The following is a 144,179-nucleotide window of genomic DNA, read 5'->3' as shown; positions in this document are numbered from 1 at the left end:
CCTTGGCCTCTCAGTCCCTTGACCACGTAATCTTTCTTGCTGCCCCATGTCAGCCATCTTTTTCCATGGCCCTAACTGAAACGTTCTCATCATCAATAACCGGACCATCTCCTAAAATGCAAACTTCAGCATCCTACTCTCTGGCTACCACTGCCACCTATCTTTTCAGATCTTTTACCTGATTACTCTAATTCCAATGATTCTTCAAATCCAAAGAAACTTCCCATCTGTTGACCTGATTTTGCACTGCCAACGTCCCTCCTCATAGTCTCATGTACTTCCTTATCCAACATATATGCCAAGGTCCATCATTATAGTTATTCTCTTTCAAACACAACTCCTTTGTCCTTCACTCACTCCCTAGTGTTCTCCAGGCAAAAGCCCAACCCCGTAAACTCATCTCTCCACCTGCTCCACTCTCAAGCAGCAGATATGGCCAAAGGGAAATCCCACAGCCATGCTGAATGTTCCTGCTTTACATGAATGACCATGAATCTTGAGATCTTAGTGCTTGCTGCCCAGACATCCTGCCACAGTGTTCTTTTCAATGCCTTTGCCTGATCTTCAAGAGGACTTTTACACATCTCACTGTTCTCCGTAAGTTACAATATTCCCTCCCCCTTCTTATTCTCACTGGCAACCTCATCTCTGTTTCACTGATGAACGGGAACAATGTCTCGTCTTCCCATCATCAAATCCAGTCTACCTGCATCTGTCCCCAAGTATTCAGAAGCTGTTGCTTCTGGCACAGTCGAGGAATTATACCCTCCTCCTTTCTAAGGCCAACTTCACTCACGCTCTGGATCCATCTCCCCTGGCCTACTGTAATTGTTCCTTCTCTCTCCTCCATCATTAAAATGTTCCCTCTCTACAGGATTATCCTTATCAGCAAATGGACATACCAGAATATCTCTCAAATTAAAAAAAAACCTGCCATAGTCTTCAAATCTCCTCTTGCTGTTGCCCCCTCTTCACTTTGATGCAGCATCTCCAAGAGTTGTTCATACTGTCTCTACTTTCTCACCTCCCATTTTCACCCTACCCAACTCTAATCAGAATCTTATCCCCACTACTCCACTGAAAGGATTCTTCTCAAGGTCACTGGTGACTTCCATCTTGCCAAATCCTAAATTTAATTTTTTCAATCCATATTTGACTAACTTCTTGGCATCTTTGGACATAGTTAATCATTCTTTCCTCCTTGAAACAGCTTCTGCACTAGGCAGCACCCCCTCCTGGCTTTCCTCCTTCCTTGCTGGAAGCTCCTTCTCAGACTCCTTTGCTGGTTCACCATCTTTCAGACCTCTAAATCTTGGAGATCTTGGGAGTCAGTTCTTGGCCTGTTTATCTATTTACTCCCAGGGTGACTTCACTATTGCCATGGTATTAAATACCATCTTTGTATTGATGACTCCCCAATTTATATTTCTAGCCTGACCTCTCTCCTGAATAGCAGACTCATATATACAATTATCTACTCAACAGCTAAAGACATCTCAAACTTAACACGTCTAAAACTGTTCCCTCAATCTCTTCCTTCCTTAGTCATCTCCATCTCAGGAAATGGCTCTACTATTCACTAGTCATTATTCTACTATTTACTGGCTCAGACCAATTAACCATCCTGGATTCCTCTCTTTTCCTCATACCACACATCCAAACCATTGGCAAATTCTGCTGACTCTCACTTTAAAATATTTATCCCCAACCTGACTACTTCTCACCACTTCCACCAATACCATCTTGGTCCAAGATTCCACAGTTCTTGGTCAGACAATTGTAATAGCCTCTATACTTGTCTCTTTTCTTCCATTCTTGTTCCTCTGTGGACAATTTTCCACATATTAACTAAGAATTATCTTTTAAAGTGTAAATCCCACTTTAAAATATGCAATATTCCTCTGCTCAAAACTCTCCAGTGGCTTCCCATCACACTTGGAATAAAATCCAAACTCCTTACCTCATTTCACTGGCCTTACCTCATCCAATCCACCAGTCTCTCTGACCTCATCTTCTTCCCCTCTCTGCCCTCTAACCAACTGGCCTCATTGCTCTCTTCAAACCCAAGCTAGTTCCTTCCTCAGGGTCTTTGCATGGGCTGTTTTTTCTATCCGGAATACACTTGCTCCCTATGGTCTCATATCTTAGTCCCGCATTTCATTCAGATCTTAAGAATTTAGTTATCAGTGAAATCTTCCCTGGCCATCCTATCTAAGACAGCCACCCATCCCCATGGCTCTCTATTCCCTGTTCCTGCTTTAGTTTTTTTCATAGCACTGACATTGTATGTAACATTATATTATAATATATTGCTTTTTGCCTATTTCCTCTAATGGAATGTAAACTCATGAGAGCAGGGACATTTTCTGTCTTCTTAATCATTGTATCTCCAGTGCTAAAAGAGTGACTGTACATATTTTGAATGAATACTTGAATTAAAGAGAATGATTTTTCCTGGCATGTTTCTCTGCATAGTTTCTTTAGGAACTTGTGATGGAGGAGAGTGGCCCTGGGCTTAGCCAAACACCAGCTCATGACAACTAACAAACATACCCAGGGCTGGTGAAGGGTCTTGTAGCCAGGCCTGACTGAAATACCTGAGGGTGCTTCTCCTGAAGAAAAGATGACTTAGGAGGGACAGACTACTGTCTTTAAACGTTATGAAATATCATATGAAAGAGGGGTTAGTTTCATTTATTACTTCTCTAAAGCTCTACTCTCCAAACTTTAAAAATTGTTCATCCAAATCAGTAAAATATTTTCAGCACCCTTCCAGTAAATGCATATTTATTACAAATTATATGTGTATTAATCATTAGCAAAGTTGAATTTCCTTCTTGTTTTTAAGATAGAAAATAAATAGTTCAAGTATTTTTTTCCTACACTCTGGGCGGTATCTTGTGGTCCCCCTCGAGTGTGCACATCCTGATATGGGGACCGTGCTCTGGGGGACACAACCAGTTCTAGCAGGGGGAAGTTTAAGGAGGCTAATTCTGGCCTTACTGGATCATCCATGAAGCTCTGAGCCCCTGTCATGTCTACAGCCTTTTTTAGAGGAGGGCCTCAAGATTTAATTTCTTCACAAAGCAGTTATGCCTGAGGTTGTGTGACCCAAGCCACTTGATGAGACCAAGGTTGGTGCTCAAGCCAGAGGCGAGCATGGATATAGAAGATGGACACAAAAGAAGCCATTGAGCACGAGGTGGTGTGTTAGTTGGACCCTTCAGAAAGCAGGTGCTAAGATGGAATTAGAAGCGCAATGGATGCATTGGGGGAAATGCTTGTGAAGGACAAAGGGGAGAGGAGGCAGGAGTAGGTGGGAGGATCCTTCAGATCATGAAGTGGCTCTGACAGGAGTGAAAGGAGACGAAGAAAAAGTGATCAGGTAGGAAGAGCCAAAGACTGCAGTGCATCTCTGAGGAAATCCCAGCCTGATGGACAGGGAGTCTTCAGACAAGGTTGCCTGTTGGAGAAGTCCTTTGTCCAGCTCTGCTACCCTTGCTGTGCTCATTCATTGGCTGGGAGTAGCCTGGAGAGAGTGTTAACTCATGAATGCGGCGGCAGATTACAGGCGCAGCAGCTGGAAGCTATCAGTGAACTACATCCTTGCAGCAAGGACGTCTGCGAAGAGCACCTCCATAGCAGCCACAGGTAGCCCGGCAAAAGGCTGACCATATAGGGGCCTCTGAATTGGTGATGACATGTTGACCCAATCATATTTTCTCTCTTGGGAAGAACAAATGCCCGCTTTTGAGGGTAGACAACACACTGGGTCCCTAGGAGTGCTTATAAAACTTGAATGATAGGGGCCGGCCCGGTGGTGCAGCGGTGAAGTTGGCACGTTCCGCTTCTCCGCGGCCCAGGGTTTGCCGGCTAGGATCCCAGGTGCGGACACGGCTCTGCTTAGCAAAAGCCATGCTGTGGTAGGCTTCCCACGTATAAAGTAGAGGAAGATGGGCATGGATGTTAGCTCAGGGCCAGTCTTCCTCGGCAAAAAGAGGAGGATTGGCCGTGGTTAGCTCAGGGCTAATCGTCCTCAAAAAAAACCAAAAGCAAAAAAACCCAAAAAAGACAAAAAAAACTTGAATGACAATACGCCCACGTTTCAGTTCCCCATGAGAGACCCCTGCAATCCAGGCCAGAGTCCTGTCTTGGAAATCCTGCCTCCCCTTTGGCATGTGGCCTTACACTACACCCCCATCAGCTAGGGTCACCTGAGCACATCTTCCCAGGACCTGAAGGCACTTCCCTGAAACACTGTTATATAAGGAAGAACTTTCTAAAGGTAAGAGCCATCCAGCAGTGGAGTAGGCTGGCCTCTCAGGAAGCGTGTACTGTCTTATCTCTGAGTTTGCTTCAGCTCAGAGGCAGCATGGTTTCCTGGCATTTTGGCATTTACTGGAAATTTGGACTAGACCAATGTTTCTCGAAGAGTGCCATCTGCCCAGAATCAGCTGTGTGTGTGGGAGTGGCGCTGGGGAGAGGCTGTTAGAAATGCAGACCTCTGGGCCTTACCAAGACCTCCTGAATCAGCATTTCTGGGGGAAGGATCCAGGAATCAGCAAACTTAAGTCAAAGTCCAGCTGGATAAAACACACTATGAGGTCCCTCCCCACTCTCACTCTACAATTTGGCTTCTAATGTTGCTGATTAGCTGGAAGCCCTTGATGCTTTAGTTAACTTTTCGGGTCTCTGTTTTGTCACCTTTACCACAGAAGTTAAGCTACAGTCTCCTCCAGATCCGGAGTCCCTGCCTCTATTTTCTACCTTGTCTCTCTTATTTGAAGCTTTGCTTGTAGCTGGGTACAAGCGAGCATGTTGGAAAAAAATGTTTGTGGAAGTGAAATGAAATGTAAGTGCTCAATAAATTTTTGTTGATTGATAGCTTGGTTTAAGGCAGTCAAAGGAGACCATTCAAAACAGGAGGAAAGCCACATCTTAAAAGCCAGGAGCTTCCCAAACCTTGGCTCACTTCAGAGCCTAACATGAAAGCTGTTATTTAAGTTGTGCTTCTGAGGTGGTTGGAGGGTGGAGGCAGTGACTTACCACCACAGCGACTTACTGGCTGGGGGCCGGTAGACCCTCTGCTAGCCATGCCTGTTACCCAGAAGAGGTTTTCCCTGGGTGGCTTTATCAAAGGCCACGGGCCAGGACCTGGACACACAGAGCTGTTCCTGTGTGGGTACAGAGACTCCTTGTCAGGCTGCCCCTTGGAGGAGCCATGGTTGGTTTCCATCCATGCCGTGGGGAGGAGGATTGAGGAGGAGGAGGTCTAAAGGCTTCGTCCAGATTCTAGAAGCAGCAGGCAAGACGAGCAATATTCACGGTCACAGCCGGGGAGGCAGGCTCCCCAGGCTGGTGGCTTTGGCTGCAGAGTCTCCCTCTCATCTTCTTTAAGAGTGCTCTTAGACAAGAGGACTGCCGCATTTTTGAGTTAGGGACTTTGTACGTTGCTGGGAATGTGATGGAGGCTCCCATCTGTAGGGACCTACATGGCTCCTGTCAGCTAAAGGCAGCTGTTCAGCGGGTTAGATGGTTTGGGTGAAGACCTGGGCTCTCTCGTCAGTCTTCATTCCTTCTCTGGAGAGTCTGCTTTGGAGAACACCCGAGCCTTTTCTGTTGGTGGCCATCCCCATGCTATGGCCTTGATAAGGACTCCAATGGGGGGTGACTCAGTAACTCTCATCCCTTGCCCTCAGGCTCTGGTCTCACAAAAGACTTGTCCAGGCTCAAAAGTGCTTAAGTGCCCTCACTTGGGCTCCTTCCTTGTTCTTCCCTGAGTCCCCTGCCTGTAGAGCTAAACCTCCAAGATTCACCAGGGAGCTGAGGACCGGATGGCATCTTGAGTGTCTTTTTCCAAACATGTTCCCCCTGGGGAAGAGAATTTGCATTAATTCAGCACCCACTCTGTGTGAGGTACCCACTCTGCATTTTATTTACACTAATCCTCTCCAATGTGGGGTGTGAGATCCTCAAGGATGACCCATTAAAGAACATCATAGGACTTCTATTTGTATTTGTTTTCTTTTCTTAAAAAAATTATTTTATTGAGGTCATACTGGTTTATAACATTGTGTAATTTCAGGTGTGCATTATTATATATCACTTTCTGTATAGACTGCTTTGTGCTCACAACCAATAGTCCAGTTTTCATCCATCACCATACATATGTGCCCCTTTACCCCTTTTGCCCCGCCACCCATCCCCTTCCCCTCTGGTAACCACTAATTGTTCTCTTTGTCCATGTATTTGTTTATCTTGCACATATGAGTGGAATCATGCAGTGTTTGTCTTTTTCTGTCTGGCTTATATTTCACTTAACATAATACCCTCATGGTCTATCTTTGTTGTTGCAAATGGGACGATTTTGTCTTTTTTTTAATGGCTGAGTACTATTCCATTGTATATATATACACTACATCTTCTTTATCCATTCATCTGTAGAAGGGCACTTGGGTTGCTTCCGTGTCTTGGCTATTGTGAATAATGCTGCAGTGAACACAGGAGTGTATAAGTCTCTTTGAATTGTTGATTTCACATTCTTTGGATAAATACCCAGTAGTGGGATAGCTGGGTCATATGGTATTTCTATTTTTAATTTTTTGAGAAATCTCCTTACTGTTTTCCACAGTGGCTGCACCAGTTTGCATTCCCACCAGCAGTGTATGAGGGTTCCCTTTTCTCTACAGCCTCTCTGACATTTATTATTTGATTTTACTTTTTTTTTTGGAAGATTAGCCCTGATCTAACATCTGCCACCAATCCTCCTCTTTTTTTGCTGAGGAAGACTGGCCCTGAGCTAACATCTGTGCCCATCTTCCTCTACTTTATATGTGGGATGCCTGCCACAGCATGGCTTGACAAGTGGTGCATAGGTCTGCACCCAGGATCTGAACCAGCAAACCCCAGGCCGCCGAAGAGGAACTTGTGAACTTAACCGCTGTGCAACCGAGCCAGCCCCAACATTTGTTATTTTTTTGTCTTGTTAATTATAAATATTCTGACTGGTGTAAGGTGATATCTCATTGTAGTTTTGATTTGTGTTTCCATAATAATTAGTGATGTTGAATATCTTTTCATGTGCCTGTTGGCCATCTGTACATCTTCTTTGGAAAAATGTCTGTTCATATCCTCTGCCCATTTTTTGATGGGGTTGTATGTTTTCTGTTGTTGGTTGTATAAGTTCTTTATATATTTTGGAAAGTAACCCCTTGTTGGATATGATTTGCAAATATTTTCTCCTTGTTTGTGGGTTGTCTTTTGTTCATAGTTTCCTTAAACCTTGCAGAAGATTTTCAGTCTGATGTAGTCCCACTTGTTTATTTATTTATTTTTTGAACATCATTCATTCATTGAAATTAACATTATTATGAACACATAATGGGAAAATGCTCCTCAAAAGAGGAATCATTTGTTTAGTATTTCTTTCGTTTCCCTTGCTTGTGTTGACCTTGTATTTGAAAAGCTGCTACTAAGACGCATGTCAAAAAGAGTGTACTGTCTATATTTTCTTCTAGGAGTTTTATGGTTTCAGGTCTTAGATTCAAGTCTTTAATCCATTTTGAGTTAATTTTTGTGTATCATGTAAGATACTGCCCTTCTTTCATTCTTTTGGATGTGGTTGTCCAGTTTTCCCAAATGCCATTTTTTGAAGAGACTTTCCTTTCTCCATTGTATGTTCTTGGCTCCCTTGTCAAAGATTAGCTGTCCATAGATGTGTGGTTTTATTTCTGGGCTTTCAATCTTTTCCATTGATCTATGTGTCTGTTTTTGTGCTAGTATCATGCTCTTTTTATTATTATAACTTTGTAGTATATTTTGAAGTCAGGGGTTGTGATGCCTCCAGCTTTGTTCTTTCTCTCAGGATTGCTTTGGCTGTTCAGGGTCTTTCATTGTTCCACCTAAATTTTAAGATTCTTTGTTCAATTTCGATGAAGATTGTCATTGGGTTTCTGATTGGGATTGCATTGAATCTGTAGACTGCTTTAGGTAAATGGGCATTTCAGCTATGTTTATTCTTTCAATCCAGGAGCATGGAATATTTTTCCATTTATTTATGTCATCTTTGGTTTCTTTCAATAATATCTTATAGTTTTCAGTGTATAGGTCTTTCACCTCCTTGGTTAAGTTTATTCCTAGATATCTTATTCTTTTTGTTGCAATTTTAAATGGGATTGTATTCTTGACTTCTCTTTCTACTAGTTCATTATTAGTGTATAGAAATGCAGCTGATTTTTGTAAGTTGACTTTGTACCCTGAAACTTTGCTGTAGTTGTTGATTAGTTCTAATAGTTTTCTGGTGTATTCTTTAAGGTTTTCTATATATAGAATCATGTTGTCTGCAAACAGTGAGAGTTATACTTCTTCCGTTACAAATTTGGATACCTTTTATTTCTTTTTCTTGCCTAATTGCTCTGGCCAAAACCTCCAGTACTACATTGAATAGGAGTGGTGAGAGTGGGCACCCTCTGATACTGACTCAACACAAGGTTGACATAAGGGAAGCCATATTGTAGAAAAGAAACCATATTGTAGCGTTAAATGACCTCTAACTAACTAGCCCAGGCATGCTCTGTAGATTTTGTGGCCCCTCCCAGCTGCTTTAAGATGATAACTTTTTTCTTTTGAGTTCCTTAGGAATGTGATGACCCCCAGGCAGAGAGCCTGTGCTGATAGCCATCATCAGCGACAACTGAAAGATCAGGGTATAGGGCTTTGCTCCATTCTCTGATGGATATCCAGTAAAACAAAGGACTATCAGGAACTGGGACTGGATGTCTGCCCCGCCCAGAGACCAGCCCCACATATAACTGGCCTGTGGTCTTTGTTCTGGGAGATGATTCTTTTGGACATGAGTCGGCCATCTTCCCTCTTGCTAGCAAGCTGTAAGAAAGTCCTTTCTCTCCTACCACATTGCCTCCTGACTATTGGCATGTCTTGTGGTGAGCAGATGACCCCCTCTTGGGTGGTAACACCTTGTCTTGTTTCTGTTCTCGGGTGGATGGCTTTCAGTTTTTCACCATTAATAATGATGTTGCCTGTGGGTTTATCATATATGGCCTTTATTATGTTGAGGTATTTTCTTTCTATACCCATTTTATTGAGAATTTTATCATAAATGGATGCTGGATCCTGTCAAATGCTTTCTCTGCATCTATTGAGATGATCATGTGATTTTTATTCTTCGTTTTGTTAATGTGGTGTATCAAATTGATTGATATGTGGATGTTTAACCCTTCCTGTGTCCCTAGTATAAATTTCACTTGATCATGGTGTATAATCCTTTTTAATGTATTGCTGTACTCTATTTGCCAATATTTTGCTGAGCATTTTTGCATCTGTGTTCACCAGCACTATTGGCCTGTAATTTTCCTTCTTTGTGTTGTCCTTGTCTGGTTTTGGTATATCAGGGTAATGTTGGCCTCATGGAATGACTTAAGAAGTATTCTGTCTTCTTCAATTTTTTGGAATAATTTGAGAAGGATAGATATTAATTCTTCTTTGAAAGTTTGGTAGAATTCTCCAGAGAAGCCATCTGGTCCTGGACTTTTTTTTTTTTAAAAAGATTGGCACCCACACTAACATCTGTTGTCAATCTTTTTTTTTTCCTTCTTCTCCCCAAAGCGCCCCAGTACATGGTTGTATATTCTAGTTGTAGGTCCTTCTAGTTCTACTATGTGGGATGCTGCCTCCGCATGGCCTGATGAGAGGTGCTAGGTCCATGCCCAGGATCTGAACCAGCGAAACCCTGGGTTGCTGAAGTGGAGCGTGCAAACTTAACCACTTGGCCATGGGCCTGGCCTCCCGGACTTTTGTTTTTTGGGAAGTTTTTGATTACTGTTTCAATCTCTTTACTTGTGATTGGTCTATTCAGATTCTCTATTTCTTCTTGGTTCAGTTTTGCAAGGTTGTATGAGTCTAAGAATTTATCCATTTCTTCTAGGTTATCCAATTTGTTGGCATATGGTTTTTCATAGTATTCTCTTGTAATCCTTTATATTTCTGTGGCATCCATTGTAATTTATCCTCTTTCATTTTTAATTTTATTTATTTGAGCTTTCTCTCTTTTCTCTTAGTAAGTCTGGCTAAGGGTTTGTCAATTTTGTTTATCTTCTCAAAGAACCAGGTTTTAGTTTCATTGATCCTTCCTACTGTTTTTTTAGTTTATTTCATTTATTTCTCCTCTAGTTTTTATTACTTCCTTCCTTCTGCTGACTTTGGGCTTTGTTTGTTCTTTTTTTTCTAGTTCTGTTAGGTATAGTTTAAGACTAGTTATTTGAGTTTTTTCTTGTTTGATGAGGTGGGCCTGTATTGCTATAAATTTCCCTCTTAGGACTGCTTTTGTTGCATCCCATAAAAGCTGGTATGTCATGTTTTCATTTTCATTTTCCTACAGGTATTTTTTGACTTCTCCTTTGATTTCTTCATTGATCCAGTGGTTGTTCAGTAGCATGTTGTTTAGTCTCCACATATTTGTGACCTTCCCAGCTTTTTTCTTGTAGGTGATTTCCAGTTTCACAGGATTAAGGTTGGAAAAGATGCTTGATACCAATTTAATCTCCTTAAATTTATTGCTGCTTGCCTTGTTTCCCATATCAAAGACGTATGGTCTATCTTTGATAATGTTCCATGTTCACTTGAGAAGAATGTGTATTCTGCTATTTTTGGCTGGAATGTTATATATATATCTTTGAAGTCCATCTCGTCTAGTATTTCATTTAAGGCCACTGTTTCCTTGTTGACTTTCTGTCTGGATGATCTATCCACTGATTTAAGTGGGGTGTTTAGGTCCTCTACTATTATTGTGTTCCTGTCAATTTCTCCTTTAGGTCTGTTAATAGTTGCTTTATATACTTTGGTGCTCCTGTGTTAGGTGCATACACATTCATAAGTGTTATTTCCTCTTTGTGAAATGTCCCTTTTACCATTATACACTGCCCCTCCTTGTCTCTCATTGTCTTTTTTATCTTGAAGTCTGCTTTGTCTGATGTAAGTATGGCAACACCTGCTTTCTTTTGCTTACCATTTGCTTGGGGTATTGTCTTTTGTCCATTCACTCTGAGTCTATGCCTATCATTAGAGCTGAGATGTGTTTCCTGGAGGCAGCACATTATTGGGTCTTATTTTTAATACATCCAGCCACTCTGTGTCTTTTGATTGGAGAAGTCAATCCACTTACATTTAAAGTGATTATTGATATATGAGGGCTTAATATTGCCACTTTATCACTTGTTTTCTTGTTGTTCTATATTTCTTATATAGAAGAAGTACATTGTATTTCTTGTATTTCTGACTGCCATTTCAGTTTAGTGGTTTTCTGTGATGGTTTTCTCAGTTTTCTCTTTATTTATGATTTATGTGGTTCTGCTCTGATTTTTGTTTTGTGCTTACCATGAGGTTTCTTTAAAAGATCTCATAGATGAGATAGTCCATTTTCTGATAGCTTCTTATCTCCATTAGTCTAAGCAAGTTCCATCCCTTTTCTCTTCCCCTTCTGGGTTATTGTTGTTACAAATTATTCTTTTTTGTGTTGTGAGTTTGTGACTAAATTGAAGTGTTTATAGTTATTTTTGATGCTTTCCTTCCCTTTAATTTTTATGTTATAATTAAATGTTTACTAACCTATTCTGATATAGTGCTGAAATTTCCTGATTCTATCTGTCTATTTATCTCCTTGCTCAAGGTTTTGTAGTCCTTTGCTTTTTAGTTTCAGATGGGAAGGCTTCTTTCAACATTGCCTGTAAGGCTGGCCTCGTGGTGATGAACTCCCTCAGCTTTGTTTATCTGAGAAAGTTTTTATTTCTCCATCACATCTGAAGGATAATTTTGCTAGACAGAGTATTCTTGGGTGAAAATTTTTATCTTTCAGTATTTTGAATATATCATTCCATTATCTCCTAGCCTGTAAGGTTTCTGCTGAGAAGTCTGCTGAAAGCCTGATAAGGGTTCTTTTGGAGCTTATTTTCTTCTGCCTTGATGCCCTTAATATTTTTTCTTTGTCAATGATTTTTGCCACTTTTAATATTATATGCCTTGGAGAAGGTCTTTTTGCATTGATGTAATGAGGAGTTCTATTGGCTTCATGTAGTTGTAAGTCCTGTTCTTTGCTCAGGTTTGGGAAATTCTCAGCTATTTCCTTGAACAAGCTCTCCACTCCTTTCTCCCTCTGAAATACCTATAATCCTTATGTTGCTTTTCCTAATTGTGTCAGAAATTTCTTGAAGAATTTCTTCATTTAAAAAAATCTTAGTTTTCTCTCCTCCACCACCTGAAGCATTTTTATCCTCTAATTCACTAATCTAGTCCTCCATAATATCAGCTCTACTTTTTATGGATTCTAGATTATTTTTTAATCTCATTAATTGTGTTCTTTATCTCTAGAATTTCTGTTTGGATTTTTTTTTAGAGTTTCAATCTTTTTGGTGAAGTGTTCCTTCTGCTCATTAATTTCATTCCTGAGCTCATTGAACTGTCTTTCTGAGTTTTCTTGTAACTCGTTGAGTTTCCTTATGACAACTATTTTGAATTCTTTGTCATTGAGATTGTAAATTTCTGTGACTTCAGGATTTATTTCTGGAGACTTGTCATTTTCCTTATGCTCTGAAGTGTTACTGTAGTTCTTCATGGTGTTTGATGAATTGATCCTTTGCTGGTGCATTTGTGGTTGTATCAGGTTGCAGATTCCACCTGCTACTGCTAGGGGCAGGACGTGTGTTTTCTGATGCCACCCCATCTGCTGGAAATTGTGTTGGTACGGCTGCTCTGTGTTTGCCTGGCCTGGCTGCAGCTGCTTGGTGGGTCATGCATGCATATGCAGGTAGGCCTCTGTGCTCCACTGGCAGGTCACTCTCTAGTGTGCAGGGCTGCTATGGTTGGTGGGGGACTGGCTGAGCTGCTGTGCTTGGTGGGTGGGGCTCCTTCACAGAGGCTGAGCTGCTGCTTGGCGGGGAGCATTCCCATGGGTAGGGATGCCACAGCATGATGTGTGCTCAAGTGGGCAAGGCTACCACTCCAAAAGTGTTTGAGCCAGGCCGGGCTGCCCCACCTCATCTTACAGTCACTGTTGGAGGACTCGTAACCTGGATCACTGCCACTAGGGAGTGGGGGTTCCATTCCCCTAGTTCCACTACTTCCAGGGGATCCAGTCCACCCATCTTCAGATGTATGGCTGCGTGCATCCCTCAGGCATCCTGTTGTGCTGTGTAGGGAATTCTCTGTTGTTTAATGAATGTCTGTTTAATTGTAACTTAGTGGGGAGAGACAAAGGGAACAACTCACTCCACCATAATGCTGATGTCACTCTCCTGTATTTATTTTCTAATCCAAGAAATAAGAACTTAAGTATACTCATATTTAATGGAAACCATCACCTTTGCTGAAAGCTATGCCACCAGAATTTCAAATCCCAGCAGGGTCACCCATGGCGGACAGGTTTCAGTGGAGCTTCTAGACTAAGACAGACCAGGAAGAAAGACTTGGCCACTTACTGCCAAAAAGATTGGCTGTGAAAACTCTGTGAATAGCAGCAGACACTCTGCTGTACACAGGGTCACTAGAAGTTGGAACTGATTCCACGGCACTAACAAAAAGCATCTTCATGCTTGTACCTGAGGTGTCTTGAGGGTAGAATGGGGATTACAACCAAAAAGAAGGCTGACAGTGACATCCTCAGACTTTTGCTTGTTCATTTGTAGCATATTGAGAAAAATTGAAATCAATATGAATAGATTTATTGATTTTAAAATAACCCTCACAAAGTGGATGAGTGGCTTAAAAAGAAGTGAGAAGTTGAAGAATAATATTAAAATTTAAATATAAGCAAACGAGAAAAAAAAATAGTAGGGGAACACTTCTACTCTCAGAATGAGCTGTACCAGCCAGCTGTGTTACAAAGCAAAAACAATGGCAAGCCAGTCAGATCTGATGAGAAGTTGGTAAAAAAGGGTAAAGTTGGTAAAGAAGACTATTTGAAATATAGATTTACACGTACAAACTTTAAGATGACCCTCTCTCTAAATTTATAGCATGCTTTGAGATAATAGCTAATGGTTATATAAAACCATCACATTTAACAACGTATTTAAACACGAAGCACCCAGAACATAAAGGAAGGTCTCTACAGTTTCTCAGCAATGTTTAAAGTCATGAAAAATCAGTCCTGTTTGTTAAGAAATTTTATTAAACTTAATAATACATGTTTAGAGTCTCTTTTGAGGTTTCTTACGTAATAGCAAGAGACAAAAAGTCATACGCTATTGAAGAAACACTTCCTGACTTCTTGGCTGAAATGCACAGTAAACAATATGGCAAAAAACTAAGACACATACATCTGTCAGAATAAGGATGTTGAAAATTGTTGAATGATGCTTAGAAAAACATTGCTTAAGATTTGAAGCAAGAAGTGTTAGAAGAAAGTATTAGATTACTCAGTATGAGAGGTATTCTATACTTTTGGATGGAAGTAGAGCTGTGTTTCACATGTTTCAGCTTATGGTAATTCCTAAATTCTATTTCAATGAAGAAATATCACAAAAATTCCACTTCTTTTTAGAAGATAAAAAGCCACAAGAGCTTGTTGTGCACACATTAGTAATGAGAAACAGTTGGATAAAGATTCAAAAAAGGTCATTAAATGTTTTTGAGCCCAATAGAGAACTGAGGTCTCAAATCAATCAGGTTAACTGAATTCCAAGGAGTGAGAAGTTCTTCTGAGGAGAGACAGGACAGATGCACCGTTTCACCTTTGGTAGAGTATGGAGGAAAGAAGGAGTTGTCAAAAGAACAGGTAAGAAGAAAACAGCTGAAATTTTAATGAATTCTTAAGAGCCAAGTGTGGCTCTAGTATGACATTTTAGAATTCCTGGAAACCCCAGATCCCAGGGGAGCCCAAACTTACTTGCCAGCTCTTTTGTTTAAGCTTCCACCCTGTGCTCATAGAGAAAACTTGGAGTGGTGTAGGAGACCTGAGAAAGCCCTCCCCTCCCTGTTGCACAGACATGGAACCCCACTTGCTTCCCAGATTCTTCTTTCGTATGAAGCAAAAGCTCCATGCTTCTGGGGTGGGGGTGAGGGGAGGAATGAAACTGTCCCATCCCCTGGTTTAGGCAAAGAGCTACTACCACTGGGCTGGAGGTGGAGTAAAAGACATCTTCTGCTATGGGAGGGGAAGGAACCCTGCTTGAGGGTTTATAACATTTTAGAAGTAAAATATTAGACAAAAATAGCACAAAGGATGGGCAGGAGGAATGGAAGTATACTGTTGTAAGGTTATACTACCATATGTGAATTGGCTTAAAAATATTTGATGGTAGATTATATGTTGTAAACTGTAAAGTAATCACTAAAAAGTAAAACAAAGGGGTATAACTATTAAACTAGTAGTAAGATAAAATTGAATTATAAAAAAATACCTATTAATCCAAAAGAAGGCAGGAAAAGAGAAAAAAAAGAACAAAGAACAGATGGGACAAATGATCAGGTAGTAGATTTAAATCCAACCATATTTATAATTATCTTAATGCAAAAGTCTAAACAGTCCAAATAAAAGGCAAAGATTGTCAGAGTGGAAAGAAAAGTAGGACTGACCATATTGTCCACAAAAAATTACTTTAAATATAAAGACATAAATAGGTTAAAAGTAAAAAATGGAAAGAGATATACCATTTAAGCAGTAATTTTAAAAAAGTAGAGTGGCTTTGTTAGTATCAGACAAAGGAGACTTCAGAACAAGGACTACTACCAATTATAAAGAGGCATATTACATAATAATAAAGAGGCCAATTCTTTAAGAAGACATACCAATTCTAAACACATATGCACCTAATAAAAGAGTGTCAAAGTACATAAAGCAAATACTGATGGAATGGAAAGGAGTCGAAAAATTCACAATTATAGTTAGAAATTTCAAAAAACTTCAGTATCAGCTCACTCCAACGTTGAGGGTTCTGACCTTGAAATTTCTTCAGGCTATTTCTCCCCCCACCACCCCATTTTCACCTACAAGGAAGACGCAGATACCTTGGCATGATCTCCCCTGAGAGAAGGGCCATGATCTGTCCTGAGAAGGTAGGTAGGCATGGTCAAGTCACACTCAGACTTTAAGACCAAAGGGTACTATGGATGTCCATATTGGAGAAGAGATTGATTAGAGGTTAGAGGAAATGACAGACAATGCCTATTCTGATGTCTTCATTTTACAGATGGGGACAGTGAGGTCCAGAATCCTTAAATAACTGACCTGAGGTCACATCACTGGTTGATTACAAAGCCAGGACTACAATCTAAGGACACCTGCCCTCAGTACAGTGCTGTTTCGGGGAGAGAAGGGGAGAGGTGTGGGGATCAGAGTAGAGGGAAGAAAAATGGAAAGGAGAGGAGGAGAGGAGAGAAGACGAAGGTTGGAGCAGGGACTTAGTCAGTGGTTTGCAGACTTGAATTATGCCCTTTATCATGTTCTAGAATTTCAGGCTCCATAGTGGTGTTATGGGGAGGATGTTGGGAGGTGGGAATGGCACACACATTGGACACAAGGGTTACATTTTAATACTGTTGAAGGGGCTTTTAGAGCCACCTTGAGGAGCCCCAGTTTTCTGGGGAACATTTTATGGCAAAGGTCAGTGATGGATTGAGAGGAAGCAAGCCCTGGAAAAAGGGAGATATTTTCCTTTTGGAAATTAGGTGAACCTGTCTTGCCTTTTATCATTATTTCCTCATGTCCCCAATGACAATTATAGTTCCTGGCACATAGAAGATCAATCCTTCCACACACGGTGCTCCCCTACACCCACCCCAGCCTGGTTTTATTTCAGCATAGAAACAGTTTCCCTAAAGGAACTCTTGTGGGGGTAGAGACACTGCTCAAAGCAGAGTTCCTGGGGTACATCCACACCCACGGTCCTGCCTGCTGGGTCTCGTTGTCCCTCTCCCCTCCATATACACAAAGGAATGGTCAGATACGAACTAAGGATGCTGGTCATTGCGGCATCTCTAAAAAGGCCAGGAGTTAGTCTGAGGACCACCAATGGGAAGAGAGCTGTGAACCATGGCCTGTGAATAACAATGAGAGGCTGTGCTGATGCTTTACACTGCCACTGCTTTCCCATCCCTCGTCCTTTTCAATCCAGCTACTTTATGCAGTAATTCTTTTTTCAGCTGAGGAAACTGAGGCTCAAATGCTTAAGTCAGCTTCTCAGGGACATGGGCTGGTAAGTGGCAAAGCTTGGAGTTATTCCCAGCTGACCCGACCCCTACTCACCTTTGGGGCATGAGAGAGATGTGTAAAGGGAGTAGTTGGTTTCATATCAGTATGGGCTCCCTTCAAGGGTCCGTGTGAAGAATGGGGAGAAGGCCCCGGCGGGTGGCGAGACCAGTGCTGCCTGGGGGAGTCAGGGTTTCACAGGTGAGGAAACATTTTAGACGGCGCTAAAACAGATTTCTAAATTTGTCTGCTCATCAGAATCATCCAGAGAGGTTAAAAAGAAAAAAAGAAAAAAGGCCAATTCCTGGACTCCTCCCTAGACTTATCAAATCAGTATCACAGTGGGGAAAACTGAGAATCCACCTATATTTGTCTCAACAGCTTCCATGTAGCCAGATGGAGACCCTTGAAAGGCTGGCAGACAAGGCTGGGAGCTGCGGCCAGCCCCGGGGGCCTCCAATCCCCCAGCAGCAGCCCTCTGCACCCCTCTTCCCGGGTGGTGGGTGCCGGTGGTCAGGCCTTCTGAATGGAAGACCAGGGTCCTGCCTGCTACTCTGGCACTTAGCTGGGTGCAGAGACCGGGGTCCCATCGACAGTGAGGTAGCCTCCAGATCACACGATCTGTGCCGCACAGACTCATTTACCGCCATCTGCCCGGGGACTGCTTACAGAAATGATTTCTTTGTCAAAACACACGACAGCGAGCCTGCTCTGGCCCCAGGCTTCTGTTTCCTAACTCCCTTTTATTGGAGCAGAAAGAAGTAGCACATTATTGTTCTTCTGCTCCACGTTTTCTCATGGATCCAGAAAGCAACAAGCACTTTGTGCAAACAGAAAAGCCTGCTTTGTTGTCTGAGGACAGGGAGGTGAGAGAGACAAGAAGAAGGCCTTTCACAGACCATAAAAGAGACACACTACACAAAGCAGGCTTGAGCGGATGGGCGGGAGGGCTTGGGAGTGGGTGCAAAGAAATCATTTGCACTTGTTCACTGGCTCATCAAAGTTTCACAGGTTTCAGTAGGGAAAGCAATCTGGGCCTTGACACATGGCTCTCTGGCAGAGTCGCTTCTAATGGGAGGATCATTCTGGGACAATTTTATGTATTGATGAGATTTCTGAAAAGTGGAGTGAGTTGATTAAGTTGTCGAGGGCACTTTGATGTGCTAAGAAACCTTGGTACCAAAATATGACCATCAGTAACATGCCTTCCGTATGTCATCTGCTTCTGTGGCCTGCGAGTGGACAAGGTAGCTGTTGTCATCCTCAGTTACAGATGAGGCAACCAAGGCTCAGATTCCGAGTCCCCTTTCCTCAGCTCACACAGCAGAGCCAAGTTCAATTCCTGCTGCATGCATTCATTTTCCTTTACTTTGGGGATGTCAGAAACGGTTCAGTAACGTAAGTATCTCCCTACGTTTTGACTTCACACGTCTGAATGTTTACACGGTGGCTTTTCCTCAAGCAGAGAACCGAAGTCAATTCAACTGAAAAGTGACCACAACCTCATAAGATGTGTGCGTGACTTTGAGAAGCATTGCTCATTAATATAATTGAAGTTTTTTCCGACAGTGCAGAAATGGATAAACAAGTAGAAATTTCCCTGTAAGCTACGTGTCTTCTCTCTTCACCTTCAGATACCTGTTCTTTCTAGAACAGTGATTTTCAAATTTTAACGTGCATCAGAATCACCTGGAGGGATTGTAAACCAGATTGCTGGGCCTCACCCCTAGACATTCGGATTCAGCTGGTCTGGGGTGGGGCCCGAGAACTTGTATTTCTAATAAATTCCCTAGTGAAGCTGATGCTACTGGTCCTGGGGCCTCACCTTCAGAACCACTCTTTCATCGAGTTTTTTCTATGTGCACACATAACGTCTCTACCGCTCTGCGTGCATACACACACAGATCATTAAAAATGGACCCATGCTTTACTCATAATTTGGAAATTTGTTTGTTTTCATTTAACAAAATATCCCAGACATCAACCAACTCTGTAGATTACAATCTACATCATTCTTGTTAATGGCTGCAAAGAATTCCATTGTATGTCTGTACCATTATTTATTTAACCAGTCTTTATTATTGGATTGTTTAGATTGCTTCCAGTTTTTTCTGACTACACACATTACTACAGCTCTTTTCATATATCTTTGCACATTTGTGCTAACATTTCTGAAGGATAAATTCACAAAAGTGGAATAGACACGATAGTCTTTTTTTTTATGTCTTAAAAATTATATACAACTGTCAAGTTACTCCCTTCCCCCGTAAAGTTTATTCCAAATTATATTCCTGCCAACAGAATTTGAAAAATCCCTCATTAAAACACTGAATGTTAAGAGCCATTTTTATCTTTGCTTATCTGGTAGGTGAAAAATGCTATGTTGTTATTTTGATTTGCATACCTTTATTAGTGAAGTTGGGCATATGTTATTGGCCAACTATATTTCTTCTTCTGTGATATGTCTGCTTATATCCTTTGGCTGCTTTTCAGAGAAAAGGAATCCAGAATGTAAGGAAAACGTGTGGCAATTTCCTCACTGCGTTCAGCATGGCTGGGCTCCCGACTCCTTGTTGGAACAATTTGGGGGTGCCATAGAAGAGAAACAGCTAACAAGCTTCAGAAGTGAGCAAATTAAAGAAGTGAGTTTAGAAAAGCAAAATGAATAAAGATTGTTTAGGCCAGAGAACAGAAGACTGAAGGGGCAGTGGGAAGGGGAAAGCCTTTCATTTCTGGATGGTGGGTCTTTCGAGAAGGGTGGCTGATGTGCGGTCTTTCTGCTGGGAGTGTGGATCAACCTGAATTCCTGAAGGTGGGTTTTATTCAGTGTAAGGAAGGTCTTTCTGACCATAAGTGCCAGTTCTAGTCTACGTTTCCATTCTTAGAGACATTTTAACTCATTTGGAGATAATTTTGGTGTTATTCCTCCTACATTTCAAATCCTGGAGCATGATCTTCCAAACACCTCTGCGTTCCTTTTTTTACGCTAGAGAAACGTAAAATACAGTGGTCAGGTCAATCTGATTTCATTTAGTTAAAGGTTTGGGGCTCTTTCCATCCCACTTTCTGCTGCAGTGTTTGGAGCTCTCCCTCCCTCCTTCCCAGCAGCATGTGACCTCAGTGCTTTGCGGGGCTCATTTAGGGAGCTATGTCCTCTGCCTAGACGTCGACTCTGGCACCAGAGTTAATATGACAGCAGCCCAGCCCAGCAGCTGAGAAGTCCCCTCCCTCCTCGGGACCTGAGCAAGTGTTTTGCATTCGGGGAGTTTCCGGTGATTGGATATAACCCAGATATCAGCCCTCCTTGCATGCGCTTTCTGTCTCTGCCCCATTGCAACAATCTTGACTCCAATCTCATTACTGGGCTTTTTTTTTCTGTTCTCCAGAAAGTATCCTCGTGTACCCAAAGCACTAGACAGCAATGCAGTAAGAGGAAGGTACTGTCAAGGCCCCGGAAGCCCCTGACTTCTCTCTCCTATGAATAGAATTACAGAGTTCAACTTAGAAAACGGAGGCAGCATCAACACCTCCGACACCTCGCCACCCTGCATTCCACCAGTGACTAGATCTTACCAACTCTCTCTAAAATGTGATCCATTTTTTCATCCTTATAATCCCTGTTTTTGTCTAAGTCCGTTCTCCCTTTCCTGAATGAAGGCACTGGCTTCCTCCAGTCACACCCCCTCAGTCCACTTAATAATATAACCATTCATTCATTCATCCATCCATTCATTCATCTGCCATTCTGTGAGAACTGACTTGTCAAACACATTCAAGAAATGCCACAAGACTGTGAGTTATTAATCACAAAGAAGACATCCGGGCAATCAGCCCTCTTGGTTCAAAGGCGTTGGGGGGCTTTCTGGGGTGGGGTTCCAGGGGCAGATGAACTTGAGGTGTTGGGAGATAATGCGGGGAGTATGAGTCATCCATCCAGCAGTCATCCCCCAGGCTTTCTTGCTGCACTGGGGCTGTTTGCTCACCTTCTCCTGTGCTTGGGGAAACTGCTTCTGACTGCAGCCACAGACGGGGAATCCTGATTGGTTCCAACAAACCATGGTAATTCCTCTTCCTGCGATTAGCTTAGGCCAACAGGACCTGAGGGGAAGTCTGCTGGGAGGCTGGGGGGAAGGCTTCTGGTAAAGATTTTCTTTCCTTATGGAAAGGGATGTATGGGAAGAAAAGCCCCCTTCTTCACAGATGCTGTCAGGCACGCCTGTGATCCCTGAAGTTGCAGCAGCCAACTTGTGAGGGGAGATGTCGCCAACATGCTGAGGATGGCAGAGCAGAAAGGTGGAAAGCCTTCGGGTCCCTTATGGTGTCATCAAGCCTGTGAATTAGCCAACTCTGGAAATGGCCCACCCCCAGACTCCCATAGCAAACTTATCATTTAGGTCACTTTGAGTTGGGTCTTCAGTTACTTGCAGTCCAAAGTATTATGCAGGTGGGATGCAGCCCAGTGAGGGGGGATAACTGTTTCCTGGCTTGCAGTCCTGGGGTCACAGTAGGCATCATTTGTTTCTCTCATTTTCCCAAGGTCAAGCCTGCAGACTGCAGAGTGTATTACTGAATACCAAATCCGCAGCCTGGCCTGATGGAGAAGTGGGGGATCAGGAGCTAGAACACGGCCAGAGAGCCTCTCTTCCACTCTCCTCTTATGCCAGAGAGTGCCCAGCACATCCAGAAATCATGAGAATCCAAGCTGGAAAGAAAGGCACCTTGTCTAAGTCAGAGGTTAGGCAAGTGATATAAATGAATGAAACAGGCCTGTGTGAGCTTATTAAACATGTGGGAATATTCTTTACTTTGTGAAGAAAGGGGCTCTCTTTAATTTTTCTTGGTGCAGATGGACCTCTTGGTTTACCTTTCATTGTTCTATGGGAATGGAAAAAGAAAAATAGTGTTCTTTTGAAAAATAAACCACCTAACACTCAGCCTCCAGGTTGGGGAGACAATAAGCCGCATGGGGAATGTGGTGGTGGAAAGAGTACCTGTCTAAAGCGGACAGTTATAGACAGCACCAAGTGACGTTGCCTCACGGGAATCCTGGAGCAGTATGGTAAGTCTTCTGATTTCTCAAGAGAAGCCTGAAATCTTATTCAAAAAAATTTTTTTCTGATACATCCCTTTGTTTGCTGACCGTGTGCATCTGGAAGCAGAACCTGGGGACAGAGGCATTTGGGGTTAGGAGCACAGGGTGGGTGGGTGAACATGCAGGGAGACGGTGACAGGAGCTTGGCACGTTGAGGGACACATGCTAAATTCAGGTCTAGCTGAGAAACATGAAAATGAGGTTAAAAAGCACACCATAGAAAATGCCAAAAAGCATGCAGAAGAAAATGAAAAATCACAATCCTGCTATTCAGAAAAAGCAAATTTTAAATCTTTTCCCTTATAGTTTTTTTTTTCTCTTACAGTCTTCTTTCCTGACTTTAGACTGTGAGTGTTTCTCCCTATCATTAGAAGCTCTTTGCAAACTTACTTATCATCGGTGATATCTAAGTCCAGGGTTAGGCCTGTGTCTCATGGAACCTTCAACATTCTAATTCTGTCAGAAGAAAACTCCTTCCTGAATCTTGGCTGGTTGTTCTGTTCGCTCCATGTAGCTTAGGCTGAAATGTCACTGTCACGCTACAGCGGTGGAATGCCTGCCTCCCACACTTGGGAGTGGGGTGGGGGTGATAGGAAAGGATAAAAATCAGCGGAGAGAGAAATCTAGGGAGAGGACCAAGGCCAAGCCAGCCATTGCAGATCTTTAAGTGGAACTAAATCAAGCTTAAGTTGTGCCCCGAGTGTGATTCCTTTGAGGAAAGTTTAACTAAGTCAGTCCTGAGTCCTTGCTAGTACGCGTAAGCCACACATGCTCCTGGGCTCCTTAGGGGCTCTGGGAGTGGGTAGGAAGCTTCTCTACTTGCCTCCTGCTAATGTTACTCTCAGGCAGCAGGGGTAGGAGTGGAAGAAAAGATCCAGGCAAACCCATGTCCAGTCCTGAAAGGATGACTCAAAGTGCTCACTGAGCAGCAATTTCCGATGGTTAGTCAGTCAGTGCTGCAAGGTCCTCTAGCTGTCCCCTCTGGCGCAGGTGCCCCAGGGGCCCGCTGGAAGGGGTGTGAGTGAGGGGGGCTGGAGGAGTCCCTTAAGAATGAAGTTGTCACATGGCCTCTGAGTCTCATCTTTGTGTCTGTCACCTCTCACTGCCCTCTGGTTTAGGGGTGGGGGGCCCTGGCAGACACACTATACCTGCTTTGTGACTATGTGCGTCTCCCCGAGGGCGTGTTCCCTGTGCCTTGTGCAATGACTGCTGAGTCGCTGGGCACAGGTCTGAATGCATTTCCCAGGTAGCTGGCATGATGAAACCTGGCTGGCCCAGCTCCCCTGCGAACACTTGGCTCCCCTCATCTCTACTGTGTTCCTTTAACAGACACTTGACATGATAGTGGGAACCGGCTTCAAAGATGGTTCACAACACACCTGTGTTGAGTGAGATCTTGCTTTGTGTGTATGTAACACGATTCCCAGAGATCAATGAGGGTGAAAGCAACAAGACAAACAGACATGCAATGCAGATTGTTTGTATTGCTAGTAATAATTAATACAATAGCTATTTATTGAAGAATTTGCTTTGTGCCAATCTTTGGGCTAAGAACTTTTATGCATTAACTGTTTAAGCCTCACAAAACCTCCCCGGGTTAGGTACAATTAATATCCTCCTTTTAATGAGGAAACTGAGGCCTAAAGAAGTTAAGTAACCTGCCCAGAGTCCACAGTGGTGGAGCCAGGACTTAATCAGAAGCCTGTGTTCTTGACCATGAAAACATGTTCATAGGAATTAACTGTAAAATTAAAAACTATATTGGACCAATTGTTAAACACAATCCTTCAAATATCAGTTATATCTTTGTGTTTATTTTTACATTATAAATCTTAATAAAATATAGAAAATGATAGTGAAAATTATTTATAACTTCTTATCAAGAGTAGAGTCTAGGCGTCACTATTGTTTGGTCTGTGTTTTTATTTAAATTACAGAATTTACTTGTTTTGTCATAATTGTCATACTGTGCATGCAATTTTGCACTTTAGCTTTTTCCTTACATTAAACCATAAATATTTTTGTCACTAAACAGTCTTTATAAACATTAGTTTAAATGTTTGTATTATAATCCATTGAGTGATAAACACAATTTACTTAGACACACAATTTTGGACAATGAAGGTATTTTTGATTTTTACTCGGTTTAAAAATAGCAATGTGTTGAATAACTTTCTGAAGAAAAGCTTTTTTAACTTTTTGGGAATTAGCTTTTGACTGTATGGAATTATGAGATTAAAAAAACCCATATTTAACTCTCTTGATATAGATAATCAATTGATTTCCCCATTTGTAGTCCAGCTGTGGATGTAGGAGAAAGGCCGTTCTCATCACACCCTCACAAGCACTGGCCTCTAGCCTTATTTTTAACCTTTGCTAATTTTGTAGGGGACAAACAGGACTTAGTTTTCACATGTATTTCTTTGATTATCAGTAGGGTTGGACTTGCCTCGTATGTTTGTTTATTAGTAATTTCTTTGATTAATTGAGTTGTCACAGTCTCTGTCCATTTGTCTCCTCCAGTCTTCACACATTTCAGTCAATTTATAGGCGTTCCTTATATAAGAAAGATATTATCCTTCTGTCAAATCTGCAGCAATTATGTTTCTGTTCTTTGTCTTTTCATTTTTACATATAGAAGATTACATTTTTGTATGTAGTAAAGTCATCTTTTCCTCTGTGATATTTTCAGTCACTTCTAAGTTAGGAAAGTCTCCCCTTCCACAAGGTTTGGTAAATGCTCACTTTTATTTTCTTATTTTTTCCCCATGACTTGAATTTTTTATATCTTACTTTTTAATCTGTCTAATTTACTATGGTTTTTGGTAGATAAGGTGAGGTTCTAAAGTGATTTTCTTTTCTAAATCATAGCCAGTTTTTAAACTCCTTTTATTGAATAATCCTTTGTGTCTCAATAGGTTTTTATACTTCTTTACCAATTTATAGTTCTTCCTTATTTTATTCCTCTTTACCATTATTAAAGTAATATATGTATATATCATACGCACACATGTGTGTGTATATACAGGTATATATACATATATCTCTAACCCACTGCCTTGCTTCTGCTATTCTTATGCGTATATTGTTTTATTTATCACAGTTTTATAATAAGTCTTAAGGTCTATTATAAGCTTGCTTCTATCCTTACTCTTACTTTTCTATATTTTCTTTGCCGGTTTTACCATATAAAATTTAGTTAAGTTTTCTTATTAAAAATTCCCATTGGGATTTTGATTAGAATTGCATCACGTCTATTATACATTTGGAAGAAATGAAAACTTCACAATATTAATTTTTTTCAAATCAGGAACATGATGTGTCTCTTCATTTAGAAAACATCTTTGACTAAAATGTAATAGTTTCTTCATACACACTTTGCGTATTTCTCAGTAAGTTCACTTCCAGATATTTTGTCTCTTTCTCTTGTCGGGATGAGTTCCCCATAGGATCTCACTGAGCAAATCTTTATTGAATACCTATTCTGTGCTAGGTTCTGTGCTAGGCTCTGGGATGCTGATGGTGTGCAAAGACAGGCACATCTCGCACTCATGGATCTTATTGCGTTGTGGGGGAGACCAACGTGAATCAGACAGTCACACTAATGGATGTATAGCCACAGTCTGGGATAAGAGCCCCGAAGGAATGGAGTAAGACAACATGAGAGCACTTTACAAACCAACAAAACAAGATTTCTTGGCCAGGAGGGGTGAAGGAGAGCTTCCTGAGTAAACGACACAACCTGAGAGCTGAAATGATGCCAATTTTTGAAAAGTTTTTATTACATTTACTCAATAAACTGAAGTCTTTAATTGCGATAGAGTTTTCAGTTGCTTTGCTAGCGTTCTCTAAGTGTAAAATTAAATCACCATAGTATTTCCTCTTTGTTTATGTTTATATTTCTAATTTCTGTTTCATATCTATTGTATTGGTCAGATCTTTCCAAATAATGCTAAGTAATCATGACAATGGTGAAAAGTTCATGATTTTAAAATGAATAATTTAGTGTTTCACTGTTAAGAGTGATGGTGGCTACTGGTTTGAAAGAGATAATCATGTTGGAAAAGTAGCCTATGTTCCTACTGATTTTATATTTTGCGCTGGAGATGGAGATAGGATTTTATCAAATGCTTTAGGAAAATTGACTCAAATGGAAGGTTTTTCTCATTTGACGTATTCTAATGTGTTTTAGCTGTCCCTCATCCTTGCAGTGCTGGGATATGCCCAATGGTTGTGATATTTTTTCGTAAAATGTACTTCAAGTTAAAAAATCTAAAATTTTATTTAGAATTTTAAAATATCCATTTATAAATGAGACTGAGCTATAGTTCTCTCTCTCTATTGTTTGGACACCTAGTCATATTTGCTTTGGTACTGAAATGAGTAGCTTTCTGAGCTCTGGAATGACTCCAATTCACTGAAGGAAAAAAAGAAGTCTTTCCCAAGATCCAATTAAGAAAAAAATACACAAAATTGATTACATAGCATTTTTTAACATGGCAAAAGACACCATAAATAAAATAACAAGACAACAAATACTTATTTGTAATACAAATGACAGAAAAATAGTTAATATCATAGAAAAAGATTCTGCAAGTTCTAAGGAAAAGAAAAGCCAACTAAAAATGAATAAAGAATTCGAATAATAATTCAGAGGAAGAAATCCAAATGGCCAATTATCATGTGACAAGAGGCTCAAACTCATTAATTGTCAGAAAAATGCACATTAAAATATCATTGATATATTTTTTCACATGACAGATCAGTGAAAATGAAAAAGGTTTATTATATATATGGCTGATAAGGATGCAGAAAGAGGGCACTCTGCCTATGAGAGAAGTGTGAATTATTACAATTTATTCGGAAACTGTGCTGGCAATATGTATTAAAATGAAATGTACACTACGGTAGACACTGTTAATTGCCTATCCAATAAGCACAGCTTTTATCTTCCTTGCCAATAGAATCCTAATTTTGTTTATGGAAGCAAAGTGATAAATTGTAATTGATTTAAGCCATCATGACAATCCTGTTGTTTTTCAGTTACTCAATTTCCCAGTCTCCCTTGCAACTAGCAGTGGTCATATAACTCAGTTCTGGTCAACAAAGTGTAAGGGAAAGACTGCTGAAGGATCTTTGAGAAGGGCTTTGCTCTGCTGATTTAAGGTACAAATGTGGATGTTGCTGCGTTTTCCCCTTTACCTTGAATGTGAACTTGATTGATGCCTGGAGTTGAGGCAGTCATCTTGTAACCAAGAGGAGGCAAGCATGAGAAAAAAATGCCAACACGCTAAGGATAGCAGAGCAGAAAGACATATAAGAGCTTGGGATCCTCAACCAAAACCTGCTATTACTCACCTACAGATCCTTGTTACGTGAGAAAAACAGATCCTTATTTGTTTAAGCCTCTGTTAGTAGAGTTTCTATTACTGGTAGTCAAATATGCCTATAATCAGACACACACATACCTTTTGACCAGCCATTCCTATGTGTGACTCCACCCTAAATAAATGAAATTCCAGTACATAGAGATTTATGTAGAATTTATGTATAACATAGCTTTTGGAAGCAAAGAACTGAGAAGAAATGGAATGTCTAGAAATAGCCATGTGGCTAAATAAAATGTAGTGTATCCATATAATAAAATGTTATATAACTATTAGAAAGAATGATTTAGACTGATGTCTATTGATCTTGAGGGATGTTTGTGATGTATTATTATATGAAAAGCAGCAACTTGAATAGTAACCTTTATAGTACAATCCATTATTTGTGAAAAAATCTATGCATGTGTGTAAATGTTTGTATATGTCTACACAAGCATAGAAAAAAAGAGATTGAAATGCCCACAGGAATGAGGAAAAGAAAACAATTGAGTGAAACAAGACTGGTAGAACAAACAACCAGCCTTAAGTATTATCAAGCTTTGTTTTTATTGAATTATGAAGAGAAGCATCTGGTGTGATAGAAATATGCATGATATTGGCAATTATGTTTTAAATACAGAGTTAAATAGAGGAAAAATTTTAAATTATATGTTTTTGTTTTCCCGTAGTATTTTATTCCTCTTTGTAGAACATGAATTTCGGTTTTAATTCCCCCGTACCAAGAATTCAAAAGTAGGTCTCATTTTCCTTTTAATGATGTGAAGGCAGAATTCAGTCTTGAATCCTTTCCTGGAGGCACAACTTAGTTTCAAAATGAAAATTATCAGTTTAAAGGTATGATATTCCTAAACAGATAGAGTGTTTGCACAATGTTTTTTTTGTTTTTTGTTTTAAATAGAGTAACCATCACAGCAGCACTTGGAGAATTCTGGTACACCAGTGTCTTCTTGTTTAGTTTTCGCCAGATTTGAAAAACTCTTTGTAGTTCTTTATCCACACTGGCAAAATTAATTGAGAAAGACGACTGAGTAATGTTAATTCATTTTCATAACTCTAATGACAGAGACTCGTTTATGGAATTCAATCTTTACCTCCTCAATTTGAGAATGAACTTCAGATCACCACTTTCATGACTAGAAAACTGACTTTTGCGTAGGAAAGCGAGCCAGGTTATTTCTTGTCAAATAAGTTTCCCAAAGACACAATTTATCTAGCGTGAAAAAATCAAATCATATGTTTGAGGAACAACTTGTCAATGTCCTTCAAAGTCATTTTGGAGGTATTGCCTTGACAAATAAAAATACCAAGAATTTCTCCAATTTTAATTGGTGAGCTGAGGTGGAGACTTTTCCTCAGATGACATGAACAATGCAATTTTCTCCCTCACAGTTTAAAAAAAATGTATTTGCATCAAGACACTAGTTAGCCACAAAACCTCTGTGTAGTACAGTGGCCTGCCATTTTGCGCAGCCAATCCATTGTGCATTGAAATGTCTGGGTCAAGCTGGGGATGGGGGGGAATCTAGTATACAGAGTTAATTATTACATTCATCATGTGTTCTCTTTTTAATGTCTCTTTTTAAAGAGATTCCTGGGGAATGACACAATGAATTTAAATTCTGTTTCTTTGCTGAATGGTGCCACCATGGAAGTCCTATGTTAACATCAACATTACAGATGCACTGTTTGTAGTTATGCTGACTAATTTTGACCTGTCTACATTACGAAACTTTTCAAGAATGTTCTCAATGCAAAATAATTTATTCCCCAATGTCTGACATGGGCCCATGCCCCAAAATTCTTTGCTCATGTTAAAAAAAACCCCCACCAAAACACCAAACCCAATACCACCTATTGGATTCCATGAATAAGTATATTTAGGTATATGATATTATCTAAATCTGTATTCTCATCAGTTACAAGAAAAAAACTCACAAATCATCGAATTGTTACCACCTAACTTGTCATGAATGTTTTGAACCCTAGCTTCATCGAAGTGAGCAACAGCATTACCAGCAAGTGTATATTTGTGTTGAGACAAAAACAATTGAAATTTCAGACCATTTCTTTAGTTCAATGATTTTTTTCATCGACTGATTATTTTTCCTTTTCTACATAATGGAATTTTTAATTATCTTCTTTGTTTTAGTAATAGCTTTATTAAGATGTATTTGATATATCATAAAATTCATTGTTTTTAAGTAAACAATTCACCAGTTTTTAGAATACTCACAAAGGTATGCAACCATCACTTTACTTAATTTTAGAACATTTTTAACGCCCCAAAAGAAACCCTGTACCCATCAGCAGACCCTCTCCTCTTCTCTCCCTCACCCCTGACAACAGCTAATCTGTGGATTTGCCTATTTTAGATATTAGATATTTTGTGTAAATAGAATCATACAATATGTAGTCTATTGTGACTGGCTCCTTTGACTTGATATAAAGCTTTCAAGATTAATTCATGTCATAGAACATACCAGTACTTCATTCCTTTTTTTTGCCAAATAATATCCCAAGGTATGGATAAATCACATTTAAAAAATTCATTCATCAGTTGATGGACATTTTTTTCCTACTCTTTAGCTATTATAAGTAATACTGCTATGAACATTCATGTACAAGTTTTTGTGTGCACATGTATTTTCATTTCTCTTGTGTTTATGCCTAGGAGCAGAATTTCTGAGTCATGTTGTAACCGTATGATTAAGCGCTTGCCTGCTTAATCTGTTTCAGAGTGGATGCATCATTTTACATTCCCACCAGCAATGTATGAGGGTTGCAATTCCTCCATATCCTTGTCAACACTTGTTATTATCTGACTTTTTCATTCTAACCATTCTAGTGGCATGAAGTAGTATCTTCTTGTGGTTTGGATTTGCATTTCTCTGATGATTAATGATGTTGCGCATCTTTTCATATGCATGTTGGTCATTTCTATATCTTTGGAGAGATGTCTATTTAAATCCTTTGCCAATTTTTTTTTTTTTGAGGAAGTTTGGCCCTGAGCTAACATCTGTGCCAATATTCCTCTATTTTATGTGGGATGCTGCCACAGCATGGCCTGATGAGCGGTGCTAGGTCCACATCTGGGATCCCAACCCACAAATCCTGGGCTGCTGGCACGGAGCGCACAAATTTAACCACTACGCCACTGGGCTGGCCCTGTTAAGTATTTTATTCTTTTTGATGCTGTTGTGAATGGAATTGTTTTCTTAATTTCATTTTTGGATTGTTCATTGCAAATGTATAGAGATACAATTATTTTTTTTAAGTATTAATCTTGTATCCTGCAACCTTGCTGAACTCATTTATTAGTTCTAATATATTTTTTAGTGGATTCCTTAGGATTTTCTATATACAAGATTGCATAATCTTCAAATAGAGATCCTTTCCTATCTGGTTGCCTTTTATTTCTTTTTCTTGCTTAACTGCCCTGGTGAGACCCTCCAGTACGCTGTTGAATAGAAGTGGTGAGCATTTGTTTTGTTTCTGATCTAACAGGAGAAAGCACCCAGTCTTTCACCATTAACTGAAATGTTAAATGTGGGTTGTTTGTGGATGCTCTTCATCAGGTTGAGGAAGAGTTCTTGTATTCTTAGTTGGTTTAATGTTTTTTATAATGAAAGTGTGTTGGATTTTGTCAAATGCATTTTTCTGCATCTATTGAGAAGATCATGTGGTTTTTGTTTTTTATTCTATTGACATGATGTATTACATTAATTTATTTACAGATGCTAAAACAACCTTGCATTCCTGGGAAAAATCTCACTAGGCCATGGTTATAATTCTTTTTACATGTTACTGGATTCAGTTTGCTAGTATTTTGTAGAGGATTTTTGCATCTGTTCATGAGATATGGGTCTTTAGTTTTTTTCTTTTTCTTGTGATGGGATATAACTTTTTTTTTTGAGGAAGATTGGCCCTGAGCTAATATCCGCTGCCAATCCTCCTCTTTTTGCTGAGGAAGATTGGCCCTGAGCTAACATTTGTGCCCATCTTCCTCTATTTTATATGTGGGATGCCTCCTCAGCATGGCTTGATAAGCATTGCTAGGTCTGTGCCGGGGATACGAACCCGTGAACCCCAGGTTGCCAAAGCAGAGTATGTGAACTTTGCTACATCACTCGGCAGGCCCCAGGGATATAACTTTTATACGAAGTCTGAGGGATGGGGAAGTGAGGGGAGGGAAGGAGGAGGAAAGGAAAGAAAAACTACCAGTGAACTAACTTGGCCTGAAGTCTTCTAAGCAAAGGGGGATCATATTGGATACATTTCTCAGAATTTTCCCTAGATAAAGGGAACTGCCTATTTAAATTTTCTGCTTGTTGTAGGGTCACTTTTGGTGACATATTTTTAGCAAGAAATTGGTCATTTCATTGAGGTTTAAAAGTCATTAGCATAAATGATTAGCATTCTTTGAAAATAAAAAAAGCATTCACTATCTGTATTTCAGCGCTTTATCATTTCTAACTTGGAGTTTTGGGTGTTTTTTTACCTCTTTTTTCTTGTTTGGATTTGCCTGAGGTTTTTCAAAGAAAGCACTCTTGAATTTATTTATTGAATTCAATCTTTTCCCATTTTTGATTTATTTATTTCTGCTTTTAGTATTTTCTTTCTTTTACTTTCTTTAGGCATTATGTTGGTTCTTTTGTAAATTACTGAGTTGAACATTTAGTTATTTTGTTTGTTCCTTGGTTAATTTAATTAAATAATAAAGATGACTTTACTTCTGAGTATCAACTGGCTACTGCCTATAAATTTTGATATGCAATCTTTTTCTTCTTCTTCTTCTCCCCAAAGCCCCCCAGTACACAGTTGTATATTCTAGTTGTGAGTGCCTCTGGTTGTGGCATGTGGGACGCCGCCTCAGCATGGCCTGATGAGCGGTGCCATGTCCGCGCCCAGGATCCAAACCAGGGAAACCCTGCGCCGCCGAAGCAGAGTGTGCAAACTTAAGTACTGGGCCATGGGGCCGGCCCCTGATATGCAACCTTTTTTTGTTATATTGTAGTTGGTTTTTAGTTATATTTATCTGTCTGCTGACCAAAATTATTTATGAGTCTTTTCTTAATAAAAATATTGTTATTTTTGTTATTGTTGTAGCTTGTTAAATTCATATGATTAATTTCTCATTTTAGTATATTGTCTTTAAAAAATGCTAATTGTACATTTTTTGCATCAACTTTAAGGTTTGCTCTGTTTCAAAGTACATGGCTTTGTGAGAAAAAGTTGCCTCCAATGTCTGATATACACCCTTCATCTGATGTCAATGTTTCAAATACTCACTCTAGTCACCCTAGTCACAGACTGATTTTGAGAGTGTTTATGACTTCTCCAAGCACAACTCAAAGACCATAGCATTGGAATTGGGTTTTCGATATGCCTTTACTAGAGCCATGTCATCTGTACTTTCTTTCCTAGAATGGAAATAACCTGGTGTGTACCTAAACATATATTGAAGGGGTGAGCCTTAGATGTGACCATAATGAAACCCCGTATAGATCTACCAAACATACTCAATTGAGAGGTATTTGTGTCTACAGATCCTTAAGTGAATAGAAGAAGGTGACAGAGTGTTTGGAATGTATTTCTGATCCAGTTGAAGACAGCAGTCCATTAGAATGCAGAGGATGAAGGAGGTGAAAATGACAGCCCACACTGTGTGCCAGGCACTGTTCTAAGCTTTACAAGGTTTGCATATTTAATCTCCACAACCACTTCTGAGCGTACCCCCATTTTACAGTGGAGGAAACTGAGGTGCACAGACTATCTCCATCTGCAAGAGAACTTCTGGTTACAAGGAAAAAAAAATCCAAATTTCATGAAAAAGTTGACCCTTATAATTTCTTAAAAATATTTCACAACTGTAGTAGATGCTTTGTTGTCACATCATATGCCCTCAAACCATCTAATTTCAGCTACAGCTTTGGAAGATCATTCCACTACTCATTGTCAGTGTCACATGCAGGCCACTAGGATCAGCTTATGTGTGTGTGTATTGGGGGTTGGTGGTGGGTGGAAATTAAATACCCTACAGCAACTCCCAACCAGTGGGCGATGGGAGTCAATGGATAAATGCCCAAGCCTTCTGATCTCCAGAGGCTCAGTTTGGAGGTGACATTCTACATAGTTCCTCAGTGGGTGCCCAGTAGGATTGAGCCCCAATTTCACACAATGGTACCAGCTCAATAAGACACCTATCACTGGCTTTTCCTCATTCTTTGTCTCACTCTTCTTGGGCCCTCACTCCTACTTCCTGGGACCACCTCCAAAACAAACGATCTGTCTTCAAGTTCTCATCTCAGACCTCGCTTTTGGGGGAGTTCACATTTTAAAGGAGACCAATTTTAAAGTTCGGCATTATGGAGGAAGGACATAATTTTGCTACAAAGTCAGTTGCTAGATTGCTCCTGTACTTGCTGCATTGCCTATTTCCAACACTAAAAAATGTTTTATTTCAATTGAAATAGGATTATAATTCACATCATTATCCGTTTTGATCTGAGGCCTCCTGAGAGAACATATTAGAAGTCATAGGAACCAACCTCAAGAAAGAAATCATGTAGACTAAGGCTTAGGAGAAAGCCCCTCCTGTCTTTTTCCTCTCATCCATCTCCATGTGTAGCCTTCTCATCTCCAGTCAGAAGCCACTCACATGGTTCTGGGCAAAGTGGTTTCCTGAAGGAAGGTTACTGGGGTGTGGACTATCAATAAGCAAATACATTGAGCTCTGAAAACAGTGAACATTCTCCAATGTAAGGGACTAACCTAGAAGGTAGAATGGTAAAGGGGTTACCTTTCCTGCCACATAAAAATAGACACATAGAGCAAGGGAACAGAATTGAGAGCCCAGAAATAAACCCTCATATATATGGTCAACTAACATTTGACAAGGGAGCCAAGAATATTCACTGGAGGAATGATAGTCTTGTCAACAACCGGTGTTGGGAAAACCGGGTAACCACATGCAGAAGAACAAAGCTGGACTCATAACACTCACAGAAATTAACTTGAAAGGGATTAAAGGCTTAAATAAACATAGATCTGAAACTGGAAAACTCCTGGAAGAAAATAGGAAAGAAGCTCCTTGACACTGGTCTTGGCAATGATTTTGTAGCTATGACACCAAAAGCACAAGCAACAAAAATAAAAATAAATAAGTGGTACTACATCAAACTAAAAGGTTTTGCACAGCAAAAGAAACAATCAACAAAATGAAAAGACAACTTATGGAATTGTAGACAATATTTGAAAACCATCCATCTGATAAGGGGTTAATATCCAAAATGTATAAGGAACTCACACAACTCAATAGCAAAAAAATAACCAACCTGATTAAAAAATGGGCAGAGGACTTGATTAGATATCTTTCAAAGAAGACATACAAATGGCCAATGGGTACATGAAAAGGTGCTCAACATCACTAATCATCAGGGAAATGCAAATCAAAGCAACAACGAGGTATCACTTCACACCTGTTAGAACAGCTATTATCAAAAAGACAGGGGCCAGCTCCGCAGCCAAGTGGTTAAGTTCGCGCGCTCCGCTGCGGCGGCCCAGGGTTCGGATCCTGGGCGTGGACATGGCACCGCTCGTCAGGCTACGTTGAGGCGGCGTCCCACATCCCACAACTGGAAGGACCTGCAACTAGGATATACAACTGTGTACAGGGCGGGTTTGGGGAGATAAAGCAGAAAAAAGAAAAAAAAAAAAGATTGGCAACAGTTGTTAGCCCACGTGCCAATCTATAAAAAAAAAAAAAAGACAAAAGACAACAGGAGTTGGTGAGGATGTGGAGTAAAGGAAACCCTTGTGCACTGTTGGTGGGAATGTAAATTGGTGCAGCCACTACAGAAAACAGTATGGAAACAGTTCCTCAAAACAGTAAAAACGGAACTACCATATGGTCCAGCAATCCTGCTTCTGGGTATATATCCAAAGCAAACGAGATCAGGTTCTAGAAGAGATATTATCTGCGCTTCCCTATGCATTGCTGCATTATTCACAATAGGCAAGATATGGTAGCAATCTAAGCGTCCATTTTCAAATGAATGGATAAAGATGTGGCATACATATATATACAATGGAATACTACTCAGCCATGAGAAAGAAGGAAATCCTGCCATTGGTGACAACATGGATGGGCCCTCAGGGCATTATTCTAAGTGAAATAAGTCAGACAGAGACAAATCCTGCATGATATCACCTGTATGTGGAATCTGAAAAAGCTGAACTCAGAGAAACAGAGTAGAGTGGTGGTTGCCAGGAGCTGGGTGGTGGGGGAATGGGGAGATGTTGGTCAAAGGGGACAAACTTCCAGTTATGAGATGAATAAGTTCTGGGCATCTAACGTACAGCATGGTGGCTCTAGTTAACAACATTGTATTATATACTTGAAAGTTGCTAAGGGATTAGTTCTTAACTGTTCTCACTACACACAAAAATGAGAGGGGATGGAGATGTTAACTAACCGTATTGTAATCATTTTGGAACAGACATGTATATTGAATCATCTCATTGTACACCTCAAAGTTACACAATGTTATATGTCAATTACATCTCAATAAAGCTGGGGAAAAAAAGAGGAATAAACATTCCTGTCAAATTCACCTAGGCTGTGACAACTTTCTTGGTAAGGCACTGGTCAGAATGCGTAATGTGCTTTTGCCTAGAAGCAAAGCTCCTCACAGTAGATAGGAAACCAGGGAGGATCACAAAGACTTACTTGACCTGTGAGGTGTCCAACTGCAGCAGCCAACACCGAGTCCCAATAACGCAGCCCCTCAGGACCCAGTGATCCCATGTGACATTTGTCCCCTGCCTCCAGAGACATACCTTGGTCCAACCAAAGCCCAACATATCTGATTTTGTCAACAAAATATTATTGCATTACACTCTATTCCTCAGGCATCGGGCTAAATGCTTGGGCTACAATGACACACAGGACAGAGGTTCTTGACCTTGAGGAGCTCATGACCTGGGGCGCAAGATGACCCCCGGGCACAGGACAACTGATGGAGGAGTTGTCAACAGACAGTGGCGACACAATGACATGTGTACCTTTAAAGAAGCCTGCATAAAGTGCTGTTGGGTGCATGGGGAAGGCTCTGCCTGGGGGCTCCTGGAAGGCTTCAGAGAGAAAGTGAGGCGTTAGCCTGTTCTTGAAAGGACAGAAGTTTGTCAGGCAAAGCAGCAGAAAAAAGCCATTCCCAGCAAAGAGGACCGTGAAGGCAGAGAGGCGTGAAGCGGCCTGGCAGAACCCGAGACAAGCAGACAGCTTGAGAGTGGAGGCTGCAAACGGACGGTGACTGGCAGACAGACTTCGGTGGGCCACAGAATGGTTTATACATTTTAGCCACATTTAGAAATGGAGATATTCTATGAAAAAAGTCCAGATTTCCTGCTCCTCTTGAAAAAATGGGAAATCTGGCCACCGTATTGGATTCCACCACCGGCTAGAACTGAGAAGCGTCTTTGCCCTGCAGTTCATCGCAATGTCCACTCCCCCCCCCCCCCGCCCCCCCCAGATTCAGACATTTTCATGGGCATTGACGCTTCCATCCAGCCCTTGCACTAATTCAGATGACCACTTTCACTCCTGGAGGCATTTGGATTTTTAGTCTCTGGTTAAGCATTTCCAGAAATTAAAGAGCAAGTGTGTGGTGGGGGGATTGGCAGAGTTAAACTGGTAACTGCGGGAAGCCATTACCACCCCAGGGCAGCAGGGTCAAGGGGAGGAAGCGGCGTCAGTGAAGTGTGGTGAGAGCCGGAGCTGGGGAGGAAGGGAGCCAGCCTTGGGTGCATAACTACGGTGGAGACAAGCAGGGAGGGAGTGGGGATGAAATAGCTCCGTCTTCACTTCCAGGCCTTCTTCCACCACAGGGGCACGGACCCCTGTGTTCTGGTTGGGGGCTCTTTTACAAAGGCAGGTGGGAGAGTCACGCTGCAGGGGAGGGGCGTGGCTCCTCGTTCTGTTCTGGTGGGATCGGGTTTAAGTGTTGCCGGCTCCTCGGCACAGTCCTCTGGGACGTCACATTTCCAGACGGAGGAGTCCCTCTCTGGGATGTGCAGGACAGCCCGCCCCAGGTAGCGGAGTTGTCCCTTGCACAGCTCTGGACTCCCTCCGTCCGACCTCCGAGAGGGGCTCCCCCGCAGAACTTGACCTTGCCTGGAAACTTCATGGCAGCAGGCTTGCTCTCAGCCTAGGGCGCCTGCGCAGCCACACAGCAGGGCTTGAAGCTTCCGCCGGAGCCAACGTGCCTGGAAGGAGGCCTTTTTCCCTATCTCTTTCGTCTCCGTTTCAGCATAAATGTCGCCATATTTTTATTCCCAGTTGCAAAATTTGGCTCCTGAAAAGGCGTTGCCCACGTGTGTATGACCTCAGGCGCAAGCCTTGTGGTACTCCTTACACTCCTTGTTCCCAGAGATGTTTTTCTCGCTTCTCTGCGTCACACGATCCCACTGGCAAGGAGGCCCACATCTCCAAGTTTCCCCAGGGGCTAACATCTGCTGGATGTGAAGGATACTTAAGCATGGACCAGGCTGGGATGCCCTGCGTGGGTACCAGGGTGGGTACTCTCAGCTCAAGGCATCAAACCTCTCCTATGCCATCTGCTCCCTGGGGCTTGGTGTATCCCAGAGGGCCTTAGGGACTGAATTAGAGTCACTGGGAGAGATTTTCAAAAAACACCCCCAAGGATTCTATAATTCAATTGATCTGGGGTGAGAGATGCTAGCCTGGTGGAACAAGCATTGCTAGACCCAGCCTGTATGACCATGGGCACATCGCTCCCTATTTCTGGAGGTGAAAGGCCATGGCAGAAACCTCAGGGCCTGCTGGAAGTAGCAAGTCCTGCAAAGAGCAAATGTGGAGGAGGGAGTTTCAGGAGACAGGGGAGAGTGCTGGTGCCAGAATTCCAGGCGGGTCCTGGGCGAGGAGCTCTGAGCTGAGTGGAGGCAAGGCTAATTCACACTCAAGCACCGCAAAACTGGGCCAGGCAGGAGTCAGGGCACACAGAAACCAGGCAAAACAGGGGTCTGAAGTTTGGGCTAAGAGCATCCAAAAAGACCAGGCCAAAACAGTCCAGAACATGGATTAAAGTTAGCACCTGCTGGTCACCTGGGTAAATGAGAGAAGCTCTGTGCTTTTCCTGGGATGGGCCCTCCCCCCAAGGCCCCGGACAGTCCAGCACACCTGACTAGGACCAGGGACAGCCATCGGACACCGGTCCTGGCAGGCAGGCTATCTTGGCAGGAAGAGGGCTTGGAAACCGGGGAGGAGGAGGAGGAGCAGGACCAGTAGAGCATGCCACGGGTTAGAAACAAGGCCTGGGCATGTCCCTGAAGACTGAATAGGGTCATAAGGGGGAACACCACCTATGGGTAGCAGGTCTCTCCCTCCCTCTCCTAAGGAGTGGGTAAAGGTCTATTGAGGGACAAATGCCAGTCCACGGATTTTGGACAAGTTGTTGCCTGGGTTTCCATCTTCCTGCAAGTTAGGCTGATCCCAAGTCCTCTGGGGCCTGGACAACAGGCTCCATATGCTCAAACACTGCTACAAAAAGCTGAACTTGAGGACCAAGATCTCATGCCATTCAGCAACTGTTTCACTCTCCGCTGCTTCTCTATGAGCTCCTCATATGTCTGTCGAACATGTGAGGTCCACACACAGGTGAGAAGTGCAGCGAGGCTTGGGAGAACGGGGTTGACAGTTTTAGAACAATTCCTTACAGTAGAAACCGGGCAGTGGGAAACGGGGGTGGGTGAGTGAGTGGGGTGTGGGTGGGGGTGTGGCAGGAGACAGACAGGCCTGTTTTTCCCTTCAACTGGGCTGAGCAGAGAAGATCCAAATAAATGCAGGCCTTTATTCAAGACTATACTTTCTGATGGCTGTTAACTTTGAACACTAAGAGTAAGTTGTGTTAAGTTGCACTTCTTCTGCAAAGCCTCTATAGAGCTTTTCCTAAAAAGTGTAGCCCCGCGCTAATTGGCTCTTCGCTGAGTCCTAGAGCACAGTGGTTCTCAAACTTGAGCATGTGTTAGAATCACCTGGAAGCTGGAGGGGGCATGGGGCACCTCTAGAGTTTAATAGGTCTGGGTGGGGCCTGATAATTTGCATTCCTAGGTTCCCAGGTGATGTTGCTGCTGCACACTTTGAGAACCACAGCTATTAACACATGATCTCTACCTTCCAATTGCACGGTTTATTTGTATTTTGTCTAGAACTAGTTCAGAATTATTTTCTGCATGTCAGCCTTCCCAGCCAGATCCAATTCCTTTGGGGCAGGGATTGTGTATTTTATATTTTCCTTCACATTAGTTAGCATATTGTTGGACAAATAGTAGATGAAATACTTATATACTGAGAAGAACTTCAGAGAATTTGGTTTCTTCAAGTAGACAGGGATAAACTGTGGTTAATTTTAGGATTCCCACATTTTGAAAAAGAGCATCTAAGTTTTTCTCATCATTCACATTTGCAGAGAAAAATCGTAATTTGCTTCAGCAATATCCCAATCATGAAAGAAAAGCTCCAGTCTTGATTTAGGAAAAAACAAAAAAGAGTTCATTCCTTCATCCTTCCAAACAAGGTACAGTACAACTGAACAACAATGCACATTACTGAAAAATGCAACTGCATTTTATATTGCTCACTACTCTTTAAATAAGTATAATTCAGATATTAAGGAAAAGAACTGCTAATCACATTAACACATTATAGAAATCAAAATTAACTTACCACACAAAATAAATTAAAACATTAAATATTAACCTTTTCAGTGCAACATATACAGAAGTCAGAGTAACAAGTTCTAAAAAAAAAAAGCATCAGGTTTGTTATAATAAAGATAATGAAAAGTTGAACACTTCAGTAAGTTATTACACTTGGAAGAGGGGCTGCTTTTCAGCATTCTCTGTGTTGTGTTTACCACTAGATCTTTCAGAAAGCCTGATAAAATCAATGAGTAGAGAGAACAGGTCTTACATTAGAACATAAGAACAAATGTATGTGTTCGTGTGTTTCTGTGATGCCCCTTTGTTCCTGGGCTTTTGAATCGTGCTCCCCTCCTTGGCTGAGCAGGTTGGGAGAAATCAGAGCCCAGACCCTACAAAGGGGTTGGGATCTCCTGAGTAGTGTTGGAGCCTCGTTGATCCATTCCTGCCAAAATTGCCTGGAAAAGCAACCAGTGGCCCACGTGCACTGAGACAACCTGGCCCTGGCAAACCTGGTTGAAGATGCCAGATGCTTTTCTCCACCTGCAGAGAACAGTCTCCCAAAGAGCTCTAGGACCACTTCCTTCTCCTTCTGTAGGAAAATAGAGTCTGGGGACACTCTGCCCACCTCCTCTGCTGGAACACAATGGCAAGCTCACATCTTGCTTGGCTCCCCGTGTGTCTAGACATGTCTTCCAGATCAGGATTGGTGGCTATATATCTTTCCATCCAGAAGAAAATGTCTCCTCCCGGTATGCTTCAGGAAGTCACAGCCTATAGAGCAGTGGGAGAATCCAGGCTCCATAAAAGATCTGGAAGCACCCCCTCCCTCGCTTTTTAAATTTATTAATTTTTTTTAAATGGGAGCTTTTCACGTCTCTGAGACAGACTGGAAACAGCTGAGTTCTCCACTCCCAGGTGTGCGACTGCTCACCAGGTTAGGTCTCGTGAATGATTCCCCCATTGTAATGAACACTTAGCTTTCTAACAAAGCAAGGAAACACAGGGAACCTGCAGAGATGCATGAGAAGATGCATCTTTAACCTGAAAAGGGGGCATTTTTACAGCTAACCCAGGAAGTACCAATGCCATGAAATGGCACAGGAATCCAAGGCTTGTTGGCCACCTGATTTCTAAAAGAGAAATCACCAAAGAAGCAAGGCTGTCATATCCTGGGACATGGACAAAGGTCCACCCAGGCCTGCCTTGACCCCAGCCTCTGCTTCCGACTCTTTTCAGACCTGCTGGTTTACAGAGGACTGACTCGAGGCAGTGCTTTAGGGAGGCACGCATTCGAGACCAGTCACTACATGGTTGTACAGGCACAAGGAAGGGGGCACCGGCAACTGTAACTTGAGGACCTGAGGACCAGAGCACTCACAGACAATAAATCTGAAGTCCCCACAGGGAACCAAGAAGGTTCCCTCTGCTTCCATCCTCCTCTTCTCACACCTCTGCATGGGCTCTCGGATGCCCAGACTGGACACCGATCCTTCCATCCACTGGGTGGAGAAAGCCCCACGAAATATTTTCACATCAGTTCATCCTCTTTAAAGGCAGTCAGGCCTCAAATAGCCTCTAGAAGACTGAGGAAAGATTGTCCTAATGTAAAGATGTGATCTCAAGTTAAAAACAAGTGAGGCCACTCCACTTTCAACAGTCTCTCTAAACCAGAATCTCAGACTCTCAGAGAGTCTGATGAAAAAAGTGAGTGTAAATGGGTGTCTATACACCAATGTCAACTGCATTGGTCTCTGAGCAAAATGCTGCAGTCAAGCCTCAGCCCACCTTGCTGCTGCTGTAGGTCTGGCCCAAGGAATGCACACTTAAACCTATCTTCTTTTATAACTAAAACCCGGGAGCTGGAGAACAGATCCCATTTCTGCTTTTGGTGCTTGGGGTGAGCCTCATTCAATAAAGGTGCCAGAGTGAAGACACAGGCCATATCATTGTCTCAGCTGTAAGAAATAAAGAGAAAATTCATCGAAATAGACTGGGAAAGAAGGGTTAGGGGAGGACAAAATTACCTGATAGAAATTTCAAGCCAACTTGACATATTTTAAAGGTCCCTTTCACAACGTGAGGAGCTAGATGCACTGAAGAATTAACAGGTAGAGAGCTTTCATTTTTCAAACATTAGTGAATAGAGGTCCCTCACATAAGTTTATATATTATTTCACTGTTATTCTGTTTCCAAAGTTTAATGAAAATTCCTAGGGATGAGCTCCCCACTGTTCAGCTGGAGGCAACCAGTGCTTCCCACAGGCTGGCCCAATGGGTCAGAACGGATCCAGATGCCCAGGAGAACAATTGCTCCCTCTCTCTGAGGATAAAGTGAGACCCACAAGGTGGAGGTGGCTTGTTAGAATGTTTGTTAATAAAACCAGCATCCTGAGTGGAAAAGAAAAAGAAAATCACTGGGATATTTCTCCTAATGCTTGAAAATAAATAGGAAAGTTAAGTTTCTCCTTTTGGAAATAAACAAATCAACCAAGCAACAACATGGAAAAGAAACGGCTGGTCCCCCTTTCATGGATGCGGCCCCAAATGCCGTGGCTCTCTGGAATGCTCTATTTCTAAACATCCTCTTGGAGGGCTCTCTAGGAAGTTAATAGTTTAATCACAGAGCAGTCTAGTAAGATTGTGCTGATCCCATGTAGACGCACACACAGGCACTCTTGTCCTCTCTCCCCCGACAGAGGTGACAAATCCGCTGCCAGATTTGCTAACTCTTCTATCGGAATGTATCCAGGGGCTTTTATCTGCTTTATGTCTTAAATGGCATGACCTCTGAACCCCGATTTTTGCTCCCATCAGCAATTCATCCTCTGCACCTCCCTGGGTGGCTCTTCCCAAGCCTTAGCTGTATCCAAAGAGGGCAGGTATTTCTAATCCGTGTAACTTTTCAGCCAGCGAGGCATACATCGTTAATGCAGAAGTATGAAAGGGTTTTATGCTTTTTACATTGACTTAAGAGATTAAAAATAAAACCATCATCATCTAATAAATAAGAAATGATCTCCGAGCGTGGTGACGGCTTAGGAAGGTCCTTGACATCATGTGTCTGTGGAAGACATCGGGCTGGTTGAGGGTCTCGTGGACAGAGGACAGACACGGCTCCTCTTACACTTGGTGTCTTGATGTAATCTTTCTCCATCTCCTTCCCCAATAAGCCGATGAGAAAAAAACCGTAACTATAGGAATCTCCGGTGTTGGGCAGGACGCATGCGCATACTGCTGTGGGGAGGTGGGCCTATTAAAAAGAAACACAGCCCAGCAGTGTTGACTGGCAGAAGACAACTACACATGCCTGGACTCAGACGCCAACGAGGCACACACCTTATCTAGGTAAACAGGAAGTCCACACCTTGGCAGTTCTTTTTTTGACCAGTCTTTAAGTCATGGTCCACTGATTTCTTCTCTAGGTCACACCGAATAACCCCAAGCAGATAGAGTTCTTGACAAAGTTTTGAAGGAAGGCCCACAAAAGACAAACAGGCTGCACAGGTGCTGGGAGGAAGTCATGCGGCACGTCCCAGGCATTGCTCGTTGTGCCGTCCTGAAGCAGTCCTCTCTCCATCAGGCTGCCGAGGGCCACTGGGCCCAACTCCTCCTGTGGGCTCCTCAGACCACTGGAAGGAGGAAAAACAGGTTAAGTCTACAGGCCAGACCCCAGCCGTGCTGGGAAAACAGACCTGGGACAGAAACTGGGAGATGCATCAGCCAAAGTCACCCGGTTTCTCTTGGGCAGTCAGGCCAGAGTCCAAATTCTGCTGGTTCAACCCCAGGGGCAGCAGCTTCTGAAAGTGTGCTTGCGGCGCCAAAGGAAAGGCTGACCGAAAGTGGAATGAGTTGTGGCAGAAGAGAATGGGGCATGTACCCTGTTGTGAGGGTCTGAATTCAATTGGAGGGGATTCAATCCAGCCTGTGGACAGTTCTCCCATAAGGGGAGGCTTAGTGGGCAGCTCAGGGGCTGGTCCAGGGCTGTGGCAACAGAATGGCTTCTCCTCAGGCCATCCAAGAATGGATTCATTGCTTCCCAATGGGTGGGCCCTGAGGGCATCCTCTGTGGCTGTCATGGTGAAGCAGCACGGACCCAGTACCCATGGGGCATCCTCTGTGGCTGGCACCGTGAAGCAGCATGGACCCAGTACCCAGGGGGCATCCTCTGTGGCTGGCACCATGAGGCAGCATGGACCCAATACCCAGGAGTTCCTGAGCACAGCTCGGCCTGAACATCTTCTAGCCCTGTTCCCTCTGGAGGTGGGGAGGTACATGTCATCTCATGGAGAGGGGCTTCAGCCTCAGTGGCCGTCTCTGGAAGGCCCGACCCATCCCAGGCTCAAAGCTAATGTCCTCTCAAACGTGGGTAGAGAAGAAGTAACAAGAACAAGAAAATTCCTCTACCCTAAATGACTCTGCTGAGCTGCAGACAAATGGTTCAAAGTCTGTTATAAATTCTTTTAAAAGGTTTAAATAATTTTTCTATTGATGCTAAAAGATAAAATAAAAATATTTACCTTCATTAGCTCAGTGGATGGTACCCCTGAGGTCGTGGAAGAGAGATGTGAGTGGGGCCTTCTCTAGAGGCCCTGGTTCTTACCCTAGCTTCCCCATGGACTCATGTGGGACCCGAGCAGGCCTTTGGCAGTTAGTTTACCCACATCACTCACAAATCGTCTTCCTCTTAAGGCCATTATGAGGATTAATGGATCAGCATCCTCCAAAATCAAACGAACTGCTCATGCACAATTACTATGGTTCTAGAAATGACGAACACACAAGCGGCACTCCTGGGCCTTCAGTTCCCTCCAGGTCAGGTTACCATCAGGTTTAATGAATATGTCAGCGTTCCAGCTTCCCAGTCATCTTTCTTCCTACCCTCTTCATGCAACCTTGAGCTTCTGGAATGCCAACTGTTTACCAGAGAAGGACACCCCCAGGTGGGATAGCCTGTGGTGATTGTCTCCTGACCCACTACTTCCTGGAAAGGAACTTTAAATTTATGATAGGCTCTAATGGTCAAAATAACATTCCAGAGAAACTTGTTGATGTGAGACTGTAGAGCTAGTCTGGATAAAGGAGCTATTTGACTCCATGAGCCCTGAGCCAATGATGCTCAGACCAGGGCTCCTAAGATACAGGTTTGCTCCCATGTACAGATGTCCAATTTTTTTTGCGGATGTTGGTGAAAATATTCATGAAACAATGGTAATCTTAATGAACATCAGGGGATGTAAGAATTTAATGAGTCCTAGAGACCTTCTATAGGCCAAATCCCTCATTTCACCAATGAGGGAGGGGAAGTGTCTTTCTTAAGGGAAAGAGAATGAACATCTGTTGCATGTCTACAGCTTGTGATACACTATACTAGGTACTTTATATCAGTACTCATTCAATTTGCACATCATCTTTTTAATAAGAAAACTGAAGCTCAGGGAGGTTAAGTAACTTGTCAAAGGTCACGCAGTCACCATTACTGATCAAAGAGCTCCCTTTTGAGTAAGAAACACCTTAGAATAAACTAAACCTGACTTGGTAGGATAAATACCCTCTTCCTTTTCTTCCTGCTTCATCCTCCAAGAATCTCTGCCCTGACCTGGAGAAGGTGGTTGTTTTTCTCCACCCAATAGTGTCTCCCAAGGGAGAGAAGGCTCCTTCTGAAAGCAGCCCCTTACCTGTTTCGGAGTGGCAGCAAGCAGTCCTTCCCTTCAGGAGGGCACTGGGCTTCTCGTGCCGGCAGATGAGGGCCCGGCACCACTCACAGTGTTTTCGGACCTGGCAGCAGCTGTAGAGACACAGAGAACACAGTCTGGGCAGGAGCCTGGCAGGAGTGCCCAGCTGGGCAGCTCTGGGCTCCAAACCAGCCTTCTCATGGGGGCCTTCAGAGCGACAGGGGGCTGAGGGCTTTGCAGGGCAGTGGCCTTTGGGGCAGGCGCTGGCCAACAACAAAAGCGCCTCTTGGCCACCCAAAAGCACCAGTTCCACTTGTGCAGCTCTGCTCTGGGCTCACAGGGCATCCTGGCTCCAGCTTCCATGGCTGTCAGAGGGGACTGGCCACCCTCCCAGCTGCTTTCTCCAGTAAAGAGCAGTTGGGGAACTCCATAAAGGTAGTAACAGCCTCAGAACTGCTGTTAGGACTGGGACAAAGCAGCCCCTTGAGGCAGGCAGGGCTCTGAGAGCATGGAAGGGGTGTCATCCATCGGGTATTGCCAGCAGCAAAGCCGGGAACATGGATGGGCTGAAGGGACCAGTGGAAAGAACGAGAGAAGGAGTCATGGATCCCGACGGCTTTGAATCCTTCTCTGGGGACTAGCATTCTCTAGTTGTGGCAAACGCAACCTCTCGGGAACCTGTGTTAGTCGGAGTCCTGAAGCAGCAAGGTTATGAATGCTCCTGCTCCTGTCTGTGGGCAGGAATGAACAGTTTGCAGAGTAGGAATGAAAAAAGAACCGGAGAACCCAAAAGAAGGGCAGAGAAGAAAGCACTGAGTAAGACATTAATTACCCGGAGACACTGATGACTGTCTCCCTTGGGAAACCACGGAGGACTTTGTTTCTGCTCAGTCTAACCTTGACGTATATACAGTCTACGCAACCGCCAACTGGGGCCGGGAGGGGTCTCCTGGCTCACATGAGCCCAAAAACAGATGAGGAAACAAGTCTGCTGCTGTGCGTCCCTCTTGGTGCCTGGTGGCATTTCATGATCCCCACCCCAGCCCCCTTCTCTCGGCACTGCCATGGAAAGGTTACTGGGGCCCCTGAATCTTGGGGCAGCAGAGCTGAGAAGGGGCCCTGACATTCCTGCTCAACCTGCTTCTGTCACAGATGACCAGAGCAGTCTGTCTGGGCCCCAGTCCCTCATGAGTTGCAGCGTCCTAGGACCTAGAGGCCTTGATTCCAGATCCATCAGAGACTGCTCTCATGTGGTTAGTTAGCCAGGTGGGCTGACCCTCATCACTTCCCAGCCAGGAGTGTCCCAGGGCAGTGGGATCAAGGCCTCTAGCTCCCTCTGGCTTGGGATGAGCTGGTCCCAACCAACTCTGCAACTCAGGAGTGCCCCATTCCCAGGCATGGGTGGGGGTGAGGGGTTAGTTTCTGGCTCAGGGATTCTGAACTTGGTCTCTGGCAAGGACGGGCTGGGGAAGGGTAGAGGAGATGTGGGACTGGCTGCTTCCCTGGGAATGAGAGAGGCTGTCCAGGCATTCTGGATTGTTCCTGTCTCCAGACAATCTGGCAAAATTAGCTTTTAAGCCCTTCTGGGGAGGTCCACATAGGCAGCCAGTCTTGTTCCTAAGCTCTGGGACCCTCCTGGTCACAGAAACAGGACTAGGGAGCACATATAGCTAGGCAGCTGTGAGAACTGAAGCCAGAGGTCCATTAGGTTTCTCCTGCTCCCTCGGGGAGGGGCCTCAGGAGTGGCAGAGCCTGAGCTGTGCCCCCGCCTGAACCAGGGCTGCTTGTTTACTACCTGCAAATGTGTTTTCCAAGACCCGAGGGAGTGGAACGGATACCGTGTGGGGAGGAAGGGAAGGCCAGCTCCCTCACCACCTAATGCTGGCTTGGTCCAGAAGGATGTGAGCAGGCTGTGGTTACTGTCAACAACCAGAACCAGAAGCATGTGCTTTAGATGCCTTAACAGCAACAAACCAATAAACAAACAGGACAGGGACTCTTATTTACCTGTCCAAATCCTAGGCAACCTCAGAAGGCTGAAGTCTGCCTTCCTGCATTAACACGCAGCTGCCTCCTCCAGCCCATCCACTCGGTCTCCGCCCTGAGTTAATCTACACCGAGCTGACCAGCAGCCTTTGGCTATTCTGTGAATTCCTCGTGCATATTCAGTTAGGTATAAATTCTCTGATGGCTTGCTCTGTGACTTAGATGTCTCCAGATATTTCCAGGTAATAAATCTGGCTAGATGCTGGGAACACAGCCCTCGGGGGGCTCCCTTTGCAGAACAGTCCAGTCAGGGGATACGGGTAAGCAAGCAGGGTGTGAGAAACACCTGAGAAGGGTCTCTATCAGTCTAGGGCTCAGGAGGGCTTCCTAGAACCTGCATTTTGGAGGATGAGGAGTGCAGAGAGGTGGAGAAAGTGGAAGGGCTGTCGTCAGCCCAGCATAATAACAACAGTGGCCTTCCACGTGGCTTTAGGATTTGCAAAGTGCCTTCTGCAGAGAGGAAGCTCTTCTGCTATTGCCCAAAGCAGGCCGGGAGCTGTTTCTAGTTCTCTCTGGAGCACGTGCAGGTCCCCAGCACAACTCTGAGGGCTCCAAACACAACACTGGAGAGAAAGAGAGCACGCCTTTGGTTCTATACTGGCCTCCGCAGACAATCGACGCACTGTTGGGGACCCTCCCAGGGTGCGCGCCCTTCACCCAGCTTGGTGTCACCAAAGTCCCTCTTGGCTTTGCTGACACCAATCAGACATCACAGTTATAAACTGTGCTGAGGTGGCCCTCTTCTCTGGGCATGCTGTAGATATCCCTGCGAGGGCAGGTGGGCCAGGGACCCAATCTTAGGGGCAGCAGATACTCACTGTATCAGCACACATGCGATGATGAGGACAGCCAGGGCCACGACGGAGACCACCACCAAGGCGGTGATGGCCTGCTTCTTCTGGCTGGCGGCCACCACGGCCAGGAGGTCTGCGTGCTCACAGCGTGCACCAACATATCCAGAATGGCAGCTGGGGAAGACAGGGATGTCAGCACGCTCTCCAGGAAGAAGGTCTCATTCTCCCAGGCCCCAGGGAAGACTGCGTGGAGGGACTTGAAGCCCTCAGAAAAGTCCAAAGGGGCCCCTCCAGCCTTTGCTATTGGAGGCAAAGATGTCAGCAAAATCGCTCCTACTTCCTGGCACACGCACCGCTTGCTTAGAGAACCAGGGGTAACTAATCGGCTTTATCATCTGAGGATGGAGGTTGCTGCTGAAGCACTTCATCATTATTATTACTATGCCAAATCCTGGGGAATAAAGAAGGCAGCAAACGTGTTTGTGACACGAAGTTCATTCCGGCAGATCATAAAAATCCAGGTTATTTTTAAACTAAATGTGTGTATTCAGAATTTCCGATGATGAGAGAAAGAAACACACTAAACCAGAGGGAGACACAGGCAGTGGTTTGCTTTTTTATCTTCTTTGTCGAGTTTAATTAGTTCTGTGAGCATTTACCGGGTGGCCCAGTATGTGGGGCACGTACTGAAGTAGGGGCCAGGGTCACTATCTGGTAGCTGTAGGACCTGAGAAGCCACTCATCTCCCAGGAACCCTGGTGCTCATTTCCAACCACACCTGGCCTCCCTCCACTAGAGGATTAGCTAATGGCATGAGAGAGGTCATGATCACGAGGCGTGCGTGTAGGCTGTGAAGGGCGGTAACAACACAATGTGATATTAGCAGTATTGTTACTATTCAGAGGCTCTTAGGCATCCATCATTTCAGTCACAGCCTCTTCTGTGCTGAAAGCTGCTGCTGCTTCCACCTAGCTCTCGCCTATGCCAAATTCCCCCCACCTGGATTGTGTAGGGGGTACAAGTGGCTCTCCCGTGATGATTCCTTAGGACATGTACCAGCCACAAGGAAGTGATGGTCATTTTCTGATGCAGGTGTGTTTTTTCCCTCCAAGCATATGATTCTTCTCAACAGAAGCCACTTAGCTTACACACAGGTCCCTTCATCTGGGGTGACTTTCTTATTGTAATGAAAATGTTTGACCACCACTGCCCTCACGTGGGGAAGCTTCCTTCCCACGGGGCACTTCCCTAAGGAGCAGCCTTGCACCAAACCTCTCACACTGGATTGAAAGATTCTGTTTTGTTTTTCCTCCCAGACATGGTGATGATAAAGTTGTTTATTTTTTAAAGAGTCTACCTTTTGATGCAGTAGCCAGTTGTCACCTTCACTTTTAGATTAAAAGACCTAAAATTGAAAGGAGATTAGGGGTCCTGGTGTGCCTGCTACTGTGCCAGGGCCAGTCTCAGGGGCATTACATTTGTGATTCCCCTAAACCTTTGCTCCTAGGCTGCCAGACCCCAGATGCTGGAACGGTACATGGAGCCAGACGATAAACACAGTAAATTTTCCTGAAGCATCGGGTATGCTTAATGTTAACAAAAATCAAATCATTTTAATGTTAAAAGAACAGGTACTGTACAGGTTTAAGATTTACGGCAAAGAGGAGGTGCTGCAAAAATTGCTGCTTAAAGCCACGGCCTGGGAGACCACAGCTCACAAGCTTCTGTCTTTAACACGGCTTACTGGAAAAGGCTTTCACTGGTGCTCTTTACCCAAAGCCCTGTTGTTATGTACCTTATTTAAAGGTATGTTTTAGTTTGAATTCAGGCACTTGCTTTTCTGTTAAGGGTTCTTTTACATTTGATATATTTTTTCTCACTTAATCCTTGCACAGAAAGTCAAGCCATTTGCCTGTGCCGACCCTGCCAGGGAAGAGAGAGAAATTCGTACCCAGGCCTGCTGCCTCAGAGGCTGGGTTCTCCCTCATTCACCAGGGCTGCTTCTCCTGCATACGGAACAGGGATTGGGGTAAGAATGTCACAGATTAAGCTCTTGATTAAATCTGGCTTTGGTTTAGCCTCCAATTTTGAAAGGGTAAAAGATTTGAGGATTTAGGTTCAACAAGGCTGGAGGGTCAACAAGGAGGGCCAACTAGGATGGGAAATGCCCAATAGGTTCTCTACAGACCCAAGGAGAAGAGGGCAGGCCCTGGATGGGGGAGGAACAAAGCGAAAGATGGGGACTTTCTGGCAAGAAGACTGTTCTTGAAAAAAAGATCTGCATCACAGAACTCTGAATAACACTGACTCTCACAGACTTAGGCTGGGAGGGAGAAGACAGGGGCTAGGGATGGGGGCAGGTTTTGTTTTTAGTTTTGGTTTGGTCATGTTCAAACAAAATTATGTGAAGGTAAAAGTCAAGAAACAGCTCACTCTGTAGGTTGTGCATAAAACACAGGCCCTGGCCCCTTCCCACTGGGGCAGGGTGACTGTGGGCGGGACTAGAGGCTGAGAGGTAATAAGCATCAGGCTTAGGTGATGCATAAATCTAAGCTGTCAGTGTCTAAAGAAAACCCTGCAAAGGGTCCCTTGTCCAGCCCATCCTGGACTATTCACTCTGTACCCAGATGGCTCCCACCTGGGTTGTGAGCTTCCTCTATTTGGTATCTGACACCCCCCTCTTTGTAGGGCCCTAATCTACCCCCTCCACTTGATCTCCCGTTGCCTAGGTTCCAGCCAACCCAAGCTGTGCCCTCTTCCCCTACCCCGCCCTGCCATAGCTGGGTGTCAAATAAACTAGTGCCTGGCACTCAGGACACACCTGCCTAATGAATGAGTGACTACCTGCCACTTACCCACCTCAACTCTTGCTACCTTCTCTGCCTGGAATATTATTCCTGACTCTCCTCCTCAGACTCTGTCTCGAAGAGCACATTCTCAAAAAGACATGATTTACAGACTTCTTCATTCGCCCAGTCCCCCATCCATCCATTTTCCATAGCTCTTCCCATGGATCTAGCCTCTCCTTCTCCTCTGGAAGCCCTTAGGAGCATGCCTGCCTCTCTGACTGCCTTTCTGCCAGCCTCCAGGCTCCCGTGGGCAAGACCTGGCTCTACGAGAACTCTGGTGAACCACTGAACAGAGGGGAGCTGGGGAGCCCGGGCCTTGGGGTGGATTGTATTTTTCTAACCAGGAGTTGAAGCTAAGCCAATGGGACTTCTCTGTAGTCAGGAGTTAGTGCCGCCTCCTCCTAGGAAGGGTAGTGCGACGAGGATCTGCACAGCCACTTGTGAAAGGTCCAGGCTACAGAGGGTGAGCACCCCACGAGGCAATTTCACACAGCTTAACATGTTCCTACTCTAACCTGCAGGCCCTGGGAGAGAAGGATTCTAATACCTCGACAACCACTTGGTCCTTCAAACCTTAAGAATTAACAAGTCAATCCTGAGGCCTCCAAGAAATCCCACTGAAATAAGAGAGTGGCCGCCCGGTGCTAATTAAGACATGAGTTAATCTCTTTAATCCCAACAATCACAACTCCATGTGAGGTCAGGGCTGCTATTTACCTAGTTTTATGGATGAGGAAACAGGCGCTTCTGGAGCTTAGAACCAGCATCCCAACCATGAAGACTACCTCTCTAGGGGGATGCAAATTGGTTGGAAAGAGACTCTGGGATAGCGATTTATTGACAAATGTGCAAACCTCATAGCAAAGAGAAAGATGGGCTGCTCACTGCCCCATAAAGAGGTCTCCTTGCTGTGGATGCGGCAAGTTGCAAAGATGCCCCCAAACAGTGCCCTCTTAACTAAGAAAGATAACCCCCTGGGCTGGATCACATTTTACTGACTTTCCATGTTCTTCCTACCAGAGGAACATTCCTCATTTATTTGTGCTGGGCCCTTCACAACCAGCCCTGCCTCAAAACCACCCCTGGCAGAGGTCCTAGCCCACTAGGAAGGTCTTCATGCCATCTAGAATGCCTCTGTCACCTTAGTGTCACAGCTGCAGATACTCAAATCTCGGTCTCATTGAGTTAGGGAGCCAAATGTGTTTCTGAATGAAGACTTCCCCACTGAGGCAGAGGCGGCACCTCGATTGCTGCCTAATGCATGAGACTCTAGGTCATGGCCCAGGTGAGCTCAAGGATAGTGAATCTTAGCCCCAGGCAGCCAGCTGCAGCTGGGAGGCCAAAGAGCCTGTGGTCCAGATGCTTGATTTTCCCCCAGGAGCTCCCAGATCAAAATCACTCTGAAAATAGGGTCTGGGTGTTTTAAAGAAAAGGCCAAAGGCAATCCTGATGAAGCCAGAGCAAAGAGCCACCAGGAAGGTTTTACCAGTGAGAGGACTCTGGCTGCCCATTGGAATTGGCTGGGGAGCTTGAAAAGATCCTGATGTCCAGGCCACACCCTGGACCAACTAAATCAGGATCTCTCGGGGTAAGGCCTGGGCATTAGTATTTTTAAAGCTCCCAGCTGATTCCACTGGGCAGCCAAAATTGGGAACCACAATTTAGACTTTCTGGCTTTGAGGTAGAGGAAGGTCCTTTCTCCTCCCCAATCGTTTGTAATAATGGGGATGCTTTCTACTTGCTTTTTCTGAGCCGGGAGGGAGGGGGGGCGGAAAGAAAAGATTTAGTAACATACTTTTTTTTTTTTTAACTTCCCAATCTTCTACTAATATTAGACTTAATTATGCTGATTATTTTAGGTACAAGTCACACAAGGAGGGCAAGAGTCACCTCACCTGGTCGCAGCTTGACTCAGCGGCTGTCCTCTCCTTTGCCTCAGGTAGGCACTGTGTCCCACCTGGCTGCACATTAGAGGCATCTGGGAAGCTTTGGAAAATGCCAGAGCCAAGGTCACCCCCCTTGTGGAAATGCTCGTCCAATTGGTCTGGGCACCCAGGTGATTCTAATGTGCAGCCAGGCCTGAGAAGCACTGAGGCAGAGCTAGCATTTAAGTCCACAGAACCAAGCGCCATCAATTCAGAAGCTGCCACTTCCCCTTTTCCTCTCTCTTTCCCTCCCTCTCCCTCCCTCCCCCTCCCCCTCTCTCTCCCTGTGCATTTCCCCAGTGTGGTGGCTGTAAAATGCACTTCCCCCCATATCAGGTGCAGGAGAAATGAAAGACCTTGCACCCCTGTTTAAGAAAGGAATGTGAACAAAATTGGCATTCTTTTATCACAAAGGGGAATGGGAAGTGTGTAAGACCGAACATTTCTTGTATCATTTTACCATTTAATTTCATCTGCCTCGAGTGGGTTTTGTGACACGCTGACTGCCATGTGCCAAACACAAGGTTCTGGAATGCTGTTTTGTCTTCAGAATGCTGAAAATGAGATTCTGGAAGCACATTCAGGTTGCTTCCCCCAAAAAAGAAAGAAGTGCACAAGAGAGAAAGTGCACAGGAGAGTTAAGGAGGCTGCCTGAGCTGCAAAGGGAGCCACTGTGGCTGGAGACAGGCCCATGCTCCAGCCAGGGGTCCCCGAGGCCTTCATTTTTGTTACCGAGTAAGTCTGCAGGTCACTTTCGCGCATTTCTTAGGAGCAAACTTTGTGGTTGTAGGCCTCTCCATTTTAACGAGAATTAAATGATCTGTGTGTGCCTTTCTTTCTCCTCTGCCCAGGGCTTCAAGATCTTCAGTTTTCCCCCAAATTCTTCCTGCTCCTGGCTCACAGTGCCCTTTTCAAAGTTTTAAAGGAATACGAGAATGCATGTAGAGCTGGCTCTTAAAATTTTTTTTTTTTGAGGAAGATTAGGCCTGAGCTAAAGTCTGCTGCCAATCCTCCTCTTTCTTGCTGAGGAAGACTGGCCCTGAGCTAACATCTGTGCCCATCTTCCTCTATTTTATGTGGGATGCCTGCCCCAGCATGGCTTGACAAGCGGTACATAGGTCCGCACCTGGGATCTGAACGAGGGAACCCCGGGCCGTCGAAGCAGAATGTGTCAACTTAACCTCTGTGCCACTGGGCCAGCCCTTAAAATTTTTTTTTGTAAGGAAAGTTTTCCCCAACTGAAAAAGGAATGTTTCTAAGCAAATTGGAAAGTATATAAGTTAGAATAAAGCAGAAAGAAAAAGAAAAGAAAGCTCACATCATTGCATGCCCCTCACCCCACCCCCCACAGCAGTCCAACTGACGTTTCCTTCTGCACTATTTCTATGTAGTTTTTTACATAGTTAAGAGATATATTTTTTTACAATTTTGTATCGATTTCTTATTTAACATCTCTTCACTATTTTACTGTCATTAGAACTCTGCAAAAATCATTTAAAATGGTTGTACAGTAAATTATGTACGCAGTTTCCTTCACCAAACCCTTTCCCATTTAGGATGTATCCACTTTTTGACATCATGAATAATGCCAGGTGATTCTCTTTGCGTACACATCTTTGTTTGCATTTGAGGTTACTTCCTCAGGACAGAGTCCCAAAAGTGGGCATAACGTGGCACAGACTTGGAGCCAAAGTGTCATGGGTTCAACTCTCATTCCCCACTTACTGCCTGTGCAAGTTACTTAACCTCTCTGTGCCATCGATTCTGCATCTTTAAAATGCGATGGTAATAAAACTGACCTCAGAGTCCTGAAGAGCGCTAAATGAGTTAACATCCTGTGAAGTGCAATAAACAGTGGCTGACACAAAGGGAAGGGCTGTATAAGTGCTAAAAAGGGTAAATAAAAGGAAGTGAGCATTATTGAGGCTCTTGAGAGATGTCTTCATAAACAATGATGTACTCTCTGGCAGGAGGCTAGTGCTCTGATTTTTAGCCAAGTCTTTTGGCATAGATCCTAAGATAAAGTCTTTAATATGGGGGCCAAGGACCAAGTTGACCAAGGGCCAAGGACCATGGTTTTAGAAATATGTTGACACTAACTTGCCTTTAACATGGAGAAATGTCCCAGGGTGGGGGTGGGGGTGGGGACTCTGAGCCCAAGGATACTTGTACTGGGTTTCCCCATTGTTGGCCTCTTAAGAAGTGGATTTCCCACGTCCTATAACTTCTCTGCTCCAGGGGCTGGGGAGGGGTGGGCTGGGAGGATTAAGGGCTTCCTTTGCAGCCCTGACCAAGGGCCTCATGGGACAGCCCCAGGGTCTGTGGCCCACCAGACCGTCATCTGCTCCTTTCAGCAGGACCTCACTATATCCTTCAGCTACGGTGGGTGGTGATAACGATGGGCTGATCACCATGGTGATTGTGCTGATGGCAGATGCTCTTATGGGAACTGGGCTCGAATGTTCTCCAGTGCTGTCTAACAGAACTCTCTGTGATGATGGAAATAGCCTATGTCTGTGCTAACTAATACAGTAACCACTAGCTTCGTAGAGGTATTGAAATATGGCTAGTGTGACTAGAAACTAAATTGTAATTAATTAAATGAATTCATTTAAACAGCCCTGCGTGTCTAGGACTCTCATCTTGAACAGCAACAGCTCTACATACATTACGGTCACTAGATTCTCATTACAATCCTATGAAGTACTGATATCTCCGTTGTATGCACAAAATGAGGCTCAATGGGGCTAAGCTACTTGTATGAGCGACTCAGGTCTGACCTCCAAATCCACGCCTTTGACTCTGCGTTATCCTGCTGGTGTGTGACCCTCAGTATCAGCTTCTGGTGGGGGTAGAGAATGAGGACATGCACATCCTCTGGACATGTGGATGGAGTGACGTCATGACTTCTTAAGCCCTGCACCCCGCCACCTTCTGGCTGTTGCGATGATAGAAGATCTACATAAAGCGGCTCCAGCACCAATAAGAAAACCACTCCCAACCCTGATCTCTTGGGAGGTGTGCTCTTGGGTACATGGGCAGCCTGCTCGTGCACTAACGGTGGTCACATCTTCCTGGGTGTTCGACTCTGCTCAGATCTCACTGGAGTGCACTGTGGCCAGGGCCATGTGGCATGTGTTCCTTGGCTGACAGCCATTTATTTTCACACTTTGCTGTGGGAAAGTGAAGTCAGAGAGTTCAGTCACGAAGGAGCATTTTGCACAGGTGAGAAACTTCAAACCAGTTGCCAATGGCTGCCAACACTGGAGCCTTTAAAACTTGTCACCTGGGTGGCTTTCTTCAACTGTTTTCCTTTGTTTGAAGGCTTCTGCAGGCAGCAGACCAACAGTTTGTGGAATCTTCCTCAGGGCAAAAATGGCGTGAGTCCTAACCTTGCATTTCTATGTTTTACTGTCGGGAAGTTCTTTTCCCATTTGTTTTCTGATGCAGTTGGGTACCGGGGATTTATTTAAGGGAGACATAAAAATCAATCTAGGGGGCCGGCCCCATGGCTGAGTGGTTAAGTTTGTGCGCTCTGCTTTGGTGGCCCAGGGTTTCACTGGTTCGGATTCCGGGTGTGGACATGGCACCTATCAAGCCATGCTGAGGCGGCATCCCACATGCCACAACTAGAAGGACCCACAACTAAAAATACACAACTATGTACCGGGGGGCTTTGGAGAGAAAAAGGAAAAATAAATCTTTAAAAAAAAAATCAATCTAGGGTTCATCTGAGGCACACGTTTAAGGATAGTTTCTGCTATCTTTGGCTATCTCTGACTAGTTATTTAACTTTTTTCTTGACTTCATATTTTAGTGAGATGTCATTTTATGTTCTCTGGAAACCTAGACTATTCTTCTTATGGAAAACAAACCATAAGAATGATAGTACTTTAGAAATAGCTCCCCCTTTTGAGACTGTAATCTCGGGTCACTGTGGGTTTTCTTTACAAGGCCATGACAGACATGGTCTTACTTTAAGGTGTGACAGTTTTATTGGCCAGAATGTGTGTGTCAGCTCCCCAAAGCTGGGCGGTTCTTAAGAATGGGGACAGAATGTTCTGCTTTCTTTGCAGGGACTCATAGTTTCTGGTGTAGAGGGAATTAATCAAGACATTCTTCTAGGTGCTGTGAATACAAAAGGTATAAGGCATAGCCCTGTCCTCACTAAGCTTAAAGGCTCATGCAGTGGCAGACGTGAGCAAAGTGGGCAAGTGTGTGCAGAACCAAGGAGGCAGCAGGATGATGGGGACCAGCATTCGCTTCAGTGTTCGGGAGCAGTGCGGATAGGTAGAAACCGGAGAACTGCGGGGGGCAAGCCCTGTTCAAGAGCAGTTGGGTGTCTGCCTGGAGATGAGAAACCGGACTTCCAAAATGCTGACAGATAGTTAAAACCACCAAAGAACAACGTGGATCATCATCTACCATGAAATAAAACACTTCTGTGGGCTGAAAACTGCCCCTGGGCTGCTAAGATCCAGTGGGGAAACTGAGGTAAAGAGGTGGTAATTTCCTGCAGGGCCTTGCATCCCCACAGATGGTCAGATTTCCAAACTGTCAGGGTGTCTCGGCTGTTTCTGCAGGCCCTGTACTCAGCTCACAGGAAGAAGTGTTTCAGAGTCTGTGGTCAGGGCACTGAGCTTGGGAACGACCCTGACCTTTCTCTGGAGGAAGATTTACCTGCAGGGAGAAGATGCCAACACTTTTCCTGGAAACAAAAGAGCGTAGTGATTTGAAGTGAGCTTTTCCAGGCTGAGGCGGAGTGCCCTCCGGGGCAGTAGCTGAGAGCATGGGTTTTGGGGTTGGAATTGATTGGATTGAAGCCCAGCTCTGCATTTACTAGCTCCGGGACTCTGGGCAAGTTGCTTAACTTCTCTGAGCCTCAGTTTCCTCATTTATACAATAAGAGCAAGAGGGGAGCTGTGAGGACTCCATGGGCCGCTGTATGTGGAGCGCTGGGAGCTGTGCCTGGCACATAGCCACAACTTTTATAGAGAGCTTACTGTTATTATTAATAGTAATATTTATGTAAATAGGGGATGAGACAGCCAGTCATCCTGATTACCAAAACAAAATGGTGTGTAAATGTGACGGATAATTATCTCCCTGAGCCAGGAGCAGGGCTTGGGACCCACACTGGGGAGAACAGGTGAGCAGCCGCCCACCCCTCACCTTCAGAAGGCTTCCCCCAGCTGACTGGGGTCCGGCCACAGATAAGGTGATTGCTTTGGGTCATCTGCTGACCCAGGCTCGAGGCTGCCAGCTCTCAGAAAGTTTACACCAGCCCCCGATCTGGTGGGGAAGGCACCCGAGGAGGAAAAACTGAGCTTCCAACACACTTTTGATCAGAACTCGGCAAAGACTTGCCCTCTCTCTCCAAAGAGATCTCCCAACGCGCACAGGGGGCGCCACCTGAGGCCCCAGCACTGGGCACTGCTGGAGGGGAGAATGCCTTCTGCCTGCTGCCCTGGGAGTGTCCAGATACCAGGAAGGGAGAGGCAGCACTTCCTTCAGGGCTGGTGTTTTTCCACAATGACCTGGTTACTAACAGAAACAAGCCCATCAGCCCCCCGGGGAGCCCTTGGTGTGTTTTAGTAAGAATGATAATCATGAATAATGACCGTGACTATCATCATCACTGTGCTTCGTATTTAGGGATGGGGAGGGCTCTTCGCTCTGCAGATGTGTGTGCCTCTCCAGGTGAGGCTCAGGGCACCCTGAGGGCCCTGCCCAGTCTCACGCAGCTGCACCTCATGAAGAAGAAAGCCCCACTCAGCACTGCTTACTGTGACAGGCTCTCCTGGTCCCCGATCTCTCGGGCTGATGCATATGACACCCTTAAAGCATCATGGTTAAGAACTCAGCTTCAGGAGCCAGACACCTGGGTTTGAATGTAAGCTCTGCCATGTGACCTGGGCACAGCCTCTCCATACCTATCTCACTGGGTCATTATGAGGGTGACATGAGTCACATGGAGCGTGCTTGGAACAGTGCCTGGCATGAAACAAAAGCTCAAAAAATGCTAGCCTTTATGAACATTTAGTATTATTGACTGGTGCTATTAGGTTGGACCATATGAAATTGCTTTCAACCATTTTTGAACTATAAAAATGGCAACTTCATATAGATGCACGGTTCTTAATGGGGGCAGAGGGTGATTTTGCCCCCCCCACGGGGGACACTTGGCAATGTCTAGAGACATTTTTCATTGTCACAACTCTTTGGGGTGGTGGTACAACTGGCACCTAGTAGGTAGAGGCCAAGGATGCTGCTAACATCCTTCAATGCACAGGACGGCCCCACAACAAAGGATTATCCAGCCCTCCACGTCAATAGTGCCAAGGTTGTATATAGAGAGCCACCTAATAGTATTCTACTAGGGACAGATTAATTTTCTTAAAACATCCCTTTCCAAAACTGACATGGCTCCTACTGCCTGGAGAATAAAGGCTCACTTCCCACAGGCTCTCGTCTCCAATTTGTCTCCATTCTTGTCTCCTTCCTGCTGTAGCCATACTGACTTGTGACAGCAGGTCCCCTGACACCCCAGGCCTGGAGTAACCATTCTGCTCTCCCCACTAAACTCTAACACCTGCTCCAGGAAGCTTTCCTCCAGTACCTTTCTTCCCTGTCTGGCTGACCATGGCAACCACCGGTGGCTGTTAACTAATGTGACTCCCGTGTCCCATTCCTGGAGATGCTGATTCAGTGGGGTGGGTTGGGGCTCAGCTATACTTTAAGAAGCAGCCCCAGGGGCTCATGCTCAGCCTGGTGTGGAAACCACCATGTCCCAGCATGCATCTTCATTTCCAAGTTGCTCTTTATTCTGTTACCACTTATGCACACTAACCCTTTGCATGCACTTCCCACTTATTTTATTAACTGTACTGTCAAGATGCTGGAGGGCAGAGACCTCATACTCAAAGGGATCCAACCCAGTTCCTTGCCCTCCAGAAATTCTAAGTAATAAATTAAACTTGAATCCAGAAATTTTCAGACTTTGCTGAACCCAGGAGTCACATGAGGTACTTGTTAAAAATGCAGATCCCCAGGCTCCAATCCCCAGGGGTTCTGCCTTCTCGGCTCTGGGATGGGGCTCAGGAGCTTGGATTTTTAACCAGCTGGGTTTGGAGGTGTTCCTCAGCCCGCTGTTCTGATCCTCCAACAAGTCTAGCTCCAGGGGTGGGGTCTCAGGGGCCTCTGGCTCGCCTTGTGGAGATAAATGTTCTTTTAATTGGTTGCTAGGCCACCCCCCAGCCCCAGAATTCCGGGACACCAGGGGACACTTACACACATGCTGGCTTGTCCTCCTGCACCAAAAACCTGCAGGTTCCATGGAAGCAGAACTGACTGTGGGAATCCGGGCAGTCATTAAAATGGGACACCACAGCTGCGGCCACAGGCGGGTCTGCTTGGGAGAGAAAAGACATTTGGCTCAGATCCAAATTTGGAATCACGAGACATGCTCCCTGGCCCCTACCCCACCAGTCAAGGAGGGTTGAGCCCTGATGGCTGGGATTTCCCACCGGCATCCCCTCCTCAGCTTTCACTCGCTTTCTAAATCCAGAACCAGAGACTCCTGCATTGTGTGGTTCCCAACAGGGCTTTATTTCTTTACTTACCTTTGTAGGAAACAAAACAACCTCTCCAAAAGATTCACTGTAATTCAGAGATACCAGAGCAGTTTTACTATTTAAAGCCTATTACCCAAGAGTGACCTAATTTTACTTTTGCAAAGTGACAGTGATTGCATTTTTAAGACAGCCTTCATAAAAATCTGTTTTAAAGATAAGAAGCCAGAAGAAAGGTACAAAAGAGTACTATACAGGCATGTGCCACGTAACATTTCAGGCAAGAGCAGACTGCATATATGATAGTGATCCCATAAGATTAGTACCACATAGCCTAGGAGTGTAGTAGACTATATACCATCTGGGTTTGTGTAAGTACTGTAGGGGAGGAAGAAATTTTCCTCCATTTCCCAGGTTCTTTTGGCTGGTCTAAGAAATAAATTGACCTGAGGCAGATTAACAGAAGAAAAACAAACAAAAGTTTAATAACGTGTATACATGGGAGAAGTCCAGAAAACTGAATAACTTGCCAAAACGGCTGAAGCCCTCACCTTCAATACCATCCTCAGCTAAAGACGAAAGAAGATGTTAGGGGTAGGGAGAGTCAGGGACTTCGAAGGGAAGAAGGCAATTCACAGGTAGGTGAAAAGGAGAAAATGGTTGGAAAATAAGTGTTTGGCCACACAGAAACAGAAGAACACAGAGGGGAGCCCAACAAACAGGCTTTTCTAGGTTCCTCCCTGTCTACTACCTACTTTGTATTACGCTAAGGTGATAGCTCACTTCCTGAGACAGGTTTTTCTATCTGAATTATTTTAGGCGGTTAAGGGGGAGGTAACAGGGAAGGCTTTCTGAGTCTTTTGCTTCTTAAAAATAATCAGTCTAAAATAATCCTCATGTTAAAGAGAGATTTTTGGGTGGCAAATTTTGTTCCCCTTCAATATACTCTGTGATGTTCACACAGTGACAAAATCGCCTAATGACATGTTTGTCAGAATGTCTCCCCGTCATTAAGTGACACATGAGTGTATAACCATTAAACTGATGCTAAGGAAGGACAGTTAATGCTGCAAGAAGATGTTCAATGCCATGTTATTACTGTAAGTGAAACAGGTTCGTTTCCAATATGGTCTGTAAAGCATGATTCTACTGTGGGGGATCAGAATTGGCCACCTCAAAATGTGTCTCTTTGGCACGAGGATTATTTTAGGCTGGTTACTTTTAAAGAACTGCAGACATGGAAGAAGCTCTGAAAATCAAGTAGAAGTTACCCTTTGTAAGAGGCATTTACATTTGTAAGGGAAATCTCCATTTGTAAAGATATCTCCCTCTCTGTACCAGGAAGAGGGGGATGACCTTATCTCTAGAAACTCTTATCAATGCAGAAGGCAAGGACTTAAAACTGCACAATAACCTTACCTGGTTTACTGTGCTTTTTCAGTAATCTCCCGTAACTGACTCCCCCCACCCCCAACATCCTCCTTTGTCTTTCACTGAAGATGATATTTAAGGTGACCTCAGCCATTTTAGAGAGTTAGTTACCCAGTTTTCCTGGGTTTCTCCCGTGTAATCATGTCATAAAGCTTTGTTTGATTTTCTCCTGTTATTCTGTCTTATGTCAATTTAATTCATACCCCAGCCAGAAGGGCCTAGAGGGTAGAGGAATTTTTTTCCTCTCCTGTATTGCTTAAACAGAAATGTAGAAGTGAAGAAGTCTGGGAAGGATATACATGAAAATGGTAGCAGGGTTTCTCTGGGGTGGTGGGCTGAGGCGTGATCATGCCAGGAAGATGACTTAGGGCACAGAAGTCCATCTGGGAGCAGCACAGGCCATACTGGGAAAGCCATGACACGGAGGGGAAGGCAGCAGAGTCGGGGGCAGGGATGCGTCCTCCTCACACTCTAACTCTCAAGAGCTCAGGTGTCACCAAGCACCTCAGGGTTTTCCTTCCTTGGCTCTCACACAGGAATAAAAATAGTCAGGCAGGAGCACTGCAGGAGGAACACACCACCTGACCAGCACAAAAGGCACCAGCTGGATTTATTTTATTAGACCCCAATCATGTTGTTTCGTCCAAATGACACTTGAGCCTTTCCCAAGATGGCATGATGTATACAGTTTCCATCGCTGCTTTCAAAAGGTCCTCTTATGTTGTGTTTTGGGTGTTTGGGGAGTGGGTTTTTCCCACTTATTTTTTTGGGAAAAAATATGTTCTTGGAGCTCTTGCTCTTTGAGAAAAGGCAGACTATTTCATATTATGGAGTTTTAGACCACCACTAAATATTAAACTCACCCTGCCTGCTCTCTATTCATGAATTGCTTCTAAAAGTATCCTAATTTTGGAAATCTCATAATTCCAGTGGAAAAAGCAGAGGCTAAAAATACAACAGAATCCTTGCTGTGGAAGGCGAGAGAGCGGTTGATGGTTATGAGCACAGGCTCTGGATGCAGAGACTCGGGTTTGAATCCTGCCTCTGCCACCTGGATGAAGTCCTTGGGATGTCCTAGCCTTCCTCCTTCTGCATAAGATGGCGAGTCCACTTGCTCCACGGCTGGCTCTGAGGCAAAGCTTGTTAAGTACTGTACTCAACAAACTGTCTGGAACAAACCGCTCAGCTGTTAGCTCTTCTATCACCATCCCTGACCATCCCAAGACGCTAACAAATCCTCACATGTGATACCACCACTATGGTACATAATCTCCCCTTCCCTCCATAAATTCAGGGTAGTGTGTGGACTGAAAGTCCAGGTGTCCCCTTCAGCCCCTAATTATAGTTATTTTCACAGGTGAAGATGAGCAGAGACACCCAAAGCCAGCAGATGTTGACTCAGGGCTGCCAGGCAGCCTTGCTCCTGGCTGCAGCACGTCCCTGTCCAGCAGCAGCCTCCAGGACGTGGCGTCCAAGTGTCTTGGCTGATTGCAGTTACCTGCGAGTCCCAGACGTGACTGGTTGGTGAACGGCTTGGTCACTCACTGACAGTGGACACTGGGGAGTTAAGTTGAGACTGCAAGGGTGTGCCACGGTTCACATAACTGGCTTCTCCGTGCTCACTAAAGTAGTCAAGGAGTGAATATGGAGAGATGAAGGGGCGGAGACTAGTGGATCTAATTTGATTTAGATATTGAAAAAGGCTTTTGATAAGCTCCACAAAAGGCCATTTAGACAACCACTAGGGGCTGGAGGGAGTCCCTCATCAGGGCACGGAGCCAGGCTCCTCAAAGTGTGGTCTGTGGACCAGCAGCTTCACAGCCCTGGGAGCTTGCTGGAAAGCTGAGGTCATTGGTCCCACCCCAGACCCAGTGAATTAGGATCTTTGGGGTGGGGCCCAGGAATCTGTGTGACAAGCTCTCCAGGTGATTTTTTAAAAGTCAGGTTTAGTGGGGTAGAATTGACGTACAGCACCGTTTGCCTGCAGGTGATTCTGATGCACACTGAGGTCTGAGGACAGGAAACAAAGGTGAGAGACAAAAGGCCTCTCAGAAACGTGGAATGATGGGGCCCTGAAGGGATCCTTTTGGAGCCGATCCTTCTAGCTCTTCCAGCTCCTGTGACACCGAGGCCTGAAATCCGCTGAGGTTCTCTGAGGCGAAGTGTCCGGTCAATAGAAAAAGACTCAAAGAAAGACTCTGGATCTGTCTTTTGGGAACACTATTCTCCAAAATGAGGGGTGAGGCCCAGACGTGAAGCCATGGTCTCATGTGACCTGTATTTATGGATATTTTGCCACTTCTGATAAATGACGTGAGGAGGCTTTATAAAAATAAGTACCATAAAAGGGGGATGCAAATGAGAAAGGGGTGCGTGTGTGTGTGTGTGAGAGAGAGAAAGAGAGGAAGGGGGAGGGAGACAGAGGAGACACACACACATAGACAGGAAGGGAAAGAAGGAGGGAGGGAGACAGAGAGACACACACAGAGGGAGAGACAGATAGAGAGATGGAGAGAGGCAGGCAGAGAAGGGGAAGGAGGGGAGAGAGAGGGAGAAAGAGAGAGACAGAGACAGAGACAGGCAGTGAGAAAGGGAAGGAGATAAGGACAAAGGCAAGTAAGGGTAGAGGTCAAAAGGAGCAAAGAAGTCAGGTATGCGGTTAACATAGGCAGACACGCATCAGAGTCACGTGCACCTGTGAAGCTTAGTGGCAAAGCTAGCTCTGTGCCTCCTAGCTGTCCAAGCAAAGATGCACACAGTTCATTGGATAGAAACGCACCCTTTCTGCACACGCAGGACAGGTTCAGCTTTGCCCGAGTCTGTGGTCAGGGAGCAACTTCTCTCCTCCTGCGGTGCTTTCGACGGGCACTTCATGTGTTATGGTGGACAGCACCCTCTGATCTCCCAAAGACAATGCGGAAGCACCACCCATGTTAACTGTCTCTGTCCTTCACTTCCCACGGCTCAGTAAGAACCAAAGAGCCCAGGCAATGAGGAAACTCAATGCTATGGTCACATGACAGCAGTAATGAGCGCTGGCTTTGCTCTCTGCAGTCAGAGTCAGAGACCAGGGCGAGAACCGGGATCCTGACGCTGAGCACTCGGGCTCCTGGCCCTCCACAATCCCACCTGTGTGACTCAACCCAAGGCACTCAGGGGACCAAGGGAGCTCAGTGTGAGTCAATGATCATGATCGCCAGAAGACAGTTTATTTTTAAAAACCTTTTTCCTAATGACAAAAGATGATACAGCACTATAGAAACCTTTTGAAAATGCCAATGTACAAAAAAAATCTTAGAGAATAAAACCCATCTTTAATCCACCACTTAGAACTACTTAACTACACACTGCACATCACACACACAGGCTTATGTAAGCTGATTGTTTCTATTCTGTTCATGTGTTTTCCCCCCTGACATAATAACCCATCTTAAAAGCCATCATTTAGTTCAAGACTCTGCACAGGGTACAGTCCTGGCCCCTAACCCTAAGAAGGTCAATGTGTGTAAGGTGAGTGATGGGGAATGTGGTTTGCACTTGAGAAATGGACAGGGAGAAGGGGACCAACGACAGTCCCAAGGGTGAGCCACATTCTGGCCCTCTGCTCTGCCTGTGCAACCTCAGGGTGAGCCAGCCGTAGAATGAGGGGAGGCATTGGGTCGTTTGCCCCTAGAGGACCCGTGCAGCCTTGTGGGCTAAGGCACCTAAAAGCCCTGTGCAAAGTCCAAAGCATGCCACAATGAGAGGGGCAGTAACTGTTCTTGTTTTGGGGTTTCTTAAGGTGTTTGCCTCAGAAACCACTGGAATCAGCAAAGAAAATCCCCAATACCACAGTATGGTCAGTCCAGACAGACAGGACCATTCCTACTCATGTTCCTATTGATCCCAGAAGCTTAACCAAGGGTCAAGAGGAAAGAGACTCTGGGGCAGGTTGGGGAGGGGCGAGGAGGGGTTACTCCTTTCGGAGTGCATGCCATGTGCCAAGTGCTATCCTTACGTCATCTCATGAATCCAGCAGGGCAGGTGGTCACCACAGGTGGAGGGTTTGCCCAGTAGCTGACAGCACCAGCTTCTCGTTGGGGGGTAAAACTGCTTCTAGTAATTCTACAAAAATGAGCTTTACAAGGAACCCCCAAATTCCCAGCATCTTCCCAGAGAATGAGTTTTCTAGCCTCTGTCTCAGTCTCTCTTTCCATCCCCACTTTTCTCTCTCTCTCCCTATTCTTTTTCTACTATTCTCCACTGTCTCTCCTTCTCCCCCTCTTTATTTTTTCTTTCTCTTCTTTCTGAAAACTCAAGAACTATCAAATGAAGGAAGGAAAGGCCTAGAGAATTAAAATGGAAAAAGAAACCCACTTAGAAAAGAAAGACAGTGAAGGCTGACAAGGACACTCCAAAGCAGGCCCTCGGGAGGTCCATGGGGGGAGAGGAGAGGGCTGCCTGGCTCCCCAGGGCTGTGGACCCCGCACTCCTCCTGCAGGCACCCAGGCTGATTGGAAAATCAACTGTCCCAGTTTTCAGAACAGACTTCATCCCGAGCCCATGCGCAGCTGGAGTTTCAAAGCCGCTCAGTTCCTGCTGCTGTGAAATTTATGAGAGGCCTCTTCAACATGTTAACCAAACGCACATCTTGCAGACACCGCTGTTCTCCGGGGAAGCTGTGAAAGCTTTGCCCAGAGACCACAGACCCACTAATAGGGCCTGGAGCCCAGCTCCACTCACAGGAAGAGGGTCTGGAATAGCAATCAAGGGGCACGGAAACCACAGATTCAATTCACAGGAGGGGTCCCTCCAGTTCAGAAGGGCCCGGGAGGCAGTCACCTGGACAGCTCCTTCCGACAGCCCTGCTCCCCAGGGAGCGGCGTCCACACCACCAAGTACAAACTCCCGCCTTTAAAAGCAGCCCTAATTGGATTTTCCGCTGGGCTGGTCGGTGGGAGCTGGCTGAGGCCGTGGCTCCTCACTTTCTTCTCCAGATGTCAGACGTTGCAAACACGTTTGCCTGTTGCAAAGCTTACATCATTTATAGCCATTTCATTACTTCCACAAATACCATGGCTAACTTTCTGACCATTTAATAACGAGGCCTAGCTTTTTAGTAGGAACTTTCAGCCAAAGCTTTTGACCTGGGACTAAATATTTTCTCTCCAGACACTACAATGGCAAAGCCAACTAATGCTTCCGGAATGTCTAGGAGAAAAGGCAGGAGATTAATTTAAGGAAGATGGGAGTCAGCAAGCAGCCCCCAGTGAAGCCAGAGGAGAGTATACATCTGAGGTCTGCACTCTGACACTCTCAGGTGGGGCCAGGCTAGAGTCACAGCACTTCTGGGCTCAGTTCTGGGATGGTCGAGGCGCACTTCAGGCCACCAGCGGGCCCATTTTACAGGGATGGAACTCCACGCTCACATGGGGCAATGCATGAATCTGAAAAATTAGCCAGCATGTGAAGGAAAGGCTGGTCCAGAGGCTCACACCCAGCTGAGGCGGAAATGCTGAGGCAGGGCTTAGAGAAAATGATAACACAGTACACGGGTACCTCTCCAGAGAGAGACTGCTGAGCAGGGGCCCTGGTCCCTTGGGCATTTGGTGAGCGAGAATAAGAGTTCCTAGAAGTTTTCTAAATGATCCCAGAGAGGAAGAGCATTGTCAGTATCATGTGTGGCAATGCTACTGACATTTACCACACAGAGGAATGCCCCATCAAGGAAGATACTCGCAGAGGGCATTTCCTGAGGCTGTGTGAGTGGGTGGAAGGGGGAAGTTTTCAAACAAGCAGTGGAAGTCAGTAGAGTATAGAAAAGTGATCCCAGTTACATTTATATCAGGAGTAGGAAATTCATCTTATTCTCAAGGGCTACTGACCAACGAGGGGAACTTGATTTTGCAGTTTTGGGGTCGTTATGTGTGGTAAGTATAATCACGCATCTCATTCACTATTAAACCCAAGAACACTGAATACTTAAAACATAACAGATATAAAACAATTTGAAAGCTGAATTTAGCTTCACAGTACCGTCACTTAAGAGAGGAGGGCGTTCATTTTAGTTAAGCAATAAAAGAAGAAAGTGAGTTTAAGCGGTGCTTTGGGTGCTTTGATTCCTCCTGCCGTTTTACTTGATGAGGTGAGCGGGAGGGTAGAGCAATTTTTATCACCACCATCCGCCACCCCAAGATTCTCAGTTTCCTAAGAGTAACTCTTATACTTAAAAGATACATATTTTTCCTTAACACGATCCCTGAACACAGATTTACTAAGTCTTCAGCAGTCTTTTCCAACACGGGCTAATTGTGACCCTTTTTGACCTCCACCTTTCCCAGATCTTAAACTCGCTTTAGGCCCCACCTATCCCCTATCCCCACTTAAGGGCACGGATGCTGTACTATCTTAATAAACCTCAAACCACTCTGTGGGGTAAGCATTACTAATCTCTATTTTTCAAATAAGAAAATGAAACTAAAGCTTCGATAGCCTTGCCAATGGACATGTAGCTAGAAAGCACTAGAATTGGAATTTTATCTCAGTTCTCTCTGATTTTAAGAGAATAAAGAGCTGTAGAAAATTAGGACACTATTCAAGTCCAGAAGGGCAAATGCTGTGAGGGCACATAACCAAAATGTGTCAATCATGTGGCAGTGGGGAAGGGGAACACTTCACTTGTTGAGCAGTTTCTAGTAATCAGAAAGGGGGCACTTTTAGGAAAGACAAGAGGAAGTATTACTTTATTTGGGGGAGGAATGGGGAACTATACATATGGAACTTATTATTTCCACAAGGAGCAGTGGCTGAAAAGTATAAATAGATGCAAAAGAGATTTCTATACATCCACGGCCGATGGTTAATTGAGGAGGAGCTGGAGGTAGGGTGGGGGCCGGTTCACAGGATGGTACTGAGCTGCCCCACAAAGAACGCCCCCCCAGAGGCCCTACCTCTGGCTACAGGGTGCTCACATCCGAGAGACCGGGAACTTCTGGCTCAGAGCAGGGCTGAAATGGACTCTCGAATTGCTTTTGAAGCTTTAAACAAGATGCTGGGGGAACCTAAGGGAAGATCTCAGTTCATTTCGCTCCTTCTGGCCATTACTCTTTTTGGGTAAAAACCCAAGGGGCATCAGATGTGATGGAACAAAACTTAAAGAAGCAGACAATGTATTTTTCACTTTTCTACAAAGATATGGGTTACTAATTACACAGCACATGTGGGTGTGGATGTGTGGATGTGTGTGTGTGTGAGAGAGAGAGGGAGGGAGGGAGGGAGGGAGGGAGAGAGAGAGAGGAAAACAGATACACATTCAAGAGAAAGTCACTGGTGGTATTTGACCCCAATGGGGTTCATCCTGCTTGTGCTTATTTCGAAGGCAAAGGCAGAATTTGCATCACTTTTGGTACCCTTTTCTATTCCAGCAGGGAGAAGAGAATCAGTTAACACGAACACAGAAATACTTTGCTAGGTTCATATCCCATCCAAAGCACCTGGGCTTAGAGTTTTTGATCCCACTGTGGATTTCCTGAGGATGGACTATGATGATGATGATGATGACTGCTGTTATTAATAGTACCTACTATTAATAAATTGTCTACTAACTGCATGCACTATGCCCAGCATTTTATACAGAGAATTCCATTTACTCCTCACAAAAATCCTGTGAGGCAGCCAGTACTATCCCAGTCTCATAGATGAGGAAAGTGAAGCGGAGGGAGGTTAAGATTATTCAGTGTTGCTAAATTAGTAAATGGCAGAGCCCAAGCCAGAACTCATGGTTGGTTACCTCTAAAACTCTCGCTCTTTCTAATATACCACATTGTTACTCGTGAGGGTGAGGGTGTGTGTGGGGGGGGGGGGGGGAAAAGGGGGGGGGGGGGACAGAGACAGAGGGGGGGGCGGAGGGAGGGAGAGAGAGAGAGCGCGGGTGTGCGTGAGAGAATGAGTTGAGGGTTAAGAAATCCTTATGGGCACTTTCCACGGCTAAGACAACTTTTTCATTTGAAGAGTAAACAAATTAGGAATTACCATGAAATTCTCAGGGCTATTTTAAAATTAAATAAGCTAAAACTCCCCAGGCAAAATGGCTTTAATTAGCAAAGAGGCTTTAGGATCTAAAATAAAATCTCAGTGAAATCATGTGACATGTGGGCTAAAACCAGAGCCTGCGCACACAGATTTCACTGTGGCCTCTTACCTGTACCCAGTTCCCAGGCAGCACTACCTCTTCCCCAAAAAGGCATGAGGAAGGGAGAAGCATGTGCGACAAGCCCCAAGTAGCCCCCAAACAGCATTCTAGATCCATTCTAGATTAAAATAAGATGGAAATAGAAAGGAAACGCACCAGAAACAGGTCATTCCCTCCCCACTGAGATCCTCTGCCTTCTCAGAAATCCCTTCTCCAGGCCCCCGGTCAATCCTTCTATCCCTACCTTGGCCTTAGTAATTTTAAGAAAAACCCAATTAAGAAAATTGTAGGTCATGATTTTGCTTTGAAGACTGAAAGCCAAACCTCCTCTCTCTCTTTTACTATTTAATAATTTGATTTCAAAGAGACAGCTCACTTCTTTCTTTCATATCTTTAAACCAGAAAGCCCCTTATTTTAATTAGATCCTCTTGGGTGTCAACCAGCATTTTGAAAATACTTCACTTCAAATTTCCATTTACAAAGTAAATAAGGATATCTATGTTTGGCTTTCATCAGCCAGCTTTGCGCCAGAACAGGAACGGCTCTGGGAATGAGAGCCCAGTCCTGCTGGACGGGGAATTCTGTTTCGGCTTTGTTGGAGGAACAGCCCCGTTGGAGCCCAGGGCTACCTGGCTTTGCAGTCTGTATGTGTCTCTGTTCTCCTCTTTATTAATATCAAAATTGTTAGGTAAAGTGGGTGGCAGGAAACCCTCAATTTACCCGTAGGAAAAAATGCTTCCTCTTGTTGAGTCTTTGAACCATAATTCTTCAAACACTCCACACTCAGTACATGTAAGCACTACTGGGACGATTGTTTTCTAGAACATTCTACACCCTCAGAACTTTTTCATTTATAGTCTGCGGATGCATTTTGGGTGGATGAAGGATACTCCTCATTTTAAATGAGGAAAAAGAGGTATCCAGAGGCAAATTTAAGGCAAAGCCCAACAGTCTTAAAAACATTGATATGAATTGGCGGCTGGAACTTTGTCCCATCCTAAAAACGTAACCCTTCTTTTCCCATCTGAGTTTTATATTGATGATTTTTGGTTGCCCTTAGATGAAAGCCCTTCAATCAAGATTATATTCCTGAGGAAAGACGTTGAGATGTTAAGAGAATGGTGGGGTTATGGGTGATCATTTTCTCTTTCATAATTTTCCAAATTTTATCAAATGAACATTTTAGAGTTTGAAAAGACACATGATCTAAAATTAAAACCCAGTACTATTATAAACATAAGTATAGTTTAAACAACTTTTATTTTTTATTGTTTTATTCACAGATAGAACTATAGTTTTATAGAAGACTGGCCTTTAGGAACCTAGATTTGAATCTGCATAAGAAAAATCATGCTACTATCATGTGTTTTATCATTAAAAGTGGATAAGGAGGAGCGAGACACAAATATTTAGAGATGACGGGATGCTCAGATGGAAGATGTTCAGTAGAGCTGACCTCAGGCGTAGCCTCTAGGCACAGAAACCTCACTCCCTCCCACTATAAATAACAACACAACCCAGAAAGAACAGGCCTCTGTGATCCACTCCATTTCCAATCACTACACTCATGTCATTTTCTTTTTTAATTTAAAGAGGACAGCAGGGAAACCACTCTACGAAGTAGGCAGGGAATGAGAAGAAGGTTCCTTTAAACCCCCGTTCCTTTCCCTCCTGGGCATACAGACTACACTTCCCAGCCTGCCTTGCAGGTAAGTGTGACCCTGTGACCAGGTTATGGCCAATGGATGTGAGCAGAAGGGATATGCACCATTCCCAGGTTTGGTCCATAAAAACCTCCCCACTGACATCTCCCTTTTTCTTTCCCTAGCTGCTGGCTAAATGCAGAGAACTCTTCCAAGGGCATGGAGGAGGGAGGAGCCACAAGACGGAAAGAGCCTGGATCCTTGAATAACCACTTGGAAAAAAGACTGCAAGGCCAGTAACACCTGCACAGACTTTGACATGAGCAAGAAATCAATAGCATTTGGGGTTTATCTGCTACAGCAGGAGTGTTATTCTAATGCAAGCCTGAAGTCTGAACAGCTTTTAGAGGTTGATTAGACCTTCTGATGAGGGAGAAATCCTCATAATAAATAATTTGCTTTTCTCCCATTCTCCCATCGTCCCTTCTGGGAACCTCCCCCAAACACCAACATGTCTTACACTTAGAATCTGAAGCTGATCTGGCCCTGATTGGAAGCCTCCACTTTGAAACCCTTGCTCCACAGCTTAAGGTATGCTCTGTCCATTTTCCGGCCCAGAGGGGCCGAGTCAACTCCACAAACGTCTGCAGGGATGCTAATTGGCTTTTAGGGGCCAGGAGTGACCAGTCCTCACTCTAATTGCTTATGAGATCAGCATTTGTAACTGAGCAACGTATATTATGGAGCAAAGGCTGCTTCAAGTCTAAGTCTGAGAGCAAAATACAAAGCGCTGCCACAATCGACAGCAAGCCGGGCCCAGCAGTTTTGACGGAAATGACACGGCTGATGTGAAGTTACTGGGAAATCACCAAGGCTGGATAGCATCGTGACTACTATAACTCTAGTCTTCCTGAAGCAGAAGGTGAGGACCCTACAATTTCTCGAAATGGCCATATCTTGAGTCTCACCAGCTGTAAAATCTTAATACCAGTGGAAAAAACAACTACACACATGACCACCCGACCCAGAATATCTTGATAATATCTCATTATCACTGGGGCTTTTTATCCATCTTTTAGTATTACTACTGCATTCCATATAAAACAACTTTTACTCTAGAACATTTTGCAAATGCTTATCATTTCTAGTAGTTTTCATTTTTTTGTCCTTTGCCTAAGGGACTGTGCTTTTTTGATCTCTTTTCCTTTGTACTAATTTGAATATATGTACTCTCTTTTTAATCTGTTGATGGTAATCTTTAAATTTTTAAAAAATTTAACTTATTTTCTCTAATTATCCATTTTAAGAATGAAATCAGATGTTCCATTAGATATGAAATTGAGCACACTCTTACTTCCTCCTTCCTCTTGTTTCAAGTTACCAGTTACTATAATCTGATTTCATATCCTCATTAAAATAGAAGTTACATATAAAAATAATTAATTTTGACACCTGTATTAGTATAACTAAATTGAGAGCAGTTACCTGGACACACATCATCACTGGGTTTCCTATACCACCTCTTCTCCACTTGGGGACTTTTTATCTTGATACGGCTGTTATCTAGCTGAAGAGGATCTTGGAACATTTTTCCCAGGAAGGACACGTGAGGGGTGTGCCTAAATAATGAAGTATTATGTGTCTGAGAATATCTTTCTGTGCTCTCATCCACGTTCACGGCTTTGCATATGAATGACAACTTGGGTCACAATCTGCAGACCCCTAGTTCTCCTGTCACTGACTTCTGGCTTGTAGTGGATGAGAAGGCTGAAGGCGGCTTTACCATATTCCTTTAGTAATCTGTTTTGATTTTCACCTGGATGCTCATGAGACTTTTGTTTGTCATGAAAACTTGTCAAGTTACAAGGAAAGTTAATGCCTTCAGTCTTAAAGACAAGTCTTTTTCAGCTTAAGAAAGCTCTCTTTAATTATTTCTTTGATGATTATGCCGACCTTAGTTTGCTTTATTTTTTTCTTTTGGAATTATTGTTATCTCAATATTGGATCATTTAGTTCTGTTTCCCAGACTTCTTTATTCTCATCATTTTTTTCCCTCATTGATTTTATCTTTGTATCCTTTTGAGTTTTGGGAGATATTTCCCAGGTATTCTTTTTTTGTTGTTGTTAATTCCACTGATTTGATTTACTGTAATATCCAGTCTGTTGCTCATTGGTCCATTGTGAATTCACAATTGGTTGCCATATTTTTTCGTCTCCTTGCAGCTGTGTTTTACTTATAGTTCCCTGCTGTGGTTTCATAGATGCAATGTCAGCTTCAGTCTAGAAAACACAAATTAGAGATTACCCATCCTCTCTCATTTCTTAGAAGTAGAGACAGTCATTGAAATTCCTCAAGAACATTCTTCTTGTATAATGAATCTTTTCATGTGGCCAGTAATTTCTTGCATCATCATCTTTACAGACAAAGATCTAGTTTGTAGAGTATGATGGGGAGTTAAAGTAGGTTCCATCAGAGACTGTGTGGCTCTGTCCAATATTTTGGGCCCAGATAAAGATAGAAAAGGGAAAGTTTAAATATACTGGCTTTAAATATCTGAGGAATTTGTTTGGTAGAAGCAGGAGACAGAACAAGTACAGCAGAGGGTTTTATCTTTGGGCCAGAAGGTTGTTTTTTTTCTTCCCTCATTTGCCAGGCACCCATGCCAAGCCAGGATAAGAGCTGGCCAAGTTCATCACTCACTGTGGCCCTGACTGGTGTCCTTTCCTGAGGTGTTGATAGGATCCAGATGGACCTCCTCAGCCCATTGCCTCATGGCCCACCATCACCCCCATATCCTGGCCTTCCAAGGTTGGGCTGTTGGTGTAATTCTACTAATGACAATCCCTTCATCTTCTGGAGAGACGGTGGCTTCGCTGGGGCAGGATGGGTCCCATCCTCACATTCACTGGCAGAAATTCTTCCGAGTTTCTTGTACAGTCATATTGCTCAATGACAGAGAAACGATCTGAGAAATGCGTCATTAGGTGATTTTGTTACTGTGTGAACATCATAGAGTGTACCTACACACACTTAGATGGTACAGCCTACTACACACCTAGGCTATATGCTATTAATCTTATGGGATCACCAACATATGTACGGTCCATTGACCAAAACGTCGTTATGTGGTGTGTAACTGTACCGATATAAGTTTAGAAATAGTTTCATATTCCACTGATCACTCATTTTAATGAGCATCCAAGGGCAGATGGGAGAAAGCAGGAGTAAAAGTGGTATGCTCAAGACTCCCTTCATTTTCCCACAGACATTTTCCACATTATACACATGCAGGGTGACCAATGTCACAGTGCCTCACCACCATTTAGAAAGCTTCTCCAGAAGGCTATTTCCAATATAAGTGCATTCTCAGTTCTCCCTATGGGAATCCCCAGCAAAGTGTCAGCAAGTACATTTGCCTGCTCAAAGAATAGCCTGGTTTCCCCCAGTGGATGTCTGAGCCTTACTTGGCCAATATCCCCCAGAGCTGCATCCTCATCCCTCTCTCAAAGGTCTGCTGGGATTCCCAAAGAGAAAACTCAGTGCCAGTGTTCCGGCTCCTTCCATGATCTAAAGGCTTTGCCTCATAAACAGTTGGGAATTCTTGGTTTAAACCCCACAGGGTAAGCATGAACCAACCATGTCAAACTTTGCTCTTAAAAGAAGAAATGTTAGGGGATTTCAGAAACACCAGGGTCATTTTACCTCTTAATAGTTTCTCTAAGCCATACTGGTTCAGAAACAAAGATCTTATATTTTGATGAAACACTTCTTTTCCATCAAAAGTAAAATAATAGAAATGAAACCCTAAAGGGCCCCATTTCACAAAATTTTTCCCTAACCTAGAAACCAAATATCACAGAGTTGGAGGTGCTCAAGTCTAGCTTTCTAGCCAGCCCAGAGCCTTTCCATATGGTGTCCCTGAGAGGGAGCACCCTGACTGTGCATGACCCTTCTAGTACTCAGGGGCTCGTTACCCTCTAAGGCAGCTCATTCTATTTGGGGCAACCTCTCGCAAGGAGGTTCTTCCTTAAACCAAGCTGGCACATGCCTCCCTGAGAGGCCTCTCTGCCTATTGGTTTGAATTCTGTCCTTAGAAGCCACACAGAGTCAGTTTCCCTCTTCTAGTCAACAGTCTTTCTGTATATCTGTAGTCCGCTATCAAATCTCTGAGTCTTCGTGGTGATAAACTCTCTGTAGCAGCCAGCCTCCAAGATGGCTCCCAGTGTTCCCCACCTGCTGATATCCCGGTAGCCATGGCCTTGTGAAGTCCCCTTCCACACTGTCTAAAGGGTTGGTTTTGTGAGCGACAGAATATGCCTGGTATGTGACAGCAGAGGCTAGGTCATAGAAGGACTATAACTTCTGTCTTGCTCTCCTTCTCTCTTCGATTGTTCACCTGGGGGAAGCTAGTTGCCAGGTCAACAGGACACTCAATGGAGAGGCCCATGTGGCAAGAAACTGAGGCCTCCAGCCAAAAGTTATCTGGCCGCCAGTCAAGCCTTCAGATGCCAGTGCAGCCCCAGTTGACATCTTGACGGCAACCTCTACAGGATACCCTGAACCAGAACCTCTCAGCTAAGCTGCTTCTGAATCCTGGCTCTCAGAACCTATGTGAAATAAACATTTATTGATTTAAGCTGCTAAATTTTGGGGTAATTTGTCACACGGCAATAAATAATATACACTCCAAGTTCCTATAAATACTCTTTAAGTGAGAAAGTCTCTAAACTTTTTACCTCACAACAGATTCTGTCATTTTTTTAGTGTCTTTCTTAAAATAGTCCACTACAGAGTAACGACAACCACAATAACAACTATAACAAGAACATTTACGAAATGCTTTAGATGTTGGGTTCTGTGCTAAGAGTTTTACATGTCCTACCTAAGTTAATTCTTATAAAAGCCCTGTGACATAGTTCTATTATTCTACCCATTTCACAGCTGAGGAATATAGTTTAGAGAGGTTTAGGGCCTTGCCCAAAAGCATAGAACTAGGAAAACACAGAAGGGAAATCCAAAAACAGGCAGTGTAACCCCAGAGCCCATACTTTAAAGCTCTGGGCTATGGGAACAGAGTACAAGAGGAAGTCCATCTCCCATGACCTGATTTCTACACTAACATAACTTAAATCTCTGTCAATTTTGCTAGCAGTCCTGGCATGCTATTTCATTATATAAGTTTGTGGTCAGCTACAGCCTCTAGCTTTTCTCCACACAAACTGCTGTCAAACTTGGCCTCATATCCTTCCTAATTAATTCAATCTTCTTAACCTAAATACTGTTAAGTGTATCACTGTTCAATTTAATCTGGTTGCTTGGCTTTGATCCATCGTTCTAGCTCAATACTTTTTTTTCCCCCCCTTTGAGTTTTTATTCTATCATCCAACACTTAAGCTATCATTCTGGGCTTTGTGTCACCTCTAAATTTGATAAATTTGCCTTATATGTCTTTTTTCAATTTGCTCATAAAATTCTCAACAGGAAAGGAAGACAAATCCTGTTGGCATACCCTATAGGTCCTCTCCCAGGTCAACAGGAACATATCAGCAAACATTTTCTGGGGATGCTCTCGTTAAAAACTTCCTGTCCTTCCCAAAAGCTCACAGATGAACCCATGTAGGGTATGCCTGGGGATCTATTCATTTAAGGAGGTTACTGTCATTATTCCATCTTACTGACCAGCTACCCTTTCAACCCACATTTCTCCACTCTGTCCTACTGAATACTTTGATTTAGTCATGTGCCTTGTTGAAATCAAATTGTATTATCTCGAAAGCATTACCCTGGCAGTATTTCCCTCATCAGTCCTATAACACTAAAAAAGAAATAAAGTTAGTCTGCTGTGACTCATTTTTGGTGGATTCATTCAGGCACCCAAGTATTCATTTTCTACCTCCTGAAATAATTTGGTCTAGAGTTTTCTTGGAGTATCACCAAGTATTATCATCTACAGTCTAAAGAATCTTCAGGTGTTTTTACTTATTTAAAGTCAGAATCATGTTAGTCTTTTTCTACCCTCTGAGCAGTTTTCACATTTACTACTATTTCTTAAAAATTACCGACAGGGATGGAACAATTTTTAGGGCAAGTTTCCTCAGTATACTAAGGTATAATTCATCTGCACCTTTGAAAATAAATTCATTTATGGCATTAAGTGGTCTTTTACTAGGATCCTCATTTGCCCTTCTGTTTCTTATTTACTGTGTTTGTTTTATCTTGTCTAGTTTAAAGACCCTTCTCCTTGACAGAAAACATGAAAACAAGATTATACTCAGTGGTAGTCTTTTCCTGGTTCTGCACTAACCTTATTCTATCTGCACCAAAGAATGGACTTATTCCTTCCTTTCTTACCTGTCTGTTCCCAAATATAACTTTAAAAATCCCTTTTTGTGCGTGGCCAGTAGCCACGTGGGCAATCCTCAGTTTCTTCTGTCCTTCAGTTTTCCTGACATTCTCGTAAACACCTGCCAGAACCCAGCATAACACGTGCCACCCAGGAGGCATCAACCTGGTTGTTCACTCAACAGAGTGCCATTCCGTACTGTTCTTTGTCATACCTCTTGGGACATGTCTTTCTTTGATTTCTGCACAACTTATTCAACGGTACACCAGAGAACTCCCCCTGCAGATGCACTTGGGGCTTCTTTAAATGTGCTTTCCTTGTCTTTCCCATGCACTCTCTGACTATGAGCTTGGAACCATTATGAACCTCCCAACCTCCCCACACCATATTCCTTTTTCGAATCCTACACAGGGGATCACATCCGGTTTTTCTCTGAATTTTTGTAGACTTGGCTTTCCTGAAGTTGAACTATGCCTAATGTTTCCTTCTTTCACTGTTACAAACTAAAATGACACATACAGATACCAACCTGTTATCCTTTCTGGTCAAGACTCCATTCAAAGAAGCAGGTGTCCCTGTTGTCTTCTCACCCTTCTGAGTAATCGCACTACCAACAGGTATGTAAAGAATTTTTCAGGTGTCCAATTTGTGGCATGCTGAGATTTCCAGAAAACGTACCAATCTGGAGTTTGCTGTCAAACCACATTCTGTCCTTATGACTACTTTGTAATCAGGACCCAAACAGTAATAATTACTTGGATAAACCACCTATCCATAGACTAGATCCATGATGATATTACTTTTGATATTCCCTCCTTTTTTATCTTGAATCGAACATCCATGTCTCTGTTGAGCTTGTGCTCAACAGCTTGGGGCTGCCAGGCAAACATTTCTCCACTTCCTAACAGCACCGAGATTTTCTTTTGCGGAGTTACCTTTTCCACTGTGGGTTTACACTGGTTTATGGCCACAATCACATGCCCTACCCTCCCTTATATCCTCTCCCCCTAGAATTTGAATCTTGAGAAGACAAAGAGATAATACAGGTGGAGTTCATGCCTTACAACTGCGGCATGTTGAGCACAGTTCCTGTTCTGAGATGGGTTCTGTGATTCCAATTCATGGCTCCCTGGAGCCACCTCGGTTACTGTTCACTTCCAAGTACAATTCTCCAGCTTTCTCGTTGGTTTTGTGGGCTTCCAACAGCCTTCCAACAAGGTTGCTTTTGTTCCAGTTAGCCAGAATTGATTGCTGCAACCAAAGAACTCTAGCTGATGTACGCCAGAACAAGGCATATTCTTCCAATGACTTATTCCAATTACGTTCCTTCCCACCAAGTCTCGAAACACACAGCCTCTTGGAATCACCCAGTCAATTCACTGGACTCATCCATTTATTTCAGCTTCTCAGAAACATTTCCCTAATAAGGCCACAGGGCATTAAATTTGAAATTTTAGTCCATTTACTGCCCCTAAAGTGAGCTCTAAATCTATAGCTACCTGAGGTTTTAAGCATTGTTTATAGTAACGCTATGTTCTGCATCATTACTGTTCTTTCTTAACTCAAGCTCTCCCTTCCTAAATTGATAAACATAACTTTATGGCCTCCTTTATTGTTTTATGAAATTTAAAAGTAAATTCAATATTGTAACTGAGAATCAATTCAAAGGGCTGAGTGCTTCTTAGTTTTCAAACTATCCCTGCCACCCTCTCTATATCTAGCTTTACAGTTTTATTTGAATCTTTATCTTTCTCTCCCCCATATTTCCTTTTAAGGACATACTGATCAGCTGGGTGGCTCTTTTGCCAAACATAAACTTACTTTCCTGTCTTTACATGCTACAGTCCATCTCTTGCTGGAATCTTTATAGGCCATGGTCATAGTTATATATGATGTTTATATAAGCAACAACTCCACTTAGGTGGCTGTCTGTGTTGACCGTTCTCCACCATGTCTCAGATGGATGGAAAGAAAAACCAGATACCTACTAATTAGCTGCATCAGGTTCAACACTGTCCCTTCATGAGGAAGTCACAATTCATGACCATATTGCCTCCTCCTGGAACTGAGAACTCTTAGGATCTTCTACTCTCCCAGGTGTCAAGGTGATGGAGGTGAAAGGCAAAAGCTCACATAGTAAGTCTCTTAATTCATGTGTATGGAATATATTTTTCCTAGCTTCCCAAGTCAGGAAGTCATTGCTTTCTACTCCCACTGGAGTGGATCTTTTCTGCATGTACCTATCTATGGGATACTTCCTAAAAATGAAGAAAGTCTATATTTTCCTCCAGACAACATAGCAAAAATGCCCTCTCTAGACCAACATGGTGAAACAATGAACATTCAGATCTATTCCACCCCAGTCCTTATGGGAGGAAGGACCCAGGAAACAAGGGAGGACATTTCACCTCCTTCGGTGCTTGTTTGGGTCCCTCTAGGGTGCTCTCCTCCCGGTGCTGCCAGGCCCCAGTCACAAGCTCCTAAGCTGTCTCTCAAAGACATCTGAGTAAATCCCACCCCGGTTCTTACAACTGCACCTTCTCTCTCTTTTTTTCTTGTTTTAATAACTTTGAAATTGCAAAAGCAACACATGTTCCAGGCATAAACTTGGGAGAACAGAAAAGCACAAAGAAAGATAAACCTAAGTCACTTGTAAGCCCATCACTCCTAGATAACCTGTTAGCACTTTGGAGAGTAACCTTTGTCTTTATTCTGTGCCCCGACTCACTCCCCATCAGGGAATACAGTGACACAATCAGGAACATTTCCCCAACTCAGTAAGAACTACAGTACAAGGCAATCTTCAACGGTTGAAGTTTTCCACTGACAGATTTCGTTAACCAGTCTCCTCTTGTTGGACATTGTGACAGCTTCCCAATCTCACTCTTGTAAATAAGATAGAACTGAACATCCTTCTACATAGATGTCTGTTCATGAACATTTATGATTATTTTCCTGGGAGCAGAATTAGTGTGACAAACGAATGCTCATTTCTGAGACTTCTAAGACAGATTGTCAAACTGCATTCCAGGACATTTGTAACAATTTACACTCCCCTAAGGAGGAGATAAATGTTTCTTTTATCCTTCCCAACACTGGATATTATCTTTCATTTTCCTCTTTGCCAATTCATGGAGGTATATGGGAATCTCATTAATTTGCATTTTCTTGATTACTTATGTCAAATGTTTTTTCCTATGATTATTAGCATTTGTATTTCAACTTTGGTTAATTACCTGTTTATAACTTTTGCCCATTTTTCTACTGATATGTTCTTTCCTGTTTATTTGTAAGAACTCTAAAATAATGATCTCTGTATCATGTTTTATATATATATATATATATATAGTAAATAATTTGTTATTTGTGTCTTCATTTTGTTTATGCAAAAGTTATCTCAGCATTATGATTGGAGGCCTTCTCTTCCTTAAGATTATATAAATAGTTACATACATTTCCTTCTATTTTATTGTTTACATTTAATTCTAAACCATCTATAATTTATCTTAGTGTTTAGTGTGTACTTTATTATTTTCCAAATAGCCAGCCAATTTTCCCAACACCATTTATTGAATAGTTCATCATTTCCCTATTGATTTGAAATGTTATCTTTATCATACACTAAATACTTACTTTGTGGTCTTTCTATTTAGTTCCATTGAGGTTCTGTCTATTTCTAGACCAGTACCAAACCATTTTATTTACTGTAACCTTGTAATATGGTTTAATATCTGGTAGTACAAATTTGTCATTCTCCCTCATTTTTTAAAAAACAGATATTCTCATCTTTATTTTTTTCCAGATGAACTTTAGAATCATTTACAAGTTGTCTCCCCCATATCCAAATCTTTTGGAGATGACATTATAAATTAATTTAGAGTTAACTGGCCCATTTAAGTTTTCCTAGTCACAAACATGCTATGCTTTTTCATTTATTCAGATCTCCTTTGTGTATCCTGCAGTAAAGTTCCATGGAACTCCTTCACATGACAATCATTGCTGGATTTATTATTTCTCTGTAACGCCCTCGGCTTAGTGTTAACCATCCCTGATAGGATATGCAAAGGCCTCCTGCCACGCTGGCCTGCTGCAAGAGTGTGCACTGGAGGCTGCAGGGGTGTTCCAGGGCTGGAAGGATGACAACACCAAACACTGAGTTGGCAGCCTGGGTCCTAGCGGTGGCAAGGATACCCACACTTGATGACTTTGGCCAAACTGCTCCCTTGCCTGGGTCTCAGTTTACTCCTCTGTAAAATGAGTTGCCCCCATATTGCCAAAGTTCCTTTCATATTAAAATTAGGATTCTATCAAAAGCGAGATGGTGGATGGGAGAGCCCTTTGAGGATGATGGAATCTCATAGAAATTAAAACATAATGTCTATTATGAATGGTATGCTTAGGTGCTGAATGAGCAAAGAATAAAGGGATGATTGTTTAAATGCAGCTAGTTTAATCTGAGAAAGCTTCTTGGAGAAGGTGAGCTTGAACATGGGATCCTGAAAGGCACAGCAAACGTAGAGTCAGTTCCCCAATGCTGAGTGTGTGTGGAAAGGTCCAGAGGCATGGGTGGCGGTGGAGGGGGATGAGGGGGCAGATCAGATCTGATGCAATTGGACAGCAGGAACCACCATATTCTTGACTAGAGAGCAGCAACGCAGGAAAATGGAGTTTGAGCCACTTAACATACGTCTGTTTCATAGGTCAGTCTTGGGTAGCAGTTCTACAGAATCCACCCATTCTACAGAGAGGGCCTTGTTGAGAAAGTCCAACCCAGTCGTAAAATGGCCTTGGTCCAAAGGATGGTCAAAGAATCAAGGTAAATTAACTTAGGAGTCTTGGCCTTGACTCAGACCTTTCTAGGAGTTGAGAGGGCATGAAGGGCACAGAGTAAGACGATCTTTCCTGGCCTAGAAGACAGGACGGGGCACGGAGACCTGTCCTGGAGTGCCCAGAATGGGAGGCACTGGCAGGAGCTGCCGGTTCATTCTACATCCAGGCCCCAGAGTGAGGTACAGACAGGCTGTGCACCCAGAGCTATGCCAGTGTGGCCAGGGCCCTGTCAGCCCTCCTGGGCACATGTACTCTGCACCACTTGCCTCCCTGGGCAGGTGAGCGCCTTCTCCCACCAGCTGTTAGAGAGGTGGGTGTTGGAATGCTGCTCCCAGGCACCCTGGCCTCGCTCAACCTGGCGTTTCACACACCCATTCCTTAACCTTATTCTCTGCCCATTTCATTCCTCTTCCCACGCAGTGTTTACTAAAATCTCTCTTCCCTACCAACGAAGCACGAGACCAGGGTTCCCTGAGCTGCCTGGGGAATGTTCCCACAACCGGGTGAGCCGCCAGAGCAGAGAACCCACGTCGCCACCCTTTAGACTGCGGCACCCGGCCACCCACTCAAGGATGAAGGACCCCAGTCTCCAACTTGGGGATGACTGATTTTCTCAAGGTCAAGAAAACCATCAGGCAATGTCTGAGAAAGAGGGGCTTTTCCTTTAGGGTTTGCAAATAATAAAAGAGAAAAAACTTTACAGGAAAAGGAAGACAATGGACTCTGGTGGCTTTGCTGTATGTTTACAAGGGAGGGATAAGTGAGAACCTGCATGGCATTTTATAATCCCTACGTCTACAATCGAGCGTCTAGCTGTAAATTCTCTTCTCCAGTCTAGGATCCTGCTACTCAAAGTGTGGTCTATAGACCAGCAGCGTTGGCACTGCCCAGGAGCTTGTTAGAAATGGAGGACATCAGGCCCCATCCCAGAGCTGCTGATAAAGAACCTGCATTTTAACCAGACTCCCCCCACCCCACCCCCACACACACTTCCCCGGAGGGCTATGTACACATCTTGTTTGAGAGGTGCTGCTCTGGTACTGTGCTTCTCAATCTTGGCCACAGTCAGAATCACCTTGGAAAAGTACCATGCCTGAGTCCACTCCCAGAGATTACAATTTAAGTGTTCTGGGGTGCAGCTGGGACGACGGGATTTTTTTTAAGACTCCCCAGGTGATTCTAATATGCAGCGGAGTTTGAGAACACTGGTCTAGTGTAGACTAAAAGAATTAAGAATTAATTAATTAAAATAGATTGAAAGAAAAAAATTAAGAAATTACTTCCTGGACTATAAATGGAACCATAGAAAGCTTTGCAAACAAGCAAAATTCATTGAGAAGAAACTGAACGTATAAGCCCTGATTTGACGTGCCTTTCCCATAGGGCGTCAATAATTGGTGTACTTCAGAGGAGAAACACAAAAACAAGGTTGAATCACCCTTCAGTGCAGTTCAAAGATAACCCTTCCATTCTCCTATCTTCTTTCTAATCTTACGACTAATAAACAACAACCCTCCTCATCTAACAATTTTGAAACCATGGTAAGTGGTAATATTTCTGTGTTTCAGTCTTCTTAGAACAATTTTATTTTTGCATTGCAAACTTCGGGTCTGATAATGCTCTTTGCACCACGGTTACATAAGCACAGTGGAAGTTCTTGTGTTCACTTGCAGAATACAGAGTTTCCTTTTACTCACACACTCCTTTAATGTAGTTGGACATCAATCTTTCTAGCCCAGAAAGGAGGTTTTATTTCACTGCCAGGGGATAGAACTTCCAAAAAACACAAATGTCTTTCAGCATCATGTTGAGTAAATAATCAAGAGGGTATGAATTGGTCTCTCTCTGACTTCCTGCCTTATTTTGCTTTAAACTCATAGGTGAGCTATGAAAAGGCATCTCCCTAACGTTCCAGCCACCTAGGCAGGATGTCAGCCCCAAAGCCAAGTCTAGCTTACGGTGCTTCCCGCACTTGACACGTTTATCTGGTTCTGGAGCAGGCCTACAGCAAAGTGTAGACATGTCTGTGTACCATTTAGTGCCTTTCCTTTCAATTCAAGCCATTCATAAAACAGATTGAGGAAAATATAAGTGATTCCTGGCTCAGGTTTCCCCAATCATATCAGGTTTTACATGACCATATTCAGTGGGAACTGACAGAGGAAAAAACGGTCAGTATTCAGTATTCCAAGCCCAGGGGCAGCATGGAGTTCGCATACCCACCCACCCACCTTTAATTTAACTTCTAAAGAAGATACTGTTAGCTCCCACGGCCCCACCAGAAACTAGGCAAGTTCTCTGCAAATGGAACTGAGGATAAGAACCTGAGTTGCTGGATAGTGTCTGTCTCAGGATTCAGGCTCCAGGTATGCAGTGTCAGGAATGGCATTGGAATGGAGCCCTCCAGGACAAACCCACATTGAGGCAGCCACCAATGAGGTGTCAGGAGGTTGGCCAGGACCAGTGGCTTTCAGTACAGTAGCATACAGGGGACCAACGACCCTCCAAGACCCAAACCAAACTTTCCAGCTTGACATGATGCAGAAGTCACTCTACCATGCATGTGCAAAGGAGACCTTCTCTATTCTAGGTGGCTCCACCAAAGCCCGCTTGTGCTTCCATGAGTCTCCTTGTGAACTGGCCTGTATGAAATGTGGTTTTTAAAAGCATTCATTCCCTTTATCTTCTTGAAAATTCAAAAGGAACACAAGTGTACACTGTGAAAAGTCTCTGTCTCACCCTGTCCCCAGCCAGCCTGGAGACACTGGCATAACAAGGTCTTGAGCACATGACTGTTGGTACCATTTTCCTTCCTGGAAGAGCTCTACTCTGATGAGTGAAAGGCTCTCTTTGCTCTTCTCTGACCCCCTGAGAAAAGGCTCACATACAGCTTCCCGCCATGTAGAAGACACCATGACACCATGGCTCTGTCAGTTTCCTACCCTCATCCCTTGGGCACTCCCAGGGCACCAGTCCACATGGCATGGATAAGGTGAGCACAAAGTCCAGGACATGAGCTGCACAAAGGTATATCTCCAGCATCCTGTAGGTGAGATCTTCGATTCTACAATTTTTTTCACCAAATATTAACTGAGCTTTTTACCTGTGTGGGAAAACTTACTACAGAAGAGAAAACTTGCTGTGGAAGAGAAAAACCACGAGCAAGTCATCCCATACCTTCATAGGACCTTATACCTGGGTGAATTAGAACCCACACTCCAACTTATGGTAGTACTTGGGAGAGAAAAATGAAGGCATCAAGAAGGACAAAGGAAAGGAAGTGAGACTGTAGACAAAACCTTGGGACTCAACACAAAAAGTGGTGCAGAAGGAGAAGAAGAGCAACAGAGCTCATCTCATGCTGACTGGAGCCTTCCACAGCCTACCATGGCCTGGACAGGTACCCGCATGCGGCACTTCCTTCTCAACACCTGGCCAAGGTGGGGCCGAGGGGAGAGGATTCTAGAGCAGGAATGAATGAGCTCTGTCTTGGATCATGGACAGTGGAGCATGGTCCTGGCATCTTCTCAATAGGATTGTACATCCTTTGGAGGCAGGTATGGAGGAGTGGCTGCATGTGTCAGCCACCACCCCTATTTCTTACCACTACCAGACAAGCAGGCATGTGTTATTTTCCCCATGTAAAAGGCAAGGAAACAGACTCAAGAGGTTAAGTGACTTGCCCAAGGTTGTTCTGTTGGTTGGCATCAGAGCCATGGCAGGGATCCAAGACTGTCTGGCTAACCAAGTCTGGGATTTTGTTTTTTCCTTTTCACTGTAATAGGCTATTTTGTTCACCTTGATATCCCTTTTGATGATGAAACTGAATCTGTGTAAAGTAGGGGCTTTCCATATTCCCAGGTTTAACTACAAAACCCCAGTTCCATTTCACAACCTTTCCATACGTTAGGATAACAAGTTATAACTATGACCCCCTCGCATGTTTCTCAATCACCAATTGTGCTTCAAATGTGCTCCGAAAAACAAAGGTGTCTTTCATGTCATTCCCCGATAAAAACAGCTGTGCTTTTGGTGTGAATGCTAAATTCTACAGTAGTTTGTTCTCAGTGGTGATAAGATTAATTCATTCTCATTTTTAAATGTAGCACTGATTCCTTATAGGAACAAACACAATTTGAAAACTACATGTATATATTTATCTTTAATATATTCAAACAGTAATGGATATTGATTATGGTTCTGTGCTTATCGTAAAGGAAAGAATGCATGCGATAAAACGCCCAAATGCCCACGTACCAAGTTATTCCACATGCATACATGTGGTATCAAGTGATAACTCTCACTGTTAATGTTTCCAACAGTTTTTTTCTTCAGCAACATTTACTGTGTGCCTTCTCAAGGCCAGAGAGCAGACAGCACATGAGGAGAGAAGACTGGATAAAGCCCACTCTCCCTTCTGGGCAGGTCCTGCGGGTCTGCTACACAAGTGGCTGTGGACCCTTGGGCTGTTCCACTGCAGTGCCTTGATGTGACATTTTAACCTCAAACCTCTCATTCTGTATGTGCAAAATTTTGCAGCAATTTGGACGAGGGGTCTGAGTAGGAGGGATCTTCTAGAAAAATCCTTCTAGAAAGATCTCGGATCACCATGGGAGACTCTGTGAGGCTTGCACGCCCAATCTCAGGTGCACTTTGCCATCCATTTGTTGTAGTTCTAATGGCTTCTAACCTCTATGTATGTCTTCTCTTGCCTCCACGGGCCTCACTGCCATATTCCAGATCCTCCATATGAGAACATAGCACACACTCAGGCATACACCCCGAAAAGGAAAATGCTAACAATAGCATAGCCAGCTTCCAAAACAAATAAACTAAAATCTACTCACCAGCCTCACCCATACTTATCAATGTCATAACAATGACGTATCTAATGATGGTAAACAAATGCTTAAGGAAGAACAGAACTTTAGAGCAAGAAGACAACCTTAACAATGAAGATAAACATCTAGAGAGGTGACTTCCCAAGGTTGTGTCCAGAATCCAGGTCTCTGAACTTCTCACTCAGGATTAACTGATGTATCGCCATGGCTCAAGTATAAGTTTGATTTTTCCTCCTTTTCCAAATGTATTGGGTTTCTACTGCTGCTATAACAAATTACCACAAACTTAGTGACTTAACACAACACAGATTAATCATTTTATAGTTCTGGAGGTCAGAAGTCTGAAATGAGTCTAATGGGGCTAAAATCAAGGTGTCATCAGGACTGGTTCCTTCCACAGACTCTAGAGGGAGAAAGGATTCTTGCTTTTTCCAGCTTCTAGAGTTTGCCAGGACTAGTCTTTGGCTCCGGCAGCATCACTCCATCTCTGCTACCCTCATCTCCCACTCTGACCCTCCTGCCTCATTAGGGCCCTTTTGATTACATTGGTCTTCCCAGATAATCAAGGATAATCTCATTTCAAGGTTCTTAATTTAATCAACCTGCAAAGTCCCTTCTGCCATGTAAGGTAACATATTTACAAGTTCAGGGCTCAGGATGTGGACATTTTAGAGAGACCACTATTCAGCTTACCACATCAAAGAAAAAGCATTCTTTTCTGTTTGTCCAGTCATCTGTTTGTGTCTGCAGAAAAATATTTGCAAGTTGGATGATCCTTCTAAAATGCAAAACTGGGTAGAGCAGTAGGAAGAGAAAAACCTCCACTTTTTGTTTGTACAAGTATAATCTGAGGACCAACACAAATTAGAAATTCAAGCAAATGATTATGTCCACTAGTACTACCCAAACCTAAGCAGATGTTCAAGAGCAAAACCGTAAATTTGGCCTTCAATTCACAGTAATGTGAAAGATACAAACTTGAAGAGCTTCCATCAAAATGGAAAACAAACAAAACAACCCCCAAAGGATAGACCATCAAATGCATCACTGCCATTTATATGTACAACTCCTTTGACCCTCAGCCAGTGACCTGAGTGCTAAATGTTCCATGTGTCCAGTAATGTGGACACAGCCCCTGTCCATCCGTTCCAAAGCAATTCTAAACCTTCCCCAGCACCTCTCACCATCTCAATGCTTGGAGTTTTCCTGATAAATATCTTTCTGCAATGAACATCATCATAGCTAAGTCTTGACGCAAATCAAGACTTGACCCAAGCTTATTTCCTTAGGATAAATTCTTAGAAGTGGTATTTCTGGGTCAATGAGTAAGCAGAGTATTTTAAAACCTTATGATGAATATTACCAAATGGCTCTCATAAAAGTTGTAACAACTTACACACCCAATGATACAAAGCTCCAACCTTATCTACTTTGTACAACAACACTTATTTTTATCTTCACTAATTTGATCAATGAAAATGATATCTTGCATCAATTTGCATTTCTTTGATGACCAGCAAGGCTTATTCTATTTTTATTGACCACAGTTAGTTGTTATCTTGACATAGCTATTCAAATAATTTGCAAGTTCTCTTACTGGTGTGTGAAAATTTTTGTTATTGGTTTCTAAGAGTACTTTGTTAAAGACATGAATCCTCTTTAGGATTCAAATATTGGCAAATATTCCCTGTGGATTTTCTTTACAGTGTATCTTTGTAATGTTCAGAAAATTATAAATTTTATGTGTCTGTTTTCCTTTCTGGTTTTTGTCTTGAATGTTACAATTATTCCTTTTTGTAAGTTATATAAACAGTTATCTATATTTTCTTCGAGAAATTTTATGCTTCCATTTGAAAAATGTTCCAATCAGCTAGAACTTATTTTAGGATGTCATTAAGTTTTCATATCTTTCTTTTTGAATGGTTAGCATACATCCCCAGAAACATTTGTGACATCATCTCTTTCCCTAGAGATGTGAAATGCTACTTTTTATCACATCAACCTGTTACTTGTAATTGGCTCTCTTCTGGAGCTTTCCACAATATATCTATTCTTGTGCCAATGTCACAATGTTTTAATTAGTGCAGCTTTGTATTATTTAGTAATATTTTAATCCCTCAACCTTTTAAATCAACATTCTCTTGTACCTTGACCCATTCTGATCTTGTGGAAAGACTAACTAGAACTGCCTTAATTTTCTAAATAATGGGAAGAACTCACAATTTTATAACATTGTGCTTTCCTATTGAGGTGCAGGTCTCTTTGTTCAGCCAAATAAATTAGCTCAAAAGGAAAGTTTTACAGTATTCTTCAAATAGATTCTTAATACATCTTTTAAAGTTTATTCCTACATAGTTTACAGTCTGTTTTATAACTATTTTGAAGGTGATCTTCCCCAGTATATTCGGTTATTTATAGTTTATAGGAAACCCACTGATTGTTTCTTTTCTTACTTGCACTCTACTGGATACTCATAATATTTCTAATAGGCATTCTGGTGGTTTATGTGTGTGTTTCCAGGTATATAATTATATATTTTGTAAAACAGTAATTTATCTCCTTTCGAACCAGTTTGCTGAGCATCCTTTGTCAGTCTTCTAGTCTCAGAAGTGTGGCTGCTGCAGAGATCTCAGCGACACTGCAAAGCTGCCGCTACACCCACATGTATTAACCTCTGAAGCTCCTGCCACTGGGGGAAGAGTGTTTTTACTGGAGCACTACCAATGTCGTCTGGAGCCTGGCCCACTTTCCAAGGGCTGCCATAGTTATTTTTATTGTTTTGTTTTCCAAAAACTAGACTTTGAGATGTACATTACTTCTCAAATAAGAATCATCTATAATCCTCATGCTCAAGATGTCTACAACTCCCTCCAAAATATCCTTCTCCTGGAGCACTTCTTTGTTACCACCAAGTCCTTTTGCACAAAGTAGTGGGAAATGATCTGGACAGAAGACCACAGACAAAAAGTTTTGAGCCTCAAGAATAAACAAAATATGTCCTACTAATAAATCTGTGAAGTTGCAGATAAGGCACAAACTTAAGACTGAACTATAACCTCAGACCTGACTCTGGCAGGAACTTGTGCAGGCAGGTAGACTGAGACCAAGTCTCAGCTCTTTGTTACTGATTCTGACCTTGGGCAAGTCCCTGAAACCCTCTGGGCCTCAGTTTCCCCATGCATCAACAGTGAATGTTATAAAGATGCAACGGTGATATAAAGCACTGGGTATGGTACTTAGTATTGGTTTACTCCTTCCTGTCTCCCTCCCTCCCTTTCTTCCTTCCCTCACATACCAAGTGTCTTCTATGTGCCAAATGCTGTGCTGGGCACTGGAGATGCATGAAAGAACTGGACAGACAAGACCCCTGCCCTCCAGGAACTTAGGTCTGCCGGGTGGAAGGCACGCAAATGATAAGTAAACAAACACATGAAATCATTACAGACAGCAGCGAGTGCTATGCAGGAAATGAACCGAGGTGTGAAGGAGCCCTGCTATGGGAGGTCACCATTCAAGGAAGACCACTCTGAGAAGGGGAAGCAGATCTGAGACCCAAAGGACACAAATGAGCCAGTCACGGGAAAACTGGGCAAAGAGAATCCCGGGCAGGAGGAAGAGCAAATACAAAAGCCTTGAGACAGAGAAGGTCCAACACATCTGAGAAAATGAAAGGAGGCCAGAGAGATGGAGCAGAGAGGACGAGGACAGAGGTGAGCTGCGCTGGAGAGGGAGGCGGGGGCTGCATGCGAGGGGGCCCTGCAGGGCAAGAGCAGGTTTGGTCTTACTCTGAGAACACGTTGCAATTGCTGCTGTTGTTCTTGCAACTGATGCTGACATAGCGTCATAGTGGAGATAGCGCGTTGGGTTGCAGTTTAATCCAGAAACTCAAATACATGCCACTCTCTCCTTTGCAAGAAAGTACATCACAGAGATCTTACCTAAGGAGGCTCATTTTAAGATTGCTAAGCATTTATGTTTAATTCAATGAATCGCCAATGTCTATACTAGCCCTAACATGGTACGCACAGCAATGAAAACACCTGTTGCCCCTACTCAGTGGGAGGCACTGGAGACAAGGAAAAGCTGCACCTGTGGTCCCTGCTGATGAGGAACTGAGCTCCTTGAGCATCTTTTCCTTTGGATGCATTGCATTCTAGCCCTTCCAACTTCTATTCAGAACCAATAGTGGAGAGAAGGCTCAGGCTGATGGGTAGGAAGGAAGAAAGTGGCCAACAGCTTTTGGAAAGATTAGGGGGCCTATAATCTGATGCTTGACTTAGAACGTCCACTGCCAAGGACCTCGGCTGTATCAGTGTTCCCAGTAAGAATCATTCAGAAAGATCTATATCACAGATGTCCAGGCTAAGGGATTCTTTTGACTCTTTTATATCAAACACACAAATCTGTATTTTCATAAACTGTACTGCATTTCTTTCCTGCGAGGTACTCTTGCATTGTTCTGCCTTAAAAATTGTTAGATACGAGAGGAAAAATAATTAAAAACAGCTTATTTCAGCATTAACTCATAGCTCTGTCAATGGAAGAAAGTTGATGCGGTATTTTTATAACCAAAAAAAACTGACTTCTGAGGCAATTTCTAGCTTACAGAATGGTTATATTTCAAGAGCTTGCTTGCAAATCAAAGCTCTTGAAATAAAATATTCCAAAGAGCGAGCGAGAGTGCTGGACCAGCTCACAGGAGCCGGTCTTACCTGTCATATACTTTCCTCTTAAACAGAGTGCTGTGGAATCTGCCATTGCCAACACCACTATGGGAAAATGCCTTGGGTACACATTTGCTGAGAATATGGACTCCCTACGCTGCTCAACCTGTCAGAAAGCAGGAAGGGACCTCTCCCAGGGCCGGGGGCTCACTGTCTGTCCTGGCATGGGACTGGAGTGTCAGAGGGGAATGGGCTACGGGAAGAGGTTGGAGATAGGGCTGTAGGGGATTAGAAGTATAAGGCTCAGGTCTCAGGTGGAAGGGAGAGTGAGTGGAACAGGACCTGGGAAAGGCGATGGCAGAATCACAGCCCTAGGCTAAGGGTGCTGGAAGAGGCTAGGGAGAGGACAATAGAGGCAGGGAAGGTGGTTTTTTTTTTTTTTGAGGAAGATTAGCCCTGAGCTAACTGCCGCCAATCCTCCTCTTTTTGCTGAGGAAGACTGGCCCTGAGCTAACATCCGTGCCCATCTTCCTCTACTTTATATGTGGGACGCCTACCACAGCATGGTTTACCAAGAAGTGCCGTGTCCGCACCCGGGATCCGAACCAGCAAACCCTGGGCCACCAAAGCGAAACTGGCAAGCTTAACTGCTGCGCCACCAGGCCGGCCCCAGGGAAGGGGTTTTTGTCCTCTTTTTTTCTCCCCTTCATCCCCAAGATAAGCAGAGGTGAGGGAGAAGGGACCACCCACTTAACTGACTATAAAGGAGGCAGGTGCAAAGGTGTGGAGGATGCTCTCCTTCCTCCCTGGTTCTGTGTGGGAGAGGAAGGTTAATGGCATGCATACAAAGGGGAGCGCACAAATCCAGTTTATACAAAAGTCCACCCCACTGGTGTATAATAACAGCCAATATTTGTTCAATGCCGCAGCTGACAAATACCTTCACATTCGTTTGATCTTCACTGGCATTGACAGATATACAAACCAAGGCTCAGGCAGTATCAGTCAGGATTCAAGGCCCTTGCTCTTTTCCCTACACTTGTGGTTTTCTACCCTGGTCGTGCACCAGAATCCCCTGGGGAGATGCATACTGATGACTGGACCTCATCCCAGCCCCTGTGAATTAGGACCTCGCGGGGCAGGGCATCAGTGTTTTTTCGTTTGTTTATAGATTGGCACCTGAGCTAACAATTGTTGCCAATCTTTTTGTTTCTTTCCTGCTTTTCCCCCCCAAATACCCCCAGTACATAGTTATATATATATTTTAGTTGTGGGTCCTTCTAGTTGTGTCCTGTGGGATGCTGCTTGAACATGGCCTAATGAGTGGTGCTGTGTCCGCGCCCAGGATCTGAACCAGCGAAACACTGGGCCACTGAAGCAGAGCAGGAGAACTTAACCACTCGGCCACGGGGCTGGCCCCAGGGCATCAGTTTTTAAAACTCCCCAGGTAATTCTAATGTACAGCCAAGGTTGAGAACTCCTGTCCTACCCAACGGTCCTCAAACTTTAGTATGAACATGGATCGCCAAGGAAGTTAAAAATGTATATTCTCAGGCCCCACCTGAGAGATGTGCATTTGGCTTGTGTATCAATATGTGTACTTCTAGGCCCACAGGATGCTTGGTCTTCCCCCACTCTTGAAGTTTCGGATGGTAATATGAGTTGTGTCAGGCAACCAAATATGAGCACTAAAAACTGAGACATTTCTGGGCGGAAGTGTCCCACTGCCAGCACTAGACCTTACATCCCACTTGCTGACATGGCGTATAACCTGAACCATCAGCTTCCCTGGGGAGTCACTCAACGGCCCACTGTGGACTGAGTGAGAATTAAACTTTTGCTATTAAGGCAATGAAATTTTGTTCCTGTAGCATAAGCTAACATCTGAATGAATCTGTTAGTCTGGAGTGAAGCCTGGGAATCAATTTTTACAAGCATTCTAGGTGATTCTTATGCTAGCAGCCTATGGCCTCCACTTTAGATGCAAGCCCAATACTATGTTAACTTTCTGTGTTTCCTTTCTCGATATAGAAATTGGTGAGCTACAGAGAGTTAGGTTCATTAATTCATCCCCCTTTACTGTGCATCTATTGTGTGAGGCAGTGAGCTAAGGGCATCTTACATAGAGGTGACCAGGACACCGTCCCCTCGTCCTCAAGGAGCTTACCGTGAGAGAAGAGACAGCAGGGGGGACAAAACAAATATTTCAAAGACAAGGGGATGGATTATAAGAGGGGCAAATTAATTTTTCTCAAAGATGGTCAGAGAAGCTTTCTGAAGGAGACATGCGACCTGGATCTTCGAGGAGAAGTCAACATTCCCTAAGCGGAACACTGTCACAGGTACAAAGGCACAAGAAAGCACTAGACAGTTGCGCTGGAGCACACCATTGGGATGAGACTGAGGAGAGATGACCCAAGAGGCTGGGATTTAGGGAGAGACCCAGGAGGGAGGGAAGTGATGGGCGTGGCAACAGGTGTGCTGCGAAGTTCTAGCGCCGTGCTGTCCAGCAGAAGTAAGTGTGAGCCACACGGGTGATTTTACATTGGCTAGGAGTCGCCTTTAGGGGGAAAAAAGGTGAAATTGATTTGAATAATATATTTTATTTAACCCAATACAGTCAAAATAGTGTCATTTCAATGAATGACCAATATAAATATTTATTAAGATATCGATCATTCTTCTGTTTTATATACTAAGTCTTCAAAATCTGGTGTATACTGTATATTTTTAACACATCTCATTTTGGACTAGCCACACATCTAGTGCTCCATAGACAGATTTAGCTGGTGTATTGGACAGTGCGGTTCTAGACAGCTGCCAGAGGCTTCCAAAGACAGAGTCCTTTCGAGGAAGACACATATGCAAGTGGCCTGAGCATTGGGCACTCATTCACTTAACATGAACTGAGCATCCTCCATGTGCCAGACTTTCACTTATATAAGTCTTCGAACACCAATAAAAATACTCTGATACTTAAAAGTACTGACATTGTCAAAGCTTTCTCCCCAAACAAGATCCTGGTTCGGGGGATTATATTTACTCACAAAGTTATGCTACTTAAGTCAAGTTTAAAAAAATCAGTCAACCTGTAGTTTTAATGGCCAAAATGTACCTTTGGAGAATTCCTTTGGCTTAATTAGCCAGTATGACACTTTACAAGAGTAGCTATTTGGACAGCTTTCTGCAGTACCAACACTCTTTACCAAGGTCAGTAATTTTAACTTGAAATGTGACCAGTAGGGAGCAAAGCCAGCTCAGCAGAGCTCTTCCCTCAAGCAGAGTAAAAACAGGCTGGCTGGGCCTCCTCCACTGTATCCAAATCAGAGAGGCCCTTTGTCCTCCTAGAGAAGCCAACTGTGGCCATAATTGGCACAAGACACACCAAGGCGAACACTGGTAGCAGGGGGCCTAGCCTTTTCACCGTATTGCAGGATCCTCAACAAATATTAAATTTAACTTGTTGAGAATTGGTCTGGAGGCTGTATCCTTTTCCATGGTTCACAGATGAGAGGTCCTGGATACTAACTCAGGATGCTCCAAACACACATTTTCAAGCCTCCTGTCATTGCTGACGCTGATTCCCAAGCTGGGAAGGCCTTCCATGGTGGTGGAACACAGATTAGAAATTCGCTTTTCTAGGGCACCTTCTTCAGTCCCCTCAGGCAGAGGACAGCCTGCACCTGGCCCTTCCTGGCACTGATTTATTTATAACTCTGGTGAGCAGTCATTTAAGTCAAGTAATGGTTTAGGTTTATAGTTCTAGTCCTCACCCCCACCACTTAAAGGGCCCTGAGGGCACGGGTTGTCCCTTGTCCATCTCTGATGCCCAGCACAGCCCCCTGCAGCAAGCCCTCACATTCAATCATAAGAATAAAAAAAAAGTCAACTTAAATTGGGCCAAAGATCCCTTCAGCATAATATCCTCTTTCTCAAGGGTACCAGAGAACTTTCCCTTTTTTCTTTTTCTGAAAAGATATGGTTTTCTTCCATTTTGTCACTGGATGGTTAATCCTAAGAGCGATTTAATCCCAGTAGCTCTAGCTCTTCAATTAGTACACTCTCAGTTTAACTACCTAATTATTTCCCCATTGGTATATACTTCGAACCTGTACTCACGCTTAGAGGGTCAAACCATTAGAATAAAAGAGACATTAGGAGTGAACCTTTCTCATGTAAATCGCTATAAATAGCCCCCACAGCATCAACCTCTCCCTGAACCCTTCACAGGAGTGAGAGCAACCCGTTCGTACTTTATTTTAAACAACAGTGTCGAAGGGCTCCGTGTAGTGAGCAAGGATGTGAAGTCCTGGAGCAAGTGACTGTGCTGCTCTCGCCTCTGTGCTCCTGTGACACGTGCCGGGCATCTGGCACAGGGAGCTGAGACTTTCCTTCATCTTCCTCTTCTGCCCCTGGTGCCTCGGTTTCTCTGGCCTTGAGCCTTTCCATATGGTGGTTCTCTCTGGTTTCTCCATGTTCCTCCTGAATCTCATTGCTCAGAATAGAGCACACATCACATCTCCTGTAACTGCCACTGAAGGGGCAGACTGGGTTTCCTCTGCTTTGGGTACCATAATATTAAAATGAAGCTTAATTTTTGGCACCATCTAGTAGCAGGTTCCACAACACCACTTCCCAACAGGCAGAGTGGGGCTTCCTCTGACCCTTTCTTTGAGTTTCAAGGGCACGTCCTTGAAAGACAAGTTATGTGTCTTCCCCCGCCATGGCCCCTTATGACTTGAAACTCTAATCACATCCCTGCCACCAACTGGCTCAGGCCACCTGGGTGTTTCCAGTACCATTGCTCACACATGTGTTATTGCTTTCTCATGCCCTATCTTTGCAAATCTAGATGAAAAGATTATTGATATAACAAATACTTACAGAGAACTTACCATGACCTGGCACTGTTCAAGCGCTCTACATATGTCATCTCATTTAATCCTCACAATGACCGTATGAGATTGGCTCTGCTGTTATCTCCACTTTACAGATGGGGAAACTGAGGCACAGAGTAGTTAAGAAGCTTGCCCAAGGTCACAGTCCCCAAGAGGCATAGTTAAGATTTGAACCCAGGCCATCTGGCTCTAGACTCTAGTCATTGTTGCTATCAGATTCTAATGACTTTTATTTTTAGGCACCTTTCCATCAAGCTAAACTTAAATAGATGAAAAAAGCCTAATTCCCTCACCTGCTAATGAGAAGCTGAAATCAAGTAAAGCATATGCTCTAAGAATAACGTGAGAATTTCTAACCTAGAAACCACCCCCACTGGATATACCCCCGAGGCAGCTAGCAAACGGGGACACCGCATGTAATAAAGTGAAAGAGTGGAAAGACCACGTTTTCATCCACACGGACTTTGTGATCTTGGAGTCCTATAGGTTTAACCCCCTGTGCTTCATGAGCCTAGTAACACTGCCATTTTACATTAATCTATGAAAAGATTGTTTTAGGAAGCACCTGTGATTAGATCTATGCAAAACATTTCAATAATAATAATAATCCATAGAGCTCAGAACAAAGTCCATGCATGGTCCTCCTCAGCTGGCTACTGCTTTCTCCAGCCTCACCTCCACACCCTACGAGTATGTCCTCTTCCCCAAAGTCTGCCTGCCTACCTCCATCTCAGCCTCCAAACTCAGTTCAAAAGTCACTTCCTTTGAGAAGCCTTCCCTGATGCGTCCCAAAGAACAAGTTTGGGTTCTCTCTCCCCGTCCCATGGCACCTTGTGCAGCCACCTGACAGCACATGTGCCACACAAGAGTGTGATTATTAGCTAGACAGTTCTGCCCCGAGATGGTGAGATTTTCAAGGGCAGGAGTGATGTCTTGGTTGTTCCCCTGGTATTCAGCACATCATAGGAACTGAGTCAGTCTTTGTGGAATAGAGGAATAAATGTGTAAAGGAAGATTCCACAGTTTTGTGTTAAGGAGAACATAAAACTAAATAAAAGCTGACATACACACATACATGCACACACACGAATGCTCACACACGCACGTGCTTATACATGCACACACACATACACACCCATACTTTGCTTGAAGATGTATATCCAACTTTCAGTGGAATGGAGGATTTAAAAACCCAGAAAGTAGTACCCAATCTATCTTGGGAAGGGGAAAAAAAGAGAATCACAGAGTTAATGCAAAGTGTTTGTAAATCTCCCCTCGAACAATATCTGTGGTCTGAATGAGATATATGTGTGTCTCTGCGTGTATTTAGTGGTGAAGTGTTTAGAACTCTGCAGTTACCTGGGTTCAAACCCCAGCTCTGTCACTTTCTAACTATGCGATCTTGGGCAAATTACTCAACTTCTCTGTGCCTCAGTTTGTCAACTGTAAAATGGGGCTAATAATAGCACCTTCTTCTTAGACTTGCAGGAATTGAGTGAGGAGATACAGAACAGTAGCCAGCATACAGTGTGAGTTCTAGAATTGTTAGCTCATATTATTACTGTGCGAATTCTACTGAGATCAATAAAATACAAATTTATTTTAAAGTGTTACTGAGTTCTCATAGCAGCTTTTGCATATTAACTAATTTAATGTAATTTAATACTAAAGGCACAGCAACTATCACACACTTTTCATGTTCAAATTGAGTCTTTATCCTGAAAAAGGTTGGGAAGTACTGACTTAGGGTTACATCCTTGGGCAACTGCCTCCAGTGACAACTACAATCTGGTATCATTCGGTCAGGTATGTATCGAGGTTTCTGGAGCCTTTCTCTGTGGTGGGCTGTGTTTATTTAACAGGTTATCAGGTGGAAAGCCAGCTAGACACAGGACTTTATAGGGGCTCCCAGAGACTGTTACATGATTCCTGATTATATTTCCATGCATCATGCCTCAGGGCATCAGGAGATTCATTTGTGACAGGCTGCACTGCAAGACCTAACACCTTCCAGTTTCAAGATCTCAAAAATGCCTTCTTAGCCCTGCATAAGGCAGGAGACACGCTCATTTATCCCAAGCCCCTAAAAGTCAGACTGAAAAAAGACCCAGAGAAAGAGATTCCTAGTCAGGCTGCTACGAGACAACTAGGAAGAAAAGCATTCTCCTTCTGAACCCAAGGCTACACGGCACCAGCGTGCAAGTGGGATTTTTTTGAGGCCCCCCAGTCTGTTTCATCTTATCTGTTTCCCCCTTGTTTAGTGCTAGCATGTTTTGGTATTTAAGAAATATTTTTAGCCAATGCAACCTGGTGAAAAAATGGCCAGATATGTGCAATCATCTTCCATTACACATTCTGATAAGGGAGTAGGGCTATAACTTTCAGGGCAGGAAACTAAGAGAGATACATAATGAATCTGTAAATCAAATGGTTGCTGAGCCTGCTCAGGAGGACACCTGAGCCTGGCTGGATTAAAATATCTACAGGTCCTTCATTAGCAAATACCCAGACACTCCAGGCTGTTCCCCAAACTCAGGAGCTGGAGGTCTGGGCTCCGGCTCTCAGAATACAAAGCTGACGCTTTACCCAAAAGCCACCGTGTTCATCATTTCATCACAGCAAGGCTGCAAGGTGATGGCTCAAGTTCCAAGGCTTTTTATTCTCCTTCCCAAGCTCCTGGGTGAATGCGAGAAAGTCAGTCCTGGAACACAAACAGCTCACAGACTCCCGGGAACCAGTACTGTCCAGCTGAGGATGAGCAAGAGCTCCAGGGACGGGGAAGTGCTACTGCCTTCAGGAGAATGCACCTCAGCCTATAAGGACGGGTACCACTGAGCTTCTTCCCGTCGGGCCTCAGCAAAACGCAGCTGAGGACCAAAAGTGCAGATTTCTGGGTCACATTCTGACAGGGGCCCAGGAATCTGCATTTTAACACACTCAGTAGGATGACTCTTAACTACACTCAAGTGTGAAAAACACTGCCTTAGGACTTAACTCCGGGAGATAAAACCAGCATAAAGATACAGGTCTTGCTTCACGATATATGCATCCTCAACAACATAGTAAGAGCAGCAGCAGCTCACACTTAGAGTTTCTCCCGTGTGAGCACAGCTCCAGATGCTTTACATACAACCTCTTAATCCTCACAATGACCCTATGAGGAGGTAGTATTATTACTCTCATTTTATACGTAAGGAAGATGAGGCACAGAGAGGTTAAGTGATTTGCTAAGGTCTCAGCTAGTAAGTGGCAGAGGTGGAATTTGAACTCAGTCTGTCTAGTTCCAGAGTCTTCTCATTCTAGAGACTGAACCTAGAGCTGGGGGCCCAGAAAGACACAACCTCTCTGTTGAAACCTAGAGGTATCACATACTTAAAATTTCTGCAAAGTGGATCAAGATGTAGGAGCCAAATGATCACTGAAGAAGAGTCTGGATGAACATCCCCAGAACTCTGAAGTGAAGTGGCAATTGTTCTCTTGGGGCCAACCTCTCCAGAAAGCAAGGTCCCTGGAGGGCCTGCTGTGCAGGGGAGCGAGGTGCAGGCACCAAGCTGCAGGGACGAGGGCAGCTCTCATGCAGGCCAGTGTGGCAGGTCCCCACACTCCAGTAACAGTGGCAGTGCCTGAGCCTCAGTGACAGCTGCAGTCGCTGGACAGCAAGACCGAGACAACCGGCACTCAACCCATGCTGGCAGGACAGCAGCACCGCCTTTCCTTTCTTTTTAAAAAGGTAGCCTCTTTTATTTCTGATTATAGCATTAAAACACACTCACTGCAGACATGGTAGAAAAACAAGAAAGCAGGAAAGAAATTAAAATCATCTATATTCCCATTAACCAGAGATAATTAATTAACGTTAATACTATATGATGCTTGCCCTTTATTTTTGTATCTGTGTGTATAATTTGTAAAATTGAGATATATCATTCAATTTTATATACTACTTTTTCTATTTATACATCATGTGCATTTTCCGATATCATTAAATAGTCTTCATCAACATGATTTTAAAGGACTATTAATGCAGCCCATCTGTCTACCTGTTCCATTTCTCTCTTGCTGATATTTAAATTGGCTCTGTTTCACTATAATGGATAATAATCTAACATCTCTGATTATTTTTGTAAAATAGATGCCTAAAAGTGAAATTGCTGGGTCACAGGACACGGACAACTGTTAAGATTCTTGCTTACTCATACTAAGGAGTTAAGATCCCCGTTAATACTAAGTTATTTCCCAGAAAACCAACATCTGCATTCGTTACAATATATGTAGCTGTCTCACTTCACACACACTAGCATTCAGCATGGACATTCTCAAAAGCAGGCCGATCTGATAACCTAAAATATGGCATTATGTCAACCTTTCCTAGGGAAGAATAAGGTCCTTGAGAAAAGAGCCTTTGTCTGTTGTGATCAGGGCCTGGCACATAGTAAGTGCTCAAGAAATATCTGTTGATCAAATGAACGATTCAAAAAATCAGCGGTGACTTGGAATGCTGATCTGCACTCCTCCAGGTCTAACCAGGGACTCCGCCATGCACAGGCTACGCTGCTCTCTGGTACCTTCTTACCTGCAGCCTCCCTCGCCAACCCTGCCACAGCTGCTGGGTGACCACCTGACCAGGGAAGACAAACAGTCTGATTCTCTCTCTTGAAGCTCTGAGCCAAGAAGCACAGAGACGGAAGGAGTTACATGAGAACTACCTTCGTGGTAGGCAAAGAGTAAATGACCACCAACTGCCTCAGTCACCTTGGCTCCCGCACTCCCTGGGGCCAGGCTGCTTAGCATTTCCATGGATTCTCAGAGGGCTGATTCCTTAAAATCAACACCCTTTTACTGAGGCTGACGTGTGGTCGAGTTCTGTTCTTGCAACCCAAGGTGGCTGGCAGAGGCGCCCTCTTTGCCAACTTCCCAGATAACCGCAGCCCAGGAGAGTGACCAACCAGATGGAAAACCAGCCCAGCACCAAGGGCCACACTTAGCAAGACACAATTAAACAAAGAGAATAAAAAGTATACGGTTAAACACTATGATTAAAAATGGGAAGTCTGAATGTAGTAGAAACAAACGTTTTCTTCAAAGAATTCCATCTCGGTAGATCACAGCTTTGTCTGTTTAGAGTTACTTTGAGATGTAGAAATCACCAACATTGTCTGCCTGACCCTGTGCTCTCAGATGGCAGGGCTCATGTTTAATTCTCATGTGTATCTCCAGGGCCTAGCACAATGCCTGGTGTAAGGTAGTATTTAACAAATGTGTGCGAAATAAACATTGGAAACTAAAAAGTGGGAGAACAGGAAGGCTTCTACAGGCTTGGATTTTTAAAAACCCCCATGAGTTGTATCACTTACCCTCCTTCTTCAAAGATGGTAGATGCTCTCTTAACTGAGCTCGACCACACCCCTGAATTGCCCAACCCTATCCTCTCTATTCCTTTGCAGAAACATCTAGACCAATGGCCTCAGCACGCAAGGCTCAGTTGGGTGGCCACTCTAGTTTACCAGCCCATTTCTGTTTTTACCAGTTAAGGGGTATATTTACCAAGAGGACATTTGTGTTTGTTCCCAAACCTGTTTATGTCAGTTATACTCATTACTGTATTTACGTAATTTAATTACTTATTATGTACACTAATGAAATGTCTATGCATAAGGAAAGAGCTGTTGTTTCTATTCTAAGTTGAGTGTTTTGAAAAGACTTGATAAAGGTGAGAGGATGAAAAGAACTGTCAAATTAGGAGTGAACAACTATAAAACACGGGGGTGGGTGAGGGGGAGGCACAGGTCTAGAAAAATTTACGGCATTTACTCTGCTGGTGTCTCAGTTCTTACACTGAAGAAAGCAAATCTGGAAATTACACAGGATGCAATACGGGTGCAGCTTATACAAGTAAAATGATGCAGAATGCTAACATATGAAACAAGTAATAACTAAAACAAGAGTATTGTGAGACATTATCTGTCCTTCCTTCGTATAATGAACTCTGAAATTCTCTATTCTAAGTTACTTAATGTCATTTAAAAAAATACTGTTGGTTGTGACCACTAAAGTGATTTTGTGACTCCCTGAAAAGATACTGCCTTAATCCTACTCCTTAATTTTATTGGTGGCAGAGCTGACGTTCAGGGAGATTTAAGAGATCTACTAAAGTCACACAGCTACTGTAGTCAGAATTATGACCCTTGATCCACACCCTATGGTCTGTCAACCACCTCGAGCAACCTTCCTCCTGATCCAGCGTAGTTTCCTTTGCAAAAAGTAGGTGAAATGAGGAACTGAACGACCAGAATCAATCCTAGAGAGGAAAGGAAAGAATCCCTCATTCTCTCCTGAGGCTCCGCGTTCCTCTAAGCATTCTCCAAAGCAAGCAAAGACAGGTGTATGAGCTTTTATGCCCAAACTAAGACATGCCAAGTCTCTTGTGCTATAGACACATATTTGGAACAGTGAACCATGTACCTGGGTAGAACACGTGAGCCTTCTAATTTTAGAATGACTTCAGCTCCACGTGAGAAAACTCCAGACAATGGAACGGGGAAGCAGTTTGCAGTTCTGAAAAGCTTTTGTTAGGTGAGATGAGCAATAAACAGATCCCTTGCTTGCTGGCTGACCCACGTTCTACCTGTTTTCCAAACAAGTACCGTCTTCAAAGTCTTTTCCCTATCATCTGATTCGCCCTCCTCTGTGCACTCCCAGCCCAAACTCACCCTCGAAATGTCCCCACCAAAATCTGACCACCATGTCCCCAAGCACACTGGTTGTGGTGACTTTCCCGTGAATAACACCACTCTGAATTTTCCATGTTCTTTCATCACCGCCTCTGAAAAGTCTCCCAGACACTAAATCAAATACTGCTTCATGCCAGGTGGTTGTCATTGGACACAGGCGAAAGGAAGGAGCAGAAGTTCAGAGGTTTAAAGAGCCACGCTGAGTACCCAGATCGTGCAAGGCAGACAGCTGAGGGAAGTCTGCAGCCTGGCTGCCAGGTGCCTGAGCGAGACCGTCACCACACCCTCCGTCATTAGAGGGAGTCTCATGAAAATATGAGAACCAGATGGGCGGCCTGGGAACGGTGCAACATTTCGGAGGGTTAAGCAAGGAGCCACCCAACAACTTAACCGGGTGCATTCTGTCTCTTTTAAGGGGCATTACAAGGTGCCTTTGAAGATAGGTCATAACTCCTTCCTTGGGAGGGTGTGACAGATGTTCTAAGCTCTCAGTGCTGCCAACCTCACCTTGCTGCCAGCTAATGTTTCTCTGCATGCTTTACAAATTGACAACCAACCAGATAAAATTTTTGTCCTAATCCCCAAACTACTGATGTCACTCCCATAGCAATTATTTTCTAAATCACACACCAAGCAGGCAGCTGAGGTTGCCTTATGACACTACAAGGCTCTCATTATGGATTCTCATGCCGTCTTTTCACCTGTGTGGTGGGCTCTTTGAGGACAAGGACAGAGGACAGCTTCTTTGTATAATTCCAGCAACTAGAATGTTAGAACCTAAACGTAACATAGTATCTGGTTCCAAGAGAATTAAATATATGGCAGTCACACTACCACTTCCCTACCTTGGGTCCATGGCAGCCATCAATTGATCACTGCTGTATTTCCCAACAGCCTGAAGGCAGCCTCATAATCCTTCTCAACAAAGCTTTCCAAGTAGTCTCTACCAATCCATCAGAGTGGTCATGTGAAAAATCTCACAGGCTACTCCTGATTCAAGTCCAACAGATGAGGAAACTAAGATCTAAACAGGAACCAGAGGAATAACTTGCCCAGGGACTTGGCAAAACTGAGACCAGCTGGACCCAAGTGGATGTCTGAGAGGTATCTACTGATGACAATAATGCCACTTTCCTATGCCTATGGCATCATCTACTCTCTACATTTGGGGATCTAAGAGAGAGGAAGATTAGAAGAAACCAATGAAATCTCAACAAGAAAGCCCAAGGAGAACTGTCAAGTAATAAGAACATGGAACTTTTCTCAAAAGGCACAAGAAAGCCAGATGGGATCAGCCCATGATCCTTCAAGCTCACATACCATCCTTGATTGGCATACGGAGTTTGCAATTTTCTCTCTGTGATGCTCCATAAAAATGTTAGTGCTTAATCCTGAGCATGCTTGCAGTCCTTTGTTCCAGAACCATCCTTCAGGAGTGGATCAAACCTTCTTATGTAGACTCTCAGAGTGAAGAGATCTGCATATTTACATCATGGGTAAAGCCCTGTAGCTTCTGTTCTAAAATGACCCATCGTCACATCTAAATGGATAGTTCTGGGATTTAGTAAACGAGCCCACCAATATCCAGAGCTTAAGGGGTTAGGAGGGACTCAGATGTAAAAGTCAGTCACTCATTATATAAATGAGCACATTTTACAAAAACAGTGTTCACCTGAAAGTAAATATAAGTAGAAAGCAAAATATAAGAACATTAAAGGAAATGCAAATAAATTGAAGTGCTATAAAATTGAATGCAGCATCGTCTACCCTCCATATTTAAGGGTCTAACAAAAAAAGAAATACTGTAGCTTTTGTTAGTGTAATGAAACTACGGTTTTGTTTTTAAAAGTCCCTATCTGTTAGACATAAGTAATATTCACAAGTGAGACAGGCTTTGCTTTAAAATAACCCAGCAAAGGGAAAAATCAAAAAGGTGGGAGAATTAGATCAAAGAAAAATTGCAGAGTGATGCTAATTGTCGAAGATGGGTGATGGTATGTGGGAACTGATTTCACTGTTATTTTTCTTCTGCTGTGTATGAAGATTCCTATAGTAAATATCAGCAAATAGTTTTACTTATATTACCCAAGAGTTAAATACATGCATGCTCCAATGCTGGGGTAGTGAGTGTGGCTGGTGAGGGTGGTCCCCAGTTTGAGCTGCACCCACCACAGGATTTCAGCCATGTCTAGGGAGGAAAGATTGGGGGTAGGATGGGGGTGGTCAAGGCCTACCAGGGTCTGAGGAATCTTCTAGGAGACAGGAAGGTCACCCTATAGGAAGAGAAACTTAAACAAGTCTGATTCAGTTGCAAAGCCCTGGTCTTTGGAGGGGTGGCTATGACATGGTCATCACCATCTGGACTTGTCTCCTAGCCTAGCCCTCTCCAGACTCATGTCTGGGTCCAATAGGGCAGGGCAGAGAGTAAGTAAATGTGGAAAGAGCTATTCCATTCACCTCTCTGGGGCATACGTCTCATAGTTCACTAACCCATTAAACCAAGAACAATACAGAGGCCAGACAGGCAGCCCACTTCCCTTCTCCACAGACCACCCACCAAATCTGGGCCCTCAAGGCCCCCTCGACACTAGAAGTTGTGGCATTGTCCCTGCTGTCACTCACTATATTGGGCCACAGAGTGGCACTCAGCCAGTTACAGGGTAATGTGCACCATAGCAGGGCTCAACTACTGTTTTCTGAGCATGCATCATAATGAGGGAGAGCAAACCTAGGCACTTGTTGCTCTCAGAGACATTCTCCCAGAAGCAAGTCCAGCAAGGAGACATGGAACAGAGGTTGGTCACTACTGCAGCAAGGACAGTCATTTTGTGGATCAATGTAGCAGGTCTTCCCATGCCTGCTCAGGAGAGACTGGGAAACCCCTAAGGGCCTAGGAGGAGCCACATGAGGCCCCAGAGGGAATACGCTCAGGTAGCACATCCCCTAGGCGATTCTTGTATGAATGGATGGAGACGGGGAGGAGGGAGTCAAATAACCAGAACATCCCTCCTAAAGAACTGTGGTGTCAGCATTTGCCATCATTGCAACCTGTCACTTGCAAGTAACTCAGGAGAGAACCTGGATCTTCGCCTACAGGTTCTACAGTGAGGACCAGGAGGGGATGAGGATGCACTTGGGGGTAAATGGCTCTTAGGAAGGGGGTCAATTTTGAGAACAGCGTGGGGGAGTCACTAAGCTATCCCGCTCCCCATATGTTCACATCTGAGCCCTCTGTGATGTGGGAGGTAATTAAAAAGTGAAAGAATTGCTTCGTGGAAACCCCGGTAGACCCTGGACCCTACAAACACTGCTTTGGGATGGACACACCCTTCTTTCCCCGGCCCCAACAAAGCGCGACACAGAGGAAGAGAGTCACTTTCTTTTATGTCATCATGGACCACCAAGTGGCTTGGACACCTTAAGGGTTCAAGTACATCAAGGATGACAGCTCTAAGGGGAGACTGTGGGGCCGCAGAAGGGTACCCAGTGGGAGTGGCAGCATCACCTCCGGTGTTTGGAGGGAAATGTCTGCAAGAGGAAAAGAGCAAAGTACCAGGGACACTGTGTGGTTGATTAGAGAATTTATAAATACATAGAAAACATCCACTCCCTTCCCAGGACCTCCCTGAAATAACTGGGGAGATAGAGCAGGGGGCCACTGCAGTAACAGATGGGAGCATATTCCATGTCAATGAGGGAAGAGTGAAACTGGCACACTCATGCATCGCTGGCTTAAAAATCACCTCAATTCACTTAGAAAGTGATTTGGCAATTCATACCAAGGGTCATAATATATTTATTCTTGCTCCTGGAGATATATCCTAATGAAAGGATCCAAAAGAAGGAAAAAGCTTCTAGGCATGAAGACGTAGCATCATAATTAAACAGGAGGCAACAGAAATATCCAATGGGGAATGCTTAATTAAATTACACACATCCATTTTAATGGAATATCATGACATTTTAAAAAGATAAATTTTGAGACATTCCAGCAACATGGAAAAATGCAAAACTTCAAACCTTGAGTTTAAAAAGCAGGAATCAAAATAGTTTCCTCACCATGACTAATTGTATAAAAATATTAGTGCACACGGACAAAGGCTAAAAGCAATGCACAAATGTAACAGTGGATGCTTCTGTAGGACTCTGACCTTGGGGGGTTTGCCTCCTACCTTTTCCCAAATTTCCATCTGTTGATCTAGGATCTTTAAAATGAAATGAAAATATCACTACTAATGTCAAAAGATAAACCAGAAAATAACGAAACAAAGATCACCAGGCAGAAGCAGATAAGACGGTTCAGGAATGTGGGTTCTTCTTTAGATGGATTATTACGTGAGCTAAAAAAATGGGGACAGTTCCAACTGTGGGTCCTGCGGGCTCTGCTTTCCAGCAGCCTTGCCCACACTGATAGTCTGAACAGAGAGACGGGAGCCAGTGAGTCCTACATGGGCGGGGAACAGCCTTCCTCTGGCTTGTCATCAAGACTTCCCAGGAGCGTGACCTTGGCCCCTGGGACAAAGGGCAGAGGTGGCTCAGGGGACAGCAGTGCGTGAGCTCAGCAGGCATGTGCCTAGGGAGGAAGCTTTGAGCTCAGGCTCCCCAAACTAGGCAGAGTCTGCTCCCTTCCCATCCTCCACATGCCATCCCACACCGAGGGGGCGACACTCACCACTCAGGGCGGACGTGGTGTTCTCCAGGGCCTGGCACACAGCCGACAAAACACCTGTGAGGGGGAAGAAGAGAGAAAAGGTAAGAGTCTGCTCAGCAAATGACTTTCAGGATCCGAGGGAAGGGCATCTCGAGAGGTAAAGACTGGGTAGTTTTACAAAGTGGCCAACAGGCAGGCCTGGCTACACAATTTGGGGGCTCAGTGCAAAATGAAAATGCTGGACCCCTTGTTCAAAAGGCAGGAAAACTGAGCGTATGAGAGTTACTAAAACATAAAGCTTTATCCTTCTTTCTACAGTCTGTCCCTCCACCTGTCATGGTGTTTCTTGTTTTTTTTAAACACCTTACAACATTTTTTTTGGTGGTAAAATGTACAGAACATAGAGTTGACTTATTTTAACCATTTTTTTAAGAGCATAATTTTATTTATTTATTTTTGCTGGGAAAGATTTTCCCTGAGCTAACATCTGTTGCCAATTTTCCTCTTTTTTCCCCCTCCCCAAAGCCCCAGTGCATAGTTGTATCTTCCAGTTGTAGGTCCTTCTAGTTCTTCTGTGTGAGCTGCTGCCACAGCATGGCTACTGACAGACAAGTGGTGTGGTTCCACGCCAGGAACTGAACCTGGGCCTCTGAAGGGGTGGTGAGAGCCAAACTTTAACCACTGGGCCATCAGGGCTGGCTCCTCCTATTTTAACCATTTCTAAGTGTATAGTTGTGAGGCATTAAGTACCTTCACGTTGTTGGGCATGTCATGGTGTTATTTGCTATTTATGTCCCTGCTCCGTTTTGGATATGAGGATAATTTCAAGGTGAGCACAGCTCCTTACAGGTGCATGAGGGCCCCAGGGACAGTGAGCAAGTGCACACGTGACCCACCAACTGCCAAGTTCCCCTCCAGCCGAGAGCTGGACCACATGCCATGACCCAGCTAGGGGCAGGGAAATCCAGTCAGGTATTTTTTCATCCCAGGGACCAGCTGCTCCGACCCAAGGTGGACAGGTGACCCCCAAGGGTATTACCACCTCTGTGCCAGGATGCACTAGGTACTGGGATCAGGGGTTGGGGAGAGGCTGGCCCTGTCTAGTCACTCTCTGAACATGCCACGGAACTGCCAGTCGGGGATGGGACAGCTGCCACCGTGCCCTACCCTGAGATGCCAAGGGGTGCATGCACCTACTCCCAACCGTTCTTGTATCCAGGCCCTTCCAGGGGTAAAGAACCCACCCAGGAGAGGCAGGGAGGTGGTGGTAGGCAGGACCACGAGAGCCAAGGCACAGTGCACAGTCCATTGGCCCAATGGACTTCACGTATAAGATATAAACTCAGAGATAAAACTATTAAGAATTTCAAGACCACAACTGCATGGTATTAAACCCCAAGCTTGGTGTCCATCTGAGCATAAGACTCTGTGCAACTACACAGGTCTCATGGCCCCTGAAGCCTCCCCTGCCAGCAGATGACCTCATGTGCCCTCACAGCACAGTACCGGAGGTTTCTGGAAACAGCAGCAAAATTCCAACGAAGAAGGAACCTCTTAGGAGTTATGCAATCAGCATGAACTAAATTAGAATGACTTCCTAAAACTGAAATGCAAAAAGATGCCATGGTGACCATACAAAGAGGCTGGGCCACCTATGGGTTAGCCCAGAAGGCAGATGGATCGAGTCAGCACAGAAAACAAGCAGAGCTCTATGCTGTTACCCCTCCGTCACCCAGGACCAGTGCAAACCCCTGCTGTGCAGGTCAGTGTTAGGGGCTCCTCTCCCCTTTCACTCAGGGTGTAGACACAGAAGCCCTTGACTCTCAGGGAAGAAACATATTTTGGAACAGATAAAGCAACCATGCTCATGACTTTCCCTTAGGCCTTTGGAATGAGAAAGATCACCAACACTTCCACCTGCTTCCTTTTACAGGAGGCATGGCGTGATTTCCCAAATGCTGCGACAGAGTCCTGAATCAGATATTTGGGCTGGAGTTGAGGGCCGAGGAGAGAAAATTAACAAAATCACACATGTCCTCCCCATGTGACTGTTTCTTGCTGCCCAACAGTCATGAATTCTGGAAGCACAGCTCTTGAGTTCCCCTGGACGTATCTAAAAGGCTGAGTCTGTAATCCACACACCAAGTGCTAAGTGAGGCATTGCTGCCAAAGCCAGGAAAAGTCTTAGTGGTTCCACAGTGTGAGCTGAGGACTCGTCGCAATCTGACTTTGCTGGCACTGCCACAAACCACTCTGGGCCAAAGTCAGCCAGGAACCTGTGGTCCCATGAAGAACCACTCAGGGATGTTTCAAATGCCTCTGGAGAAGAAGCGCCACTGGCTTGTCACAAACTGTCCCTGAACGAGTGAATTATCTTCCCACCTCCTTCCTCGGCCCCATATCCTGTCAGTCAGCGAAAGCATGGTCCGTACAGTTCCTGGGCTCCATGTCGACCTCTGCTTAAGCAAAACTAAGACAAGAACACAAATACTGATCAACTGCAGCCGGGACAGAGCAGAGCTGATCACCAACTCTCCAGGGCGTGCAGAGGGGCCGCTCTCCCAGCCTTGGGGCAAGTTACTTCGTCCCCTGTGTTCCTCATCTGTAAGCTTTCAACTGCCAAACCCACAAAGGTGTTATGGGAACCAATTAGAATTTGCAGAACCACCATATTCCGTAGATGAAAGACACTAGGTTTTTATTCATAATTTGAGCAAGACCAGAAGAACAGTTCCTTCCTTAATCTTCACATTCCCATGGGAAACACGTCTTAAGGCCCTGGGCTCCTCTCTGCAATCTTGACTCAGGCACAACTTCAGTTGAGGCCCTGGGGTGAGTGGTGAGGTGTCTGCTTTCCCTTCAGACGTGGTGAGCTCCCCAGAGGGTTCCAGACCAAAAGGTCAGGGGTCAGGCCTCTTTCACTTCTCAGCAGGTGGGATACCACTTATTGGGCATGTACCAGTCCCGGGCCCAGCACTAGGGTTTTACGTGTCTTACGTTATTTAGTCCTCATGAGAACCCATGATACAGGCACTTTCCAGTCTCCCTGCCTTCTGGGCCAGCCTTTGGAAACACCTGGTTTTACAGGCGAGGAAATCGAGACTTAGAGAGGTTAAGAAACCTGCCCGATCTCTTGCAGCCAAATTCAGGCTCAAGTCTGCCCAACTCCTATGACCAAGACAGGGTTTAACTACCACACCACGCAACAGTCCTTCTGCCCACAGCCTGTCGTGAAACACCAGTAGGTGTGTCTTCACCAGTTACAACCCCCAAACAAGTCTGAACAACAGACTCAGCAGGCCTAGCAGAGGCGCTGACCTTCCCACTGCCTCCAACTCTCCCCACTCTGAGCAAGGTCTGCTGAGGGTACGGGGTGAACATCCAGACTCCCAGATGGCCGATCTGTGTGAGCCCAGGTGCCCAGGCTGCCAGCCCATGGCTGTCTTGGAAAAGCTGGCTGTATGAATGCCTTCCAGAAACACGTGGCCTTGGCAGGCTCTGAGACTCATCGGAAACACAGGAAATCCTCCCCTGGAGCACCTGTGTGGGGACAGCACAGCCGCAGGGACAGCCGCCACACACACTGGCTCCAGGGAGACAAGACACCGTGCAGACGGAGGTGTGCTGGCCACAGCCATAGGTTCCTCTCGCCTGAGTTTCAAAGCTGGACCTCAGCTGCCACAGGGCCACCCAGCCAGCCTCCTGCTGGGGCAGGAATCCCTTTTAGGCTGCTCCTGCCAGCATCCCGTTTCTGTTTAAATAGATCCAAAGAGGGGAATCCCTGGATTGTGGACTTCAAAAGGAAAAAAGAAAAGAAAAAGGGTGGCGGTGAGGGGAAAACCACACACAATGGAAGAAAAGCCTTATGAATGGCTGACCCCGGCCCCCAGCCCCTGCCCCCGCGATGGAGTGGGAACCCAGGCCTGCCCTCAGGAAGGACAAGGGTTGCAGTGCTTATAATTCAGCTGTTTGGCAGGCAGATGAAAGTTTCCATCAGAAAGAATGTCCGAAGAGAGACTACCTATCTATCTCATGAGTTCACAGAAGGGAGCCATCATGACCCCCCGTCCACTGGTGTGCCAATGGGAAACGCTGTTGCAAGGTGCCAGGCACCCATCTGCCCTGGGCCATAGAGCAGGGCACCCCCCCTCCTCCAGCCCCTCAGTGCAGCTCCTCGTTCACGCATGGGATTGGGTCCCAGGCTGTGCCTTCAACATGGACACCCTCCATCCTCTCCCACCCATCAGCCTGGTGACTGCCTTCTTTGTGGACACTCAGCTCTAGTGTTTGGACCTGGGAGAAGCATCCTCAGGCCCCCCCGGTCATCCCAGCGGAGTTGACCGTGTGCTCTCTGGCATCTGTGACAGCCAGTATTTGCTCACTCCGCTGTTCGGATCAGTTGTTCCCCCTAAAAAATCAGGAGCTCCCCATCTCATCCATTTTTCGACCCTCTAAACCAGGCTCCCAGAGGGAAGGGGCAAAGGTGAAGTTCTGGTGTCAAGAGAGATGTGGGGAGGAGAGAGGGAGGGGGCAGCAGAACCTTTCGGATGAAGGATGTCCTGGATTTAGAGGAGGTGGTGAGCAAGGTCCTATAGGTAAAGTAATGCAGGTGGGAGGGGCAGGAGTCAGGCCAGAGAGGGACAGGGACTGTGGCTGCTCCGGGGGCAGCCAGGATCCCCCCTTCCTCTTCTACCATGCTTGGGGCTGGGTGTCATGAGGGACAGAATCAGGAGCTCAGGAAGTGGTGAGTGGTACCTAGAGGGTGAGAATCATGAAGTGCACAAGGGACATCCATGGGCATCCTTGTGGGCACAAAAATATGTGTAAATGGGTCACACAGAACCCAGGGCCTGCTGGGTACAGGTTCTAAGGCCTCTTCCCTTATGAATTATATCCTGAGATTTAAATTTTATCTGCAAACATGGCAGGATTTTGACTACACAGCAAAAATTGCAATATTGCATGACTTTATCAGTACGTATTTTTAAAAGCAAAAGGTTTTGATAGCCAGGTGAAGATGCTGGCTTCAGGGTAACAACTGATTAGGAAGAAAGAAAAAGGGACCACACTGTAGGTAGGGGCAAGGAGGGAAGCTGGTGGCACCAGGAACCTGCCCCCCGCAGGAATATCCATACATGCCATGGCAGAAAGCAGCCACACAGCACCCCCCATTGCCCAGTGCAGGGAGGCCGGCCCTCCAAGAGGCCATGGTTTCTCTCCAAGAGGTGAAAGTTCACATTTGTCCCTGCTTACAGAGACTTCAGTGACGCTCGATTCAGAGGATGTCAGGCAAAGCTGCAGGGAAATTTGTGGAGGAACTGGCCAGACGGGATTAGGAAAACTCTGAGGATGGCAAGGAGAGTTTAGAAATATGTGACACGGGAATGAATCACCGTGGCCAGCCGGGCTCATGGGACAGAGGGCTCTTTCTTCCACCATCCCAGCATCTGGAACACTGCTTTCAAAACCCAGGTTGGACTCTGCTACCTAAGGAGAGAGTCTTATCAAGAAATTATTTGAAAAGGTTAGTGTTGTGTTTCAGGTGGCAGGTCCTGAGGCACAGAGCAAAGAGACCGACTGTGCAGGGAGGGGCCAGCTTTTAGTTACAAACCCACGCAAGTGAGGTCCCGACCCTGTGCCTAAACACAGCTGTGACATGGGACAAGTTAGCCAGGAAGACATTTCTATGCCAGGGGTGGGGTGCTGGAGGGAAGACCACTAGAGCCTGATTGGTCTCCAGAGCTCCCTCTTCACATTGTTCAGTCACAGATTATTGTGGCTGATGGTGTTATTAATAATAACAGCAACAACATTTGCTTGAACACGTACCATGTGCCCAGCATCATCTCATTCAATACTCAAAGCAAGTCCTAGGAAGCAGGGACTACTATGCTCCCATTTTAGAGGAAAGAAAGTGGAGGTACAGGAGATTAAGTAACTTGCCCAAGGTCACCCAGCTTCTAAGTGTCAGATGTTACAAGCTCATGCTACAGGGTCCATTGGCCCCACTTCGCTTCTGGTTACCCTGTGAAGTACAGCCAAAGAACACAGACATGTTAGAAAAGACCTCCTGGGGCCAGCCCCATGGCCGAGTGCTTAAGTTTGTACAATCTGCTTTGGTGGCCCAGGGTTTCCCTGGTTTGGATCCTGGGCTTGTGGATCTAGCACCGCTCATCGAGCCATGCTGAGGTGGTGTCCCATGTAGCAGAGCCAGAAGGACCTACAACTAGAATGTACAACCATGTAATGGGGGCTTTGGGAAGAAGAAGAAAAAAAAGATTGGCAACAGATGTTAGCTCAGGGCCAATCTTTCAAAAAAAAAAAAAGAAAAGGCCTCCTCCTCTTCTCTCCTGGATATAAGCAAGATATGTCCTGTGATATGGGGAGTGCAGGCTAATGGGGAGCCCAGAGACTAGTGTCACCTATGAAAGGTGTCATCTTTAGCAAGTCACTGCACCTCTCTTGATCTTGGGTCCTTCATCTTTAAATGACGGGGTTGGGCCAGAAGATCTGCCCAGTCTCTAAATTGCAAGCATCTGTGAAGATACAGGGCTGTTCATCTTTCTTAACCATCTGGCACACAGTATGCCATCAAGGCACACTGGCCTCATTCCAATATTTTATAAGTGGATCCCTGCCTTGAACATGGATCAGGCAAAATGAAGGCTGCATGTATTTGTCTCAATGACTGTGTTCGGTTTATGACAACTTTGTCTTTCAATCTAGCATGGCACTTACATCAAATATCAGAAGATGGGAGAGATCCTAAATCCAGATGGACACTTTTCATTTCTACATTCTCAAGACACTTTTACTGGCTTGATAATATACTCCAAGCTCACCATCCATGAGGGAGTGCACTTGGGTCACTGAACTCAGCACCCTCAGCTGACCTTCCTAATGACCTCTGGGGTGGCCATAAGCAGCAAAGTCCAACTTGATGAGGCTAAGGCAATACCTCATGATTATGACGTCATGAAAAACAAGCCAGTGTGACCTGAACGCTCATGGGTGTTCTTCACATCCACCTCAATATATCTGTGGATGGGAAAAACCAAAGCATTCAGAATGAACCTTTAGGATCAGAGAGGTGGAAGAAATGAAGAGATGGGTGCCTACACTGCAACTCTCTCCCATTCTCTAATTCTGACTCAGGGTCTATCATGGCAGAGCACAAACGAGCCTTGCTATCAGGCCTGGATTCAAATCCGAGCTCTGCCTCTCCTTACCTGTGAGACCTTGGCTATGTTATCTAACCTTGCTGAGCCTCACTGTCCTCATCCATAAATGGAGATACACCTCCTCCCATGAATACTGCAAGGATTAAGTGAAAAGAAATGGAGTATAAAAGTCAGAGAAGAATGGAATCTTTCATAGCACAGCAAAGGCAGATGAGTGAGGGCTGCCAAAGGCACCACACACCCGCCACGTTCCCACAGGCGCTTCTTCTGCTTCCACACCCTAAGCACCATGGAACCCTGACCACTCTCCAGAGGCCTGTACCTCAAACCACATATTTTTAAAAATAAACTTATCTCATCCCCTGACTGGTTCCACCTCCTCCTCCCCAGCTGTAGGTGGGGCTGAAGAACCGCCGGCCATCGCCCACCCTTCCCTCTCCTTTACCCTGTATCCAAGCCAAGCCCTCCGACAGTCCCGCCTCCACGCTGTCCATCTTATCCATCCCCTGCATCCCTACTGCCAGTGCCTCCCTTCAGGCCTCAAACCCCTCCTGGGCTATCACAATAGTTGCCTAACTAGTTTTCCTGCCAACAGCTTTTTCACCTTTGCTCCAGCTGCCAGGGTGAGCTTCTTGAAGCACTTGCTGGACCACAGCCCTCCTTTCCTCTAAACTCTCCATGGGCTCCCCCGCTCACAGAACCCAGTCTGAAGTCCTGGGCAGAGAGTTAGGGGCAGAACCTGGTCGCAAACACCATTTCCATCTGGCTCCTCCCACCCACTCCCGTCAGGCACTCTGACTCCAGCTGCCCGGCACTGTCCCTCTTTCCCTGCATGCAACCTGCCCTCACTCAGCCACTCAGCTCGGTGCCTTGGGCTCATGCCACTCGGGTCCTGAGTCAAGTCATTGCAGCTGTGTGACCTTTGCTTAGTTGTCTGAGTCTCGGTTTCCTTCACTGTAAAAAGAGATAAAGATAACCATCTCTTGCTCAGGGTTGCTGTAAAGATGAAATGAGGGGACACGTGAGGAGCATGTGGTATACTGAGTGCCACTTAGTAAATATGCAACAAACGGCAGCTACGCTTATTGAGAGTGACCATTAATATTATGCTGATCTCTCGAGTCGGTGGGCCCCTTTCTCTACCCATGGGAATCAAATTTGGCTCTTAAAGCCTCGCTCAAATGCCAGAAAGAATCATTTCTTCCCCAGAGCAGTCCATATTTGATTCTGCCTTGTAGTTAAGAAGTTTTCAAGTCTTGTCTGCCCCCCGCCTCTACTGCAGTCAGGAACCAGGCCTTACTCATCTGGACCCTCACACCTGGCGCAATGCTTCGCATCTGGTTAGGGTTTTCACGCTGAGTATGTTGAGCTGAATTTCTCTAAGAGGTCACCAGCTTGAAAACAGCACTAGAGGGGTGAGAATTGAGAGTGTGCAGGTGGGCAACGAGAGGAGCAGCCGATCCTCGGGAATTCCTTCCTCATGTCCATCCTAGGCTCCCACGGCTACAGCTCTAAGTCCTGGCTCTTACTCTGACTTCACTGGAGACAAAGAACACTCGAAACCTGGCATTCATTCAGTGAACACGGAGCACGCACGATGTGGGAGACACCAGTCTAGGTGCTACAGAGACTGCAAAGGCCTGGAAGTCCCTTCTCTCACCATGCCTGCACGCACTCGTCCTATGAGAAATAACCCTTCCAGTTCTTAGAAACCGTCACACTGAACTCCATTATAAACATCTGGCTGCACCGTCATTCAGGCGAGTGGGGAGTTGAAATGCGTCTTCCAATTCAATAATGATGTTAACTAGCCTCACTAGAATATGGAGAAGACCACGGCAGAGGAGGGGAAGGGCCATCCTTCTCCTGAACCTGGACTAGGCCTGCTGGACCAGCATGCCAGCTTGATCCGGGGCTGTTTGGTTACCCAATGAGATGACCCCTGAAACGTTTTATTTTTATATCCTTAACTCATTTTGTCAGCTTTTCCAGAAATCTTTATAAGAAAACAGGAACCCCCAGGAGGAGGCAGCTGGACCCCCAGTCCTCCACAATGCCCGCCGACCACTCTAGCAGGCGATGCTCTCTCCTTTCACCTCCTGACAACCGTCAGCACCCAGGCCAGGTGAAGAGTCCACTCCAGTCACCCCCATGGGCTGGTCTCCCCATCCTACCCCAGACCTCACTTCTACCATCTCTGATTTAGGACAACTGATGACTGTCTTTCTTTCCCCACTTCAAGGGGCAAATGAGAATATTTGCAAGATGCTCTGAGCTCTTTAGAGTTGAGGTCTTCATAAATGCCCGGGACTGACACCACAGGCACAGGCATCAGGGAAGCAACCCAGCTGTAAAAGGAGGTGACATGAGAGACCTTTGCTTCTGAGGACTGGCAGGCATGATGCAATGCCTCACACTGCTACACAGATATCTTCCTCTCCACCCTCCCCACCCACTTCAAAGCCTTACAGAACAAGGCTGCCCACCGATCTGGTGGTCTGAGAGGACCCCTTCCTATGAGATAGCAAATAGTACACAGGCGCAAAATATCAAACAATCAGTTAACCAGGATGCACTGAGCATCTCCTCTGAGCGAGGAAGGCCCTGTGCCCACTCCCATCCACACAGATTTACAACACACCCTTTTTTGTTAGGAGGAAGCAGTTACCTCTCGGGCAGAGTTAAAGTCTTATCAAAGACCTGGAGCATAGGCTGGGGACTAGTCACACTTCCTCTTCCACGGGGCCTGCTCCTGCGCTGGCTGGCTGAGGGCCCCTATCCAGGGATTGCACAGAAGGAAGGTGAGTATCACCGAGCCCTCCCGGCCAGCTGGAGTTCCCCAGCTGCTGAATCACCAACAGGCTCTACCAGAGCTGAGCTCTGAAGTCGCAAGAAGCTGCGCCAAGCTGAGGCGCTCCGAAACCTCGTTCCAGCTGAGTGACACTGATTTGAGGCATCGAGGTGTCTGTGAGAAGAGCTACGCTCGACTTTCCCAGAGTCCCAGAGGCAAGAAGGGGTAGGGGAGTGGGCTAGAGACAAGGCTGGGATAAAGTGGCAGACGTGACAGCTCTAGCTGCAGGGCCCAGCCCCTCAGCACTGTGATCCAGCTAAGCAGAGACCTGGCTGCCAGGAAATCCAGGAATCATGCCAGTTCTGGGGGAGTCCACTGGGATGTTATAAGCCACCCCCCGTTCTGTGGAGGCCCACCGGCCCCATCTCAGTTTCCCCTGGCCTTGTGGTGGCCCCAGAATTGCCTTCCTTTGGGTCCCAAGTCAGAAGTGGCTCTGCTCGTGTGGACCTCAGACCAGCAGAGTTAGCCTCTCGACAGCGCTGACAAACCAGGCCCATCCCTCAGCTCTGTCAAGGCCACAGGTACACGCCACTCACAGCGAGGGGCTTGAAAGTAGGCTATGAGTGGGGAGGAGGTAAAAAATAAGCAATCCTTGAACTCTGCCCCATTTCCTCCATGTGAATAGCTTGGTGATGACAAACTCGTCCCTTCCCACCGCTCTGCTCAGGACACCCCTGGAACCAGCCTGCAGACAACAAATTGCGAGGCTTGGAGTTTGGGCCAAGATAAATATCCGTGTGACCTGGCAGAACTTCAGATCAATGCAGCACCAGCCTGCAGGGTGGACAGAGGCAACAGCATTGCACAAGGCTGATCACCACTGTCAGTCTTCCACTGTGTCCTGTGTTCCTGGGACAGGCCCCAGAACACCCCTTAAGAGAACTCATTTGACTAGATAAGGGTCACTGATTGAGAAGCAGGGTTCAAACACAGGACACAAATCCCTGGAACTACAGATATTCAAGAGTTAAGGGGAAAACACCCCGAGGTTCTCATAACCCCACATTTCTCAACCCACATCACACTGCAGGCTAGGAAAATGTCTACGTTCTTTTCCTTGGGCCCTGGAAGTGAGTGGCAGGAGGAGGAAGAGGAGAGACTGGTGAGAAAAGGCCTGGGTGATGAGTGCAGATACCAGCCGCTGAAAAGGGCCAGGATGAGGAGTGGGCAGGAGATGCTCAGACTGACCTCCTTTCACTGGGAGACCCTGACCAGGACACCCCTAGCCCAGGGGTTCACATTTGGTGGTGCTCCTAGGGGTCATCTGGAAACCTGTGGAGGTAGTTTTTGATGGTCACAATGACTCGGGGCCACTGTGGGTGTATAGAGGGTGAGAGCAGAGATGCTAAATTACTGCAACGCACAGGACTTTGTCCTGCATAAGATGCTAATAGGGTACCCTGTTGAGAAATTCTAGACCCCAACAGGGAGAGTCCCTTCAACCACAGGTCATTTAGCCTCCAAGTGCCCATGGGCCGAGGCACCAAAACTCAGGGGAAAGGGAACAAGCTGGCCGTCACATGAACGGACCCGGCCACTCATCGGAGGCTTGCATACGGTCTCTGGGAAGCTCACAGCGGGACTGTGGAGATGCGTCTGCCCTCATTAACTGGATCCTTGCTTCCCCTCTCAGTAATTCCCTCTATCCTCATGTTCATCTGTCTGACTCTCCATACTAACCTGAAGCATTCGGGTTGCACAATACAATCCTACCTATAAAGTTAACAAGACTGACAAGCCACAAATAAACCCGCTCTGGTGTTTTATGGTCGTGAGTCTCCAAAGAGACTCCCAGGAGCCCGAGAGAGAGGGAACTGACAGGGTGGTGATGGATTTGACTGTCTCTTGGTCCACTGCCCGATTTTAGGACCTCTGATGCATTTCCCTCTGGCCAGCGTGTGTTCTTCTGGCCACATGTGGAAAAGCTGCTCAGTGAGTGCCCCAAGAGCACTTTGTCGTGGGGCAACAGTCTCATTTGCTGACTGGAGACAAGCCAGTAAGGAAGAAGGCACACCTGTCCCCACAGTTGCGGGGTCGAGAGCATCATGTACCTTTCAGTGGTACTAAAAAGCATTTTAAAGGAAGACACAAACCTGAGGAAGACCGGGTAGCTCTTTTATGGGACAAGAGGAGTGGGATCTCCCCACCAACCCGTCTCCTGCCCCTTTCTCTATTTGCCTCTTTGACTTTTTAGGGGAAAATGGTGGAAATGAGAAGCAAAAGGGAAGGAGGAGCAGAAAAAAGAGGAATTTTTCTGCTAGGATGGTTTAGTTCTAGCACGAGTAGGAGGACCGTAGAGAGGAGAATGTGGGTGGCAGCCCTGTAGGGTTAAGTCCCAGATAGGAGTGCAGTAAGAAAAGGGTCCTAGGTCATTAATATTGAATGTATTTCTGAAGCACGGCCTAGAAAAATCAGACTCATCTAAATCTGAAAGTGATGTAGGAACCAAAACCAGCTGATGCAATGGCCCAGCCACTTTGGAGGGCAGTGTGGTGGTTTCCTGCAAAACTAAACAGTCTTACCATATGGTCCAGCGATCAAGCTCCTTGGTATTTACCCAAATGGTTGAAAACTTATGTCCACAGAAAAACCTGCACCCAAATGTTTACAGCAGCTTTGCTCATAACTGCCCAAACTTGAAAATAACCAAGATGTCCTTTAGTAGGTGAATGGATAAACTGTGGTACATCCAGATGACAGAATATTGTGCAGCAATAAAAAGTGAGTTATCAAGTCACAAAAAGACGTGGAGGAAACTTAAGTGCATATTACCAAGTGGAAGAAGCCAATCAGAAAAGGCCGCACACTGTGACTGTGTAATTCCAACTATATGACATTCTGGGAAAGGTAAAACTATGGAGACAGTGACAAGACCAGGGGTTTGGGAGAAGAGAGGGTGGGAGGGATGAATAGGGGAGGCACAGGGGGTTTTTAGGGCAGTAAAACTATTCTGTGTGATAATGCATGTTATTGTACATTTGTCAAAACTTATAGAATGCATAACACAAAGGAGAAACCCTAACGTAAACTAGTGACTTTAGGTTACATTTAACTTTAGTTAAAAAACATTAACTTTAGTTAATAATAATGTACCAATATTGGCTCATCAATTATAGCAAATGTACCACACTAAAGCAAGATGTTAATACGGGAAATTGTGTGGGATGGGGTAAGGAAGTATATGGGAATTCTCTGTACTTTCCATCCAATTTCTCTATAAACCTGAAACTGCTCTTAAAAAAAAAATTGTCAACTAAAAAAAAAAAAAAACAGCTGATGACAAATACAACACCATGAAGCTGAATTACTTTACTCCACATCCTAAACTGTCCAGTCAGACTGCTTCCCTAAGTTTAAGTAAAAGTCCTTCTCCTAGGAAGGCCAAGCTGGCATAAACAGCTTAGGTTGGACTTCTCTGGAAATGCAAAGGAGACACTGCTCAACCTTCCATGGAGCCCCATGGCTTTTGGCCTCATCGCTGCCCCCTCAGCTTGGCTGGGTGCACAGGCAGACGACAAAGCTTGCTTTCCCAGCCATCGCTGTGAATTCTAGCCAGCTGAAAACTCAGGGAGGGAAGCAGCACAATCAGTTCTCGTATGTTGTGAAATGTGTTACAGGGCTGTGCTCAATGAACGTTTATTGACAACAGCTCCCAGGGAGAAGCAACGACCAGCTTTGGTCAGTGGCTGATAGGACTGGGCTGGGCCACAGTGTACTCGGAGCCTTACTCTCAAACTGGGAATATATCAGATGAGAGGAAGCAGAAGAGAGCCAGGTTCCTTGTGGAAACAGGCCATGGATAAGGCAAGGGAGGGGACCAGAGGGGAGTAAGAGGAGGAACAATGGGCGAGGGGTCTTCCAATAGAGAGAGCGATAGGCACAGTCAGGAGTCTGAGCAGATTTTGAAACAACCAAGGAAATCCAGTATCCTGCTTTCAGGGCAACTGGCCTTGCTTCTGTGGTTTATAATGTAAAACAGATGACGTATCCTAGACATGCTGTCCCAGAGGACAAGTTATTAATACAGTTTTCAATCTGTTGCAGCCAGTCATCTGCTCTGAGACTGAGGGAGCAGAATACAAGAGTTGCTAGAAGGATAGTTTAATCCAACTTCTTTTTTTTTTTTTTTTAAAGATTTTATTTTTTCCTTTTTCTCCCCAAAGCCCCCCGGTACATAGTTGTATATTCTTCGTTGTGGGTCCTTCCAGTTGTGGCATGTGGGACGCTGCCTCAGTGTGGTTTGATGAGCAGTGCCATGTCCGCACCCAGGATTTGAACCAATGAAACACTGGGCCGCCTGCAGTGGAGCGTGCGAACTTAACCACTCGGCCACGGGGCCAGCCCCTAATCCGACTTCTTGACCCTCCAGTTATATCCAAGAGTGGGCTCCCAAGTGGGTGTCAGGCACAGCTTTTATCATAACAAAATGAAGCTACAGTTATGGAGAACTTTTCCACCTCCTCTTCCTGTCCTTTCTTACATTCAGGTAGAAAAGGAACAAGAGAGCAGTGGTGGTGTTTTAATCGTCCAACATCATCCTTCTGTGAGGACCTACGAGCAAGGTAACAACACAAGCGGCTCACCCCCCATCCCCAGCACTGCCACAACCTGACATTTTATTGTATGTTTATTTATTTATTTTCTGTCTCCTTGGGACCAAGTAGGGGCAAGGGAGACAGTGTTTTTGGTTCACCGTATGCTCAGTGCCCAGAACAGTGCCTGACACATAGACAGCTGTCAACAATACTTGCTGAATGAATTCAGTTCCTTTCCAAGCCAAACCTGCCAGGCAGTTCCAGAGAGGTGTCCATGGAGTGTGAACCAAAGAAGTTAACACCTGAACTCCTATTTGTGCAGGAGCACTTGCTAAGAACTCCAGAATCTAGGTTCTTTCATCCTGGAATCAGAAAACACCTTAGAACTTTCCTGTGATGACAGTTCTCCAAGAACTAATGCAGACACTGGAGCATTTTCTTCATCATGGGGGCAGGGGCGTGTGTGTGAGTAAACAGAGTCATCATAGATGTCCTTTCTGAACTGGTGACATCTAACGGAGACCTGAATATAATGAGGGAACCAGTCCTGCAAAGATCTGGGGGAAGAGCATCCAAAGCTGAAAGAAGAGCAAGTGTAAAGGTCCTGAGGTGGGAGTGAACTTAGCCTGTTTGGGGAAGAGCAAGAAGGCTGGTGTGGCTGGAGCAGGACAGTGGCGGCAGACGAGGCTGGAGAGATGCCAGGGCAGGTGTCTCACACAGGGAATGCTAGAGTCTGAGTTTTATTCCAAGCTGGAGCCACTACAAGGTTCTGAGCAGGAGCCACAGCATCTGATGTGTGTGTTAGGATTGCTCAGGGCACTGAGAACAGAAGAGGCCTTAAGGAGGCAAGACTGGAAATTGGAGCAGTGGGGATGAGACTACTGCAGAAGTCCAGGCGAAAGAGGAGAGGGGGAGCAGGGGAGGACGTTAAAAGTGGCTGGATGCAGAATACAACAGAAACACAGCGGACAGGACTCACTGAACGTGGGAGGTGCATTCTGGCCTCGTTCTGTCAGGGACCTCCTCTCTTCACCCCCTCTCTACTCTACCAGTCCCTGCTTTCTCTTCACCTTCCTAGGCCATGTTCGACCTTCAAAGCCAGTTCAAACATCAATGTCTTCAAAAACCTTTCCTGACCACCTCAGATGGAAGACCCCCGTCTCCCTCAAAAAATTAAAAACAAATGAATAAAAAGACAAGAACACAGGCCTAGAGAAACCCATTAGCAGGCTCAACGCCCACAAGAGCCAAACCACACCAGTCAACCTTATCTTGGTTCTCTGAACAGTTTTCACGAACAGTTCCCTTCCAAAGTCTGCCCACTCTCCCCGAGATCCTCCAGGAGGCTACAAACTGGAATGAAGTTTCTGCCCCTGGTCTTCCCCAGGCGGGTCCCAGGGATCTCAGTCCAGGGTCACCCCACACTTACCTGTGTGACACTCGATCAACATCCAGGATAAATTAGTCTCCAGATGCTGATGGCTGTACCCAAGGCTTTCTGGACGCACGCGCAGAATCTAATCCCGCTCACGTGTCCCTCCGCTACGGCCCGTGGGCTGCACTAGAGCATCCCAGGCTCAGAAAGGGAGGGCCCGCAAGGAGCAAAGTGAACGGGCCCCACGCTGACCTGTGACCAGAGCCTGTGCAAGCTACAGACAGACCCAGAGACTATTCTCTGCTCTGAGTTTCTCTACTCTAAATGTCCTGCCTCCTCAGTGACCTCTTATGCCCCGTGTGGGCACAGCCCAGCTCTTGACTTTGCTTCCTATCTCCCCACAGTGCCTGCAGGAGAGAATTAAACAGAAACAGTCACCCCCCCTGAAGCGAGTATAACGATGCTGAGATGGCTGCTGTGGTTGGAACACAACGACGTGCCACATATCCTCTTGGGAAAGGAGTCCTTCCCTCTAAGAAAGGTAGAAGTCAGTGTTCCTTCTAGCTAGGGGCAGCCAGAACACTCCTGCTACAAACTCAACAAGCGTCCAAGATCGGCAGACTTAACATGAACGCAGAGCTCCAGGATCCAGCATTAGCTGTGGTTTTCCACTTCTTACCTCAAAGGGAGGCAAATACCCCAGAGTCCTGAATGATGACAGGACATACCAGTTCCACAGGTTCCCTGCCTTGCTGGGATGCTAATTGTGCCTAACAGGACTCCATAGCACATGGCTATGGTTTCAGGTTTATGGAACACCTTCTAAAAACTGAAGTACTGTATTAAAAAAAAAAAAGCATGAAATGTAGGCGGAAAAAGTGGGAACATCTTCAACTAATTCCTTGGAAACACATGTGTTTTTCTCATCCTTAAGAAAAAGGTCCCACCATCTCAAGCCAGAATGCAAATACACTGCACATGTATCATCACCTCCATACTGAGCCCACAGCAGACATTACTAATTGATTACAGCACTGTTTCCCACTGAACTCAGATGCAGCCTCTAACCCCTCTAGGTTTTGGGTTTTTTTTTTTTTGAGGAAGATTAGCCCTGAGCTAACATCTGCTGCCAATGCTCCTCTTTCTGCTGAGGAAGACTGGCCCTGAGCTAACATTCGTGCCCATCTTCCTCTACTTTATATGTGGGGCGCCTGCCACAGCATGGCTTGCCAAGCAGTACCACGTCTGCACCTGGGATCCGAACCAGCGAACCCTGGGCCACAAAGCAGAATATGGGAACTTAACCACTGCATCACTGGGCCGGCCCCCCTAAATCCTTCTAAACAGCCACTTCTCAGTGATCACAGTTGGCCTAGATGATGGAACTATTTCCCACTTCTGCTCAAAAAATATCTGCTGCTATGTCAATGATGTTTTGGGAACAAGGGGTGGGAAGGGGAAGGAAAAGGAGAGAGAAGTGAAGAGAGACTCTAGCAGCAAATTATCTGTCATCAATAAAAACATACTGGTCAACCATTAAACGTTAGGTATTATGCAAGGCACTGCAGAAGTTGAGAATAGGGGCAAGCGGAAAGGTGAAAGAAAAAGCCCATGAAGTAGGAAATGAAACCCCTAGATGAAACACACACACACACACACACACACAATTACTGTCAAGGGAGCAAGAGGTCATCCAGAGACATCCACTGATATAAATTCAAAATGAAACTGGATTCTTTTTTTCCCCAAGTGTAAGAAAGGCAATACCTAAGAATGTCAATAGCTATTCATACTGATTTATCCACCTCCTCAAAGCAAAAGATTTTTATATAAACAAAGCCCTAGATTTTCAGAAAATTTCTGCCTGGGAAGCCTCTGAAAATAGCTCATCAGGTTAAACAGCCCAGGTGAAAACAATGACTGAACCATTTATGAAAGAGGCTAAAGTGGAGAAAGCCAAGAACAGCCAAGAGTAAGGTAATTTAGAACAATCCGGATTTCTTTAATGCTTTCTCATTATCTTGTTGGGAGCCTAAAAATGCTTTTTCACCAGTTAATAACGTTCTTTTCAAGGCCAAACAGTGAGGCCATTCTCCCACTTTTTCTCTGCTCACAGTGGAGGTCAGACGACATCAAGGCCCCCAGAGGGCATTCTAGGTTGAGCCGGACCAGCCTCTGGTGCCCTCAGGGATGAAGACCTTGCACACGGAGGGGGACTCACCTTGCAGCCTGACCGTCTCCCCCATTTACAAGGACAGTCGGTACCTGCCTTGTTTAGTGAAGCATATTCAAGGGAAGACACACATCATATCCTATCTTTGGGGGTAAAAAACATACCCACACCTACCCCTGCTGTTCACTTCTCAAGGCTGGAAGCTCAAATAAGCTGTCCACCCGCACGGTGGCCTTGCAGGAGCTGCCTCTCCGACAGCCCCACTCTATTGTTGGCCTGTGAACGGTCACCCCCTGGAGCAGAACCCTCTCCTGCTTCAGGCGGTTCCTCCCACAGGAGCACAGAAAACAGCCGGGAAGTGTTGTTCCCTGATGAGCAGGTAAAGCACATGTAAGAACGACTAAGCTCGGTTATTTTCTTTACTGCTGGGAAACAGCAAGGCTTATCTCCCCCGTCTTTTCCGTGTTATCACTCACCAGCTCCATGCAGTTGGCTTCCTTGAGTTCTGAGGTGCAAGCTGAAAAGATGAAGAAATTTTGACCCAAAAGGACTGCTCTCTTCCAAAAGTAAACCTTTCTTTTTCATTTTCCTCCTGTTGAATGTTACAGCTAAAGAGCATCAATCAGAGGAAGAAATGCCAGATGGCGGGTCACTAAGAGATTGGTGACGCAAATGAAGACCAAGGAGTATATAGCGCAGTGGGGAGAAAGCTGTGAAGATACAAGCAGGCCCTCTGCTCCAAGAACTACAGAATTTTTATAAGGGGCTACTATCTGTGTGTTTAAAATCTCAGGAGATGTTTTAGGGAGCCAGGAAACTAAACTATCAACTTTTCCTCTTCCCTGGGCCAGCAGGATGGGTTTTTACACAATTACCAAATAGGCAACTTTTTTTTGGCGGGGGGGCGGGGGGGGGCCCTAGGGGAAGGAATCTACTTTAAGCAAACCAGAGATGGGAATGGTTTGGATTTATAAACAAATTAAGGCAAGATTGTTCTAGAAAAGGATTATCAAATAAGGTCCTTGAAATAAGATCTAGATTTTTAAAACCCACATTTTTTCAGAAGCTCACTCATAGCAAAAGAGGTCCATCCCACTGGCTGTTTTGTGTGTTAGTAATATACTGATTGCCAATGCATAGGACTCCACTACCTTCACTGAAGGAACAAAAATCACCTTTAATAAACATCTGTAGACTGTCCACACTGTGGCCCTGCTCTAACACCTGGGGATCCAGATATTAAACCATCTATTCAGAGGTGCAAAGACCATCAAAAAATGCTGCCAGCTGAATGAGGGAAATTCCTATATACAGTGAAACAGTAGATGATGTTTTTGCTCTGATCTGCTGTCCCACCAAGTCAACGGAAATGCATGTGTTTTTGTGGGTACATGTCATTGCCAGAGTTGGGGGTGAAGAGTCTGAAAGTCAGCCAGCTATTAGCAAATGTGCTCATACAGATTCTATCTTTAGTTGGACTGTGAAGAAAAGCGTTGAAGCAAAAGTGTTACGGACTCTGCCATCTTCCGCTATTATTTGGGGAAATGTCAATTGGGGAGGTGTAGAAATGGGGTGAGGAGGAAGTGAAGCCAGCACCCTAGCAGGGGCCTTAGAGGTTACAGTTCACATGCACTGTGATGTTCAAGTATGTCACCCCACTGGGGGAGAGGATCCCTGCATAAATGCAAGAGATCACCTTTTAAAACAAACGCCTTTTTAAAGCCATGGTAGAAATGCCAGCAGGCCTCCAATAACAAATTTATTATTAGAGGTTTCCTGGTCACAACAGAATATATTAAGTAGCACATCTTGTGATTATCTGTCTTCTGAACATCTGAATTTTTGACTGAAGGAGGAAAAAAAGAACTCTACCACACTTGCTTCTTTATGATATTTCATGGCCTTGGGAAGTAGCAAAATTTCTTTCTTTTTAGCCAGCATGACAATTACCTGCAAGGCAATTGCTCTCAACTTGGTAAATATTTAGGAGAGCGGCTGTCTGAAAGTCTGATTACATTTGGCCTCATGTTAGCTACAAAATGGCACTCTCACACATGACTCTCGACACCTCAGCATCCACAGCCTTCCGTAACGGACAAGGAGAAGCAGAATAGCAGGATGGCTAGCCCAGCAAGCAAGGGTCCTGGGTTCAAATCCTTGTTCTGCCACTTGCTGCCTGTGGGAGCCTGGGCAAGTGACTTAACATTTTTGTGCCTCAGTTTCCTCATCTGTAAAATGGGGATAACCACCATATCTCATAGGATTGCTAGATGGGTTAAAGGAGCCTGTGCAACACGTAAGGCACTTAAAGAAATTAGCATGTACCAGACACTGCTCTAAGTGATGGCCATTATCTCTTCAGAGTGCCTTGCCGTGTCATACCAAGAACCCTCCTCTTGAGCCCAAGGTGCCCACTGTGTATCTCGTCATATTGTGAAAAACTGTGTCTGCTTCTGCTACAATCTACAAGGAATTCAGGGGTTGGGGGCAAGGGCTAGGTCACTGCCTTCTGCGTTAATATCACCAAACCCAGCAGAGAATCTGATACACAGTTAAATGTTTGCCAAAGTGAACAAACCACGTACAAAATAAATAACCTAAACACACAAATAGCATCCCACACTTTGAGCTGATAGATTTTATTTTTGTTATTCATCCCCTTGGCTCTAAAATATAGCATTCAGTGAATAAAGTAGCTACCTTGGGTGAATTAAGAACCAAATGTTACATTAGTCTCAGTTCACAAAAATCACAACTACCGTTTGATCATTTGGATATATTCTCCATGGGATGACAGCTGAGATACTCCAAATGCTTCTTTTATTACAGTTAAAAGAAAAATGTCCTCCCTTTTATCTGAAATCCAAAAAATCCAATTAGTTGAAAGGACTGTTTTGTTTATTTTTCCCTCTCTTCCACAACAGAGGAAAAAGGCACATCACAAGAAAATAAGCTCACATTACACGGTGAGTTGATGTTGTTTTCCTAAGTGTAAATCTCTAACTTTCAAGCGGTTCACTGGGGCATAACCAGTCCATTCACTGAAACCTTCGACAACCTACAGAGGATTCAAAATAAGAGCTTATATGAAATGATGGCCTCAATCAAAGAAGGTCCCACTCTCTTGATCCTAATAGAGGAACTTGGAGTAATGCCTTTTATGTTTTTATCTCTCCATAAGGAAAGTTAAAATAGAGCAGATTTTTTGCTTAACTAAGTCAGGCAGAAAACTCTACTCATTGGAACTTCTCATTCACAGATAGTAATAAAATTTTTGCATCAACTACAGGTACCACTTGGGGATGAGAGTGTACTAGTGATGGTCTTCAGACATTGAGAGACCCTGAAAGAGCTTCTGAATCATTAAAGAATGATGAAGTTACATAACAATGCTTAATGTGAATGCACCTAACAACAGAACATCAAAATACGTGAGGCAAAAATTAACAGAACCACAAGGAGAAATAGACGAATCCACTATCATAGTTGGAGACTTCAACATCCCTCTCTCAGAAATGGATAGATCCGGCAGGCAGCAAATCAGTAAGGACACAGTTGAACTCAACTGCACCATCAACCAACTGGATACAACTGACATCTAGAGACGACTTCATCCAACAACATCAGAATACACATTCTTCCCAAGTTCATATAAACATTCACTAAGATGGACCACATTCTGGGCTATGAAACACACCTTGACACATACAAAAGAACAGAAATCATACAATGTCTGCTCTCAGACCACAAAGGAGTTAAACTAGAAATCAATAACATAAATAAACACACTCCTAAATAACACGTGGGTCAAAGAAGAAATCTCAAGAGAAGTCAAAAAATATAAAGCAGTGCTTAGAGGGAAATTTATAGCATTGAATGAATATATTAGAAAAGAAGAAAGATCTAAGATTAATAATCTAAGTCTTCACCTTAGGAAAACTTAGAAAAAGAAAAGTAAATCCAAAGTAAGCAGAAGAACAATGAAGTTATTCATTTTAGTTACTGTTTTGTTCTACTTTAAACATCTGAAAATTAGTCATTCACATGGGACAGCACTTTCTCAAACTTTTCCATCAAAATTCCTGAAATGGCAAAGAGAAGGAACTCATACCCATTCCTCTGGAGTCTGGGGGCACAACCTGAAACAACTGAAGGAAAAAAATCACAATTCACCCAAAGTCTTACATCCTAAAAATTAATTTTGATATTTCAATCTTGCATTCTATTCACTAATACATCTGAGTTTGTTTTAATATAGAAAACAATGTTATGATTTGCCAGCTGGGTTCCTTTTTGATTCTTTAATTGTTCCCAGTTCCAGGGAGGTGTCACCAGGTTTGGTCTCGCGCTCCAGGTATGCCACAGCCTACTCCTCAGTACTCCCATTTGAGAAGAGGACATGGAAATATACCGCCTCAGTTAATGAGAATGTCACATGGAGAATTGTAGGCCTGCCTCGTGACCCCCAATTCCTGCAAAGCACAAATTTCCAGAAAGAATAGGAGCACACAGGCAGGTTCAACAAGCCTTTCAAGACAGTGAGACCCAAGGTCCATCAGTCTTCAGCCATGCTGAGGAATGAGTAAGTCATCCTTTCTCCCCAGTGACTGAAACACGGTAAGTACTCCTCCCCACTAACACAGTAAGTGTGCCTTGCCTCCACCACCACATGCATTTCTTCCTCCAACACGCCCTAGCTGGGAGGGAAGTAGAAGTCTTGTCAGGAAAGGGAGAAGTGAGCAATACCCCCTATAATACACTGTCTACCTTCCTAGTTATCAAGATTTTCTGCTCCGACTTCCCTGGGCAATGACACGTTCCCAACCCAAAAGAATGGTTCATTACAGGGTGAGCCTCAGATTAACGGAACAGAGCAGAAACGCCACAAACAGACCCACGTACTCCTGAGAAGGGATCGAGTTACAAAAGTGGGATTTGAAATCAGTGAGTAGAGAATAAATTATTCAACAAATGGTGTTAGGGTAACTGGATCAGTATTTGACAAAAAGGCCAGTTAGAGTCTTATCTCACATCTTACACCAAAATACATTCCCGAAGAACTGAAATTGAACTTCAAAAAGTAACAAAATAAAAGTACAAAGGGAAAGGCGAGATGAAAGAGTCATAGCAAATCCCTTTCGTACCACGAGACAAAGCAGATATCATAAAGGAATAGTGAACAGATTTTAAGTCTTGAAAAGTTAAAAACAAAAACAAAACCATACTTCTGTAAACCCAAACACAACACATATAAATTTAAAAGGCAAAATGACAAAATGATGAAAATATTTAATATCTTTTAAAATTTGCTTACAAATCAATAAGAAAATAACCCACCTACCCAAGACATGAGCTAAGGACAGAAATGTGTAACCCTCAAGAAAGTGGGTTTAAATATGCAAACATGAGAAAGCAGTCAATTGTACCAAAGGTTGGTTTTAACCAAAGAAATGCAAATTGAAACAAGGAGATACCATTTTGCCAACATGATTAGCCAAGTCTAGAAAATGATACTAATCATCAAAGGCAAGTTTGCTGATAAACAGGTACTCACACATAGGTCACAGAAGTATAAATCGGTATAGCTTTCCTGGAGGTCAGACTGTCAAAACACATTAAGAGGTTAAAAAACACGTACCTTTTGACCTAGTAATCCATTTCTGGGGATTTACCCATAGAAGATAATTACGAGATGCTGGTAATGATTTAGCTACAAAAATTTTCATTTCAGGTTTCAATATTTAAAAGTAAAACCACCTACATGTTTATCAATAAAGGATGGGTAAACAATGATAGCGTTGGACAATGGAATGTGTTAGTCATTAAAAAAAAGAATAGGTTGATAGATATATTTGTATTTTTGCCATGGAAATATTGCCCCTATATACTGTAAGTGAAAAGCAGATTTTAAAATACCAAATGCCATTTTCGAAGGAAAAAAAGTGAATATACAAATATCTGTATCCATTCACAGAAAGAGATCTGGTAAGGCACCTGGTAATTAAACCTTACCAGAGGATGTCTCTGGTGAGTTGAATTTGGGGGTGTTTTGTAGATTCTTTTGTTTGTAGATTCTGCTTTCTATTTCATTTTAGACAAAGAAGGAGCAGGATTTAACCGAGGCCAGGAGAGAAGGAACGTATCCTGAATGCCCTACATGAGGAGGTCGCAACCACAGGGTGGCCTACACTGTGGCCAGCACTAAAGCTGTGTGTTTGGGGCATTTTCTTTGGGGGGCAAGGGAGTAGCTGATGAGGTTTAGGGACAGCCCAGATCCAGAAGGATTCCCCATCTATGTGATCTACGAGTTTACCTCACCTCTGTAAAAATTGCTCAGGCCCCAGGCTTGCTTTCATTCCAGTTCAGGGACCTATGATTCATCCCCTGAAACCCTAATTATAACACCCAAGGTCTGCTATGTGCAAAAAACAGCTGTCATTGTTTAAATTTGCTGGCAGGGAGTGTGCACAGCATGCAAACCGGCCAGATGATGTGCTCCTCCGGTGCAAAAATAATAACCCAGAAACTGTCCCAAGGTGAGAAGTGCTCAAGCCCAGAGTTTCCAGCTGAGCTCAGCGACAAGGTGAACAGGTTATGTCCCTTCGTAGTCCATACGCCAACTCCTCAGAGCCACTCACAGTAAAAGTTACAGGTCTTATGCTGTTTCTTTCAATCAAGAAAAGTATCTTGAGTTTGTGTTTCCCCTGTTGGTTGCCAAGGCCTGTCAGAGGGAGGGGAGCAGAGTGTGTAATTGCAAACCTCCCATTTATCAGCTCTGGCTGCTTTTGTGTCACCACATTACATGTACCATTTAGTCAGTTAATCTCCTGCACCTCTTGGAAGTACAGTAATTACACAGAGAGTGCCTCAGACCTGGCCAGAGATGACGAAAGAGCAGTAAAGGTACATCTGTCTTCTAAGTGCCCAGGAGAATTGTTTGCTGACCTCATTCAAACTTAAAGGCCCTAAAGAATCCAAGAGGAAGACACGGTCTCTTTGTAAGAATCCAATATTTTTACCTAGAAGTACTGATCTTAAAAAAAAACAAAAACAAAAACAAACCCAAAAAGCAAACAAGCAAACCACAGAAATCTCCCACTCAGGCATTGGTCATCTTGCTCCAAACACTACAGTAGCATCTAATGGGCAAAATAGTGTATTTGGAGGTTTTTAAACTTTTAAAGTGTAAGGAACCATCAGGAAGGTACTGTAGCAGCTTCTGCTAGAAATGATAATGCCATGCAGCATCCAACTCAGAAACATTACTATCACAAAGTAATATTTGTTACTTTGTTACTATGATACTGTAACATTGTATAATTATAATGATAATATGTAACTGTATATTACTGTAATATTTGTTACTTTGGCACATGCAGTTATGCAGGTAAACTAGTTATTTACCTGGCTTCTGGGAACACTATCAAATGTGAAGCTTTGACTTAAATTTGATTTAACTAAAAAAAAAAGGTTCTTTTTTTCAAAATATCCTTATCAAGAAAAACAAACAAATATATTCTATTTTGGGGGCCTGGGTGCTTACTTTGTTTCATATTTGGTAAAGTCACATTAACTGAGGCCACAGATGTAAAAGAAAAATTTTTAATTAAAAGGAGATCATTTACAAATCCATACTAAAAATTTAGAAATCTGAATTGAAAAGATTGTGAGGAAAATAAATAATTACCAAAAATGACTCAAGAAGTAGAAAACTTAAACTGACCACTGAAAAGGGAGCAGGCACAGAAGCCTCAGAAGCAATTTCTTTCAAGCCTTCACAGAACCGTTGGTTCATGATATTTCAACTATTCCAGAGCAAAAAAACAGATGGAATGTTTTAAAATTTATTTTATAAAGCTGATATAATGCTGATATCAAAACTAAAAAAAGAAAACAAGACCCCAAACACTTCAGGATGAGTCAGATCTAGCAGTATATACAGAGAAAATACCACAAACCCAATAAGGATTGATTCCAGGAATCTGCGGATGGCTATAACATAACTGAGTCAATAAATGTCCTCAAAACATTGGGAAAAAAGCCAAAAAACAACACATGTTATTTATCTTGCTTTAAAAAATAAAGCAAAATGCCAAATCTTTTAGTAAGTTATGAAGAGAAATACATTTTATTAACATGATAAAGTTTACATGTATATATACATATCTAAATACATATTCACATATATATACATAACCAAAAAGCCTCATACTTAACTGTTAAATGCTACAAACATCATGTGTAAGTCAAGAAAAACACAAGGATATCTACTGCCTTTAAAAAAGGCTGTTCTTAAAGTTCTTACCAGCACTATAAGATTAGAAAAAGTAATAGATCAAAATATTAAACTGAAGGAGGTGAAGTTATCGCTATTCAAGATTACATGATCATCTACCTGTGACCCTAAGAGAATCAACTGAAAGACTACTAAAGTTAACATATATTTTTAAGTTTTTAAAAAACCAGCGATAAGCAATTAGAATAGAGAATAGGGGAAAGGTCTCACCCGCTGGAATACAAGCTCCATGAGAACAGCACTTGGGTTCATTCTTGGCGGATTCCCTATCATCTAGAAGGGGTCCCAGCACAGAATAGGTGCTCAATAAATATTCGTAGACTACATGAAGGAAGAAGTTCACCATAAGGGCAAAAATACAAAATAATAGGACCAAACTGAAATTCCACAGTCAAGTACTTAAAAGAATTTAGCATATGATAAAAATAGAATTTCAAACCACAAAGGGAAGGATAGATTATTCCACAAATGACAGTTCAGGCTACTAACTGGTAGGCTGTTTTAAAAAAATGAAATATGAATTATACCTCACATCACAAGCCAGAATAAATTATAGATAGAATAGTTCAATACAATATATGGAACCACTACAGAATTAGAATAAAAAATGGGTAAATATTTGCCTTATCTTAGGATAGGGAAAGTTTTTCTAAATATACAAGCAAAAGTAGGAAGCTTAGGGAGAAAGACTGATAGCTTCTGCTACATAAAAATAAAAACCTTCGGTATACCAAAAATACCATTTATAAAACAGTAAAAGACAAACAATAAGTGGGGGACATACTTGTCAAGTATTAATATCCTTTATATATAAGATGTTGTTATAAAGCTGTAAGAAAAGGATGATCAATAAGAAAAAAATTTGAAAAGGTTAAGATGCAAATAACGAGATGACAAATGGTTAACAAGTTTACTCACCCTAAGAAATACTAAATACAAAATTTGAGCTGAGTTCTTTTTCTCCAATCAACTCAGCAAATGTTAAAACTAACTTCAGGTGTCATGGAAGATTCAAGAGAACCGGCATTCGCACACTGCTGGTGGGAAAAAAGGCCAATTACTAGGACTTTATCCTGAGTGATCAAAGATGTGCCAAACATTTGTGTACAAGAATGTCTGTTGTATCATCTATCTTCCTTGACTTTAGACATTTTAAATTTAATATATGCTTATTATAAAAAATTGACCAATTCAAACCAGGGCACTGGACTATACATATGGTTCTAGAACCTGTGTTCAAAAATTTAATATATCATGAAAACCTTTATTCTTTTAAATAGATACGTAGTAAATCATTGTATTGATATATAAAAGTAAGTTATTTAAGGAATCTCTTTAAATAATTATAACAGTTGTGGTACTAGCAACTTGTTACTATTATAAACAAGTCAATAATCACCATCTTTTATATTTTTCTTTGCACATTTAGGCAAGTATTTATGTAGAATTGATGACTCAAATTATGCCACTTAAATTTTTTTTTAAAGATTTTATTTTTCCTTTTTCTCCCCAAAGCCCCCCCGGTACATAATTGTGTATTTTAGTTGTAGGTGCTTCTAGTTGTGGCACGTGGGATGCTGCCTCAGCATGCCCTGATGAGCGGTGCCATGTCGGCACCCAGACCCAAACCGGCAAAACCCTGGGCCTCGTGAACTTAACCACTTGACCACGGGGCCAGCCCCTATGCCACTTAAAATTGATAACTATTGCCACACTGACTTCCAAAAACGTATCAATTTAAATTCTCAAGAACAACGTACAGATTATTCATAACAGTGAGAAATAAGAAGAACATATATGGCCAAAGGGTTTCAAAATTAGTTAAATTATAGTAAATATATGCAAGGGATTATTTTCCAGCCACTAAGAATGATGTTACAGATGAATGTTAAATGACATAAAAAATTTCTATTATGAAAAATTACATTACAAAAAGAAGTAAGTTAAACAGGGTAAGCTCATGGGAATTCACACAGGCTTTTACAGAATATCTACCTATACATTCATCCATCAGACTCTACAACAAATTGTTAATCATGGTTATCTTTGGGTGGTGGAATTACAGGTCATTAAAATACTTTTTCTCTTATGCTTTCCTGAATTTTCCAAGTGCTATAGAGGAAAAATGTTTTTGCAATCATTAAAACATTAAATCATAAACTATTTTTTAAAAACAACAATAAAAGAATTCTGAAGACTAGTTGCATTGGTGTTGCAAGAATTTACATGCAAGCACCCTTTATTATCATACTACAGAATTTTTCAGGATTAATGTTAACCACATGGCCAAGTGTTTGCCAACTGAGTCTATACTTGGAGTATCCAGCGCTCGGCACCCTAAGGGGTCATCAAGGGCTTATTGGTTTCCTCTGAGACTTGGCCTGTCCTCAGAGGTGCCAAGGGCAGAGACGAAAACCAAAGGTCTCTGCCCTCAGGGAGCCCTCAAACTAGGAAGGAAGAGAGGGTGAGCACCAGCCAACATTAATGCAAGGCAAGCCATGGAGGGGCCGGGACTCGGTTGCTGAGGTTCCCAGCCAGAAAAGTTAACACTGTCAAAGATGAAAACCAAAAAAGGCAAGGCAGTAGCAGTCTGGAGTTCCACCAAGTTATACGAGCTTGTTACACAAGTTACATGTACATCCCTTCTTGAGGAAGCCCTAACCACCTACGACACTTGAGAAGCAGAAACTGTAAGGTGGGGGAAAACCGGAAGCTTTTCAAAGTAACGGGACAAGAAAAAATTAAAGGCAAAAGTAGTGAACATAGAATTAACTTGACAGGGGACAGACTCCATATGAAAGAAAATTGTTTCCTCTGACTTAAGAAAAAACAAAAATGTACTAGTAAATACATAAAATTCCATTTCAATAAATTTCCAACATTTTCTAAGCCCAGGTAACAACTATTTAAGTCATGTTCAATACAACGATTCATAATGCTTTGAAAGAATTTACCCAGATTTCAGAGCTGATCTATAGGGAATGTGCCTTGTACTTGAAATGAACAGCTCCTAAGAGTTGGTTCTGGTAGTCTGGATTTATGGCTTTCCTGATTCTATGAAAGATTTTTATACTTGCGATTTCACAAGAAAAAAAAAAAAGCAAAACCAAACCAATAGTCACCATGAAAGTACCCCAATCTTCTATCCAGATGCAATCTGAAGCATATTAGCCTTTAGCATAGAATTAAGTTCATACTTTAAAATGAAGTGATTAAAACTATTTGAAATGGCAGCCAAACAACGTCAAATTTTGGTGATCCAAAAAGAGAAAATATGACATGATTAGCATTGGTCAGTGTAAGTGTCACAACATGGGACCGTTACATTTTCCATGGACAAAGTACTAGAACACTTAGGACAATTAAGAGATCTCAGCAAGAGTTTTAACTCAGCCCTGGTCCGCAAGACAGGCCTTTAATAATGGCCCATAAAACCACAGTGGCATTTATAAACGTCAGAACGGACTTAGGATAAAATGCAATTGGTTAAGCCCGAAGTTTCCCTAACAGCAACTGACTATAGAGCAGTGGTGCTCAAAGGGTCCCACCCCTTTGGGGCATAAGCCACACCTGGGAACTCCTCAGACACGCGCTCTCCCACCTCCTGCCCTGCTATCTGCTTTACCAAGCCTTCCACGTGGTTCTGATTTAAGGGCACTGCTGTGGAAGACAGTACAGAGGTTTTGAGCGTGAAACCGAGCACAAGATGCCCAATTCAGTGTGTCAGGCTAGTCCCACTTTGGTTGACCCAATCTCCACTTCCCATTGCCGCTTCCTTTTAGTGGGCAGCCCAAAGAATAGCACCATGTTCAAATACACTTTCAAAAGGTCCTTAGAGGTAGTAGGGCTAATGGAAAAGGCGGCTATTTTTCATGTGTTACCACAGCAACATGAAGCATCATTTACTCCTATAAGAAAGGTCTCCTTTCCAGGGTACATTGAGTATTTACAGAAAGATTACTTTATCCTGAGGAAACCAAATTTTGGAAAAGCAAATACTGGTAACTCTAAAGCTTCCATATTCACCTTTACAGCCCTTGTTCTAAGTGAATTTTCCCTAATTATGGCTGCCCAATAAGGAAAACATGTGTCCTGGGCCAACCTCCACTGTCTACTCTGAAAGACATTATTTACATGTAATGGAGAAAAAAAACATCTTACTTCATGCCCCCTACTGGTCCCTCAGTCCTGAATCCACAGGGAAGCTGAGCTGTTTCATCTCTACCCACCCCTGATGACACTTCGCATCCTAAGACGTCCTTCGGTAGATCTACATCCATTCTACTTCTGGGAGCTGCTATAACAATGTTTACTTCTGGATTTTAAAACCCATTTCTGTACTATGAAATCAATTTCATTTTGTGTGTAGTCCTTTACTTTTACTGTTTTTAAATAGTTTCCATATTTACCATCTCATTTGATTCTCATAAGAAACTGTGAGGTGGGTACAGTTTTATTATTCCCACTTTACAATGAGAAAACTGGAACTGAGTGCTGACTTTAATGAACAACTGACCGATGAACTTTAAGGAGGAAATACAAATGTTCTGCATCAAAATGAAAGAATTCACGATGTCCAAAAGAACCCCTAAAGTCGCTTGAATTTGTCACCTGCCAAAGGATATTCACCAAAATAATGAGGTAGGTTTTCAGGTGGGATGGTATTTTTCTGGCTTAGGAAGGGTGGGAGCTGGGAGATAAGGGAAACTCTTCCAGATACGGAATCAACATAACCTGCAATGAATGATATCTGGAATTCTATGAGGTTCAAAGGAACAATGATGATGATGATGATGGTGCTAAGATCGATTAAGCTCTTACTAAGTGCCAGGCACCATTCTGCATTTATTAAACATATTCAACAACCCTATTAATATCACCATTTTACAGACAAAAAAAACCCCCACAAAAACACAGAGAAGCTATGTAACTTGCCCAAGATTACACATCTTGCTCCCTGGACACAGAGGAGGATATGGGACTGGAGGTGCCAAGCCCCTGTGAGGTTTGCGCTGCCAGTGATGGAAACCTTACATGGGAGGACAGCCACCACAGGAACCTGGATTACTTTTCCAATGTTGCCATTTAAGCAACAGCCTACACATCCTCTCGGCCAAAACATCAATCAACGTTCAGGTTCCAAGCAATCAGGAGTGCTGACTGAGACTCCTAACAGCTGGTTCCTTCTCAGACTGTCCCCACCAGCGTGGGGAAGAAGGGGAGACATCCCAGTTTTCTAGATCTTGATTAGCAATGGAACACTGGCTGATTTGCCTGGAACTGCCTTTAGCTAATTTAAGAAAAATCAAAGAGGAAAGCAGCTCTGGAGGAAATGTGCAAATGAAAGCTGCCTGTGGCACTGACAAGTACTATTTAGTAATCTATGGAAAATGAGGTGGGAGGCAGAAGTTCTAGTCAAGGCACAGAACTAATGGCTTTTTTTTTTTTTTAAAGATATATAAATGAAAAGGACTCCTCAGGGTGTAAATTACTCCAGTCTTGTTTTTCCTCTACTTGTTTCAACTGCTCACACTTTGGAATTGTAGAAGCCAGCTTTTACATATTGACCAATCTTTTGAAGTTCATACATCTTTTTTTTTTTTTGAGGAAGATTAGCCCTGCGCTAACTGCTGCCAATCCTCCCTCTTTTTGCTGAGGAAGACTGGCCCTGAGCTAACATCCATGCCCATCTTCCTCTACTTTATATGTGGGACGCCTACCACAGCATGGCTTGCCAAGCGGTGCCATGTCCACACCCGGGATCCGAAGCAGCGAACCCCGGGCCACCAAAGCCCAGCATGCGAACTTAACTGCTGCGCCACCAGCCGGCCCCAATAAATCTTTTTCTTAAGGAAGGAAACAAAGATCAAGCTGAACTCTTAGGCGAGAGAAAAACTACACGATGAATGAATGCAGTCTTCATGGGCAAGTATGCTATGATGGGGAGCAACTTTCCAATGCTTCCTCAAATTTGCTTACCTTCATTATTTCCTGCCTTTAATTTTCACTGAATAACCTCAGGCCACCTTGAGATCCTAGGAGTCCAACAGAAAACCCAATTTAACAGCAAGTTGCAGGGTATTTCACAGAATCTAGCCTCAAGGAAAAATCCCAAACCTGGGAGATGGGACTAGAGTGACCCCAGTTAGGCGACTTTTCATATCCACATTCCTTCCGCACTTTAATAATCCTGGCCCAACTACTTACTAACGGTGGGCCCTGCGAGCTTCACTTTCCTCCGTTATAAAATGGGGATGATACCTTCTTCCCCAGGTTGGTGTGAAAATTAAGTGAGTTAATACACGTCAAGCACTTGGAACAGTGCCTGGCACAGAGTAAGCGCTCCAACAGTATTAGCATTCATTATTACTACGACTAGTGTTTGCAAAACACATTACAACAGGGAACCGCACACAGGAAGCTGCTACTGTATTGGTAATGTTTCATTGCTTTAAAAAAAATCTGAAATCAGAACCGTCAATACAAAAAAAATATCAAATCTTGCAAAAGGGGGGGGGGGGGAAACGCGGCCCATAATCGTGCCACCTGTTGGTGAGTTTCAATAGGGTACTGTTGGCGCATCCGGTTCCATCCCTGCTCGGTGTTTCCCTCCGTGGATGCCTCCCTTCGGGCCGCGGTTCTTTACGAGCGTTTCATCAGCAGGATTACAGGCGGGTCCGTGCGCCTCGTGAAACCCTGTGCAAAACCGGGTGAGGCTGCGGCTCTGAGCTTTTCGGGGGAGGGGCTCCATAGCTTTCCTCGCACTCTAATACACGACCCTGTAGCGAGCAAGTTGCTTTTCAGGGTTAAACTCAGGGGATATCGGCAGAACAATTCCTTTCACGGGAGCGGCAGCAATAACCAGGGCACCTGGGCTGTTAATTTGCTATCTCAACACTGGAGCGACCCGACCGCGAAGGGCAAGAGGCGGCCAGGGCGCGCGGCGCTGCGCCCCTCGCCACTTAACACGCCGGCCTGCGGACGCCACCGCCGAGCAGCTCGCGGGCTCCGCAGACCCGTCTGCTCCTCCCTTCCCCCATCCCTTGTTCCCTCCCCAGAACAAACTCAAAGGAAATTGGCAACGCTCCGTCTAGGGTTTCACTCCTGCCCTCGGCTGACACTTCAACCACGTCTCCCGGGGAAGTTAATTAAAAGAACAATTAATCCGCACAAAAATCCAAAACCTACCCCAAAGCTCAAGAGCTCTGCAAGTTAGAAGATTGAGGGTGCCGCTGCTGACCGTGACCCTCTGTCCATCGCTTGTGGGCAGGGGTGGGCAGGGGGTAGGAAAGGGAAGCAGGCAAGGTCCTGCCGGAGGGTGGGTCGCCGGTCACCCCCAGAGTCTACACGTCACCAACGCCGGTGAAGACCGGCTTGGAGGCAGCCAGGTGAACAGGTAGGTGTGGGCAAGTGTACGAACAGACACACGCAGCCGCGGCGGATTAAAGTTCACACACCGCTTCCCCTTCCCCGGCGGGCTTTCTCACGCACGGCCCAGGCGGCCACTTCCCGGGCAAGCCTGGGCGCTCGACGGTCCCCCTCTCTGGAGCGGGTTCCCCAAACCCCTAGTAAGCCCCAGTGACGCCCCTCGCCTCCCAACTTCCAACCCCTAAAGTATTAGCCTCCCTCCAGCCTCCTAGGCGGGCGCAGAAAAGCCCGGGGACGAGACATGAAGGACAAGGAAAGCGGGGTGCGGCGGAGGGCAGGGGGCGCCGGCGTGCAGCAGGCGGCGTACGTACCCAGCGCGAACAGGGCGAGCTGTCCAGCCGAGGGGACCATCTTACGGGCGGCGGGCGGCAGGCGCTCCCGCCTCCTGCCCTACCTGCGGTGCCCGAGTGGCGAAGCGGCGCCGCGGTGCGGGGGGAAAAAGGCGCCGGCTGAGGCAAGGCCAGCCCCCGGCGCGGGCGGGCGGAGCGAGGACCGAGCCCTCTGCGCTGGCACTCACCCTGCCGCGCTGCAGACCGGGCGGAAATGGGAAGGCGGTTACCGTCACCTCTCCGCCACTCGGGGACCGGGGCACGGCGGACCACCCTCCCGCCCCAATGGGGGTGCCCCCCTAAGGGCACTGGGGGTGGGGGGTTGGGGCTGGGGGCGGGGACGCTGCGCGCACCGAGCAGGGCGCGGGCGGCGGGGCGGGGCGGGGCGACCCGGGAATCTCTGTACCCGCCGCGCGAGCGGGGAGCCCAGGCCGGGGAAAAGGCAGGAAGCGCCGACTTCAGACGCCTCCCGCAGACGAGCAACGCAGTGTGGCCACAGGCCCCCGCTCCCAGGTCGGCGCCGACCACGGAGGACGAGCAGACGGGGCGCAGCG

The 144,179-nt window shown here is 44.4% G+C and overlaps 1 protein-coding gene across 3 annotated transcripts; it reads right to left on the bottom strand.

The window, feature by feature from the left end:
- Positions 1–39,680: 39,680 nt before the first annotated feature.
- Positions 39,681–143,837, bottom strand: TGFA (transforming growth factor alpha). 3 transcript variants are annotated; one of them, XM_046662136.1, is made up of 6 exons: positions 143,608–143,817; positions 109,479–109,532; positions 60,973–61,093; positions 48,933–49,082; positions 46,072–46,181; positions 39,681–44,025 (listed from the first exon to the last, which is right to left on the bottom strand). In XM_046662136.1, the coding sequence occupies exons 1-6, from the start codon at positions 143,645–143,647 to the stop codon at positions 44,018–44,020; spliced, it is 483 nt and encodes a 160-aa protein (XP_046518092.1). In that variant the 5' UTR covers positions 143,648–143,817; the 3' UTR covers positions 39,681–44,017. The 3 variants fall into 3 exon arrangements, with proteins under 3 accessions (XP_046518092.1, XP_046518090.1, XP_046518091.1); XM_046662134.1 differs by lacking the exon at positions 39,681–44,025 and adding an exon at positions 44,033–45,309 and having other exon boundaries at positions 143,608–143,837; XM_046662135.1 differs by lacking the exon at positions 39,681–44,025 and adding an exon at positions 44,033–45,309 and having other exon boundaries at positions 60,973–61,090; positions 143,608–143,821.
- Between the last annotated feature and the right edge of the window lie 342 nt (positions 143,838–144,179).

This window comes from Equus quagga, chromosome 5 (assembly GCF_021613505.1).
Source record: "Equus quagga isolate Etosha38 chromosome 5, UCLA_HA_Equagga_1.0, whole genome shotgun sequence".
NCBI classification, from domain to species: domain Eukaryota; kingdom Metazoa; phylum Chordata; class Mammalia; order Perissodactyla; family Equidae; genus Equus; species Equus quagga.
This window is presented reverse-complemented; position numbering and strand designations above follow the sequence as displayed.

Bases quoted from the DNA above. Each gene is read 5' to 3' on its own strand.
- TGFA (XM_046662134.1), bottom strand. From the start codon at position 143,647: ATGGTCCCCTCGGCTGGACAGCTCGCCCTGTTCGCGCTGG. The intron at 49,083-60,972 runs GTAAGTGTCCCC...TGTCTTCCCCAG, and splicing joins GAGGACAAGCCAGCATGTGT to CTGCCATTCTGGATATGTTG. The intron at 45,310-46,071 runs GTAAGGGGCTGC...TCTGGTAAACAG, and splicing joins TTGCTGCCACTCCGAAACAG to TTGGCATTCCAGAAGCTCAA.